Below are 144,179 nucleotides of genomic sequence, written 5' to 3'. Positions count from 1 at the left end.
TGCCTATAGCAACCAATCAGTGTCTAGCTGTCATTTTGTAGAATGCACTAGATAAATGATAACTAGAATCTGATTGGTTGCTACAGGCAACATCTCCACTTTTTAAAACCCGCAGTTTAGTAAATCTAGCTCTAAGGGTTCTATTTCTGTAGTGTCAGTATTATTAAAGATTTTCTATCACAACTTATTGCAATTTATGGTTAATATTTTGCTGATATTTTGACTATATTGACTGGCAGTGACAAGAAGACCCTCACCACTCACCAGGCCACTCTGGGACCAATCTGCATATGCACACTGGAACTGGAAGCCAAGACATGTGCTTCCAGGTACAGATTCAATAATAAAATAATAATTAATTTGTTTTAAAAAAATAAAATACTTTAAACAAAACATGAAAAAATGCTTTACTTTAATTTTTTGGGTTGGAACCCCTGCTATCACCATCCAGAGATGTAATAGTGATAAGGATTAGAGCGGTGGTGCCACCACTGCACACGATAAAAAGGCTTTCCCATGTTTTGTTTCCTTATTTTTTTTAATAAGGTGGAATTATAATATATTTTTCTGTTTTTATGTGTTTTTTAAAGGTGGCTATATTTTTTATGATTAATTTTGGTGATTTTATATTAGAGTAATAATAATAAAAACATATGTTTTTAATTATAAGCTGATTAATTAATAGTCAACAATATAAGATAGAAAAAGTGCCTCTTTTTGTTTTGTCTTGTTTATTTTTTTTGTTTCCCATGTTTTGCATGGGGAAGCCTCGCCAGAGGCCCCCATTGAAAGTTACCGCTGGCAATACCGAGTGATAGCCTTCAGAAGCATGGGGGCTTTAAGAAATAGTCTGAAATCTTCAATCCGGTGAAAACTCATGTTTTTGACAATTTTGGGCTTTTCACTCATTCATAAATAGACCCTTGTTTGAACACTGAATATGTAGTGTCTTCCTTCCCAAAAATTTGACAGCTGCAGCTTTGTGGAGAAATAATCTGACCTTCCAATGTAATACAGCATAAGGAAGAAAGAAAATGCAGTGAGTGCTAGAAGTCATATTCTGTGTAATTTATTGTTCACAAACACTTCTCACTAAGATGTAAATACACTGCCTAGAGCCTGTGTTTCTGGACTCAAGGGCATTTGAGAACTGATAGCTAGTTTAATTTGCTACCAATTAAAATTGTGGTTTTCATGAACGCCCAGTCTGTCCCAGATGCAGCAATCTGCACAGCTGGCCGTGACTGGCGTCACCTTAGTCACTTAGCAATGAATATACCTTTTCTGCCACCACAAAAGATTTATTATGGTGTCCTTACATTCACCAAAACCACTTCTTAATGTTTAACACTTAAATCACATACACAAGTAGCATGAGCCTCCCTGGGCTTTGTAAATTCACAAAGAATCATGGAGAATATACTAGATTACATTTATTTATTCTGAAAAATGTTTCAAATGCTTTATTACAAAAAAATAATAACAAGACATACAATATGTTACACAAATGTGTTTCAGAAAATAAAATAGTAAATAAAATCAGAATTATTACTTACTAGTTAAGACCTGGGGGTAAATCTATCATACTCCGGTTTCTTCAAGTCGCCGGAAATCGGCGAGTTGACAGCTAAAATTTAAAGCTGCGCTGCCTTGTGAAGGGAAACTTGCCTTTACAAGGCAGCGCTGCTTTAAATTTTAGCTGTCAACTCGCCGATTTCCGGCGACTTGAAGAAACCGGAGTATGATACATTTACACCCTGTTGTGTGAGGGAACACACTTGAGAAGGCTGGGACATTTCAGTCTTGATAGACCCCTCATGAAAATGCACACATTATTGTCTAAGTCAGAAGATTTTAAACCTTTTTGCCACATAGCTATCACCCCCCACCTTTGGAGTTTAGCTGTCAATAAGGATAGATTGATCACCCAAATATCACAGGGCTTATCGAAGGGAGCTAGGGATGTCCTGAGAACGGAATGTTCACAGGACCTGATTTTCCACCTTTGCTCATTCTGCTTGGCTATATGGTTTTCAACTCTTGGGCTTCAATCTTCTCCAAGATCTTATCTCTCCCTGGTCTGGCTATTTGAACTGATTAATGACATAAATTCAAACTCATTTCATCTAGCAAAGCACACGTTGAGATTACATTAGAAGATTGCATACAATATACATTGTCATACATGAATTCAACAGAAAATAACAATCAGTCATTAGATATACTACATAATCATTACAGTGGTGTCTTACCAAGGTCTAGTGCACTAGTAATATGAAACAGGTGTCATAGACTAGTGATCACCCTTATCACTAGAGATGCTCAGGCTTGGGTTTTTTGAAAACCGAACCAGCCCAAACAACACCAATCCGAGTACCGAGCAGAGCTGGCTCGGTACTTTCTCGCTTCCTCAGATCTGAATTGAGGCAAAATGTCATTGTTGCGTCGTCTGATCTTGCCGGTTTTGGATTCCATAAGTACCTCCTTCCTCAGCAGATACAGCGCCATTGCTCACATAGAAACAGGGGTAGCAGTGTTCTTGCCATTCTCCATTCTCCAATGACATTGCTCAGTGCCATTGCTCACACACAAACAGGGGTAGTAGTGGTCTTGTCACTCTCCAGTTTCCAGGGCCATTGCTCAGTGCCATTGCTCATACAGAAACAGGAGGGGTAGCAGTGTTCTTGTCACTTGTCAAAAATTGACTGGAAATGACTAGAAATTAATGTTGTTATTGAGGTTAATAATAATGGATGAACAAAAAGAGCCAACTTATGTGATTTTAGCATTTTTTAGCAATTTTAAAAAAATACAGATCCAAAACAAAAACCAGTGAGGGCAGTTTTGTCAAAATGAAAACCAAAACACGAAGTTAATACAGATCCAAACCAAAACCAAAACACGGTGGTCAGTGAACATCCCTACTGTCACACTTAAGAGTGATTTCAAAAAAGATAATGGTATGCATATGCCATACAAATTTAATCAGCACTAGCAGGTTTAATAAGCTAGCACCAGACCTGTACACTGAGTCGTGCCACCCTGTACTACCAATCATCTGGCATCTAAACATAGCGGTATACTTACGTTGAGGCTGTAACATTTGTCACTATTTTAAGAATTAGTTCTTATTTACTGTTCATGTGATCAAAATCACTGGACAACTTTATGGCTACTTCCAGGGTTACTCTTTTCCCAGCATTTTTTAAACAATCTGATGCTTTAGATACATTCCTAATACACATGTAAAAACATCACTCCATTCATTTAAATGGTATTCTAAAAAACAAAATGCATATAAATGTATAAATGCATATGTGAACAAGAAAAATGAAATAAGGAATAACTGCCACACACTGTTCATGTCAAACCAATGTTGTGATTATGACTGAAGTACAGAGTAAGAGTTTCACTCTTTAAAATACAAGTGTTAATCATTTGGACTGACTGCCTAATTGTTTCCACTCCTAGATGCAACATGTTGAAAAATTGCTTATGATCACAAGACAGGGGGTAGGAGGGTTAACAGTCAATAAAAAAAATTCCCAGAAAACCAATTGAAATTCCATTTTATTTGAGAAATTCACACTGCCCCGAGTATTTGCAAAAAAAAGAAATACGTGTCTGTCTGGAGATAACCTAATAGGTTTGACAATTATTTACTGGAAATTTCAGCTATATGTGATTTATATTCTCTGCTGCTTACTCATCTGTAATCAACATCCAGCAAGTGATGAATTAATAGTCAAATACAAGAGCAGGATACATCTGCAATAGATGAGCCCATCCAATCATCCAATCCACATTTCTAGGTCTCATTGTCTGTTTCCTCTACAAAGGCCATGGCCTGCCCTTGCTGTCTTACGTGAAAAATATGTATCATTCAAAAAATTCTAACTCTCTAAAAATCTCTTTTACAATGAGATGGAAATAAACCTCCACCTTATTTGCCCTCTACATTGAATAAATCAATTTCTGTACCTAATAAGATAGGTGAGTAGTCAACAGAATCAAGCGAGAATAACAGATTGTTCCAATGCAGGATGATCTGGAAAACAGCTTATTTTGTTCTCTTCAGTTTAAACTAATACAGGATATGTCATTGACATGTGACAAACAAACAGAGATGCATACAGGACTCATAGAGGTCATCTATATTCTCTAGGCAACATTTCAAAAAACATTTTATTTACATATGGATTTCTGATTACAAAAGAAACATCCCTTTTAAAACAAGTACTTGTCAATGGCTGAACTAACTTATTTACTTGCAACATATTCTACTTCTTATGCTGTGTTTGCTGTGTAATATCAGGATTTGAGGATTATGAGATGAGAAAGGCAGGGACAGAACAGGCAAGAGAGAAAGGCCAGCCTGGAGATTTTATGACAAAAGAAATACACCTTGTGTATTCAAATGATGTAACATTTTAGTTAAGAAAATCACAATATATATTTTATAACATTGTGTGCAAGTATTATATAGGCCAGTTTCAAGACAGGCAGTATTCCCATATACATACAATACCTGTTAACATTACTTCACTTACCTCTAACTTAAGCTAGGTAGACACTACACAGTTTTTGTCCAATAATCGGCTCAATCAGCCGACATACGACCGCTCGTTCAAAAGTCGGGTCAGTGTGTGTAGTGACACGATGGTCGAAAGTCTGCCCAAATGGACGATTGTCCCCTCATTTGGTTGGTCGTACCGTTAAATATATTCGTTCCAATCTCGTTTCCATTGTGTAGTGTGTTTAAACTTCCGTCCGATCCACGACAATCCTCTGATACTTCCTCGACCTGGGGGACGTGTGTATGTAAATTTGTGATGTCTGTACCAGTCCCACGTGGTGCGGTATCCGCACATCACAGGCTTGTGTTTTGTATAGATGTGTATTTATGAAATTTCTTAAAGTCATCTGGGTTGTTGTCCCGTATCTCCTGTAGCAGGGGCATATGAGAGAATGTGTCTCTCCTCTTGAACCAATCATTGCTCCAATAAGATCTACTCTTTCTCCTTCTTTCTCTTTGGTTCCATACTTGCAGTCTTCTTGCCACAGCAAGCAGGAAAAGTGCAGTTGCTTGTTCTTGTACTACTGTAGCCATTGTAGGTTTACAAATAGGAATGAATGAAGAGACAGTGTAGCCTTCTCTTTTTATGCTGTTTTGGGTGTTTTGGTTTAATTATAGCGAAAGCTCTGCCCCTTTATGCTAATGTCTTTGGTATATCGTTACATGCCCGCAAATGTTGCTTCAGTGTGTACGAAATTGCAATCATTGCTCACGACAACATAGCTGTAAAAAATCACTAAAGGGATGTCCGCTCTTCCCTTTATCGTCCTAAACAAGGCTAGTGTGTATGCAGTCCATGGACCGAGCGATCGGACCATCGATCGCATGTAAAATCGATCGGCATAAAAAGTTGGTGGAAAATTCTGCAGTGTGTACCCAGCTTTACACAATATAATATTGTGGCCATGAATCTGATCAATCTAAAGATAATCTATTTGCACCCCATAGCCTAGGTATTTATGAGCTGCCCACATACGCTTGTGGTACGTTTCCTTGCCTTTATGCTTTAGAATGAAATGCGACATAAGAGGACTTTGGAATAGTGATCATTATATAACTGTAAATTCACTTCATTCCCTGCCCCCTTGGAGTTCAAAGTCTACATTCCTTACCTCATAAACACACACACTAGGGTCCATTTGTCATCAGACAAATAACCTACTAGTTAGTTTTTGGACTCTTTGAGGATGACTAAGAGGAAACTCATGCAAACACAGGGAGAACATATAACAACATACAGTACTGACCTCAAGTGCTAAATGGACCACATTCAACTTTCGCAAACACAGCACAAGCCAGCACACCATGAGCAGCTATGCAACCTTTAGAGCAAAATGTGTTCCCATTCATTATAGGTGTCAGGAACAGCACTCACCTAAGCCTGCGTGACATGTATTCGACAAGGGGTCAACACTTGGTCTGTCTATAAATCCTAAAAAAAACATCAAAATTATACTTCACACACACTGTCTTTGTACAAACTTACAAACTGCCACCATCAAGAGTTATTTTCAAATATAGCACTTGGGAGAAGCTCCCTATATATCTCATTTCAATTCATCTTTAAATTAGTCAGAGTTATTGTTAACCAAATAATACCCTGTTTATATGTGACCAAGCTAAATCAGCACATGGATTTGTTAAGAAAACAGAGACAAAACGTTATGCAAAACAGTTTCTTAAAATAGAAAGAAGACAGTAACAGCATCAAAACAATATCTCACTTAATTAAGTGTAAGCGGATAAGGGGCACAACTCCTCCATAGATGATAGAGCTGCCGGAAATTCACACCTGGGTGTACATCACAATCTATTCAGGAATAGCCAGAGATTTTCATACAGACCATACATTTACTGTCAAACAGCATAAAACATGCAATATACTGAGTGTTTACTACATAGAGAAATGAAACATCCCTGTAAAATATTGATTATTTGGGCCCATACTTCTATATATTTGCTAGTAAGCTGATCTTTAAGCTATAAATTGTGAACAATACTATTTTTATTCAGTATTTTAGTAAATCATGAGAACTGGACTTATAATGATCACATCATTGTCACTGTTGAAGCCCCCATTTTGTACCAGCCTATAAGACTAACATGTTATCTTGACTTGTTAATTTGATCTGTGATACTGGGAGACATAATGGGAGTGATTCATTAAGGCATGCAAAATAATCCTATTGTGCGTTTTTTTTAAAAAAAGCACCCATAAATCTGGCAAACACATATCCATATTCAACTAGAAGTGGATCTTAAGAAATGTCTCTTGTTGGAATTAAACCAATGTTACATGTTTTTGGTAACCACATGATTGCCGGCAAATACACTTCATAGAACACACAGTGAAAGTTATGTGACAACTGTCGACATTATAAGTTTTAAATATTGTATATCTTGGCATTGGAGTGGAGTAGATTAGATTGGGGAACGTTTAATCATTGGGTTTAGTTTTAACATTAATGGATATCCAGATGTCACAATGAATGTTGAAGCAGGCAGTGGCCACCAGCATGCCAAATAGTTAGAATAATGTTAATACATATTCTTCTTGCATGAACTACTGTACTGTATTTTGTAGTTTTGCTAAATTGTTAACACAGTTTTGGGTTTTTTTTAAAAAAAAAACACCGCTCATTATACTTGAATTGTAAAGTATTATGAGAAGTTCATGTGCTGCAGCCCGACTAAGATATTCTGCTCGTCAGACCATTTTTCATGAAGAAGCCTGCTCATACCATAAGTTGAAATTTGCAATCAGTTGACCAGCACTTGCTTGCCTGTTATGCCTTGCACTTCGATTTAGTGCATGGGTATTCCTGAAGTATGTTGTTCCACCCACTGTTGCCCTTTACTGATGAAGATTTTTTTCTTCAGATCTTCCTCAGAGTTTCATGCTGACATTACCTTAGACACCATTGCTTGTGAAGCAATAGCTTGTTCAGCTATCTTGGTAACTGCAGTTCTTGTCAAATGATCACCCCTGTCTTCAAGGCACTAAGGTTCTTTCTTCCAGCCATTTTAGCCATAAATATAGGCAGCCAGTGCAGTTCATTTTCTGGAGAGAACCAAGCCAACCATGGAATTAGACTGTAACCTTAAAGCAAAAAACTCCAAGGTAGTACTATCTGTGCAACCTTCTAGACCTGAAATACAGTGGAAGCTTAGAGGGGTTAAAAAGTGGCTAAGAGGTTGGTGTAGGAAGGATGTCTGTGTTGTTTTTTAGAACTGGGATGATATCTTGTTTGGCTACAGTCTCAACAGTAGGAACAGACTGCATCCCAATAGGTAGGGCGTAGATATACTAGGACAGGGGTCAGCAACCCGCGGCTCCAGAGCCGCAGGTGGCTCTTTCAGCCAACTACTGCGGCTCCGGAGTCCGGGTGTTAGTGGCAAAGGGGGTGCTCCCTCCTGGCTGAATTACGCTGACGTGACCCTAAGGTTGCGTCAGCATCATTCAGTTGACAGAGGGCGCGCCGAGGAGGAGCAGAGAAGACCCAGGACCGGGACACCACCTGAGTGAAGGTAAGTAAATAAGTGTTTTGTGGCTTCCAAAGTTTTTTATTCTCAGGAAAAAGAGTCAAGATGGCTACCCCTATACTAGGAAATAAGTTGCTTGGATAGCTGTAAATTTTAAATTAGAAACTAGCAGGAGGATGAAGATAGAAGCCATGTGCAATATAATGTAGAAAGGGAGCAGGGCATAGTCAAGGGAAATGAGGAATGAGTGTGAGAGAGTTAGAGGAAATGAAGAGTGTAAATTTAAAAGTGTCAATAAAAATATAAAATCATATGCTAGCAAATGCTAGGACTCTGCCAAACATAACAGGTGAACAGGGTCGGAATGGGACTAAAAATCAGCCCTGGCATTTAAAGTACACAGGCCCACCTCAGTTCCAGTAGAAAAGAAACTATGTGCCGCCGCGCAGCGGCAGTGCCGAAAAGTGTGTGACCACATTGTGTTGTGGGTGTGGCCAACATGGGGCATTGATAAATACATTATAATAATACATTACATTTATCACGCCCTCCCAGCCACATCACGCCATCCCCCCAGGCACATTATGACACCTCCAGCCCACTGTACTTATCTATATTTCTGGTGCTGCTGACATCCATAAGGGTGGGAACTTCCTGTAAAGTGAGCAGGGAAGCTCTTTGTCTCACGAGATTACCAAATCTTGTGATACTTAAAGCTCCTCGGCTTACACTGCAGTTTGTGTCCTGTCCGGGAACTGGGAGTAGCTATCAGTTCCCTTCCCCTAACCAGAGGTGGATTAAGGCTCAGGGGCCCAGGGTATTTAAGACAGCAGGGCCCCTATTGTGTAACATGGTTATCATTTTAGACAAATACACAGGCACTACTGTTAGAAGCACACAGCTCTACCTTCACAAGCAGTATGTTGTGAAGCAGGACATACCACCCAACTGTCCTTGCAGTCAGACCAATCCTGACTAAGTGAGACACTCACCCAAATTCAGGACTGTCCCACCAGATTCAGGACAGTTGGCAGACTGTCCTGCTCTCTCCTACCTGTCTTGGTCATTTTTACCACTTGTAGCAACTGGTTTCTTTAGCTCAGTTCATTCTTGTCTTAATCCTGGAACATTGGATACCCTATTTTGAAAAAAAAAAATGGGTACATGAGATTTAGAAGACTCCAACCAGCCCCGTTGTTAAAACAATAGCACTAACGTTTTATAATTAGGCATCCCTCCAGTCCCCACAATAATAATATTCACATTAAATAAGTAGACCTATTTCCCTCCAACCAGCCCCAACATTAAATTAACAGTATACCCATTTACTCAAAACATATTTCCCTCCCTCCAGACAGTCCCAGCAATAAATTAAATAGCATTAAAGTTTAATAAATATAGCCATTTTCCACAACCATCCCTGGCAATAATTCATATTCACATTTAATAAATAGCCCTCCTCCCTAAAATCAGTCCTATGGTCAATTGATAGCTCTAAACCACCCCAGCCTTAAATTAAGGGTTCCTTCACCTTACCATAAATAAATATCCCCCACCTACACTCCACCATTAAATAGCCTACCTCCCACACTATATTAAGATCCTCCCTTCCCTCACATATTATATTATAGTACTGCGTGCACACACACACATGCACACTATATGATCATGACCAAACACACACACGCACACTATATGAACATGACCAAACACACACACGCACACTATATGAACATGGCGCCACACATGCACACTATAGCAACATGGCACCACAAAAGTAAACTATAGCAACATGGGGCCACACACACACACTATAGCAACATGGGGCCACACACGCACACAATAGCCACATACACGCACACTATAGCCACACACACACTGTAGCCACACACACACTATAGTCACACACACTATAGCCACACACACACTATAGCCACACACACACACACACACACACACACACACTATAGCCACACACACACTATAGCCACACAAACACACACACACACACTATAGCCACACATACACACACACTATAGCCACACAGAAATACACTATAGACACAGACACTTACGTTGTTACATCCGATCCTGAGCAGCAGCACCTCCTTCCTGCGCGCTGGTGAACGAACGGAGAACAGGATCCTGGATTACACGCTTCTGCCCACTGTTGACCTTTTCTGTTGATGATGATGTTGATGTTTTTCCATTCAAGTTTCCTGCTGACATCATTTAGACACCTCTGCTCATGAGACATTAACAAGTTGAGCTGTCTAGGTCACTGAAGCGCCTTCTAATTGCACACCAACAATCACCCCTCTTTCACACTTACTAAGGTCTCCTCTTGCAGCCAGGGAGATCCAGAATTTTTATACATCATGACTATGTTGGGATGTAATTTGCTCAATTAACACAATTAATTAGCCATATTTGTGTGAAAGCCCTTGATTTCAATAAGTTGCTTTCTATTGTTTGTCCACTAAATTAAGCACTTCCTTGCATGTAAAATAATTCCTATTATTTTTTTTTCACAGTGTGATCATTTGAACAAAATTAGCAAGAAATTGCAAACTTAGTAACCAAAAATGACTTGGTAAAAAAACAGGTACAAATTAAGCTGTGCATACCATGGAGCATGGCACAGTACAGGGAAGAAAAAAGATCATTAGCATATGTAGTACAGGAAAAAGAGTATTCTTATTATGTTGTAGAAAGTAATACTGGGCATGTGAATTCAGACAACAAATTACATATAACAGTGAAAATATATATATACAGTGCGCATCAGACCTATACATATACCATTGCCCACAATATGCAGTTTCTTGATCAATGTAACAGTCCCATGCAATCATACAGCCCTATTATCTCATATTGCAGCCACATGCCCAGGCAGTACTTACCCGGTGCTTCCTCTTCTCAACAGTCTTTGCAAGTAATCACATGGAACGGCACCTGTCACGTGGTGCCGTCCCAAGTGATTACTTAAATAGGCGGCAGTCACTGACTCTCCGTCCGCCGAGCAGCGCACAGGGTGCTGCTGCTCGGTGGGCATGTGGATCGGCCCATCTGACCATCAGCCCTTCTGGCATTTGCCAGAAGAGCCAGATGGCCAGTCCGGCCCTGTAGGTGAATAAAAAGTGAATAAATGATATTGGAAGACAATTGTGATGCAGTGGCTATATCCAAGGCTGGATGAAGGTCTTCACTAGGCAGTTAATTTGGAAGGATATATCATAGTTAGGAAGGATTGGAAAGACGTAAAGATAAGAAAGAAGTGAGTATGTAAAAACATATTTAAGACTTGCCCAGTGGGAGGATACAATTGTGAACATTTTGACAATATAGAGTGCTTATGGATAAATATACAGGTGGTAATCATCATAATGGCACTGATGACACCAACAATGACTGTACCGACAAAAAAAATCTAATTTGAAGAATGCCTATAAAAAATAAAATGCAGAATTACCATAATAATGACAGTGTACATGTCAGGATCTGCCTGCAGCCTTCTTCATTGCATGCTGCTTGCATTGGCAGCTCATGCCTCCTGGACCTTGGACTTGTGCTTTTTTGTATTGTGCCTTTCCTTTCATTAGTAGGGGTTAACTTGTTGCACCAATTATCTCTTGCACCTGGGTGTCTACATATATTTATACTTTTGTTTTTATAGGCATTCTTCAAATCAGATTTTTTTTCGCTGTCTGTGTCATCAGACTCGAAAATTGGTACTCAACCCGAATAAACATGGGAGAAAAAGACATAAAAGTAATGACTGTGTGTTAGGAGCCGCGGCGGCCACGGGCACTGCAGCAACTCAGTTCTGGCCCGCCTGGCGTCCCGGCCGTCTCCTTGACGACCGGGATGTAATTTCCTGCAGCTGGTCCGACCATTGCCAAGGCAACGGCTGGACGCCGTGTATCTCAGGCAGCGCGCCCCGGCAGGTGATGCAGCCGGGCGCACACACTAAAGACTCCCATGTTGCGGGCTGATTAATTAAAGTGGCACTCGTTAGTCTGGCCCTGAGGTTTATTACAGGGAAAAGCACTGATTGGACAGCATTGGTATTTAAGACAGGGAGGGCTTAGCCTCCCTACCGGTTATAGCGCTTCTGACCCAGTTTGCTGACCAGATGTCTGTTATTGGATCCTATCCTGTGGATACTCTGCCTGTCGGATTTTCTGTGTATGACCCCTGCCTGGACTTTGGACTCTGCCTGTTTGCCCGTGACCCTTACCCTTTTGCCTGTACCTTGGACTCCGCTACTTTGCCTGCGACCCTGACCTTTGACGTGTTTACTGACTACTCTGCTTGCCTGTGACCCTTGACCTCAGCTACTTTTTGACGATCTGCTGCCTTCTATTCAGGCTCCTGGCCTACCGCTACGGGCCTGTATTACCAACTCACACTACGCCCGGAGTTAATTCCTGGGGGCATCTGACTACTGGTGAGCATATAAAGCTCTAAGGGAAAGACGGCTGCTAAAGGCGAAGACCTCTGCCATCTTGTTCTGTGAGTTGGGGATCAAACCGTCAGCCTATCACTGTGGTTCGATATAAACTATGTAGCATAAATGATTGTACTAAAGACTGTACTAAAATTCAGTAATTATTATTGAATTGAAAGGGCAGCAAAGAAAATTTAATCATCCTTATTGGACAATAAAACTTGTGGCTCTTGCAAGTTTTAAGAGTATTTTGCAATTTTAAATGATAACTATCCTTTGCAAGTGGTAGAAGTACCATCTAGAGGGGAGCGCTGCAGGACTTGGTATTAACTGGTTGAAGAATACAAGACAAAATGAAACGTGGTCTGACCTTTGTGTCATGCTATTAATGACCAAGCTAGGTAGGATTCTTAACAGAAAGCAAGGAAGTAACTTATATGTACAAGTAGCTACAGGCCCGGCGCTCCCATTAGGCAAGGTTAGGCACTTGCCTAGGGCGCCGGGCTCTGGAGGGCGCCACAGAACTGGAAATTAATTTTAAAACTGTGCGGCGACCGCTGACCATACCTGTCACGGCCGCCGCACAGCATTCAGATGCATGGGGAGGGGGGGAAGAGGCTATTGCTCACCACCGCCGCCTCTCTGCTCCGTCGTCTCCTCCCCTCCACTCACTAGTGTCAGTGAGTGGAGGGGAGGAGACGGAGCAGAGAGGCGGCGGTGGTGAGACAAGGTAAGAAAAGTGAGGGGTGAGGGGGGAGGAGGGAGGAGGGAGGAGGGCGCCGATTTTTGCGGGGGGGGGGGAGAGGCCGCCGATTTTGCCTAGGGCGCCATGGACCCTAGCACCGGCCCTGAGTAGCTAAGTACATATAAACAATATCCAACTAACAGCTTGAGTAGAAATTAAGTGTTTGTGTTACTGATAATAGCCACAATACAACAGTCAAAATCCAGAACCAGAATATGTTATTTATTCTGTGAATCCAAAATTCCAATTTTTGTTTAAATTAGTCAACTTGCAATGTCTACCATGCATGTCTGGCTGTTTGGTTCAAAACCCAAACACATCAGATAGGATGGGTCCCAATTATGGACCTCATCAAAGTGTGAGAGTAAGTGTTGCAAAGGTTGAATATTTAGCTTTTTCTTAGGAATGTTTTTAATATGATATATAAATTCCAGCAGATGTCATTTTAATTTATGATAAATCTTTCCGATATATTGTTTACCACAAAAACATATCAATAAATATATAGAATAGTCAGTTTCACACCTATGTAACTATAAGTGGATTTATTACTTTTAAGCCAAATCGTTGTTTTTACAAATGCCACAAAACAAATATCCATAGTACAGTATGTATTCTGTATAGTCTTATATACATGATACATATGAAGAATTATGTTAAAGACACATACCTCACATTAGACATTATATATAAGAGATAGTCAAGTAAATAGCAGCAATGTCCTTACTGGTTTGCAGATATATCACATCATCCGCACTTAGTGTATTACTGATCACGGATACCACTGTTATCTTATAGAGATTTCCCAGAAAGAGGTCCTTGATGGTAAAATTAGTGTACGTGGTGGTATTAAGTTTTTAGTTTAAGCCCCGGAGAGTGGCCAAGTAACGTGGTGCTTTTCTAAGGAAATTATGAGAACCTCCATTGCAGATAAATAATATTTGATACTGTAATTATGTTCAGAAATTTCTGCTTCTCACAAGGGTTTTTCATCCTGTTATATATATATATATTTATTTATTTTTTTGGAAACCCCCCCTTAAGAATCCTGCGTTTGCCACTGATATGCGTTATAAATTTGCTTTGTTGGGAAGGGTACAAAGCACAGGGTGGTTTCATTGTATATGCCTTAGATCAACCTGGATCTTCTTAGTATCTGATAGGTTAACCTTAATTATCTAAAAATGACATTTAGAAGTCAATTTTTTAAAACGTTTGCATGTTTTACAGCAATTTGGTAACTTAGAAGGAGCCATTGAATAGGGCAGTCTATATTAACAAGTATTGAGGCAATATTTCTATTATTTGAGGATCCTTGAAAAAAATCTTTGTTCTTTGAATAAAGTATTTGTTTTAATGCATTTATGTATAAAAATAGTTTTTTTAAATTTTTCAAATACATTAAGTTTTTTTAAAAAACCTTTTGTAATCTGTATTAGTCTGTTGTACTTAAGTCCAAGGGGTATATTTACTAAACTGCGGGCTTGAAAAAATGGAGATGTTGCCTATAGCAACCAACCAGATACTAGCTGTCATTTATTTAGTACATTCTACAAAATGATAGCAAGCATTGGATTGGTTGCTATAGGCAGCATCTTCACTTTTTCAAACCCGCAGTTTGGTAAATATACCACCAAAACTGGGCCATCAGTTTCACTGCATATGTCAGAGCCAGCAAGTCAGCTCATTCATGCGCACATCTGCATAGACCAGCCTTGTAAATTGCTATGTTAATTCTTGCAGCTCTGAACTCAACTGCCTCAGCAATATTTGTTTAAGAAATGGTGGCAATAAGTGATTTTTGAATTAATATGTTATTAAAAATATTATTTATTGGTGGCATCAGAGCTACTATGGTTAATTTGTAGTAATTGGCAACTATAACACTGGCTCAGTTCAATATGAATATATGAGAATTTGAATTTGATGGACCTGTTTTTTGGCATTACCTTATAGTTATGATCTCTTTGAAAACAATGAGCTATAGTAGAAAGCAATAGGAATCTTTAATTATTACTGTGAGGACAGTCTATGCTAATACATTAATATTAAAACTGTTAAACATTTTCTGCTGTTCTTTGTACAAAAGTTCAGCTTACATAAATTGCACATCTTTGTGATTTTGAAACAGGCAATGATTCGCCAAACCAATGGTGGATGATCGATGAGCAATATAGAATAATTAATTATTGCTGGGATGGAGTTAATTGCAGTAAGCTAGAAAATCTGACAACATTGACAGAATTTGACAAAAGTATAATGAAATTATATCTCCCTTTTGTGCATTAAAGTACATCATAAAGGAGCAGTCACTTCATGGGAGAGAATAGATCAGTGTGGCTGTGCGTGAAAGTGAAATTTAAAGTCAAAGTCTGTTCACTGTCACTTCTGAAATATTTAAGAAAAAAAACAGTAGAGATGTTTCCGTTGTATTTAAAGAAGGGAGATTTAACCCCATTCACATTTTGTCATGTTTTATGGCCAGAGAAAATTTCACATTTCTGTAATGGGTCAGTCTCCCTGGGAATAACTTTTTAAGTTGCAAGTAAATATTTCCTTTCATTTATGTGCATCATTGTAGAAAGAAAATCAGGAACACACACACACACACACACACACACACATTTATATATATATATATATATATATATATATATATATATATATATATATATTGTGGCAAAAAGGCTTATTTGCCACACCTCTCCTGCATAGGGACAGGTGAGGTCCTGGGGAATCTGCAGGGTAAAGCTGCGTACAGGATTAAGCTCTTACAGATCAAAAACCCTAGGTTTAATTCACACATATGGAGAATAGAGTCTAATGGGGTAATTAAACCAAAAGGAGGAGCTTTGTGCATTTAAGCCTGTCTTTCCAGTTGTAAGGTGTGACTGATGCTGAGCAAGATGTCCAGTTGTTAGAGAGCTGAAATGGGATAACTAGCATTAGGTTGACCAGGAGATGTAGGCAACTTAGTGTTGTTTGCTGGTGTCATCCTGACAAGAGTTTGCTGTTTACTGCGATGTGAACAATAGAGCACCTTTTTATTTCAAGCATGAAGCTGTTGGTATCTGATGTCTGCAGGGTGTTAGTGTCACATGTTCTCCAATATATACACCGATCAGCCCCAACATCAACATCAAAACCATTGAGCAGAGAAGTGAATAACCATGATTATCTGGTAACAATGGCACCTGTCAACGGGCTGGATATATTAAGCAGCAAGTTAACAGATAGTTGTTAAAGATGATGTGTTGGAAGCAGGAACAATGGCCGAGGCTCATTGATGTGATTGGGGAGTGAACGCTAGCCCATCTGGTCCAATCCCACAGTAGAGCTACTGTAGCACAAATTACTGAAAACGTTAATGTTGGCTATGGTAGAAAGGTGTTAGAATACACAGTACATCGCAGCTTGCGGTGTTTGAGACTGTGTAGCCGCAAACCTCTCAGAGTGGCCATGCTGACCAGTGTCCACCACCGAAAGCACATACAATGGGCACGTAGACCATGGAGCAATGGAAGAAGGTGGTCTGGTCTGACGAATCACGTTTTCTTTTACATTATGTGGATGGTCGGGTGCATATGAGTTGTTTATCTGGGTAAGAGGTGGCACCAGGATGCACTATGGGAAGAAAGCAAGTTGGCAATATTATTCTGGGAAACCTTGGGTACTGGCATTCATGTAGCTGTTACTTTGACACGTACCACCTACCTAAACTTTGTTGTAGACCAAATTCGTCCCTTCATGGCAACTCTATTTCATGATTGCAGTGGCCTCTTTTAGCAAAACAATTCACCCTGCCAAACTGCAAAAATTGTTTGAGGATCATGACAAAGATTTTTAAGGTGTTGAATTGGCCTCCAAATTTCCCATATCTCAATCCAATCAAACATCTGTGGGATGCGCAGGAAAAACAATTCCGTGCCATGGAGGCCCTACCTCGCAACTTATATGACTTAAAGATTCTGCTGCTGACATCTTGGTGTCATATACCACAGGGCACCTTCAGAGATCTTGTGGAGTCCATTCCTCAACTGGTCAGAGCTGCTATGTCAGCACGAGGGGACATACTCAATATTAGGCAGTTGGTTTTAATGTTGTGGCTGATCGTTGTATATATACACATATATAAATGTATAAATAATATTAATATATTTTAGATATGTTGGTGCAAATTACAGAAAAACTCATTATTGTTGTAAGACAGGTCATTTAAGTTCGTTCCTTGACCACATTAGGTTGTGCTTCTCTCCTGACCTGGTTGGACCTTTGGAGATTAAAACTAGAGATGGGCGGGCTCGGTTCCCTGAGAACCGAGCGTACTCGGCTCGGTACTCTCCCACCCGTATGGAATCCAAATCCAGGCCGAACGTCATTGTGACATCATCGGATCTTGGGGCTCTGTTCTCACGATACTTGAAGATTATAAATACACGCCTCCACAGCAATCCATCGCCATTTGACAGAGGGAGAGAGCAGGGTGTAGTCACAGGCTGATTAGAGCAGGGACAGAGAATACAATATTCTGAATCTAATTGTGCTAACAAAAATCGCTAGAGAAGAGAGGAGGATAGAGGAGTTTTTGTTTTTTTCAATATTTGGCACTCAAAGTGCTTTTGGGGTGTCCCCCATTATTTTGCCTAAATATTTCTGGCTGTCAAAATTACTATCTGTCAGCAGTATCTTACCAAATAATTGTTAGCACTCCAAAGTACTTTTGGGGTGTCCCCCATAATTGTGCATAAATATTTTTGGCTGTCAAAATTACTATCTGTCAGCAGTATCTGCCAAATAATTTTTAGCACTCCCCAGTGCTTTTGGCGTATCCCCTATAATTGTGCATAAATATTTCTGGCTGTCAAAATTACTATCTGTCAGCAGTATCTTACCAAATAATTTTTAGCACTCCACAGTGCTTTTGGGGTGTCCCCCATAATTGTGCATAAATATTTCTGGCTGTCAAAATTACTATCTGTCAGCAGTATCTACCAAATAATTTTTAGCACTCCCCAGTGCTTTTGGGGTGTCCCCCATAATTGTGCATAAATATTTATGGCTGTCAAAATTACTATCTGTCAGCAGTATCTACCAAATAATTTTTAGCACTCCCCAGTGCTTTTGGGGTGTCCCCCATAATTGTGCATAAATATTTCTGGCTGTCAAAATTTCTATCTGTAAGCAGTATCTACCAAATAATTTTTAGCACTACAAGTGCTTTGGGCTGAGAATGGATTCAAAGCAGTCCACATATGAGCATAATGAGCAACCAGGTTCTGTCACCAGTCCTGATGTTAGTGTTCCCAGTACGTCATCTATGCAAGGCGATGTCAAACTACACAGTATTTCGAAATCAGTCCAAAAAACCCCCCAAAATTTTTTTTTTACTGTTTTGAAGCGAAAAAGAAGTGTTACTGAGCAAAAGTTAAGTGCCAATAAAAAAAAATTGCCAACATGCCATTCTACACACGCAGTGGCAAAGAGAGAATGAGGGCTTCACCTTTGGCTATTAGTGGCAGATCCCAAAAAGTTACCGAGCCTACAATTGGTGCACAACTATTGTTACGCGTCAAAGCCGAGCTGCAAGATAACAGTAAGGCATTAGAGGATAATAGAAAACCACAAGAAAAGACTTGGTGTAGTCCCCAGGCGCCTGTAGTATTATGACAAAACAAAGGAATATATGTATAAGGTGTTTATTTGGTCAATAGCCTGACCGCAGGGATGAAGTAAAGATGTGTGTCACATCTTTCAATGCTGCGATGACACTAAAAGTAAAAACAACAGGCACGCAGCAATCATGCTGGCATATAAAGTACTGAATATAAACACAGCCTGTTCGATAAATCTTGTTGGCAGAAATGGTTATAAAGTCCAATCCAGTATTGTAGTCACCATATAAACAAGGCCCCAAATAAATATGGGTGATAGGATCGCATAAACTCCACAAAGTGCCCGTGCTGAATTGCACAATATACAGTCAAAATGGATGAATAAGAGTCAATGAATACTTCTAGAAGGGTAGCAGCTCCGGTACATCAAAGGAGGGGAACAAAGAAGGTAAACTCACCCCACTCCTGGAAGGTCCGTTTCACAGATGTCCATTCGGGGAGGCCGCTGTGTGAGTCCTTGTCCACGCTGCTTGGCATCCAGCTGCCGAGTGAAAGTTCGTAGTTCGCGCATGCGCATGCGGGGGTGTGTATCCGGTCTGTGTAAGCGTGCAGCCGGCTTGACAGTGTAACAGTGCTGATGCTGATGAATGTTGGTAAATCCGTTTGGGATCGATAACGTACGCGTTTCGCCCAGTGATGCCTATCACTGGGCGAAATATTGCTATTGAGATGTTATGCTGCTGTGCAAAGAGAGAGTTTATTCCAGCCAAATATGTTGTATTTAAAGTTACTTGCAAACTTGCGCAGTGTGCAAGGGACATAGAGAGAAATCATTTGTCACAAGAGTTTGTCTATATTGCTTTAGAAGTTTGATTCTATTGTGATACTGCCTAAAATGGTTGCTGATGAGAGCATTGCCAGTTGTTTAACTTTATAGTTGCTGGGAAAGATCGATTACTGATTTAAACTTGTACAAGTAGATAAACTTCATGTGTCCAGTTGAAACTTCGCTTTAACCTATGGATTACAATTTACCCCATTCGTTTCTGTCTATGGTAATGTGACCCTAATCTACAGTCATTTCTGCTAAAGCATCTAACCTGAACAAGCTGGAATAATGCTTGTTGTCTCACTACTGATTGTGTCAGATAAGTGGTGTATAATTGCAGTAAAAGTCTATTTTGATTGATTTGTCTAGATAATCTGCTGCAGCATCATTTAGTGTAATGGTCTAATAAACTCATTAGCAACCGGTTATTTCTCAGAATTATTTATCCAGTGAAACTCATTTCACTAAAGCACCGTGCCCAACTTCAAAGTGAGATATATTTATTCAGTGACCTATGTGTTGTGATGCTCTGTGTTTGCATATTGCTGATATTGTTGAACCAAGATTCCTAAAATGTGATTTATCTTGTGACATGTTGAATAACATTGCACATTGATGGTATCGTAGTATTACTTCCCGACACTACTACTACTTATCTGCTGCTGAGAAAAGAGAACAAACACATACATTTTATTCAGTTCCTTGTGTTCCTTGTTTTTTTCCAACAATACTGGGGGGACCTTTGCCTCTTTACTATAGCACTAAGCCTGTAGAATCCTTCCTTACACTATGTCTGGGGTGACAACCCTCTGCCCCATTACATATGTGTAAACAAAACTCTATTATCTGTGTGACAAACTAGAAAATTCCTGCTGTGAAGGTGTTAACACAGGATCCAAGTTTTGCCTGGGTTTTTACTTTTAAATTCAATAGAAAATTCAGTACCGTTTTTCATTTCACTTGTAGATTTATTAATTGCGTACAATTTGAAAGCAATTGTAAGCTAAACTCTTAAGACACGTGTCACTAAAGAAATGTCTTGGTGACCAAAACTGAACATTCTGCTTCCTTTGTTATTGCATGGAAGGTTTATATTATACAGTCGATAGTTCCCAAACACAAGACAAAAGCCAGTGCAAGCGAGCAGCAGAGACAGAGCAAATAAGTGGGAAGCAGGATTGTCAGTATCATGGCAATGTGAATGTCTATGCTGTATACGCCTCCAGTTAGTCTCAGGGGTCAGCAATGACAATTTCTCTGGCATTTTCAGACAGTCAAGGACTAAAGAAAAAAGAAAATCTATGCGACAATATAACTGTTCCTTTTTGTTACAAAACCTCATCAATACTTTCTTCATCATATATGAGCAATTTACTGTAAAAGTCAAGCTATTCAAAAATTATATCCTTCTAGACAATTCAAAATGCGTCAGTGTGTGACGTGTCTTCATATTTCTAAAGTGGTAAAAAGAAATACTTCTAAATAAGGTATAAAAGATTCCTTGAAAACTTTATCAAATAGGTTTAAGTCGACTTGCTTCTACTAGTAGATTTTATCCACAAAATTGGTGCAGGGCAAGTTCTTAGATTCACAGTAAGGAAAGAAAGAGACATTTCAGTGTTCTCTGCAGCAAACTGTGCTAGCCAGGTGGCATTAAGAAGTAGTTGGGTGGGGGCAGTGTAATACTTCGCAATTATAAAAATAAAAATGATGAAGGTTATTTCCCACACCTGCCTCAACTGACTGCCATGAGAAGTCAGACTGGTGGTAAATGGTCTACAGGCCCGGCGCCCCCATTAGGCAAGGTTAGGCACTTGCCTAGGGCGCCGGGCTCTGGAGGGCGCCTGGAGGGCGCCACAGAATTCTAAAATACTTTAAAACTGTGCGGCGACTGCTGACCATACCTGTCACGGCCGCCGCACAGCTTTCAGATGCACGGCGAGGGGGGGAAGAGGCTATTTTGTCACCACCGCCGCCTCTCTGCTCCGTCTCCTCCCCTCCACTTACTAGTGTCAGTGAGTGGAGGGGAGGAGACGGAGCAGAGAGGCGGCGGTGGTGAGACAAGGTAAGGAAAGGAGGGAGGAGGGCGGCGATTTTTGCGGGGGGGGGCGCCACTTTTTTAAAAATGCCTAGGGCGCCGTGGACCCTAGCACCGGCCCTGATGGTCTAACACACTCTGCTGGCTGCAGTGCTCAAACAGTACCTATTATAATAGGGCAAACAATGGTTTGTCCTATTATAATAGTGACTCCACTGGACACTAAGAGCCGGTGGCAAGTAAAAACAGCTGGACGGAGCACCCGGGAAAAAGGTCCTGGGGAGAACACTGCATTTGGTTGATGGGGCTATTATACAAGTTAAATAGGCTCTCATAATAGGAGTCCAAGTCATCTACTTTCAGTATTGATGTGTCAGGCACATTAAAGGAATTGTGAAGGGCTGCAAAAAAATTATAGGGTCAATATGTGTGGCTGTATTTAGAATTAATGCTGTCTTATGTATTGCTAGTGAATACTGGATACCTTACAGATTGTGAACTCACCATGCTCATGTCCTGCAATGTAGCACCCACTACATTATTTTAACTATATCTATGCTTTCCCCTGAAAGTATTGCCCTAAACATATGCCTGTACCATCGAGGCCACTGAGTATTGCTCATTAATTAATAACTAGGCCTGTAAGTGCACACAGATACATTTATGTGGCCATCCTATTGTCTCTTTCTGTCACAGGCTATTCATTTTATACTATATATATTGGATTGAATGCAATGGGGCCCAGGAACACACAGAATATGCAGCTCCAGTTCCCTTCTAGCAGTGATGACAAAAAAGACGTGTAGAGAATGATTGGTGGGTTCCTTCAACTGTCAGAGATTTGATCCGGGATACACTCCAGAGTTTGATCCATCACTACACTACACTACACTGCTGGGGAGGTCCAAAAGAAGAACTAAGGTCATCCTGGCATGGATTCGCTTTGCACCAATCAGAGGCCACCACAGTCAGTGAATCAATGTTCACCATGATGGACCAATCACTAAACAGCCAAGATGCTGTTCCTGTTTAAGAACGTTGCTCTGATTGCATTTCTGTCCCCGCTGTTTGCCTAACAGCCAGGATGCTGGGGCTGCCTGGTGATCACATGATCATAGATTACCTATAAGAGGCAGTGGGGGGTTGTTTGATTGGTTCTCTATATTTTAAATAGCAGGGAGGGCTTAGTTTTTGTTCCTGCATTTGTGAGCCTGCTGTGTTGCTGTATATTTTCCTGATTACCTGTTGCCTGACGTTATCTTGTCTGGTTATTCTCCGTCTGCTGCCCATCCTGACCCCTTGGCTTTGTTTACGTACCTCTCTTGCTCACTACCCACCCTGCCCTTGGCTTGACTCTGGTTATCTTTGTACGCTGACTGCTATGACCATTGCATCCTTTCTAGCTATCTCTTGTCTACTACTTACTGATCCCCCTCAGTTTGCCAGCTACTGCTAGTCTCTACACATCTTCACTACCTGTCATCCACAATAAATTTTTACTAATCTGAGCTCAAGTCCTGGCATCCAAGTATCTGTGAGAATATTGCTTTCTACGAGAAGGGTGGCTTACTATAGGTAAAGACCTCCCCACTGTCTGGTTCTGAGAATGTTGCCAGTGTCAGCACGTAATCCAAAGACGGAGGCTCCAGGTAGAAGACCTCAGAAACAAAGATTGCGAGAACTGTAGGTGCTACTAAGAAGTAAGAAGTCTGAGAGATCAGCATACAGTGGCAAAAGACAACATGTCTAGCTGTGGACCATGCAGAAAGGATGGATTCAGGACTAGGTAAGGAGCAGAAGGGAGCACTGCACCCATGTGTTGGTTCCTGTCAAATTTACAGATTGAGTAAGTGCTCCATGTTTTTTTGTTTCAGTGCAGCCTTACAGCTAGTCACAGGCCCCAGGTCCTGCTAGCCACATTTCTCTATGCACAAATTCACAGACAATGTAAAAAACTTACTGCGCACGATAGAATGGCAGCCGATACTAATACCTATAAGGAATCCACCAATTATCCTCCTAATTGCATATAAAATAACCAAAGTCTCAGAATGGCGCTAATTTATACTCATAAAGATATACAGAAAAATAAGACAATTTCTTTTTTTTCTGTATATCTTTATGAGCATAGATTAGCACCATTCTGAGATTTCTCTATGCATGTTTAACCACTTATCTTTAGGATCTCAGGCCTGGTATTTAAGCTGCACTGCTTACAATCAAGCCACCATTAAAAATAGGCTGTGTGATTATGGATCTGTGCTTTGTATTTATATTACAGCTCAATTTCTGTTTGCTGTGTTCGCTTGTCTCAGCCATCTAGTTACAATAGTTTGTTGCTCTGTTTGGGCTTGTCTTAGGATATTTGTTAGCAGTAGTGACCATATTCAGCCAGTGTGGGCGGCTTATTCTGTTCTCTCCTATTTCTTTTCAGAGGGAGTCGGCAAATACTTCTGGAAGATTCACCAATCATGCATGGGTAGAAGAGTACTGTCATGATGATTTTCTTTTCATCTTGTTTCTCTTGGAAGAAAGACATTGTGAAAAAAGGAGGGTCCACGTTTCAGCTTCAACTCTTGGTGAATGTAGCCCTGTGCGTGTTCATTTGTGTCATTGTGTGTTAGGGCGTCCACCTCTCTGGCTATTTCAGGTCATCGGTGCACAGAGGTGCCAGGGCTGGGTTTTTCACAGAGCTGGGCTCACTCTTCTTCTTCAGTTAAGAAAAAATTCAGGTCCAGACTCTTGGGGTGAGGATCCCACCCCTCACTTCAACCGGGTGTCTCGGACATTTCCCTAAAGTTGGTATTCAGCAGGTCAACTGGTTAGCACTCCCTTACAAACTGTCCTGACTATGTCTGTGTTATTTAACGGTGCTTGCCCTGTGCATTTATGAGACATGGATCAAAGGGCTATGTTTCTGGGACAGAAAAGATTAAGAAAAATTATATAAAGTTTGCAGCTTTGAAGTCATGTTAAACTTCTGGTCACATCTTTTTCTTGTTTCCTTTTTTATAAGAAGTTTGCAACTGACAAAATGTTCTATTTTTTTGTTTGACTGCATAACCACAATGCCATTTTGTTCTATGTTGACTCCTTATGCTTTAACACTCTATTGTTGTAATCATGCTTTAGAAACCATATGATTCTTTTAATTGATCAGAGGACAGAGGTTCTCTCCTTGTGATCGCTTGGCCTACTAATAACAGTTTAAAAATTTAAGCTTTTATTTTCTAAACTGCAGTAAAAAGTGGTGACTAACATATATCTGCTATAAGTAATACCAAACAATTTAATTTCCTCAAGATTTCATAAATGTCTTCTGTGTTCTATATTCAAATTGAGATGATTACATATATTGCCATAGCTTGTCATTTTGTTCTGCATGATCCATCTTATTTTGATAGTATTATTTTACCTACAGCTATATGATTTTATCTTGTTATCTATAGAAAACAAAAGCATTTCATTTATACATTAGTTTACTCAGTATTCCCTCCTTTCCTCAAGCAATGTTATGTAGCCCCTTTGAAATAGCAAAAGGCTACCTGCACATAATTATTTACTAGGCCTGGATTAACTTGCACAGGATAAATAGAATAATAAGGAAGCAGGTGTAGTCTTGTTTACTCTGGCAAAGTGGTACCGTGCTGTTTATCCAGTCTCTTGTTTATTATAATGCATTGACATTTATCGTCACCTTCCAGACTGAAAAAAAGTGTCTGCACTGTCATTTCAAGCAATGTGCAAGCACTTTCCCTGACTCCTTTTTAGGTTTTGGATAGCAGGACATAGATATGAGTTTTCTATGCATAATGTAGTATTTGTTATAAGTATCTGTATACATAGAATATTAATATTTTAGTGAAAGGCAAACTTGGAACCCCCTCTCAAAAATACTGTGCTTGTCCGTGAGAGGAATCCAAATGAGCAAAGCACATCCATCGATTCAAACTCTGGGCATCTCTCAGGTACATGATTTTCAGTCTTCTCAATTTCACTGGCTACAGGGCAGGTGTAAGTGCCTAGTGATAGTAATGACGGTTATGTATTGCAATCAACTGTAAAAAGGCGTTTTATATACAGTAGGCATTAATAACATCTAGATAAATGTATTCCATGGGGAAAACAAACTTTTCTAAAAAATGTGCAAAATAATAAACTCATTTGCACGCCTTACATTGCAACACGGTTTTGTCCAGAAAACTTAAAACTCAAATTCTCGCCTAGGTTCCTTAATTAATCAGGTCCACAATACCTCCCAACTTCCCCACTGATCAGGACAAAGCTGTCCCGATCGGGATGGTGGGACAGAGATCTCAAATTAGTACTGTCCTGCCTAAATTGGTGGAGGTATGAGCATCCCTCACCTTTGACGCACCACCTGCAGAGGCGGTAGTTCTGCCACTGGATCTAAGTGTTTTTCTTATCTTTAGCTGCCTCATTTTTGAAATAGTAATTATCACAGTGATGACTGTAACATTTGACACTGCCTTCTCTCATATCATTAAATAACAGTTTGCTTATTATATTGACAAAACAGCTGAGCAATAGAAACTTTCTAATTTGACAGGCCAATCTTCCACGTTCTGCACATGCATAAGCTGCTTGTTCATCCTTTCATAATGGAACAGAGTACCCGCATTTTAAACACAAATGGAAAGGCTTGGGAGCATACTCTACCTACTTTCTGGTTGCCAAGCATAGGCATGCATTGTGCGGAAACACATTGTGTGGTCCACAGGAACCAAAGCCCCCTCATCTCTCGTGGTCAAGTGGGACATTGCTATGCCCGGATCCGACGTCCCATCCTATGGAGCCGTTTGCAGCTTGGAGAGCATGTCTACTGGAAGTACTTTGTACAAATGTTGAACATTAAGGGCCTGAGTCATTAAGGATAGTAAAGTAAAAAAAAGGAGTAACTTTGCACCTGGGCAAAACCATGTTGCATTGGAAGGGGAGGTAAATTTAAAATGTGAGGACAGATTTATAGTTGTAGTCCCCCTCACCCAAAAAAAAAAAGAAACCCGAGAGAGTTGCTGCGCTTTAGCAGCACTGTACTATACAGCAGCCACGGTGCTGTCAAAGAAGCGTCCACGGCGGTGCTGTATACACCGCGGACGCTTTTTTGACAGCACCGTGGCTGCTGTATAGTACAGTGACGCTATGTAGGGGCACTTCTTTAGCAGACGGGAGGGGTTTCTGGAGACCCAGAAAACCCCCCTTCATGCGCCCCTGACATGGTCCAGCACAACACTAATCATCTGCTGATTCCTATGACCTACAGAAAAGAGCTAGCACTGTAATCCATTCCCAAACTGCCCTGTGCTGGACCCAAAGTTCTGACTGATACAATACATTCTGATATGTGTTGTATTTGATATCTCTTTGACATTATGATTTTTTATAAATTGCATCATAAAATTTGACGGCAGATAAGAACCACTAAGCACATCTAGTCTGCCTATTTTTTAACCTATGGTAACCTCCAACCCTCTTTGTAAAGATATCCTTATGTCTATCCCAAGCATGTTTAAATTGCTCTACAGTCTCTACCACCTCTGATGGGAAGCTATGCACTTATCCACTACCCTTTCTTTTGCGTAATTTTTCCTCAAATTTTCTCTGAAGCTGGTTCCCTTTAGTTTCAGTGCATTTCCTGTGCATCGGCTATCTGAATTAGCAAACCACAATTTTTGTTATATCCAAGAAATAATAAAACCATTTTATTTATAGGACCTATATGTTTACTGTATCTAACATAACATACACATCCTTGGTATCACTATTATGGAGAGAACTGGTGGATAATGTATTTTTTCTTAGTTGTGGAGGGGGATAACTTTTTAGAGGTTCACTAATTGGGTTAAAGTAACTACGGGAAGACACATGGAAAAGTATTTTTTGTTGCAAAATGTACCTATTTTAACCTGTGTAATGTACTTAAAAGAAAACCGAATTAATTTCACTATGCTATAAAAAGAAAGCCCTGTCTGTCCCAAAAAAAGCTGTTAAGTAATACTCAATTAGACCATCGCATAGTAAACTGTGAAATGCAGTCTGTTCATGAACGCATAAAATATGCTGGGTCGGAAGAGGTTAAAAATCGGCAAAGGTTTGCTATGTAATCTGGCAACTACTGTATCTTAATCAAACAGGTGCCTCTTTGCCCCTCAATAAAGCTCCTTCATGGCCGTCGCCTTCCTGGATAGAAGAACATAAAAAGAATAAACTGTATATCATAAATAAAACACACAGACATAATATCAAGAGACTGTAAGGAGAGTTGGTGGCTGTTTAGGTTCCTTACAATAAAGACAGACTATAGTTACTGTTTAATACTTTTGATTCTGCCACATTTTCACAGCCTATTGTCTGTCCCTTGTTCTTTCATTCTGAGATATTTACCTTCTTAATTTCCTTTTGGTAGGGGAAATGAGAATAATATTGAGAGGACAGCAATTAATGCACATGCAGTGTTTGATTTATGTAGGAAAATGTAATACTGTCTCATTAGGGTCATGTTTAAGAAGTGATGATATGATGTATGTGCAGTGCAAATTATGTTACCATATACAAAGAGAATGTTAAATCCCTGGGTTAGCTCTGCTGAGCCACCAAGCGCCAGGGATCTCCCTGGGTCCCAGTTAAACAAGATCCTTTCCCAGATGACCTAATACATTCCCTAAAATTAAACTGAATAATCATTGCTTAGAAATGTCAGCATTGCCCCTGTTTTGAGATGACAATTAAATATTCCCCACTAATCTAAAGCTACTCATTACTGTTATATTAGCACAGTCTGTATTTTGGAATAGACATCTGCTACGCTATTAGCCAAGCTATGAAGAAAAGATATTTTCATAAATCCCACAAAGAATTCTGACATTTATTTTTTTCATTGTTGTCAATGTATTATCATTACAGAACTATGCAAAGCTGAGTAAACAAAGACATGTGAGATAGATGTAAAATACTCAGCAATTTACAGCACGTTGAGTCAGGTTTAAAGATACAAAGATGTAATCATACATATTTACATATCCTCATGTGACATAATGCTCTACAGTGTACTAAATATTATTCTAAGCCTTTTTATTTACATAATTTTCTTTATTCTCATGTGTAGAAATTTGCATTAAATAGACACAAGTTTTATGTCCTTACAATGGTACTGTTGTCATATCCTGGCAGAATCTTTTGTGCTTACAGTAAATTATAGAACCACTGTGTATCTTAAAGAGAAAATGTACTATACTACCAGCATAGTTTCAGAGTTACCTTCAAGTTATCTGTTATGTTTAATTTTCATGCATCTTGAAAGTGTTTACACAGCAAAAATGAGGCACGTGTAATTTATTGGTGTTGACTTCATGTGAAATTATAATATGAGGAAATGCTATTTACAGGAATAGGCATTTATCATCAGCAGCATTTATAAGCCAGAACCCACCACCCCTACCCCAACAACAGACTTAGTTTTAGGTGGCAAAAACTCAGTAGTACATTCTGCAAAAGTCTAAACATCACATCAAAGTCTACCTTTGTGCCACTTTAGAGTCACCCTATCACCGCATTAATTTTTGTCTTCCAATACATTTTTTAGTCTTATGATGTCTTCAATTAATCTTCAGAGTGAGGGGACAATGATACTGTTGTCTGTTTCAAGCTTTTTTTAAAATGAGGCAATTTGTGGGCAGCACAGTGGCCTAGTGGTTAGCACATCTGCCTCACAGCACTGGGGTCATGAATTCAATTCCCAACCATGGCCTTATCTGTGGGGAGTTTGTATGTTCTCCCCGTGTTTGCATGGGTTTCCTCCAGGTGCTCCGGTTTCCTCCCACACTCCAAAAACATACTAGTAGGTTTAGTGGCTGCTAATAAAATTAACTCTAGTCTCTCCCTGTCTGTCTGTGTGTGAGTGTTTGTCTATATTAGGGAATTTAGACTGTAAGCTCCAGTGGGGCAGGGACTGATGTGAATGAGTTCTCTGCACAGCATTGCGGAATTAGTGGCGTTATATAAATAGATAATGATGATGATGATGTGTAGCTAGAAATGCAAGAAAGGAGCAAGTATAGGAGGAGCAAGTATAGGAGGCATGTCAGAGGTGCTGCAAAATTTAAGTGATAAAGGCTGTGCACCTCTCTGCAATGCAAAAAAAGCCCTAAAAATATCCCCTCACATGTAGGTTATCTCACTCTACAAAATGTGATTTTTACACTGCCTTGCAAAACTAAAAGCACAGGTGTACCTACTCTGTACTAACCCACTCAACCCAACTCCTCCTGTAGGCTTCTGCGACTCTGCAAACGCAACCATTGTGTCCATGTGCTTTTAGCGGTAATCTAGGCATGCCTAAGAAAATCAAGGTGCACAGAACCACCAATGACCACTGAGGTGCCGAAAATCGCATCATTTTGGCCCCACCCCGAGACAAAAAGAAGCAATCACGTCAATTCGTTGCGGCGGTGGTGCAAAAATGACATGATTCGTGGCCCCCCGTCCTGCACGATGCAGAAGTATGGCCTGCTTTCTCAAGAATTCGGGAGACTCACAGACATTCCAGGAGAGTGGGCAAATATGAGGAAGACTTCACAGTGAGAAATAAAAGAGGTTTACTGTGCATTGTTCCCTTTGCCTTGTGATCCAGAAATGAGCAGTTAAAATTACATTTTTAAGTATCAAGCTACAGTCATTTATTCAGTGCATTGCTGAAAATATTGTTAACATTATTTAGTGTATTTGCAGATAAATGCTAATTATTGAACAAAATTCCAAAAACAATGCTGAAAACTACTGTTATTTTGCATTGTTTCTTTTTTCCCTAAAAAAAATACATTCTCATGTTTTGATGTCATTATGAAAGAAACAAACTGCAAAGTGGGAACATAAATGTATAATAGAGATGTAGCTGCGGTTTACAACCTTCACTGTCAACCTCCCACGCTTCATCCTTCATGTACCTGAAAAACAAAGCAAAAGGGAGCTTTGTAGGTTAGACTTTTACACTGAGAATGTAGACAAGAGCAGGGATATTTATATTACTAATTTTGAATCTCCTAAATAGGCATATCGCATAAATTCCCTGAACTCAACTTGGTATTGCAACCAATTAGGAGGCAACTCATCCTGCCAGACTTATATTATGCATTCCCTCTACCACAGACATCCGATGAATGAGAATGGAATGGGTGGCATAGCCTCCCCCCCAACCCTCTTATACTAACATTGGCTTTCAGAGGATCAACGTTATAAACCGAGATCTCTGAAAGAATTTCTTCCTTCTGCAAATGCATTATAGAAAATTCACCACACAGGATTGCTGTCAAGGTGAGCAGCTAAAGCTAAAACTAAAGGTTAAAGATGAACAATACATTGCAATATCAGCATTATTTATAGCAAAGCAAATATCATGTACTAAGGAAATAAACATAGAAAGAATTTGAGAAGCGTTTTGACACTATAAAATAAATTATTAACTTCCAAGAAACAAACAAACACACTTCTTACACAGACTTCTAGGTAATAAATTATGGCAATTCAGAACCTAGCAATCAAAGAATCTATGACCTCAACAGATATGTATGTCCCAGCTTAACATATACTTTATTAAATTCACATAAAGAGCCTTATTAATGCTTGATGTAGAAGGTGCACCTTTTGTGCACACGAAAAATCCCTCTGCACATTTGCGTTTTTACATCTTTATTTTGAATTGCACATATATTAAGATACATTTAATCTATAACCAAGTGCAAAGATAATTATTATAAGCATGTCTGGAGTGTTGATTTATCTGAAGCAAAGATGTGACAGTCATCATCAACTTCCATGAGCCAAGCACAAAGTTATACAGCCTGGGTTAGTCCTCATTAGTAAGTGGTCTCCTGTTCTGTAAACCTGTTCTGTATCTACTTCCTAAGCTATAGTCTTTGTGGGGAGTTAAAAAAAACTGCATGACCACTCCTTTCAAGAGACTATTACTAGCACCTATAGGCTTTGCGTACCAAAGTATCGGTAATAAAAAATTGGGACCCTACATTGGAATCCTAGCGGTTCCAGCATACTAGAATCGGGGTCACTAAGACCCCTCTTTTAAATATAATAAGTAAATTAAACACCGGAAGGGTTAAAATACTTTTTATTTTAAAAAAAGACTCCCCAAAGCTCCTCCTAATAAAAAAAGAAATCTTCTTCCATGAAAGTGTACAATGGAAATCTTCTATGACGTAGTCCAGAAGGAATGAAATAAAAAATCCTAATCTGTGACAAAAACTGCACTGCACTGAAGGACAACAATTGACTGGGAGTATTATTAGCTGCTCAGCTATTCGCAAACGGCTAGTGTGGGAAATTGCTTGTGATTGTGAGCAATTATTGGAAATGACAATACATAGTAAACTTGAATTAGTTTACATCTACATATAATAATTAAACGATTAAAAATCTCCATTTACATAATAGAAAATCCATCTGTAATTTGCTAAAATCGTCTTCGAACGTTATAACATGACAGATAATTATTACGTACAGCAATAATAGTGACATTGGGAATTTTAAAAATGTACAGACAATCTGTGAAATTTCACATGAATTGGGTTTTGCTGAATGAACAACCTTGTCGCAGAGATGTAACGTTCAGACGATACAGTCTTCAAGTACCACTTTTATTTGGTATTCCACAGAATTCCATTCCCCACTGTATTTAGAAATGTGTATTTCATGGAAATTATAGTCTACAAATAAATCTGAGACGATAATGGTCAATTCATTCTAGTGTGTTGTGTGGTTAGGATAGGACTTGGAACACTTATTTCCAAATTATGCAAAGGGACTGAGTCATTAAAGAAAGCAAGAAAAAAAGGAGTAAATTTGATTTTAGACAAACCATATTACAATGCAAGGGGTGCAAATTAGTTTATTATGTTACCCATAAGTTGCCGTAAATACTGGCTGTTTTGTCATGCAGCACACAAATACTTGATAGTTTTATTTACTCTGAAATTTAAAGTTAATCTAGGACCTGCTCTATCCCAACTATAAATCGCCCTTCATATTTTAAATTTAAACCTCTCCCTCCAATGCAACATGGTTTTGCCAAGGTGCAAAGTTATTGCTTTATTTGCATTACTTTCCTTAATGAATCAAGCTGGAAATGCTTTACAGGAAACAGGGTTATGTATTTCACCTTGCATAACCTTTTGGCTGGAAAACACTACACATGACCTGCAGCAGCTGCAATATGAGTAATAGGGGGTGCATACACATAGTTGCCTACTCTCCCGGGATGTCCGGGAGACTCCTGAATTTTTGTGAGTTCTCCCGGACTCCTGAGAGAGCAGGCAAAATCCCGGATCCAGCTGTTGCCGTTGTTGAAGATGATCGGGGCAGGGCTAAACGCGTCATTGTGGCCCTGCCCTCTGCTGCGATTGGCCAAAAATGCCTAAGATTGACAGGGTGGAGCCTAACGGACAGCTCCCGGACAGCTGCCTTCAAAAGTAGGCAAGTATGGCATACACTCACTCAGAATACACCATTTCTTTCAAACTCTTGGCTACAGTACAATTTAATTTGCATTGTCTCTGGGTACTGACCCATCAGCATGTAGGAAGTATAAATGATTAACAATGTCCATACCAAACCGATGTCAGTTACAAAATAAAGCAAATATTTCCTGATGTCATTCCATATGAGATATGACCTTAGAGATAGAATGTTACAAAACGAAATATTTTAATAACTTAATAACTTAAATAAGTTATAAATACGTCATCTTGCATATGTTCATTAGTTATTATCCAGCTATTCCAGATGTCTGGAGAAAAAGTTTATGGTTAACAAAGGTCATGTGCTCAGGAAAGATTAAGAAAATTTAAGAAGGAAAGCAACACAATCGAATTGATTAACCCTACTATTTTGTTTGCTTTATTCACCATTGATATTAATCCAGAATCAGAGGCTAGAGGGTCTATTTAAGACCAATTGCAAATTTTGCCCAATAACTTACATCGCTTTTTTGTAGCTATAAAATATGTAGCAACAGAGCAGTACTAACAATTAGCAGAAGGCGTTACAGCTGCTCCAATAAGCAGCTGTCCCAGCGAATAATAAAAGTATTCTTTAGCCGCTGATCGCAGTGCAAAAGGAGTGTACTTCTGCCCCGGTCTATTCTCTGCAACAGCCTATGCATGCGCACAAATATTAAACTAGGGGGAGGGAGGGGAGGAAGGTCCAGTCTGCCAGTGAGAGAATCAGAAGATCCCTCTCCAGCTAGTATAAAGATGGTGTTAGCAGTCGGGGAACAAGCTCCAAAATGCTAAGCTTTTCTGAGCTTTTTAAATTGAACAAAACTGACATTCCTAGAGAGGACTATGGGGACGATGGTATTGAGCGACACTTTAGTATATGCCAGAGATATCAAACTTACACTGCAATAGCCGTTTACGCAGGATTTGACAAAATAATGCATGATAAATAAGCTCCTATGAAACTCACATTAAGTCACATAAAGACTTCAACAATTAACAGAGCTGCAATTTAATTATATACATTATAAAGGTGGTGTCAGTTGAGCACTCTGAATGTTAGTGCTTTTGTGAGATGGTGCCCACTGGATGAGGAGCCCGTGAAGAGGGCGAAGTGGAGAAGATTGAAGATGGTGGCAGGTGGAAAACTGCCGATCAAGAAATAAGACTGCTGGGAAACGTCCAGAGAAGAAGTAGGGGGGTGGCAATGAACTGTTATGGTGCAGTCCCCTGCTGCCAACGAAAGCCACAAGAGACAAGTAAGGCTCTTGGGTGACAGATAAGAACCGCTTGGCCCATCTAGTCTGCCCATTTTTTAACCTATGGTAACCTCAAACCCTATTTGATCCTTAGTTCTTTGTAATGATATCCTTATGTCTATCCCAAGCATATTTAAATTGCTCTACTGTTTTAGCCTCTACCACCTCTGATGGGAGGCTATTCCACTACCCTTTCTGTGAAGTAATGTTTCCTCAAATTTCCTCTAAACCTACTTCCCACCAGTGTTAGTGCATGTCCTCGTGTTCTAATACTTCTTGTCCTTTGAAGAATGTTTCCCTTCTGTACCTTGTTAAAACCCTTGATATATTTGAACATTTGTATCATGTCCTCCCTTTCCCTTCTTTGCTCCAAACTATACATATTAAGATCTTTTAATTTTTTTGGGGTAAGTTTTGTGCTGTAGGACATGCACCGTTTTAGTTGCCGTTCTTTGTACAGTCTCTAATGTATATATATTGTTTTCGAGATATGGCGTTCAGAACTGAACATTCTAGATGAGGCCGTACCAATGACCTACACAGGGGCATTATTACTTCTTTCTTTCTGTTACTGACTCCTTTGCCTATGCAACCAAGCATTTGACATGCCTTTCTCATTGCTTTGTTACATTGCTTACCTGCCTTTAAGACACCAGAAATAGTGACTCCCAGATCCCTTTCCTCCTCAGTAGTTTCCATTATAGTACCGTTAATACTATATTTAGCCTTTGGGTTTTTGAGACCAAAGTGCATGATTTGTATTTTGTGCAATTAAACTGTAGCTGTCACACTCTTGACCATTCCCCTAGTCTACTTAGATCATCAATCATTTGTTTTACCCCTCATGGGGTGTCTACCCCAATGCATTTCTTTGTGTCATCTGTAAAAAGGCATACTTTCCCTTCAATACAATTTGCAATGTCACCAAATACCATTTGCAATGTCACTTGACTGCATGCAGTCGGTTTTGGCATGCCCTTACTGTACATTGACTACTGCTTATCTGCCCTTCCCCACACTGTTCACTCCCCAAAATCGTAGGCTGTAGTAAGGGTCCTTTTGAAGGTGGAGCGGGCATGACTGCATTTACTGGCATATGTTCCGGTTCTGGCCATGCGCAGAGTGATTTTGCATTCGATATGCTCAAAATTGGCAGATACGTGCCGTGATGAATTAGGTCACACTATAACATTTCACTGTTATAGTGTAGCAAGCCACCTAAAGTGGAGCGTGCAGGTTGAGGTGATAATAATTATTTCATGTTGTGCAAAAAGAATAGAATAGGACTTTCTCCTATACCTTCAACGGGAAAATAACATAGGCACGAAAAGTCATTTTTCCAGCTGTGATAACATGAAAAGGTCAAGAATAGAATGGCATGACAGTAAGAATCTATTGCGTTTTTACCATCAAACATTATCACATTGATTTGAAGTGGCCCCACAGAGTGAACAGAAAAAAGCTGTTAGGAAAGTCAGACACACGGTAGACAAGAAAGGCTGACAGAAAACACACAAATATACATGATGCACCGGCGACCTGAGCGGATCGCATATGCACTTTGGATGCCCCCCTGCAGGCAGAGAACTACGTATCCCAGTTTGCAGTGGGGAGGAGGAGCTTGTGAAGGTGCAGTTACAAATAGCAGATTTTTAGGGGGAATCAGAAGGACAGACATCCTGGGAGAGTAAAGGAGAAGAAAGGAGAGGCAAGCAGGGTACAGAGAGATCCCCTGTATGTCCGGCAGAGTGGAGATCTTACGGAAGTTTGAGAGGTCTCCAGGAGAGCAAAGGACAGCTGAGAAGAGAGAGATAAAGCGCTACTGGACATTTGCGCAGAGAGGAGCCATTTTGGTATCCAGAGGCTGGGAGCAATATTGACACGTTACCCATGTTTATTTCACATTTGGTGTGACTGGACTGAGCCATTCTTTAGTAGTAAGGTAGGGATCAGGTGGGGAGGCCTGAAGAATATTGTGTTCTGCCGTTTTGCTGGACTGAGATATAATACAAGGCAAAGTGCAGGGACAGTCAGTTAGTGGAAAGAGACTTTATATTAGTGAGGAGCTGCATACATTTATTTTCTAATATGTACTACATGTGTAAAGGTCCATGTGTCCGCATGGTGAGGAACCGGTGCTATCAAAGTGACTACATGATCGTATACAGGGAAGAGAGGATGTAACAAAAATGTAATGTAAAGGCTGCCTTTATTGTGGAGTAATGACAGTCTACAGGAAACAAGTGGTGTTTGAGGAGAGCGATATAGCGAGGAGCCTAAGGGGACTGGGACAGTGCTTTGTTCCAACTGGTTGTTAAACACCTGATCAAATTAAGAAAGAGAAGTAGAGAATTGTGGTGACACTACCTCATGGCAAAAATGACATAATTTACTGTATTTACTTGATTTTCCAATGTATTTCCATGCCATGGGCCTGATTCATTAGAGCATGCATTCTGAGTGCAACCCTCTAGAATAAAAGCTAATGTAATCGTGCTTCCAAAAAGCTCAGTTTGGCCATACTCAGCAGTCAAGTGGAGAACAACTGTCAATAAAATAGACCAAGTTTAATCTTACAGGGGGTTATTTAGAGTTGGACTCATTTGCCCCCAAATAGTTAAAGACACACACCTGAAAAAGAGCATTTTGGTGTATATGTTCAGGTGTGCACCGTACGGAGTAACAAGTGTGCAAACTTACGCAGAGAGAAAGATTTGCATAGAAATAGCATAGAAATGTGGCTTGACAGTGTTAGTAGTAAATACTAACTAAAAAATTGCATGACCCTATTTGTTCACAATATAATAACATAATTAACTATTATGCACACAAGATAGAACAGAGTCTGGACAGTTATAAATAAATGTAAAAGACTCATTTGCAATATAAAATATCATTAAATACAAATACAAAATACAAATAAATTAAAATAAATACAAACATCTGTTGTTTTTCCCTTTAAAAAATCAAATTGGAGTTTTCTTTCATACTAAAGTCCAAATAGGAATCTCAATTAAGTAATCCATATAGATGGCAACAAACTTGGTAGTTGAATTAAGTACTATTAGTTAAGGGGTCAGAAGTGGGTAGCTAGTGCTACTGACTTAGTTGTAGTCATCATTATCAGTGCATCTAGATGCACTGGCTCCTGTAAGAGACACACCTCTTAACTGATGTATATATGTATTCGTCCAGGTCTAACTGTAAGAATTATATGAACCCACCCTTGCTGTACTCAGCCTAAGCTTGCCCTTCTCTTCCTTCCCCTGTTCTGACTCTCTAATCATATGTGCAGTACTGAAATGTGTATTTTACACACATAAAATAGACAGACGTACATCCAACTCTACATGAGCCGCATAGTGTTTGAGCCTTCTTAGTTCATTCCATAGGTTGAAAAGATAGTTGATTTACTAATAGTCAATAGAAAATAAAGAGGCTGACAGGTAAGTTCAGAAACTTGATATTATCTAGGTGCAGTATAAACAGATAATCTTATCCTCACTTATCGGCTTGTGCGTTGGGATATTCTTAAATTAAACATAACCTACTCATTTGAATTCCATTATGGCATCTAATGTATTAGCTTTAATAACAGACATTCAGTAATTTAATAATTACATTCTGGTAATTGTGAATTTTTTACTTTTGGCCCTTGAAATTCCACCGAGAATGTCATTAAAACAATATATATGTAAAACACAGAATATTATACTAATTAAACACTAACTTTAATATGTCATGCTTTGCCATTCTCTTTTATCATATTTTGTTATAATTAAACCAAGACCTTCATCATCGTATTTGTAATGCAGATCACGCTGAATCTCCGGTGAGGTGTCTGCCTCTGGAAGTCCTTTATTCCCAAATGGAACTTTTTACGTCATTGGTTGCTTACCAACACAGCTGACCTGCTGTGTTGAACAATGAGAGGGACCAGGAAATCACATCAATATTTGCAAGGAGACTGGTGATTAATTTCACTAAATATTCATGTATATATTTTTATACACTCATGAATGCTATTAGTGCAGTCGTTATGACCTGACTTTTCATTCAGAAATTACTTTTAAATGCTCAGGAGTCACACATTCCCTAATGGGTTTAAAACTTGCAAAGGGAGCGCAAAGTACCATGATGACAGTAGTCAGCGACATCTTTACGGTCCCCTGGCCAGAAAAAAAAGTTGTAAAATTCTTTCTGTGGTTTTTTTCTACCCCTACATCAGGGGTGTCCAACCTTTTAGCTCCCCTGGGCCACATTGGAAGACGACGAGTTGGTTTGGGCCGCACATAAGATACACTAACAATAACGATAGCTGATCATCCAAAAAACCATAGAAAGCATAGTTAACATATATATTTGAGAAAAAAAGTGAGATATATATATATATATATATATATATATATATATATATATATCACTTTTTTTTCAAATCCCCCTATACTTACCTTTCAATCGCCCTGTTCAAAAAATCCTCTCTAGTTATTATACTATAATCACTTTTTGTATTGTTTCGATGCAATATCAATAAAGTGCATTTAAGCCAGGCATTGTATATCAGGGTGCCCTGACCAGGCCTGCGGTACCTGACATATACATCACTGTGACCCCAAATTGTGACCTGTTTTGATAATTACACCACTATGTTAGTTAAGGGATAACAACTTATAATGAGCCAAAGAGAGCAATATATAATGCCCCATTAGTAATACAAGTAGAAGTATGTAGCAGGGAGATAAGGTCCATGATGCTCCAGGACCAGGTGACTTTTATTCACTTGTCAGCGTCCCTTGAAATAATAAAAAAAATCCCCCTTAACTTACCTTTTAATCGGCTTGTTCTCCTGTCCTCTTCTCTTCTTTTCTCCAATTCTGTGCTGCTGATTGTTCTTCTCGCGCGGATGTCTCCTCTGTGCTGCGCTCCGCAATGGATGTTGGGCGTGATGACATGACACCCAACATTCACTGCGAGCGCCGCACGGAGGAGGAGACAAGGGAGGGAGCCGGAGTACCAGCTGACGTGACCGCAAGGTAAGTTGTTTTTTTTTGCAGGATTTTTTTTTTTACATTAACAGCGTTGCCCCCTTGCCACAACCAAAACTCCTTCTGGGCCACATTTACAGACGTGCTGGGCCGCATGCGGGCCGCGGGTTGGACAACCTTGCCCTACATGCTCTGCAGTTATGCAACCGTGAGCCAGATCTAGCAACGCACTTCTATGTCATTAAGGAACTATCAACCATTCCAAAATATCATCACCTTTTTGTACATTTGATACAACAACCCTTGACTTATGCCATGTAAGGGTACGATAACCTATTACCAGGTTTTACCGTGTTTCCATCAGCCACTTTTACAATTTCTCTAGCCTTTAATAGAGTATGGTCTTTTAATTGTTCTAAGGCCTTGTACCTTACTGCAAGATCGGTCATACAGTCAGCAGGTTCAACAACATTTCCTATTTCAATAGGAGGTACAGTATCCTGCACTTCACTGCTGCCCTCGTCATTCACTGATTCCCTAATCGTGTTGGAGATAGGGAATATTTTAGACTTGGGGAACACTGCCACTGCATCAGCAACATTGTTAAACTGGTATGAGATACTCACTTTTGCAAATGACTAGGTTTCCAACAGCTTCCAGAAGTGGGAAAAAAAATCTCTGTTTACCTCCTACCACAAGTACACACATTTGCTTGTCTGGCTCAACCTACTGGTCTGCAGTGCAGGTTAGCTGTGCAAAGAAAGATACTCTGCAATGTCTATAAGCAGTATAAGCCTAAGTCATTATATCTAAAACATCTGATCACATTTTTATCACATTTCATACGAGGCGGGGACCTTGGCATAACTGGCCAATTGCTAAATTCCGAGCCTACAGTTTCTGGATGTTTCAGTTCATTCCACCGCCCAGTATCCTTTTCCCCTGGAACAGTCATATCAGAAGTCTTGTGAAACTAGGGTCCGGTGGGGTGCACTCAACAGCTCCTTGGCAGCCACATTCCTCTCCACCATTTCCACAAGCAGTTCAGGGTTTTTAGGGTTCCCATGGCTTACCCACTTGTGCAGAACAGCAGACAAGGACCAGAGATATCGATCCATCACAACCCTTTCCACAATCTGTGGCCCTGTGAAAGTCTCAGGTTGTAGCCCCTTCTTGGTGAGATGGATGAGGTCATGCATCTGAGAGCGGGGAGGCTTATTCACCTGGTCTTTCCAGCGATGTATTTGATGTGCTCGGACAAATATTGTGACACCTAAACGAGTCAGAACATCAGTGTGAAGAACTTACCTGCTCCACGCTCCTGATCACTCTCTTGCTTACTTCCTACTTGGATCTTATATAGTGCAGGAAACTCCCTGCACTATATAAGATCCACTTTGACACAATTTCTGTGTCTGAGCAACAGGTTGTTAACCTCTGCTTCTGGCTCCCACTGTGCTTTCTTGTTCTCGACTCATAGTGAATTTTTCCTGGCTTGTCTGGCTACGTTTACTGGATTAACCCTTGTGCTGCTTTCTTCAGTGTGTATCCGACCCGGCTTGTTTATTGACCTTGCTTTCTGGACTGTCATTGACATCACGTACTGCAGTGTGTATGCGGACCCTGCTTGTTAACTGACATCACTTTCTGGATTGTACTCGGTTCCGTGTACCTCAGACTATATCCGACCCAGCTTGGTATATTGACCTTGATCTCTGTACCTACCTGTGCTTATCCAGCTGCATTCATCTATCTACCCTCTATCACATCAGGGGGCTTTCCTGAAGGCCACGACCTGCGAACTTATGGCAGCAAAATCCATCCTGCCTTGTGGCGGTTCTTGGTGAAGACTGGGGGGTCCGTTAGACTTCACGCCTCAGGAAGGCCTGTGTCAATCCTGACTGATAGTTGCCTTCAGTGACCCTAACATTCAACTTTTAATATATCATAGTCCTTGGCATCAGCAAGGCTTAATTCAAAATATGCCTTTTGCGAATCTCCAGACAGTAAGGGAGCCAATAGGCCTGCCCACTGACATTTAGGTCATCTTTTTCTCTCTGCACTTCTTTCAAATGTCTTTAGGCAGGCTTCCACATCATCATCCATGGTCAACTTTTGGAGAAAATGAATAGCTCGTATAGAGCTGGAGCTGGATATGATCTCCGGGAGAGCATATCCCAACATGGCGGTGAGAGACTGCACCACCACTTTTAGAGTTTTTCATTCCTGGTGCTATTGCCTCCAGGCCTCCTCAATGGTCAATTGCTTTTGCCTCCAGAGCTCCTTGGTAGTTTCCTGCTGAGCCATGGTAGCCTGTAGCAATGCCTTGTTTATATTCTCCATGTTATCTCCTGGTGCAGGGGAAGGGCAGAATGTAGTCTCTTTAATCAGCAAATGTTTTCCTGTATTAGGGTTCATAAGATTTGCAAAATACAGTCTTTTCCCAAAATTGGCGACCTGTAGAAATTAATTTTATGTACAGTAGACATTCACTGTTAAATACATGTATTTTATAGGGAAAAAAAAGGTGACAATTATTGAATAGTTTTTTTTTCCTGTGCGTTCTTTTGGGACGCTATATTACACATATGTATTGGACATAAACTACAATGTATTGTCTATTAGAGCAGAGCAGACCTAGACCCGTATTTATCAACAGATGTACCTTCAGATCCACTCCTTGTTAAATGCGGAAGTACGTATGCACATAACATTCATTTTGCTTTCCTTGATGAATGAGGCCCTTAATGTTTTGGCCACAGTTATTTCATAAGTTACCAAGGCATCATAGAGACAGCAGGGAAAAAGTCAAATGTTCTCCAGGTAAGGATTTCTGTACAGGTGGAACCGGATTAGATTGGCACAGTAGCAGTCCAATCAGTTACCGTTTGCCCTGAAACCACTATACTAACAACAATTGAATTTCTGCCCTCTCTTAGATGCACCTGTGCTCAAGCAGCAGGAGGGATCAGCCACGGAGTACAACATAGTTATTCACAAACATAGCAGCGTTACAACAGATTTCACAAGATTAAAAATTTTAATTTGTTTCCTAATTTTCTCCTTGTTTACAGCCTTATGAATCTATTTAGAGATGGGCATCTTGGCAATATTTTTATCTAATTGATATAGACATTTATATGTAAATATGTGCAAAATGGTAATATGCCAGCATAACTCAATTATTCATTGCTTCCAATTTTCTAACATAAATTGTAAAATGAGACATTTTGAATGCAGAAAGAGTATTTTGTGGCCATAAATAAACATTACCAAGAGCAAAAAATACAGAAGGAAAACATTGCAGCCAAATATATTAACTCAATCTTGCTTATGAACTATATTTTCTTCTGTGTTTTACTGTGTCTAACAAATATAAATGTGGGAATAAATTATGTTTCTTACAGCTGTTATATGAAGTACATCTCTCATATAATTCAATGCATGACAGCTTTGTAATATTCAGTACTAAAATTTGAAATAACCTTATTCAAGTGCAATTAAAAGAGAAAAAAAGCATAAAGTATATGCATGGAGATAATAGGCTAAATTAGCCTGCCAAGTTAGTGCAGCAGACTTTGCAAGGGCATACTCGAGAGTTTTTCCAGCAATATATATATATATATATATATATATATATATATATGTGATGTCATCACGCCCGACATTCAGTGACAAGCGGCAGGAGAGAGGATGCTGGGTCCCGGGCGCTGCCGGATTGGTAGTTTTTTTTGTTTGTTTGTTTCTCTCTCTTCCTGGCCATGGCGGGTTGCAGAGGGGGCAGAACGAAGATGCAGAGGGGGCAGAGCATGGATGCAGAGGGGGCAGAGACGGTAGAGCGAGTATGCAGAGGGGGCACAGCAAGGATGAAGGGGGCACAGAGTGTGTGAATGCAGGGGGCACAGAGAGTGTGTATGCAGAGGGGGGGCACAGAGTGTGTGGATGCAGAAGGGGGGCATAGAGTGTGTGGACGCAGAGGGGGCACAGAGTGGGGAGATGATGCAGGGGGGCACAAAGTGTGGAGATGATGCAGGGGCACAGTGTGTGTGGAGATGATGCAGGGCAACAGAGTGAGTTAGCTGTAAATTATTCTTTGACAGAAATATAATTGAAAAAAATATATAAAAATATTATTTTCCCATGGATTTATGTGTATTTTTGCATACAAATAAATAAGTATTTCTGTCCTGACCTAAATACTTATTACGTTTTTTGACCCAGCTACTTATAAAATGGGACTGGTCAGTAATTATTTTGGAGGGGTGCCTTGAAAAAATTATGGAGACAATTAGGGTGCCGCGAACTGCAAATGTTTGGGAACCACTGGGCTAGATGCTCTTTGAAAACCCATCTCTTTTTTTTGGAGGTGACCTTATCCTCGATAACACTATTCACACTAATGCACCCTCACAACTATCCCAATCTCCACTCTGAGCCACACTTGCTCCTCTTGTTTCAGCTGTGCCTTCTTCCCTTTAGAATGTAAGCTCTCCATACCCTTTGTTTTCATTTCTATTCATTTTGTCTGCCTTGTCTGTGCTTGTTTTACGCATGTCTTGTTTTATGTATGTCCTTGTCTTCCCTACTGTACGGCGCTGTGGAGCACTGTGGTGCCTTACAAATCTACGATAATAATATTATTAATAATAATAATAATAATAATAATATGCAGATGATACACAGAGCAGCCTGCCTCAGAAAAATACAACATTCTTGGGTACATGCTGCTGCTGTCCCTGCTGGTGAAGGCGAATCACCAACCCAGTGGGCTGTCACAGTCATATAATCTTTAGTTTGCCCAGTTCCTCTTGTCCACATATCTGTGGTTAAATGTACAGTGGGTAGAATGGCATTTTTTAGCCCAATAATTAAATTTTTACGAACCTTCTGGTAGAGGCGAGGAATAGCTTTTTTAGTAAAATGGTGTTGTGATGGAATTTAGTAACGGGGGCAGAAGACCTCATGTAACTGTCTCAAACCAGCTGCATTAATAGTGGATATTGGACGCAGACCTAATACTAGCATAGTCGCTATGGCGTCTGATCCGCTTTGCGACTGGGTGAGAGCTTTCATACTTGCTCCCTTTTGCAAAGGATTGTTTAACAGTCAATTGTTGTAAACTACAAGTAGTCTTCGTCTACTTCTGGGTTGAAGATCCACCCCCAGCAGCAGGAGCAGCAGCAGTGGGCCTAATGCTCAAGGATTCTTGATAGGGGAGAGTCAGTTTCGCCTTATAAAACTGGGATGCCGGACTAACTCCGATCACTTGTGGATATTTAGAAGGGAGGTAGCTGATGCTGGACTGTTGTTGTTATTTTTTAGCATAAGTTTCTGATTTTCACAAAAGATTTCCATGACCTCGCTTCAAATGGTGTAACATGGATGAGGATCCTAAATGGTTAAGGTCCCTACCTCTACTGACTGTGGCTTTATAATGCTACAAATGGCTAGACAACTGTTGCGAAGATTTGTGTAAAAATAATTCCACACATAAGAGGTGGATTTTTTGGTCTTATGCCCAGGCATGACAATGGCCTTCTTCTTATCACTGGCAAGAACTGCTGCAGTCTTTGTTTGAAAGTGTATGAAAATAATACTGTGATCTGTGAGGTGGTCAAAATTGACTGCAAATGACTTGAAATTAGTGTTATTGAGGTTAATAATAATGTAGGGGGGGCAACACGCAAGGGCATTTTTGCCAATACCAAACCACAAGTTAATCCAGATCCAAAACCAAAACCAGAACACGGGAGTCAGTGAACATCTCTAATTAAAGTCATACTTGACAACTCTCCCGGAATGTCCGGGAGACTCCCGCATTTCGCGTGAGTCTCCCGGACTCCCGGGAGAGTGTGGCAATCTCCCTGATCTGCCCACTTCACTAGGAAGTGGGCAGAATTCGGTTCAAATGCCGCGATTCATTAAGAATCGCGGCATTTGGCTCCGCCCCTGATGTAAAATGACGAGATTTGCGTCATTATGTCACAGGGCGGTGCCAAAATGCCCCCTACACGCCCACCTTCCCCTGGCAGCTCCTGGAAGAACAATATTAAATGTTGGCAAGTATGATTAAAGTTGCTGACTTCTAGAATAAAAATGAGATTCTTAGTAGAGATATGCACAATCCCCCCCCAACCCCCCTCTCCCACACACACACACCCCTCCTGCTTTGTTTTTGTTCTAAAACCAATTCTCATGTGCTTTGGTTTTGGATCTAGATTTCATTACAACTTGTAAAAAACAGGTAAAAATCATGTAATTGTTATCCGTTTTTGTTCCTACATTAGTATTTATATCGTTAACATTCACTCACAGTCATTTACAATCTATTTTGTAATGACCCCTTCACAACATTCAAAATTTTCACTAATATTGGCCAAAGGCTGCAGTGAGCTGCATGGCTAAAATTAGTGACCGAGCAGTGGCACAAATACATGGCAATTTAATAGAAGACACAATCCCTATGAAACACAGTGGCACAGCAGTGTGCCTAAAGTGTGGCATTCCACCTCGTTACTGCCTGTTGCTGCTTCAGTTGGTGGTATGGAAGGTCATTTTGTAAGATGCTGCACTGATCTAAACGCGGCCACTGAATGCCAAAAATGCCTAGAGATTTTTAGGGTCACAGACAGCGTTCCCTGCACTGGCTCATTTTTTAAGACATTCTGCACAACCAAGTTTTCTGCACAAAACATGGTACATGTTAAAATTCACTCAGCCGTAATGCACACGTAATGCACACATCTAGATGAGACGCGAGGGGATAATAAGCGGAGATTTTAGTAAAAACACTGATGCAATGTGTCTCCGCAGAATGTTCCGGAGATGCAATGCGTCACCATGCACCGAATTTCATCTGCCCCGTAGAGGCGACGTTTCATTTGCTTCCATTACATCCTTCTTGTTTTCATTTGATTTGTTATAAGTTTTAATGGCACTACTTTGTGGATATATACCTTCCCATGGGTTGCACTATATCCTGTAAGCTATTTAAAGTGTTCAGTTCATTCTTAGAATAGGTCATTAAGTCTGAGTCAGGCAATAAAGCCATGTGCCACTACTTGGAGGAATTTCTGTCTGCAGGGTCCTCAATTGTGGTTATAAGGTGGCACATTTTCAAAATATTGCTAAGGATTTCTGGGTGCCACAAACACTGGATAACTGGTAGGCCCAACGACAGTGCTGACACTCTTGGGCATAGAGATTGACACAGTGCAACTGCTGGTTCGCTTACCAGACCAGAAACTGCATTGCTTGAAGTAGCTCATCTGTTCGTTGCGCGCCGTTAAAAAAAAAAAAGAAACACTAAGCTTAGGCAAATGCAGCCGCTATTGGACTATCTATCTTTTGCAGGGGCAAGTATTTTGCAGCAATAAACCTGGCACTTAGGCCTCACCACTTTGCAAGACTTACAAAGGAAGTTAAAGAGGGCATGAAGATGTGGTTCTGTTTCCTAGAAGAGTAAACTGAATACCAGGGATTAATTAAGGACCTCACCTGCGCACTCTGAGGACACTTGCAGCGTTCCTTCACAAACTTGTCCTTAATTTTAAATCCTTCTTCACTCCCCTCACCATTGTTTTATGTTCCTGTATTTTGGAAACTCAGCTCCACTTGGCAGAATAGAGGCATGAACGAGCATGACTAAGGGTGAAGACGTGGAGTGGGCTCTCATGCCTGCGCCAATCGCCATCCTTGTCTCTCGTTTATCCTCAGGCGCCAACCCTAGGGCGACTTATTGTCTTCGGCTTTTACCATGGGAATACATCAAGATTTAAACCTTAGTACATTTTTCTTTTGTTTTTTTTTACTTTGAAGAACAACTATTCTCTTATATTTTAAAAAGAATTTCAGTTTATACCTCTTCTTGGCACAATTTTGTACTGCCCCAACATTTTGCATCCACATAAAGCCTTGAACCCTAGGCTGCAGCCTAGTCAGCCTATTGGATAATCAGGCCCTGCGAATACATTATGTGGAGCAGGGGCAGATTGGGCATAAGGTTTACCGGGACTTTTCCCGGTAGGTCGTTGGACTCAAGAGGCTGCCCGTAGGCCATCTATATAATAATGTCCACATCTCCCCCACCGTGGCTTCAATAAACTCAGGTACTCTTATTTGATGCATTAAGTTGTCTAGTTTTAAAATGGTATGTCTGTTGGGTTACCAATATTGTTCCTACACATTTTATGCATTTCATTCAAAAAATATATACATTATATTTTTTAAGTTCAGAATTTATTATGAAAATATATTTGTAGAATCTTGCCTTTTGCTTTTCTGGAAAGGTGATTTGATGTAAAAGTAAGAGCTAACTGCAAGGTATTCCTTGGTGGTGTTTAGAAGATAGTGAAGGGGATGGGGAGGAGGTGAGTAGTGCCTTCCCTGCAGGGGCGCGTTTACAAACAGAAGCAGAGCACGCTCACCTCCCTCTCTTTCCAGAAGAACGCAAGGTAGAACATCTACCTAGCCCACCCAAATCAGCTCACAACGGGTAGAGGTAGGATGTTGTTCCTTCGCTGTATGCAAAATGTAAATTACTGTGTAATGATTTAGAATTTTTTTTGCTTTGTTTTGCTTTTTAAAACAGTAAAATAAATATGTTTAGACCTGTTTATAAAAAAAGAAAATATATAGAATGAGAATTTAAAAGACAATAAAGAAAAGAAAAATAAGATCATATTCTAATGAAAAGTGACAAAAAGGGGAGAAAATGAGAAAGATAAAATACATGACAATGTATAAGATGGAGATATTGTTATGCTTGATCTTTTGTTACAATGTGGCCAGTTTAAAATATGTGCAAGCGTCAAAGAATGGGAGGAGTCAATTCACCAAGAAACCATGAAATGTAACTTGTGTTCAATTGTTAATTAGCAAAGTATGGACATCACAGTTTGGAAGGAGTCAATGTGTTAAGTGACCAAGGAACATAAGTTATATTCCTTGGTTACTTGGTGCATACTAGTGTTTGTTACATTATATGGATGCAAAATTGACATGAGATATATAGTTGTTAAATTAGTAATTTATTGACACTCCATTCTTATTTTAGTAAAATCATACATTTATGCACCCAGGTTATTGACTAGTCAGACCATAGCTTTGTCTGGCACTGTCGCCATTTTCAAATCGTAGGTACCAATGAATATGAAAGCAAATAGAATAACATAGTAAATATATCAAAACAATACATCATAAATGAGATTGCCATTCAGTGTTATGAGCCGCTATGACGACTGGGACGTCACTTCCGGGTCTCGTCCCGGCCGTTGACTAGGCAACGGTCGGGATGCTGTAAATGATAGCGCCACGTCCCGGCAACGGAGGGCAGCAGGGCGCATGCACAAACGTATCCACGAGCCTGTGGACTGATTAACTAACCAATTTATTAGGCATAGGCTGAGGGTAATTTTTTAGAGCTAGGCTCTGATTGGTCACTTTCAGTATTTAAGGCAGGGAGGGCTTAGCCTCCCTGCCGATAATAGCTTCCAGTTTACTGTCTGCTACCTGCTCCTGTGCTGTTGGTGTATATCTTCTGGATTGTTTTGCTGTGTATGACCCCTGCCTGTACCTTGGATTTTGCCAGTTTGCCTGTGACCCTGATTCATTTTGCCTGTGCCTTGAACCCCGCTATATTGCTTGTGACCCTGACCTTTGGCGTGTTTCCTGATTATCCCGCTTGCTAGTGACCCCTGACCTCAGCTTTCGTCTGACCATTCGCTGCCTTCTACGCTGCCTCCTAGCCTGCCGCTACGGTTTTGTATCACAAACTCACACTACATCTGGAGATAAGTCCTGGGGGCATCTGAGTACCTGTGAGCGTATAAAGCTCTATAGGAAAGGCAGCTGCTAATGGTGAAGACCTCCGCCAACTAGTTCTGTGAGTTTGTGTACTGACTGTCAGCGTAACATTCAGTACTGTATATGGAATGTCATTTCTCCGAGTTACTCTTACTAAATAGTCTACTATAGTGTGTTTTGTTGTTAGTTTTTTTTCTAAAAAGCAGGAGGATTTTCATCGGCATATTGTTGGTAAAACAGCACCTCGTTTTTAAATAAAACAGCTGTGTGCCACCGGGCTGAGCTCTAATCATCCAGCTCACTGTCATATACGGTGAAAATGTAAGAACAGTATCTTCCATTTATGATTATTGCTTTTATGCTATTTTGCCCCTATCTTTTGACCTCAGGAAGATTCAGAATATAGATTAAATTATTTGTAAAATGTACCAGCTATTCGTGGCTGGTATAAATCTCCTGTGGCTGAGTCTTATTTGGCTAATACTGATGCCCATACAGGGGAAAAAATAGATAGGCTTTGGCTGCACAGTGATTCTGTTAAATGCTCCCTAATATGTTATCTTGTTTTTGCTGACACTGGAGCAGAGTGTTCTCGGCTATCAATTGTTTGGAAGTCGCTGCAGACAGTGCAGTTATCTGTAGACATAGTGGATTGCTCTATTCAATCACAAGAGACACTGGACCTGTTGTTCATGTTCTGTTCATGTTCATGTTCATGTGCCCCAATGAATTTCAGGTCAAGACAAAGTGTGTGAACATTTATTATAAATAAATAATTAATGATTGTAAAGTAGCTCTATGAGACATATCTATAATTGGCAATCTCTATGCGGCGAAAAGAATGTTTTTTTTATTTACATGATAATATCACTCGCCCCAGTTTATCAAAAATGTATCGCTGAGGCAGCTGCATGGCAAAAAAAAGTTTTACTACTCAGTAGTTTAATAATCTGTTGACCCTGTGCTCCCAGATGAGTTGAAGATAAGCATTATTACAGCAGTAAATCCAGCAGTATAAAGACTATATAGATATATAATTGAATGAAATAAGCTCTAGGACATCATGCTACTAATTGTTGTTGCTTTTTTCTTATTTGATTTATGGCTTTGATTGACTCCCACAACAGACAGCAGTAGTTAAATTAAAAGAAGGGAGTGTATAATTCACTTATGTCATGTGTGACATAATTCATAACAAAACTCCAGACTTTCAGCAGTTGCATATTTTAGATTATGGAATGATATCAATGTGTTATGTACAGATGTAGCTTTGTTCAGTGAGGGCAACAGGAAAGAGATATAATGTACTTTGTGGATAATGTATTGTCTTCAAAATATGCACTGTATGTGTACTATATGTTATAGAAAGCGAGTTGGAATTGACGGCCATAACCGTAACTGCCAATTCTTAGTACAGGAAAAGGGTGAGGAGATGATTAGATACTTCTTTAGAAGTCCGAAACATTTTTCATAACGCATTTTACATATGTGTCTTGTTGGGAGTGAAGGAGTCTAGGGCTGCTTTTGGTCTTAGACTATTTTATTAGAGTTTTGCTCCCCTCTCGTGGACTGCCTGTTGTGTATGTTATACAATGTATAATTCTCTACTTGAGCTTGTCTCCTAATTAGCTATAATCCCAATGTAATAATCTATATAACAAAAATTATTTCTTGTGAGTGGCTGAGAGGTTAGCATTGCTGCCTCAGATTGCTTGGGCCGTGGATTCCATTCCGATCAGGGCATCTGTGTGGAATTTGTATGTTCTCCCCATGTTTCCTTGAGTTTCCTCTGGGTGCTCCAGTATCCTCACAGTCCAAAAACGTGTGTGTGTGTCAATGCTGAGGTAAAGGTAGCAGTAAGGGGCAGGGCCAGGTTGTCCTCCTGCTGTGAGAGTACAAAGTAAAATGTCTCTGCAACCTGGTGCAGAACTGGAAATTAGATTCACAGAATCATATGGAATATTTAAGCAGTCAAATATGATTAAGTAAAATCATATGGAGCAGTTTTCAACACTGAAATATTATATTTAATGAATGGAATGGTTCTAAAGTGGTAGGAGTTTGGACTTTGATCTAATTTGTATACCTTTTCACAATTCGCCTGTCCCCTTCTAGTTTGCAGACGTGTCTCCAGAGAATGGAGAGTATGTACCTTGATGTGTACTGGGTAGCTTATTTAGGCCCCTTGTGCAAAACCAAGGCCTGTAGTTATTAGTGCACATAAAGGTCATGCCAAATCCGTGGACATCAAAGTCCAAATGAGATCCAATGGCTTGAGGAAGTATGTATTGCTTCGCTTATTATTATTAAAATAAAGCATATTTTCCTTTTTATTTAAATAAAGTTATCTTTTTTTTCTACTTTTTACAACTTTTTTATTAGGGTGCTTCTAGACCTTTTTAAAGCAACTTAACTGATCCCAAATTAAATAAGGCCATGGTCGGGAATTAAACTGATGACCCCAGTGCTGTGAGGCAGAAGTGCTAACCACTAAGCCACTGTGCTGCCCATCTATAAACTATTTTTGTGGTGAATACTATATGAAAATGATTACTGTCAGGGGTTGTTATATTATTTACTGATTTTATATATTTTTTAAATAGATATGCATGAATTCCACTAATTTTAACTTTCAATAAATTAACTGACATTTTGCAACCTAGGTTGATCATTATCATAAATCTATAGCTATTTTCATAAATTCCAGTTTCCCAAGGTTCTGGGAATCTAGCCTGTATATGATAAACATATTCATATTCATCTGAATATATTCAATTAGGGTCGGAACACCACATCACTGGACTCCATAGCATTTGAGGGGGAGGGCGGAGAAGGGATAATCCTCCCATGGTCCCTACTGTCTCTGAACATACAAAAGGGGCAGATGCATGCTCTGTGCCGGAAAGCAGATGATAGTGTGTTACGAGCTGCAGCGCTGCTCACAACAACTTGCTCTGTTCTTCCCTCCCGGCTGGTTGCTAAGCAGCCAGGATGCTATTTTATGCTTGCAAGCGCTGCCCGCCTGCTTCTCTGCCTAGCAACCACTCAGGACGCTGGTGTTTTTAATTAGATGATCACATGATCGCTATTGTCCTACTAGTCTGTGGGGGGATCACTTCTAAGGAGCGTTGTGATTGGGTTTCATAACATTAAATAGCCGGGAGGGCTTAGCCTCCCTGCTGATGATAGTGTTTATACTCATTTTTTGTTGTCTGACCTTTGTCTGTCCCTGATAGTCCGCTGCCCATTCTTGACCTGTGCCTTTGTTTCTGGACCTCCTCACTTGATGTTCACCCTGATCTTTTGTCTTGTCTCCAGTTATCCCTGCTCGTCGCCTGCTTTGACCATTTGCATTTTCTCTGGGGGGGCTTTATATGCCGCCAGTTGCTTTCAGTCTCCATACCCTTTCACTACCTGGCACATAAGATAAAGTCTCACTACTCTGAGCTCAAGTCCTGGGGGCATAGGAGTACTGTGAGAATATCTCTCACCGGGAAAGACAGCTTGCTATAGGTGAAGACCTATAACATAGAAGATATACCTTGCTCTAAGAATTTATTGGGAGCTCAGTGGGATCATTAGATAGTGGGTGCAGGCAGTGGCAGTGTGAGGGGCCCACTGTGGGAAGGGGTGGGGATCTCCGAGCGCCCGAAACGCCGCAGGGGAGAATGGCCCCTGTTATGTTTTCTATAGCCTTATCAGGACTTTCCTAGTCTTGTGGTATTATCTTGTTGAAAATGTAATGTACACATGTGTACCCTGCTATCATGGAGGGATGCACCTGATCTGCAATGAACCCCAGATATCCGGTGACATTTAAATGTTATTCTGTTTGCATTAAGGAACCCAGTGTCTGATATGACACACCTCATATCATTTCATCACCACAAACCTTCATTGTTCACACCCATTAGAATGGATTCATGGGCTTTTAGAGTTTTCACCATGTCATGGTCCTTGCATATTCATTACATGAGGCAAAGTTATCCCAATCCTTCAATGTCCAATGTTTTTCTTATTTCTCTGCAAACACAATTTTTTGTTTTTCTCTGACAACACTGGTGCTTGGTTGAGTTGTTAGTTGCTATCCTGATAAGATACAAAAAGTTGTATGTTTGAACTCTTTTGGCATCACTTTTTAACTAAGCTGTTGGTTGACTAACTCATCATTTACTCTAATCATGTCTGCACTTTCAAATAAGGTCTGCTTCTGACCATAGAGTGCTGCGGGATGAATTATTTTATGGTGGAGAAGCTCAGACTTTAGCACCTCAACTTTGCACCTGGTAGCTTAAACCACTCCTAACTCTAAATCAGCCCCATCATTTATTGGTATCTATGTATTTTAAATAACATTATCCATGCATCTGTACGGAATAAAGTATGAGAGAGGCCATTAAGCCGAAGGAGTTTAAAATCATGTGTTGTGAGCTGATATGTGACTTACCACTGTGGGTTAAGTTTGAGAAGGAATCAGCCAATGGTGAGGATGTGGTAGTGTCGTGAAAAATATATATCAAGGAGGTGAAGAAGGAGAGAGCTTCCTGTTTCCTGGATACCCACCCGCCCACCCTGTTGTTAAGTATATTTATCGTTGCAATGTTCCTTGTCAGGAGAACAAGGTATTTACTGGTAGGAGAGCATGGCAGTCAGCCGGTTGGTAAACATGAGGTACTTAAGTGTTGGCTATGAGCTTTGGTTCCCTCGACATCATCAGACTCGTTGATGCTCTAGTAAGGAGTATCAGGTTTTGCCTAGAAAGGGCATAACTAGTTGAGTCCAGAGGGTATTGAGTTAATTTATGGTGTTTAGTACCGGCCAATAGATAAGGTCTTAACCTGGGTCGGTGGAAATGAGACGATCTTCCACCTTATTGGTTTATGTTGGTTTAGCTGGCTGCCCTGCTCTTCGCCACCTACTAAAAGGTCCAAGTTTTGATAGAAATAGAAATAAAAATAAAGTAAATAAAATAAATTAAAAAATAATAATAAAAATAAAAGGTGACCTTTTTCTTCCAAACTTAAGTCGGTGTCTGTGTCTTTATTTATGGTTTGTAGGTGTGGGAATTTTAACCAAAAGGGGGGGTTGCATAGGGGGAGTAATCAACACTATGCATTTTACTGGCTATTCAGACTATATAAACAAACATTATTTGAGATTCAGTTTGGATAGGCCAATACGGGGTCAAATTTCAGTTATGTATCTGATCATTTTAATTCAGGAGAACTCCAGATGACATTAAATATCTAGTAAGTAACTTTAGCAAATGTTGTGCTGTGAATTTATTGTTTTTTTTCTGTAGCCGTCATGTCGTTTTGGAGCATTGTAGGCTTAGTAGTAAAGACATGATGACTGAACTAAAAGTACACATTAGTGCTAGCCTGGGAAAGCTGCTGTAAATATCACTCTTATCCTTTATTGGTACCAGCTTCCAGGACAGAGTAGGTATATTTAGTAATTTCACAAATGAAGCATGATGTAAAATGCAGTCTAACCCTGGCTTCCAACTACAGATTTATAAAGTGTAATTGTGTACTCATTCTCAGGATGATCCTGCTGTGACAGGCCCTCCATAAAGACCCTATTACACATGCACCGATCGGTGAGACATCATCATATCTGGCTGATACAGTGTGTCCACATGTGCGTGATCATGTCACATAATCTTAAATGAAGTTATACATCTGCATGTAATCTTTCTGGAAATAAGTATCATTGTCTCAGTGACGCGTTGTGTGTATCTAAGTGTATATACAAGGCCCTCGCCAACTCCACTGCTCCCTACATCTCCAACCTCATCTATATTCACGCTCCATCCCGCCCTCTGTGATCTGCCAACGATCGTCGCCTCTCTTCCTGGGCACTACTAATGATTTGGGGGCACTACTATGGCATAATGGTATTTGGACACACTATTATGGCATAATGTGACCTTGGGGCACTATGATGTGGCATAATATGAACTGGGCGCACTACGGTGTGACATAATATGAACTTCTGCCAAAGGCAAGTATTTCATTGTTGAATTTGATGGGAGCACAAAGAAGTTGCTGTATTGTGGCCCAAAATTCCTCTTGTCGGCCCTGCCTGTGATTCAAGGGGGTAGACGTCTCCAGGTAAATAATCTAAATGTTTCCTATCTGTTTTTCCTCAAATTGATGGATCACAACCATTTATTTCTCACCCACCTCCAATATCCCCCTTAATTAATATACTGTGTTACTTGTAACATAGTAACATAGTTGATGAGGTTGAAAAAAGACACCAGTCCATCAAGTTCAACCTATTTTGGATCTCCTGCGATCCTGCACTTATATTTGAAATTAATCCAGAGTAAGCAACCGACAATCTGTTTCAATTGTGAAAATCCCCCCAGACTCAATATTGCAGTCCTATTTTTACCCTATATCCACTACTATCCTTCATTTTAAATTAACGGTCGTATCCCAGGATACACCTTTCCGCTAAAAATTTGTCTAACCCTTTCTTAAACATATCTATTGAATCTGCCATCACAACCTTCCCTGGCAATAAATTCCATATCTTGACTGCCCTTACTGTAAAGAACCCCTTCCTTTGCTGGTTGTGAAATTTCCTCTCCTCTAACCTTAGGGGATGACCACGTGTCCTGTGTATGGTAAAAAGTTCACATGAAAGCTCTCTGTATTGACCCCTAATGTATTTGTACATAGTAATCATATCTCCCCTTAGACGCCTCTTTTCTAAAGTAAACATGCCTAAACTGGCTAACCTTTCCTCATAACTTAATGACTCCATACCCTTTATCAATTTTGTCGCCCTTCTCTGAACCCTTTCTAGTTCCAAATTATCTTTTTTATGGAGTGGTGCCCAGAACTGTACTGTATATTCAAGATGAGGTCTTATCAACGATTTATACAGTGGCAAAATTACACTGTCTTCCCTTGCATCTATGCCCCTTTTTATGCATGCCAATACTTTGTTTGCCCTTGCAGCTGCTGCTTGACATTGAGCACTATTGCTAAGTCTACTGTCTACGAGCAATCCCAAATCCTTTTCCATTCTCCTAAATTAATTCCCTTTAATTTATAGATTGTGTTCTTGTTTTTGATCCCTGAATGCATAACCTCACATTTATCTGTGTTAAACCTCATATTCCATTTGGCCGCCCAATCCTCAAGTTTATTTAAGTCCCTCTGTAGAGAAGCTACATCTTGCTCTGATTTTATTACCTTACAGAGTTTAGTGTCATCTGCAAAAATAGAAACTTTACTCTCTAAACCATCACCAAGGTCATTAATAAATATATTAAAAAGGAGTGGTCCCAGCACGGAACCTTGAGGCACTCCACTTAAGACTTTTGACCAATTAGAAAATGTTCCATTTATCACAACTCTCTGTTCCCTATTCTCTAACCAGTTTTCGATCCAAGTACAAATTTTGATTCCTAGACCCAGTTCCCTTATTTTGTAAACCAACCTCTTGTGTGGCACTATATCAAAGGCCTTTGCAAAATCTAAGTAGACCACATCTACTGTCCTGCCCTGGTCTAAGTTCCCACTAACTTCCTCGTAGAAACTAATTAGATTAGTTTGACATGACCTATCACCCACAAATCCATGTTGATTCCCATTAATAATTTTATTGCGTACCAAGTAATCCTGAATACTGTCCCTTAAAATACCTTCCAGTAGTTTCCCCACTATTGATGTCAGGCTTACAGGTCTATAATTCTCTGGTTGTGATCTCGTCCCCTTTTTAAACAACGGCACCACATCTGCTATTCGCCAATCCCTTGGTACTGAGCCTGATGAGATTGAATCTCTGAAAATTAAGAATAGCGGTCTAGCTATTTCCGAGTTACTAAAGTTACAGTTACTAAAGAAAAGTTAGTAAAATAAATATTTTTCTCTGACATTTTGCTGTTGATGGAAATACTTTTAATGCGGCCGTGTGGCTTCAAATGATCATGTTTTTCATGATATGTTTTTTTTGGATATATGTTAGAGTTTTATTTCATGTGGAATGATTCATGAAAATTCTGCCATTACTATTTAATTAAGGGAAAAGGGCTAACTATATGTGTGTAAGTACTCTGGTGTTGCTATTTTGTGGGAGATTTGAAAAAAGCAAAACATTGGTTTCCTACAGTGGTGCCTGTATAATTGGTGGTATTGCTGTAGTATAGGGTGGCGTGGTGGTGGCAATGTTGTAGTGTGTTTAGGGCTTAGTATTGTTAATAAGTAGGAGAGGGTATTGCTGTAATGTGGGGGGTGATGCTGGTTGCTGTAATGTGGGGAGTGATGCTGGTTGCTGGAATGTGGGGGTGATGCTGGTTGCTGTAATGTGGGGGTGATTGATGTAGTATGAGTGTGTGTGGGGGGTTATTTATTGCTGTAATTTGGGTACTAATAATGTATTGTCATGGTATTTATTGATGTAATTGGGGTGCTAACAATGTAATGTTGAGGGTCATTAGGAGAAATAATTCTCCCCCCCACACACACACACACTCCTACTTCATCATATTGTACAGCACCAGTGATGTGCACTGCGCCAGCATCAGTGTGCAACAATATAGTGCATGGAGCCCGCAGCAGGTGGGCCTGTGTGCTTTAAATGCCAGGGCTGATTTTTAGTCCCAGTCCGGCCCTACTGTGCAGTTTCAAACGGGCTTTAAAAACCCACCTTTTTCTAAAAGGCTACTACCTTCCCACTTAACTACCTACCTGATCTTCTGCCTCTCCCCCTTCTTCCCCCTTCCCTGATTCTGCCTCCGTTCCCCCCTTCTCTCCCTCTCACCTGTCTCTCTGTCTGTCTACCCCTCCCCTTAGATTGTATGCTGCTTTGAGCAGGGCCATCTCTCCTCCTGTTTCCACCTCTTCTAACTCTGCTCTCCAGCTACGTAGCCCTCCTCCTTGAGGATATTCTGCCCTCCGACCCCTCTCGCTTCTTTCAACACCCCTCTGTGGCTCTTCCTGTCACCCACGCCATCCCTCTTGGGCTCAGGCGTATGCGGATCTTCCCTCTCCCCCCCTGCCCCTCTCTCTAGCTGTGCTTTGAGCTTCCTGAGTTACTGTGCTTATTGTTAATTGTACCGTGCTGTCTCACCTTGTACTGTGATATTGTTTGTCCCGGTACGACGCTACGGACATCTTGTGGCGCTCTATAAATAAATATTAATAATAATAGTATATGATTATCTATTTGTACTATATAAATGTATAGCATAATCTGTGTGTAAGTGGCTGGAAGGAAACTGTACTTATTGGGCCTGATTCATTAAGAAAAGTAAAATAATGAGTAAGTTTTCTCCTGGGCAAAACCATGTTACAAAGCAAGGGGTACAAATAATTTTTTTTTATTTTGCACATAAGTTAAATATTGTCTGTTTTTTCATGTGGCACACAAATTCTTAATAGCTTTATTGTTACACTAAAATTTAAAGTTGTTCTAGGACATTTCCTACCCCAAATATAAATCTGCCATCACATTTTATATTTACATCCCCCTCCAATGCAACATGGTTTTGTCTTACTTACTTACTTTTGCTTTACTTTCCTTAATGAATCAGGCCCATTGTATACATAATTGCAAGTCCCATGTCTAGGGTATCTGCTGCGCTATATGTCTGAATAATATATAGTCATACATAAGTCTAACACAGAATTCTTTTTGAGCAAAAAGTAATTTTTGGGGTGTAAACTGCTTTTATGAGTAGCTAATTAATGAAGTATTTGCTATGCTATTAGACCCCTTGGGCCCAGTAGCATGTCCTTTTACACTGACCTTTCAGTGGAACACAGTCTATCTCTAATCAAGGTAACATATATGAGTGGAGCAGGTGTTATTTGCAGCCTTCCCCATTCAAATATTTGCGCCCAAATCTTACAACCTATATTGCCACCAGGGCCGCCAAGAGAAATTTTGGGCCCCAGTACAGTAACTTCATGGGGCTCCTCTATAGTCGACTAGAAGGGAAAACCATCTGCCGCCAAAGGGGTGTGGCTATACCATTGGAGATGTGGCTGTGTCATTGGGTGCGTGCCTAGGAGGTGAAAAGCGCAAGGCAAGGAATAATTTAATATATCATCATTAGAGGATACAATCCTTTGGTTCTTCAGGGCTTTCATAGTCTAGGGACGGAGCCCTGTAGCACTGTCATTACTGAAATGCCCAGCAGCTTTACTCACATATGCCCCCTGTGCCCAGCAGCTTTACTCACCCATGTACCTCCCCTCTACCCAGCAACATTACACACACATGCCCCCTCTGTTCAAATGCCAAGCAGCTTTATGCACACATGCCCCCTATGCCAAGCAGCTTTACACACACACATACCCCATCTGCCAAACAGCTTTACTCACACATACCCAATCTGCCCACATGTTTTACTCACACATGCCCCCCTCTGCCTAGCAGCTTTACTCACACATGCCCCCTCTCTCTGCCCAGCCACTATAGTCACACATGTCCCCTCTGCCCAGCAGCTTTAATAACACATGTCCCCCTCTGCCCAGCAGCTTTAATAACACATTCCCCCTCCCAATCACATCATACCTTCTTATTACATTTTTGTCCACTGCACAGGAACATGAAGATATCCAGTAGCCTGCCTGCACTATGTGTCATGTGACTGCAGCAGTCACATGACCTGCTGATATCACAGTGACCGGGATCTAGCCACAACCTAATGAAGATGGATGCAGCCTGTGCGGTCTCTGCGTAGACTGTCACAGTGCATAGTATGCGACTTGACAGCCTATGCAGGGACCGCATAGACTACATGCCCGACACCCCCATTTCCATAACACACAAAAAAAAACCAGCAGAGAACAAATAAAATTAGTCAAAGAAAAAAAAAAACTTGGTTGTCTGCTGTGCGGGCCCAGGCCCCCTGGCATATCCTGGGCCCGGTAATCAGTACCCCCTTCCTCTATGCACCCCTTATCACCACACAACTGAATAATAGAATGTGAAAGCTAAACAGCAGGTATAGTTGAGGATTAGGCTAGGGAATTTTCATTAAAACACTAATAAAATGGCAAGTGAAAATGCATATTAAATTCATTTAACGTTTTCATGGAGCACTGAACACTCTAGAAAATGATATGGCGGAAGCCTTAAATTAAGGCGATAAAAGCTGTCAGCGTGTAAGAGAGTGTTGGGGTCAGCATTTTTATTAAAAAAGACGAGGCACTAAAGATATGCCATCTTGTCCCATGGTTTTGTAAATGGTAGGTCCCAGAGGTGTAATATGGTGATCCACTTACAGTTGGAATCTTCTGTGCCCTTTTCCTAAACAAGAAACAGATGTGATCTTCACCTGGGAACCCTTGCTGCACACAACTATCTCACCCATAACGCTAATTAACAACACATGTTAAAAGGGAGAAAATCCAAAACAAAAATTTTATTGAGTGTAACAGGACAAAAAGGTTGGATTTTGGTTGGATGATTGGCAACATCAGCATTAAGATGAGATAATGAGGTTAAAACAAAACAACAGCAGCATGCAACTCATTTTCTACTAGGGATGCACTCCGGCCACTTTTGGTGTCTTGTGTTTTATGTTTTGGATTCGGATTTGCTTGAGGTTTTGGGTTCGGATTTGTTTTGCAAAACACTTGACCAAAGGATTTGGTTCGGATTTAAGGTTTTGGATTCGGATTTATTTTGAAAAAACATAAAAAGTGTTAAAAACAAGTTTTTTTGTTTATTTTCACTCCTACGCTATTATTAACCTCAATAACATTCAATAACAATCATTTCCACTAATTCCCAGTCTATTCTGAACACCTCACACCTCACAATATTGTTTTTAGTCCAAAACGTTTCACCGAGGTAGCTTTCTGGACTGCATAGTGCAGTGGTCCCGGTACACAATTTGGTACCGGGGCCACAATACCTCCGCCTTCAAATGGTCTGAATTTCACTGCACAGCTGCCTGCTCCTACATCCTCTGCAGGATATACAGAGTGTAGTTCGAGCGTGTCAATACCTCTTGTTTTTGACGATGACAGGTCATTTTCATTAATTTATGATTTGGCAGCAACAGTCAACGTTGTTTAATATCTGATACGCCTCTATCTGGACTGCATAGTGGAGTAGCCCCGGTACCCAATTTGGTACCGGGGCCACAATACCTCCTCCAACTTTCAAGTGTAGTGTTTATAATTTATAAAAACTACAGTAGTTATAGCACGTCAATAACTCTTGTTTTAGATGACCATGGTACAGAGCATTCATTATTGAGATCCCATCAAGTATGTGAAAGACAGACAGGGTCTAAGTGTTATTTGTTGACTTTGTTTACCCAAAAATTGTCGCTGTTGCAAATATTCGTGCAATGAAGAGTGACTTTTTCATTTAAAGGCTCAAGCTTTCAAGTGTAGTGTTTCTAACTTATAAACACTACAGTAGTTCAAGCACGTCAAAATTGTTTTTGATTATGACAGGGCATTTTACTTTTGGTTTAATTTGTTGAATTTGTTTTAATTTTGTTTTACTTTGTGCTCATGGCAAACGACTGTTGAATGGTCACATAATGGCAATAAAAGAGTTGCAAGATGGAATTGTCCTTGGGCCCTCCCACCCACCCTTATGTTGTTGAAATAGGACATGCACACTTTAACAAACCAATCATTTCAGCGACAGGGCCTACCAAACTGTGCCTGAAATGATTGGTTTGTTTGGACCCCCACAAAAAGAGCTGGCAAAGAAAATGAAGAGTTGCAAGATGGAATTGTCCTTGGGCCCTCCCACCCACCCTTTTGTTGTTGAAATAGGACATGCACACTTTAACAAACCAATCATTTCAGCGACAGGGCCTACCAAACAACTGTGGCTGAAATGATTGGTTTGTTTGGGCCCCCACACCAAAAAAGCTATTCATCTCCCCCTGTACAAAATAAACAGGCTCTACTGAGGCAAGATGTCGTTCTCATCCTAAACCTCTGATTCCTCTCCCCCTACAGTGTGTACTTTCTCCTCCTCACACATTATCAAATCGTCCCCGCTGGACTCCACAACCACAGGTCCCTCTGTACTATCTGGAGGGCAGTGCTGTACTTGATTGAGGAATTGATAATTCATTTTTATGAACATCATTTTTTCAACGTTCTGAGGAAGCAACCTCCTTCGCCGCTCACTGACCAGGTTCCCCGCTGCACTAAAAACTCTTTCCGAGTACACACTGGAGGGGGGACAACTCAGGTAAAATAGAGCCAGTTTGTACAGGGGCTTCCAAACTGCCTTTTTTTCCTGCCAGTAACAATATGGACTGTCTGACATGTCTATTTGGATGGTGTCAGCAAAATAATCCTCCATCATTTTTTCTATTGTGACAGCATCCAATGCAGCAACAGTAGCCATGTCTGCAATGGTTGGCAGGTCCTTCAGTCCGTCCCAGATGTTATCAGCATCCCTGCCAGCGGCTCTTTTAGGAAAACTGAGCTTTTTCCTCGCAGCCACAGATGTGGAAGAAAATGAGGGTGGAGCTGTTGGCATGTCACGGTCCTCTTCAGAGGACAATCTCCTGACCAGAAGGTCTTTGCACCGCTGCAGACTTGTGTCCGCCGGAAACAGAGACAAAACATACGCTTTAAACCGAGGATCGAGAACGGTGGCCAGAATGTATTCCTCGGCCTTTAAAATAGTGACCACCCGCGGATCCTGGCAAAGCGTACGAAGGGCTTCATCCACAAGAGCTACATGCTTGGTGGAATCGCAATGGTTTACCAGCTCCTCCCTCACTTTCTCCAGCTGCTTCCGCAACAGCCTGATCAGGGAAATCACCTGACTCAAGCTGGCAGTGTCGGAACTAACTTCTCGTGTGGCAAGTTCAAACGGCTGGAGAACCTTGCAGAACACGGAAATCAGTCTCCACTGCGCTTGACTCAGGCGCATCCCCACTCCTTTGCCTATGCCGTAGGTGGCGGTGTAGGCCTGAATGGCTTTTTGCTGCTCCTCCATCCTCTGCAGCATATAGAGGGTGGAGTTCCAGCGCGTCACAACCTCTTGTTTGAGGTGATGGCAGGGCAGGTTAATGCTTTTTTGATGTGCCTCGAGCCTGCAGTAGGCACTGGCAGAATGCCGAAAGTGTCCAGCAATTTTGCGGGCCACCGCAAGCATCTCCTGCACACCCCTGTCACTCTTGAGGTAATGCTGCACCACCAAATTAACGGTGTGGGCAAAACATGGGACATGCTGGAAATTGCCCATATGCAATGCCCGCACAATGTTACTGGCGTTGTCCGACACCACAAATCCCCAGGACAGTCTAAGTGGGGTAAGCCATTGCGAAATAATTTCCCTCATTTTCTCTAATAGGTTGTCAGCGTTGTGCCTCTTATTAAAGCCTGTAATACACAATGTTGCCTGCCTTGGCACGAGCAGACTTTGTGTAGATGCTGCTACTGATGCAGCTGCTGCTGTTGCTGCGGAAGGGGATGTATCTACCCAGTGGGCTGTCACAGTCATATAGTCCTTCATTTGCCCAGGACCACTTGTCCACATGTCCGTGGTTAAGTGGACAGTGGGTACAACCGCATTTTTAAGAGCACTGAGGACACTTGCTCGTACTTCTCTGTACATCTTTGGTATTGCCTGCCTAGTGAAGTGGAATCTCAACGGGATTTGGTACCGGGGACACAATACCTCCATCAACCCTCTAAATCCCACTCCACTGATGACGGAAACCGGGCGCACGTCTAACACCAACATAGCAGTTCCGGCCCAAATATACGCTTTACAATAGGGTGACTACTATCGTATTTTGTGGTCATGGCAAATGACTGTTTGACGGTCAATTGTTTTTTGAAAGACGTAACGGTCTTACGACTTCCCCTCTGGAAGGATGACCGACTAACAGCAGCAACAGCAGCAGTGGCAGTAGTAGGCGTACCGATGCAGGATTCCTCGGATGAATACCGTATAGAAGAGGACTCAGTCTGGCTGGTGACATGGCCTGCAGTTCTAAATCTGATGGAGATCGTGGAGGAAGTTGATGAAGAGGGTGTTGGTGGTGTGTATCCAACAGGACCAAGGGATTTAGGTGTCCCTGTACTGATGACCGTCCTAGGCCCAGTTCCTGAACTAACCACTGAACTATTAAGGTTATTCAGGTGATGTATAAGGGAGGATGTCCCTAGGTGGGCAAGATCCTTACCCCTGCTTATTTGAGCTTTACATAAGCTACATATGGCCATACATTGGTTGTCCGGATTTGGATAAAAATAACTCCAGACCGAAGAGGTGCATTTTTTGGTCTTCTGACCAGGCATGATGATGGGCTTTCTCATCCCATGGACATCAGCTGTTTCCCCCCCTGGTGCCTCATTTACAATAACCACATCACCATCCTCATCATCAAGTTCCTCCACAGCGCCAGGTACCTCAATAGCCTCCTCCCGGTGTACAACATTGACACCTTGATTATCCAAATCTGGATCTACACTGTGGGTGATCCTTCCAACATATGCAGAGGGTGTGCTGCAAATGCTGGATGGAGTCACCTCTTCCCGTACAGTGATGGGAAGGTCAGGCTTCACAACCACCAACACCCTTGGACTCGCCTTGGGGATTTGTGATGTCATCTGTTTAGAAGGCAGAGTTCTTTGCTGTTTTGTTGTTGTTGCTGACAGCATAACTCTCTTAAATTTTTTGTAGGGGGGGGGAGGAGGAGGAGGGCTTAGATCCTTGGGTGAAGCTGGACCACTAGTCATGAACACGGGCCAGGGCCTAAGCCGTTCCTTGCCACTACGTGTCGTAAATGGCATATTGCCAACTTTACGTTTCTCCTCAGATGATTTTAAGTTTCGCTTTTTGCTACTTTTTGAGAACTTGGGCTTTTTGGATTTTACATGCCCTGTACTAGGAGATTGGGCATCGGGCTTGCCAGACGACGTTGATGGCATTTCATCGTCTATGTCATGACTAGTGGCAGCAGCTTCAGCATTAGGAGGAAGTGGGTCTTGATCTTTCCCTACTTTATCCTCCAAATTTTTGTTTTCCATTATATGTAGCACAAGAGAGCGTACCCCTAAGCCACACACAATCGGCAAAGCCTTTAAAAATTATATGCGGCACAGGAGAGTACCACTGGACTTATACTGCTGAATCAGTGAACTTTGTAATATAGCAGTACCACTGGACTTATACTGCTGAATCAGTGAACTTTGTAATATTGCAGTACCACTGGACTAATACTGCTGAATCAGTGAACTTTGTAATATAGCAGTACCACTGGACTTATACTGCTGAATCAGTGAACTTTGTAATATAGCAGTACCACTGGACTTATACTGCAGAATCTGTGAACTTTGTAATATAGCAGTACCACTGGACTAATACTGCTGAATCAGTGAACTTTGTAATATAGCAGTACCACTGGACTTATACTGCTGAATCAGTGAACTTTGTAATATATCAGTACCACTGGAATTATACTGCTGAATCAGTGAACTTTGTAATATAGCAGTACCACTGGACTTATACTGCTGAATAAGTGAACTTTGTAATATTGCAGTACCACTGGACTTATACTGCTGAATCAGTGAACTTTGTAATATTGCAGTACCACTGGACTTATACTGCTGAATCAGTGAACTTTGTAATATAGCAGTACCACTGGACTTATACTGCTGAATCTGTGAACTTTGTAATATAGCAGTACCACTGGAATTATACTGCAGGATCAGTGAACTTTGTAATATTGCAGTACCAATGGACTTATACTGCAGGATTGTTTTTGGATATTTTTTTTTAATTTAGTTTTTTTATAATTACTTTTTTTTTTATAACTTTTTTTAAAAAACTTGGGAATAATGGGGAAATAACAATGCCCTTAGAAGGACAGAGCACAGGACACAGCACCACTGGACTGAACAGGACACAGCACAGGACACAGCAGCACCACTGAACTCAGAAGGACAGAGCACAGGACACAGCACCACTGGACTGAGCAGAACACAGCACAGCACAGAACTGAACAGCACAGCACAGCACGAGATATAGCAGGACAGAGGCCCACCTAACACAACCTCCCTCTACCCTGATCAATGCCCGAATTTATAGGATCCGAGTATTGCAAGATCCGACAGCGGGATTATGACTCAGAGCCTCGGTTTCAGTTTTGCAATTGGCGGAAATACCCGGATCTGTCTCGGATCCGGCTCGGATCGGCAACGTTCTGGTGGGCTCGGATTTCAGATATCCGAGCCCGCTCATCTCTACTTTCTACATGTGTTCAGACTGAAAATGTGTTTAAGCCATTCCTACAGTGTAATTCAGTAGTGAACAAGCACAAACTATTCCAAGTACCAGCAGTATTGTTGAACCGAACCCAGATTAGTTATATGCCAGACAAAATGATAAAAACAATAAATACTGTCACTTACACTCTTTTGGTTGTCTATAACTTCAAGGTAATCACAAAGCATAAGATGGACCCTTCTCCAACTATTTCATGTCCTTTAAGGCATGAATAAGTGCTTCATACATAAACACAAGTTTCCCAGTTCTCATGTTTTACCTGATAAGTGCAGAGTTTAATCCTAACACTTGTAACATGTTCCCCTGGTGTACTGTAACACTTGACAATTTGAGTTGCTAAAGAGGTTAGTATTTACTCACAGATGCTCTTCTGTAGTGATGCTGTACTGGAGTCTTTCATTCTCTGTCTTCTTCAAGAGACTCAGGCTGTTGTCACTCTGGGGGTCCTGGATCACATGGACTCCCAATTGCAGCTGCTCCTTTATATTGACAGATGCAGCTTTGCCTTATGCACTTGTTCCCTTGCCTTCCATCTCTGTCTCTGGCACCGGCTAGAGAGAGCAAGACGTCTGCTCTGCATGGTTTTTATCTGTATCATCCCATTAGTTTTAGTGACTGGGGCTGATGCAACATGTAGTTTCCCCGCACTCAATTGCTGGGAGGTTTTCAGGCTCCATGGGACTGCCCAGCCATATGCCTGCCCAATAACTCACAGAGCCAGAGGTACAGAGTGTACAGCAGGGCTTACATTCCATTTTATAAAGTTATCTCAGAGAAAGAGTTTATAAGTGGCCAAGACTAAGGTTATCTGCATGGAGTTCATCATTATTGCCAAAACACAATAGTAAAATGTAATTTATGTAGTGTTTATAATAAAACATTGTACATAGAATCTCATGTTCATATTGTTTTGTGTACAAGTTAGCAAAAGTCACCACATTGTAACCAAGAGCTGAACTGGACTTTTTAAGAGATAAAAATCTTTAACCAATGCCCCAGATGAGTTTTGCATTGAACTCCTGAAGTTTGGTGAGTGGACAATAAGTCTGATTTATAGCAGTCTAATCATTATCAGTCAATTTAATCAAAAAGGTGCAATGATTACTTCACAGAGAAGGATATCATAGTTGGGTTGCATGGTCTAAACATCATCACACCTGGCAAATCATGTCTGAGTTTTGGGGTGCAAAAAGCACAGGTAATGGCTACAGAATAGTGGAAGATGATATGATCAGATGAATCCTCTTTCCCTATGTTCTGGACAAGCAGAGGAGTGCGCATGTGGCATTAACCTAAAGAACTCCAAAACCCTGAGTCATTGTTTCCAATAGTGAATGGTTCTAGTAGTTCCGTAATGCCGTTGGGCGCATTTTACTGGCATGATTTAGGTTCTAACCTCTCCTCAATGGTAATAAGTGATCTCTTGTTGCAGGATCTCTTTCTTGACAGGAGAATATGCCCCTATCCAAAGAGCATGTGTGGTTGACCAATAGTTTGTTGAGCTTTACGCTGATGTTTTCCATATATCAAGGCCTTCTTAGTAATCAGATATGAACCCAATCAAGCATCTATGGAATACTCTGGAATGATGCCTTAGACAGCGTTTTCCCACCACCATCACTAAGTTTTATTTCAGTGACTTTCTTGTGGAAGAATGGTACTGCAATCAACCTGCACCTTTTCAGACACTGGTAAACATTTTATGTCTTGTTTCGTACAGGCTGCATCTGGTGGCCCAACACACTATTAAATAACTTTACATTAGTATATTTATTCATTTGTCCACTACCTGCATAAGTTGACCAAAAAAAAAGGACAAAAAAATAAAACGTGCTCATCTCTTTGTTGCCCTTAGTCAATTCATGAATCGGAATGGGAATTTTGTGCAACAATTCCACCATGGTTGTTGTAGAGTTAATGATTGTGCGATCATTTTAATAACTAACAATTTTGGCAGCCTTACATGACCCGGCTTAGATGGAAGTACATGTAGAGAAAGTCAGGAAGATTTTGGCAGAGATTCAATTATACATGAATACAGTCATTGACATAACTTAATAGTATAATTGTAAAAATTGTAAAGACAAAGAGAACATACTGTATGTCCATCTAAGAGTAGAAAGTACTTTGCACAGCTCTGAAAAATATTTGGCATTACAAAATGCTGAGATTACTGCATTTAGGAGCTACATCACTACTTACTCAATCCAAATTGATTTGTTTTGTTTCCTGTGGGTTTTTCATTATGCAATTATTTAAAGACCTTTTAAGCTAGGACATTAAGCTTATACCCAATTCCTTTCAACAATTTCCAGTATTCATTGTGATAAGCTTCCCTTCCTGTGACTAGTCCCCTCCCTCATCTCACACTCATCCTCCTCACAAGCAAAACACCTTTGTACCCCCTTCCCCCTGACAAAATGTTGCTATCGTAGCAGGGGCGGGACCAAAATGACACAATTTGCCATAACCCGCCCCCTCCCAACACGCCCCCCTCCTGGAGGACAAAATTCAATGTTGGCAGGTATGTTGTACCATGCACAGCAGGGCGAAAGGGGTATAAATCTCATCAGGGCCACCATCCCATCCACTTCACTAGGAAATGGGCGAGATCTGGGAGAAAGGTCAAAATGTTTCCTGGACATTCTGGGAAAGTAAGTATGCAATAGGCTTCTTTTCAGTTTTACAGTGTTATTTTAACAAGCGGCTGTACTGAAAAAGAAGGAGATGGGAGGACGCATGTACCCTGAGTATCGGAACTATGAGTGTCCCCGGGCTGTGGAGATGAAGCTGTATCACCACACAAAAAGTTAGTTATAGTACACAGGAATTTCTCATTTACTATCCAGTTCAAAACACAATTGAAGATAAAAAGAAAATTAAGGATACGTTTCTGTGTAGATTATGTTATGTTGAAGATATTTCTAATATAAATAACTAACAACCTAAGGGTCAAGGACATGTAATATTTTTAATAAATCAAAACTTTACAAACTCTGAAAATATACATTTGGTTTATTTACAGAGAACCATCATAGCAATTACATAAACACAATCAGTATTTTTATACATGCTATTTAAAAATATTCTTATACTGTGAAACTTAATATACAGTATTGTTAAACATAAGAAGGAATCCTCTCCAGTCACTTTTCATCCAATATTGTTGAGTCTTGAAGTTTCCTATACTTTAAAGGTAAGCGACCTGTGGCTCTACAGCTGTTGTGGAACTACAAGTCCCAGCATATAGCTGCAGGCTAACTGCAAACCCATACATGGTTAAAAGACTAATTCCACCATACCATTCTTTTTTAACAACTGCCCCTACTACTAGCTAGCAGAGCTGGTGGGCACGTGCCAGGCAGAACTGCTGTTCCCTGCTAACAAGTCAGAGGGGATGGTATTAGCATTTGCAGTTTATTAGTTTATGCAGTCCAAACAAATCCCATCTTAGAAGCCAATAGAAGTGCTGTTTGTATTTACATTGTTCCTGGACACACAGCGCTGTAGCCCCGGCAGGGGTGAGTTCTCAATGATCCACAGGCGTCATGGACATAGACTACCACAGTTCTGTAGTCAGCCATATGGTTGTTTAAAAACTAATGTTATGGCGGAATTACTCTTTAAGCCCATTTAATAGGTTTATTGTATCCTTTTGGTGTAGTAAAATTGTATACAGAATACAAACAGCACCAGAATGACAGTCAGTCAATCAATACATGCAATAAATGTATCAATAATGAAAACTGCATGGGTGAATCACAGCTTACTGGCAACAAAACCATTGGGGGGAAAAAAATATACATCTCCATTTTCAGCCAATTGCATATTCTATACACATATAAACATGCAGTATAAGCAACAGTTAATCACACCAAACACAAATAATGGCAGCCGAACCAGTCAACTATTACTGGAAACAAAATGATCAATAGTTATTCATTGGATGGACAGATAACTTCACCTCTCTATACATACTTCCTGCTATATACTACCAGTATATACTCTATTGAAACGGATTGCAAATGGGAACTTTCAACAATTATTTTCTCTGTTTCTCACTTCTTTCTTTCTCTTTCGCTCAGGAATCACGTGAAAGACAACTACTTAAATAGAAATTAGTCTCAAACATCTTTGCCTATCTCTGCTTAGTATATGTATAGGACAGGAGAGCTTTAGGAGGAGATAAGGAAAAAATATAAGGGGGAGGATGAAGCATGAGTTCTTCACCAGACACATTAATATTTTAATATTTACATTAGACAAATATTTAAATAACGTCATCTAATATAATCTCTCTGTTCTGCTTGTAGTTTGGAATAAAACAAAACAAAAATGCACCTAATCACTATTAGAAAATTTACATCGAAAAACAATGTTATATTTTTACTGCTCAAGAATTCATTCAGTTCAAATATAATATTCATGAAACAGAAAATACGTAACGTTTTTTAAAGAATTTAGTTGATTTTTTTTCAAAATGTATGTTAGAGAAAAGGCACCTATGTTGCCAGAAGTGATGTCTGCCATCAGAAGACTTAATTGAAAGAAAATTAATAAAGCTATTTACATGTGCGTAGTTAGGTACAAACTAGACTGAAATGTAAATTGAGCATAGCAGCATGGTGCCCCTTTCCTCTAAGCACCCTTAGGCACAAGCCTAGTCTATACTTGGTTATAGACCAAGTCTAGCTTATTTCTGAACCCTTTCCCTGATCATTCCATACAATAATGCATAGGTTATCACTGGTAAAATGTCCCCCGATACCAGACTGTAATCTACATGTTATATATGTGTACAATTTTACATGCTTTGTCATTTCTGTATATTTCAAATTTCCTGGCACTGTAGGTGTGCATCATATGTGGGGCCTGATTGGATTGGCCATAGCTGTGGCCAAATCAGGAGTCACATTTAATGTACTCCCCTGTGCATTTAACAGGGACATTTGTTGGAGTGATTGGTTGATATTAATGAACAACAAAACTCATCTATTAATGTCTATAGATTACATATATATTGTGACAAATTCAATTTAGATCTACAAGGTCTTATTATTATTAATATCTCAGAGAAGCTAAACAAACTGTTTTTTTATTCATTCCATTCACAGATGATAATTATTCGTTCTGTCAACGAAAATTGTTTAGTTCAATTTAAAATACACTGTTGAAAATCATTGTGATTTAAAGTAAACATAGTTATTTATCATTATATTGATAGATTTGTAATATGGTAATATTATCCGAGCACACAAAAATGAATAATGTGTATGTGTATTTTCTTTCCATGTCAAGTTATACAGTATATCATAGTAAATGTCTTCTAATTATACAGTGTATATCGTACAAAGTGCATTTTGATGAAATCCCGTATTTTAACTACTGTTAATGCTTCATCATTAGACAATTTATATTGGAAAGGTCATGAGTAGACCAGTCTGTTACATGTACTCCTCCAATACAACCACTGAAGGAATGACCCAGGCCAGTGCCGGGAAAAGTGCTTTGCTGTGCCCCATAGCAACATTTGGATAGGGGCCCGCCGTTATCGCCCTAGCCTCAAAAGAGCAGAGCGGGGTCCTCTTCTGAGCATGCTCAGAACAGACTTCTGCTCTGCTCTGCTCTGTTAAATGCAGAGTAGGTTCTTATTGGGGAGTTGAGGGCCTCGGAGGAAGGCACCCCCTGCGCACCCTGTAGTTTAGCCAGTGACACAGAAATATTTAACAAAAAAGGCCACCTGTCACAGCTTTATCTGCCTGAATCTTGGTCTACTACCTATACTGCAAAATTCTAGCCAGCTCCTATCTACAATAAAAATAGTGCATATTCTGCTTTTACATCAATTTCTATAGGGCACCACATATGCCTTATTGTAGAGAAGAATGAAGTTATCAGTCAATGAGTAAGTTTTATGATAATGTGGGAAAAGTATGTATTAATTTAAAGATTTAAAATACTCTAGCACATTATTAACCATTAAATAACCAACTAACCAAAAATATCATCATCTTTAGTATGTCCTGATATCAATATTGTTTTGATTTTAGTTTAGCAAATTACATTACATATGATATTTTACATATTATATGTATTTTAGTTGATGATTATGATTTAAGTGCATCAGTGCAAATATGACAATTTGTAGCTGTCAATGCTGGTGATACTTTACACACATCACTGCTCTTTATTTAAATAATACATGGTGTTACCATGTGCATTATGTTAGTGCATTCAGATTAGTTCAATAATCATACAATATCTTAAGAGATTCAATGCTCTTCTATGTCAACATTGCCCTTCTGGCAAATATAAGATCTGATGATTCATATATAAGATCTGAGAGTTCCAAGCTGAAAAAACAAACACTGCCTGTAGAATGCTTAGTAAATCTCTCTTGTACTGTGTGGGATAATACCATTATCCTCTTTATACCTGAGATGCTATCAGTGCGTAAGAGCTCTGTGCAATGACTCAAAGTCCTTACTAGCTCATACTGATAAATAGGTGCTACTTTTTAGATAACCTTAACTTTATTTGTTAGTAAATATTTTTACACTTTTACAGGTTTCCATGAGTCATGTGACATGGAGGGATTTGAGCTTCTCACTTTTTGTCCTTTACCAGGGTGTGTACTGCAGAGTTTCACGTACATGCTTGGTTATTGCCAAGTTGTATAATTTGTTTAACGAACAGGTCTGCTTGCTCTTCATCACAAAGGAACTTTCCATACACATCTGAGAGTTTCCCCATGAGCAACAGCTGAAACGCTTGATCCCCAACTTCAATAGCAGCTGCAAGGGCCAAGCAGAGGTATGTGGCTGCATCCTCAGCATCCTGTAAAATAAAAAGTAATTACATCAGGAACGATGTGCTAGGTGCTCTAGGAAGAAATGTCATTCGTTTTGTATTATTACGTTTCAAACAAAAAATCACTGGGGTATGATAATTTAACACAAAGCACAACCAATCAATATCATGTTCTAACTGTTATGTATTCAGATGTGTTTTCATTTTAATGCTTGCTTTGTTATTCCTTTTCTTTTTAACTTCTATTCTTCCAGCTTTTATGTATATTAAATATAACTGATGCCGCATAATTATATCGTTCCCACATATATTTTTAGACATATCCCCCAATATTTAGATTTTCATATTTAAACCATGAAGGCAAAATACAATGTTTATTGTTAAGTAAATATACCACTGCAGCACTGTTCAAAGTAGATTATTACCTACACACTGCAATACAAAACAAATAGCTAAAGCTACTCCCATACCGTTAGTGTCCTTATGGGATCTAATACAGACAAAAGAAGCCAAGAATGCTGTAATTTTAGTTACTGGAACATAACTGTATTTCTACAAAGCAAGTCTACCGAGGTGTCAGTCACTCTGTATTTGCTGTCGCAGAAAGGCACCTCTACCGTAACACGGCAACCAGCTGCAAAGTAGTGAAAGTGATCATGGTGGACGTAGTTAAGTATAAAACTTACAGGCATGTCAGGTGTATTATTGAGCTCAGTAATACACAGCCTTTGATACATATTAAAGTTAAACAGTGGCTTTACTTCACTCTTTATATAGTCTGAATTCATAATCTTTATAGCTCACCCCAGGATCAGATTTCTCAGACTCTAGGCACCTCTTAATTTGTACCACACAGAGTAAAAATCGTTATTAATATTGTTTGACAAATACTTCACCCCACAGATCATATTGATGAATTATCAAACAATTGACTTTCTTATAAAATTAAATAAAGTTGTCAACTCTAGGACAAACCCTAATTTTTAGTAGGTTCCCAAACATGGGTAGGGATTTGGTCTGGGCTCCTTCGCTTTTGCAAAATCTTGTATTCATAATTGATTTCCAATGCCAGTGAAGAAATTCCAACACAGAGTTCATCATCCTACCTCCTCACAGTGTCAGTTACCCACCCTCTAGCCTTCCTCATGATATCATGCTCTCCCCACTGACATAAAGGTGCAGATGACACCAAGGCAAAAATCCAGTTTCTCTGCCCTGTAATGTTGCCTCCGCCTTCAAAAAATTGCCCTCTTTATGTCAAAACACTTATCCATTCTTTCATTACCTCTCACCTTGACTACTGCTACCTCCTGTTATCTGGCCTTCACCTCATCTGTCTTTCTTCTCTACTATCCATTCTAAATGCTACGGTGAGACAGATCTTCCTTTCTCACTGTTCTGCAATCGCAACACCACTCTGCAGATGCCTACAGTGGTTCCCCATTACCTCTGGAATCAAACACGAGCTATTCACCCTCACCTTCAAAGCCCTCACGAACACCTCCCCTTCATACATATCTGACTTTGTCACAATAAATCCTCTCTGACCTGAGCATCACCTCCTCTTTCATAACCACATCTCACTTACACTTCTTCCATGTCGGTCCACACTTTACTTCACTACTCCACCTAACCAGACTCTTGCGTATCTTCAATCTGTCAAACATTTTCTCAAAACCCATCTTTTAACTGTACCTCATCCTACACCCACATGATAGTACTTCCTCTGGATATTCTACCAGCTAGAGTCCCATTTCCACTCGGAGTCCCACTAGCGTCTATGGTTTCATAATTGCCATATCCCTCTAGATTATAAGAAGATTGTGAGCAGGGGCTTTCTCCTCCCTTGGTTTTCCTCCTTCATCAATCTCATAAGTGTTCCTTCTGGATTTAAGTATATTTGTATTTGGTTTGATCGGTTAGTCTAACTGTCTGTGGCTGCAGAATTTTGTGGAGACTTGCAAAGGACTAAATGTGGAAGTTAATGTGCAGAGGCAGGGGGTTTGTAATCAATATTATACCTAATTGGGTAGATGGATTGAATAGATGCTCCAATACATTCAACCAAGTGCCATATTAACAGACCTCTCCCATCCATAGAGCGGTGAATGCCATGAATATCAGTCCTCCAGCGCTGGAAGTTTCTTTAATGACAGAAGGAATTGATACTCAATACAATATAATGTAAGGGCACCTATGACGTTGGGTAGAGCTGTTGAGGGGGCTTATCTCAAAGTGGACAAAACCTATAAGCACATATGGCTGTTATATAGTACACCTCCTGGTTTAACATATACTGAGATATTGTTGAGCATTGAATACACATCTCTCTTTCAAAAGACACTTCATGCCCCTCTAATATATTTGAATACTAATAAAGAGACCTTTATCAATTTGTAAAGGGACTCATTTTCCATATTGTGAATAAAATATATTTAGAATTAAAATTGGTGTTGGATTATTTTTTATTCTTGGAATAAATGCGCCAATATGGTAATGCTGTAGCTAATTGTAGCTTTCATTACTCTCTTTTCTCCCCACTTTTCTTTTTAAATTCATACCTCAAATTTATAATATGAAGATTTACAATTTGATATACATTGTACAGTCATTTTATGGTTGAAATCAGGCATTTGAAATAATTTTCCTGTCTGCTGCACTACAAGATTGCTTTCCCAACACAATTTCGACAAGGTAAAAACTAAGAACAAAGTTGATTCCACTTGGCAACTTATATGGAGGTGAACAGAGGGGTGATGGTAAAGGCCAGACTGGGATTTATGTAACTGTATTACCTTTCTTCTATGCAGTGCAATATCTCCCAGGCGCCAGTACACCTTTACGTAGTAGCCAGCCTCCACTGTATGTTGTATTGGTGAAGAACATGTAGACAGCGCCTTAAGGTAACAGTACTCAGCAACCTCATAAATCTTCAAGGAGTAGTAAACTCCCGCCAGTCGATGGAATGCAACCAACTCCTGTAGCGGATCGTCTAAATGGAGACATAAATTCAATTAAACATCTGGGAGGGAGGACTTCCCTCACTTTGTTCAGTTGTAAGATGAAGAGCAATGCTTTAAAGAGCAGTTACATTAAGTTCAAACAAAGATTCCCAACATTCCATTTCTAAGAACTGTACGCACATGTCATCACTAATATATGATTACTGACGGCTTATGCTGTATCATGTTTATATTTCATTCATTAAATATCTGTACAGTGGGAAATATGACCATTACCGTAATAAATTTATTATCTATTATATTTCGTAAGATTACTTTAAATCAGGCAGAAATGTCAAGAGATTGGTAGTGTATTTCATTACTTTGCAAGTCTTCTGCTTGGGAATGCGATAGGACTGGAGTCTATTACTGAATAATTACTATAAACAAACCATATCTATAGACTCTTGGGTCTAAAATGTTTATGTGAACCTACCATACTATAAATAAACTATTTTTATGGAAACCAATTTATAAATATCTTAACCTCCACATTTTATTATCCAATAGCAGTTATCTCACTGCTATTGGATAATAAAATATGGAGGTTAAGATGCCCACCTTAATAGAAAATCATGTGTGATCACCAAACAATACTCCCTACACTACAGAAATGAATAAGAAGTGCAGGGATGTGGAGGAGGGCACAGATTTTGTCTTCAAAAATAATCAGGGGTACCTCATATGAAAGAGGGGCACCACTCTTGAAAGATTGAGATATATATATATATATATATATATATATATATATATATATATATATATACACACATACATACACACACACACACACACACACATGGAGAGGGAGAGAGAGAGGTTTTATTATGAAAAAATATGGGTAGAATCCTGCCTCTAAGAAGAGTATATACACAATTACTTTGAAGAAAAACACTTTTTTGGCCATTTTGGGTATATTATTTTTGCTGTGACAGGAGGTATAAGCAAACCAATGGCATTTTTTGTGTGGGTACTGCACAAACTAATTACCAATATTGATCTTGGAATGTGATCAGACCAAAAAGTGGCAAAATAGGCTCAGCCGCAAAGGGGCTATAGGACATCTGCAGCCAAAAACTGACTGGGTGGCATGGCACTCCATCAATACATTTGCATTGAGTGCTGGGCTTATTCAAAGTTCACCAGGCTGTTGAGCATGACAGAAATGACCTTTACACAGGGAGTTGCAGGAACCGTGGGGCTCAGCTCTTTCCTTCCAACTATCAGAACTGCAAAGTTCCCATGACTGAGCTCTAAAAACAAATAATACTTTGTCCGGAGTTGTTCTTATTTGGTATGCTTGTTTCACCATGAACTCAGACACCTAATACACCTACAATAGAGGCATCAAATAGCCTGACAAACCTATACATACATATTTATATGGCTAAATGGTGGGCATAACTGTTGCCTCAGCATTTGCAGTGTTGCAACTCCTTATTGTAAAGTCATGATCTAAGGCCTGATGTATTATGTCTATGTATATATGTATAACATTCACATTACCTACCCACAAGTGTGCTGAGCCGGACGGCCATTGTAGCAAATTCAAGTGAAGATTTATAGTCTCCCTGACTTACTAGCAGATGAGTGAGTTTGTGGAAAATTCGGAGCTGTGATTGAGTGTCTTGAAGCTTCTTTGCTAGTGGAAGAGCACCTTCCTGAAAACAGAGTACAATAGAGGTAATTTTATTTCCAGTTAGTGTATTCAACCCTTTATTTTGCAATGTCCTCAAGCAACATGAATTTCACATAACTTATGCAATAACATTTACATTTATCGTTTCCTTGGCAGAGATGCTCTCAAGAAACATCTAAATGTGTGTTTACAAGTAGCCAGTTGTTTCAGAAGTTCCGATATTGATCACTTTACGGTCAATGAATACAGTGCTGCAAAAATGTTTTCTTTGAAAGTTTTAATGCTTGCAAAATAAATAGTTAAGCATAAAGTGCCATACTATAAACAGAGAAAAGTCAAAACAGGAGTCTTTATGGCTGCAAAATACAAATCCAACTTAATTGTATGAAGTCGGGGTGTGTGCAGTACAGACCAGGGACACACACAATGTCCACTACATGTTGTGGTGCAATTAAGTACATTTCACAATTCAACCACTAATATATTTACAGTTAGAGTGTATTTTCCTTGAGTATCAACACTGATGAAAGGCTTATTGAACAATAGCAATGCTCATATTTAGAAGTACTCTACTTATCACTCTGTTATATTGCACTGTGTGTCAGGTTCCAGGTATCATTTGTAAGTATTGATTACCTTGTAAAAAGGAAGAGCCCTCTCCTTCTTCTCAAGCCCATGGAAAAATATATCTCCAGCCGCTTCATACAGGTGCAGTGTAGCAGTAAAGTGCTCTGACTTCAAAGAAGTCTGGATGCCAGCCTGTAATGAGATCACAGAATAATTCATAATCACTCAGTCATTTATTTTGGGATGTCTGGCCTTCGCGTTATTAGCCTAGTAAATGAATGGTGTAGTATAAAATTAGCCCACACACTCTCCATGATCAAAGCTCTATGGACAACAAAACAAGCTGCATATTGCATGTCCGCAGTAAATCACTTGCTATTGACTATCTCCCACCCTAATCACAACCATTACTAAAATGATCTGAAGAAACTGAACTGGATGATGTGTGTTTCTGTTCACATAGTGTATTAGATTATTATCCAATGAAGTGACACTATTGGTGGTGCACAAATGTGTAATTATTGTGTCATAATGTGCTTCTCTGTGGTGATGAGCTGTAGTATCACTAACATGCAAGTAAATCTCCACCAGTTCGTGCTCTTGTAGTAGATAATACAGTTTTCCAGCTTGAATCCACCTCTCAGCCGCTTTCTCCTGTTGTCCAAGATCAATGGAAATCCTCAGACTCTGCTTGGTGTAATCAAGTGCTTTCCGTAGGGACCTGCAATTAATGCAAGCCTTTAGAAATAATGTCCGTATGCTTAATGAAATATACAGTAGCTTCCAAAAGACTACGTCATAGCGTTCATATGTAGCACAGTATTCTGGTTGAGAAACCGTACCATAAAGCATACATTAAACAAAGCTTCCTGCATAAGCCACGCCATAGACAAGAAAGGAAACATAACAATGCTTTTGTGCTGGGAACTTTTGTGCTATTAAAATAACCATATATATTCTCTCAGCTAGGAACTAACATTTATTTGAAAATGCAACCATTGTTATCAGAAAATCCAGCTGCAATATAAAAAGATCTTATGACTTAAAAGAATGTATTCATCTCAACAGCAAGGGTGAGTTATAGTATCCAAACTGTCTCTCTTCAAACTGCAAAAAAAATAAAAGCACCAGAGTTTTATAGAATCTATGTGACACTCAATTACTGTATGCCTCAGACTTTAAAAGATTGTAACAAAGGTTACCTATGATGACCTTGGAACTTATTTATTAGGAGAGAGGGGGAGAGGGGGAGAGGGGGAGAGAGATCTTTAATTTTGAGATAGTCAAGTACCGGATAAATGCTCTAAAAATCTGGTTAATAATGGGTTTAGAATTTGTAGAAAACAGCATTTGGACAACAAAATTCACTCACTGTAATGTGGAGTTGGAACCACATAATTTTAATTCATATCATCAATTTATGTACCATGACACAGGTTACATTTTACAATAATTGTTATTCCAACCTAGCATGTAGACTACATAGGATTAGAACAACAAATTAGTGCTGTGAACCAGTGAAATTTTGTTTTCTTACTTTTTTGGGCACACTTCTATGATCTAATTCAGCACTGGTGGTAATCAATAATCATGCTTCTTATAGGATAAGTTGTAGCTGAAATTGTGGAAATATCGCCAGTTTGTAACCAAAATTACACTTTTTTGCATCAAGTGATTCCCATTTTGTATAAGGTTCTATCCGTCTATAGGTAACTACACTACTTTTATTCCAAAGTCATCTCCTCTTTAAAATATACAATATTCTTTGCACAGTTTTAAAACTGTTAATAGTGTTTCTCGAGTAAACATGTTATTGCATGAGAGGACTCCTGCAACATTATTATTATTATTATCATTTATTTGTTAGGCGCCACAAGGTATCCGCAGCGCCGCACACAGTACTAACAGTAGACTATACAGGGTGAAATCATACAGAACAATGAACAAAAAGTACCAATACTTCAGAAACTCCAGCCAGTCATATGCAGTAAAGACAGAGCGGAAGAACAGGTATGGAGACAGGAGGGGAGGGGGCCCTGCTCATACGAGCTTACATCCTAAGGGAGGGTAAACAGACCAGGCACAAGAGGAGCCAGTTGAGGCAAGAGGAGAGAAGGGAGGACGAGCTAAAGGGAGGAGATGGGGGTTAAGTAGATGGTTGGTAGGCTTTGAGGAAGAGGTGAGTTTTGAGTGCACGTTTGAAGGAGCACAGAGTAGGAGAGAGACGGATATGTCTCACCTCCCCCTTTGGTCTATACACTGAAAGAAGAGGGGGGAATTAAATAGTTTAAAGCACGGTTACCAGTTGCCCAAACAGAATCTCAATGACCTACTCCTGCCCTTCCTCCCTTTAGTGGCGCTCCAAGAACTGCACTCAAACTGTTTTTCCCAGGTCTTCTCCATTTCTGTAATATAGCATGGACAGCCCCCTAGGGTCTGTCGAGTACAGTCATTTTTTTAGTACTCCGGAATGCAGTTTTAAATTGAGCAATTGTAACATAGTTCATGAGGTTGAAAAAAAACCCCCAGCTCATCAAGTTCAACCTATTTTGGATCTCCTGCGATCCCTCTCTTATATTAGAAATTGATCCACTTTCCACCTTACCCAATAGTGCAGTCCTATTGCTCCCTGGATCCACTACTATCCTTCATCTTAATTAACGGTCTTAACCCTGGATACGCTTTTCTGCTAAAAATTTGTCTAACCCTTTCTTAAACATCAATGTTCAATGATCACAAGGTTTTTTGATAACAGTGACCACTAGGGGGTGCTTTGATTTAAGACTTCAAGGGCTAGATTTACTAAGCTGCGGGTTTGAAAAAGTGGGGATGTTGCCTATAGCAACCAATCAGATTCTAGCTGTCATTTTGTAGAAGGTGCTAAATAAATGAAAGCTAGAATCTGATTGGTTGCTATAGGCAACATCTCCACTTTTTCAAACCCGCAGCTTAGTAAATATAGCCCCAAGACTTACAGCTTAAAAATGCACATGTAAAAATAGTGCATTTCGGCCCATATGTGGAGTTGGACATATCTCAAAATGTATCCAGCTCTGCATCTGTAGCATATGTGCCAGATTTAGAGCAGGCGAACTTACACAGAACCATCTCGAAAGCACAATAAAACTTTGTATAAATTTGTTTTTATACGAAAACAAACAATTGCTATAAAGCTTCATATAATAAACCAAATATAACCTTACTTCTCATGTACGTATCATGAAAGTAAGAAATCATTTTTGGCAAGAATTTTTTCTCTCTTGTAGTATATGCACGAGCTGGTGCAAATAATACGCTTGTAAGAGGCATATCTGCATTTGTGTTCAGGTCTACATTAGCTCACAATTCCATGAACATGCATTTACTGTACTCGGGCCTACATTGGAACGTCCCTTTCCGCCCAGTAACAACTCTTCAGGTAAAGTCAGGCAAAAATGTATGCATAGGTGTAGGTCATACTTGCCAACCTTTTTAGAACTTCTTTCCGGGAGATCCCAGGCAGGAGGGCGTGGTAGGAGGGTGGGAGGGGCGGGGCGAGGAGAATCACGTCATTTTGACCCTGCCCCCAGCGACAAAATGCCGTTTTTGTCGCGAGGGGCGCGGACAAAATGCAGCAATTCACAGCGAATCGCGGCATTTTGACACCAAGATGCCGTTTGCGGGATATTTGCCTGCTCTCCCGGGAGTCCGGAAGACCTACCCGAGTTTCGGGAGTCTCCCGGACATTCCGGGAGAGTTGGCAAGTATGGTGTAGGTACTTGTGAGGATTTTTTGTGAGCATGTGCAGCGTGAAAGAACGACACATAGTAACCACACTAAAATAAAAGGGCTATTGAAATTAATGAAATGGCTACTGAAAAGCTCAATCTTCTAGAGAGTTTTCCATTACTATCTAAATAGAATAGAATAGTGTGACATTTGGACACACTTCAAAAGTTGTTGGGTGTATTCAAAATGATCCTACATTTTTGTGTGTGTTACCCATCGTTAATTGGCTTTTTAATTAAGATTCTGAAGTTTTAAACTGGAAAAAGTTAATTAATTGGATAACACTGTGTCATTATGTTGAATATTGAAAGTTCCCACTACAATTACTTATCAAAATAATAGTTTTCAACAAAGAACATAGATCAAAAAGTGATAACCAATGAATTAACCACTTAAAGACTTCCAAATCTCTATTGATGTGAGGGAAAGAAACAACAGCTAGGAGAGCTCCATGGAAATACACACAATGAAAGACCGTTTGGAATACACCAACATGGTGCATGGTGACTATATGTCAGCGTTTTCCTTCACTAACCTGTTTAGCTTGTAGCTAAAAACTGAATAGGTTGAGGTTTTCACATTCATTGCAAATATACTGCTTAAACAGGCAATCATCATTAAGGAATAATTCAATCCAAAACTAACAGTTCAATTTATACCCCAAAGTTTACTTTACTGAAGTTCAGAGTTTATGATATCCCGCAGGACACAAACGCTTTCCACACACCAGCTCCCGCTCATTTTACTGGTAAAATCTCCCCCTGAAAACAGACCGGGTCGGCAGGAGTGTGAAGAATCCAGAGGTGTCTGCCTTGCTCCTCCCTATCCAGTCTTTAAGATGTGCAGCGCACCAAGAAGACATTGCCTACTGGAAAATGCAGGAACCATGAGAGCTGTGGCAGATATGAGCAGGATGTCAGGAGACCTGCTGAACTTCATGAACAAATAGTCCTAAGAAACTTTTCATGGAACACAAGTCTTCTAAAGGTTGGTAGTCATCATTTCTAAACTTGACATTAAACATATTGAGCACTATGTTTCTTGTAGGCAATTCTCTGCTTAAGGGTATTCCCCATTTTTTCCTCAATGTTTGAGTTTATTTTGGCAGTCCTGTTAAATTATGTCACTGTGTTGTTTGCTATCGTTATATGTAGAACCCAGCTGGTTTCCATCTCCAGGCTCTATCTCTGAAAATAATTTAACACATTTGTGTTGCAATGTCAGATTACATAGAGAGAGAGCATATATAATTTTCATTTATGACTGTAGCCCACCCAGGGCAGTCTCGCATATGTATATATATTTTCTTTGTTTGTCCTTCATGAACTTTCCTGATGTGATTTAGCAGCCGTTCTGTAAAAACTAGGTGTGAACAGAAGAAGACTTTTTCTTTTCAGCCCAGAAGTGGACATTGTACTGATAAAGAGGGATTCACTTAATAAGAGACTGTAAAGGTAATTTAGAACATACAAAAATTATGAGCTGCAATAGTGCCTATTTATCTGCCTCACACATACATAGTTGCATGCTTCCCCCCATAAATAAGTTTGTGCCTACTTTTGCTGGATGACTGTTCTATTTAATAAATGAAACATTTTTCTCCTAAAATACTACTCGCCCCAGCCTCATTTAAGTCTTAAATTAATCAGGAGAGTAAGGGTCGGATTAAGGGAATGGAGGCCCCTGGGCTAAGGGCGCCTCCATTCCCCCGTGAGGCCCCCAATGTGAGCCACCCGCCGCCCCCCCATACCCCGTAAGGGCCCCCCCAGCGCTTACCTGTCAATGTAGTCCTCCGTCCCCGGCGCGCTGTAAGCTCCTTACTGAGGAGCTCCTTACTGAGGAGATCTCGCGAGAGTTCACTCGCGAGATCTCCTCAGTAAGCAGATTACTGAGCGCCGGGGACGGAGGACTACAGTGACAGTGCTCAGCAGCATTGATCGGGCTGGGGGCGCCCCCGCCCCCAGACCGATCAATAATGCTGCTGAGGACTTTGAAGGGCCCCCTGGATGCCCGAGGCCCCTGGGCCAGTTAGACCTCGGGTTAATCCGGCCCTGCCTAGGGACGGTCTTTATTACGTTTGTTTGCCTCAATATTATTACTAAATGGGTATTTGTGTGCATATAAATTTGATTACCCAAAGGAAATGCATCTGGACTGTACAAAAAGTCATATCACTGAAAGTACAGGATTACCATAACCTAATTAGCACATGCTCCTCATTTAATCCATAAATCAAGATAATCTGAATAGCATTTTACAAAAATAATCTGAACAGTTTTATTTAATATAGGGGATGGCTAAAGTGGTTGGAGGTTGGATTTCGATGTGACATTTACAGAGTGTGCGTCTTCAGATTTTTCTGCATCCCGCAATCCTAAGCAAATTTCTAGTTTGATGACACATCTCTCACTAGAAGAGCAGAGAGCAGAGATGTACCATGAAGCTCAGTGGATGAACGCTCTTTTATTACATAACTCGTGACAGTAAATATAGATGAAGGTTATCTTCACTTTAAAAGTGTCACCATTTTAGTTTTTTTTTAAGTCATTTTGTTTATCTGTGAGTATAAATTCACTTTCTCCATTAAAATGCACCTAGACTGTGCAAAAGACAGTCCATTAAAAAGGTTGTAAAGTATAAATTAATGAGATCTCTGAGGATGTGTAAAAATGTGTCCATTTAGTGTGCCTACAGTTGCTCTGCGGATTACAGCCGAACCAGAAACGTCTTGTTATATGTACAACCTACACTTCTTGCATCTTGTAATAACCTGTTTCACACTGGAACACCACAAACTGCTCATCATACTGTGCAACAATTTGCACCTCCCACAGTCTAATCCATACAGCTATATTAATTCCTGTGATCTGCATAACCACAAAATCAGCAATGGAAAAGACACATGGAAAACCCCACATTTTTGTTGTTGCTGTGATTTCCCCCTAGACTGAATCAGTGTGGGGAGCAGTGCTGACGAGTTGGTATCAGTGGTAGGTGGACAATTCGTGAAGGAGATAGGACATACGTGTGCATCTGTCATTCCCCGCAGGGGTTACACCACACTAACGATCCATAAATGTGTATGACCATCTTATGCAAAGAACATTTTTTAAGGTTAGAGTACCTTTAATGTCCTTTATATTGAAAGAGCTCTACTTTCAATATTGCCTTTTGTTTTCAGTGAAGGAGTTCTGGCTCAGGGCCATAACCATAAATTACTAAGCTCCATAGCAATATTACAATGGGGCCTCCAACTCGACAAACCAGATCCTCACCTAATTAAAAAAATCCTCCTACTCATACTTTTTGGGCTAGCACATACTTGCCAACTCTCCCGGAAAGTCTGGGGGACTCCCGAAATTCGGGTCAGTCTCCCGGGCTCCTGGGCAAGCTGGCATTTCTCCCGCATCCCAGGTTTGACGCGATTCTCGGTGATTCACGCCATTTTGGAGGGCGGGAGGGGGCGGTGCAAGGCCAATCGCGTCATTTTGGCCCCGCCGCGTCACGCCCCCTCTCCTGGAAACTTGTTTCCGGGAGTTGGCAAGTATGGGCTAGCATTTGCCACTTATTCCAGAGAGGCTAATACATGTTGAACAAAGTTAGACCCTGGTTAATATAGGCTGCTATTAATCAGGGCCAGTATAGTGTCAGTAGAATACCACTGGCCCTATAGGAGCTGTACATGGTGCTGTGTTCATATTTAAACCACGGCTCTGGCTGGTAAAATGGAGAAGTGAGGGACCATTACATTGGAAATGCTATGTGCTTTAAATAAAATAACTACTATCACTTTTAACAAAACATGATATAACATTTTTGGAGCTTCATATAGTTAACGATACTAGAGGAGATAATGCATTTTTCCTGTGCATATCAGATTTACTGTAAGATAGCCTACTGGCCTTTTGATAAATAAAGGACAACATCTTGCGGTGAGGCAGATAACATGTTACAGAAATGTTTCCTGTTACCCCAGCACACTGCTATTCTACTTGCATTAATCTCAGTTACACACATTTGCAAATATATGATAAGCCACCCGCCTTGTCAAGGCGCTTCTGCTAATTGGGTAGTCCTAACTCTAAACAATGAGAGTCTCTGGGTCATATATTCATAGGTTTTTAAATTGAGAGCTATCGTACCAAGAAATAACCCTGGAATTTACAAATGGCAATAGAAGACCAGCCCTATCCATCAGCTGCTGATACCAGAACATGCCTCTCAAACAACAATATAGAAATGGAAATCTCACAGTGCATACATAACTTTTTCAATGCCCAAATTGGGACAGTGTGTGGGCGCATGTTGTCCATAGAGGGGTGTGGTGATGCTAAATGGCTCTTCTGAAGCCCTTCAAGGCCCACCTCAACTGGTCCCCCCTAGAAAAAAACCTTGTATTACCATGGGCAGTTGCCCACAACAGACATACCTCCCAACAGTTCTGGCAGATGGGATAGTTGGGAGGTATGTACTAAGCATGATCTGAATATACATATAAGTTGTCATATAACAGTAATGTCAAAAAGGAGACTCAAAATGGTAAATATTACACACTGGATAACTAGACCTAATTTTCATAAACAGATCCAGATTTTAAAATATTGTCCATGGAAATGGCCTAATTTTTCAATGTTGGCAAATTGAACAATGCAATTCCCCTTTTTCTGCATGTTAGATGCAATATTTATCATCTATTCTTACTCTCGGGGCTTTGTACATCAATATTTGTTGAAAATGATTACTTCAAATGTAAAAAATAACAAATGAAGTATGCTTCAAAGTCTTCTGACATAACATTGTAGGTAACTTTGTGAATGTCCCTGGAGCATTCTTTGGCAACTATGCTATCCATAAACACAAATATTGTCATGATATGTAAATTTAGCTAAGTTACAGAATTTTGGTGACTATCAAACTTTAAAATAAACTACTTGACGTTTGTAGCTATGGATCTGGAATGTACCAAGAAAATGGAGTCTAAACAATAGACCACTATAGATGAGCACTACCTGAAGGTTCCGGAGGAATTGCACTGTGGTTACCAGAACTTCCGCAAACAAACAGTCTAAAGATCACCCCTACTCTTGCCTGCTGGAGGAGCCACAGAGTACTGAGACACATATCCTTTCTTGCTTCTTAGATCCATTGTAGCAAATTCCCACTTCCCACCTGGTCTGCATCTGCAGGACTTTGAATGCTGGATGCAGGCGAGAGTCTTACAGATCGATACGATTGTGTTCTTATCCTGGGTGGACAAGTCCTGCAGCTCCCCTAACTCGACCCTCTATACACTCCATGACCTGGACCCCTACCCTCTTAACTTACCCTGGAAGTGTCCTTTGTTTTTTCTGTTGCACGACCCTCAGTATATTCCAGTTTTTGTTGAGATAGCCAGGATAGTGCTTAGGTGAATCAATATATGCAATAACCTTCTGAAACAATTCCCATCAATTTGACACATATCTTGGGACTTAATTGCAGGGTTATATTTTTGAGCTACAATTATGCCATCTTCACATATATGTTATGGAATGGGGATTTTGCATTGTAACAATATTCACTGATGCACCGTTTATGTAATAATTTGCTCAATTGAATGAATAAAAAATAAAAAATAAAAGATTTGAAGTGTTGTCTCTTTGCTCATACTAGATTTATTTGCTATGTTAAAGTGTCCTCTAAAATCTTCCTAAAGCTAAATGACTGCAACATAAACAGTTTTTCATAGTCTGTGTAGTGTAAACACTTACTTGTGGGTGGCATAGCAGCACAGTGGTCAGCATTGCTGCCTCACAACGCTGGGGCCATGGGCCTTTTTTGGATCAGGGCACTATCTATATAGAGATTGTATGTTCTCCACACTCCAAAAACAGACTGGTAGGTTAATTAGCTTCTGGTTAAATGAACCCTAGTGCATGCGTATGTGTGTATAGTAGGAAATATAGATTGTAAGCTCCACTCTGGCAGGGACAGATGTGAATGATTAAATATGTCCTGTAAAGTTCTGCTAAATATTTAGGCTGTTTATAATTAACAGTTAATAAAAATAAACAATAAATAACTCAAAAGCAAAAATAACCTTTACACTAGAAGTGGATTAATATCGATTTACAGATTTGCTACATAAATATTAGAGACATTCGCTTTAGTCAGCTAATTAGAGATGAGCACAATTTTCTAAACCGTTTAGCATATTAATCCCCTCAATACGCATTTGGACGTAACATTTTATATGTGTCGCAGGAGGAATTTGGCCTTAAGTGTTAGTGTTAAGGGTTAATCCAGTCTTATTCCAACCACACGGCAGCATTAGTTAACAGTATGAGCTAACATTCCTTTCATGTAGCTCCTCTTCTGCCTTCCCTCTCTGCCTTGCCTTACACTGGCTCCCATTCCCCTGCAAAATCCTTTTCAAAATCCTCACGTTTACCTACAAGGCCGACTCCCACTCCACTGCCCCATACATCTCCAACCTCCTCTCTATTCCCACTCCCTCCTGCACCCTGAACTCGGCCAATGACTGTCGCCTCTTCTCCACCCTGATCACCTCATCCCACTCCAGAATCCAAGATTTCTCCCGTGCTGCCCTCCTTCACTGGAACGACCTCCCTTGTTCTATCTGTCTGTCCTCTAACTTGTGCTCCTTCAAACGGGCACTGGAAACATAACTGTTGCTTAAAGCCTACCAGCCATCCACCTAACCCTTTGTCGTTCTCCCTAGTTCGCTGTCATCTCCTCTCTCCTCCTGGTCCTTTTTTTCCACGCTATTTCCCCTAAACTGACGGCCCTCTGTGCCTGATGTCTGTTTACTCTCCCTTAGGATGTAAGCTCTTATGAGCAGGGCCCTCTTCCCTCTTGTCTCTATACCTCTTCTTCTGCTTCAACTTCACAACAATAGCCTTGCCTGGAGTTTCTGAAGTCTTGGTATTTTTCGTTTATTGTTCTGTACTGTTTGTATTGTGTACAATGCTGAAGAAATCTAGTGGCACCTAATAAAGGCTAATAATAATAATAATAATAATAATAATAATATAATTTCTCCCAGTTCTATTTATAAACTGCAAGATGCAAATTTACAAATAGGAAAAAGAAAGCAAAAGGGAAATTCAAAGGTTTGTATCTCTGGAACCTTGCACTTCTGCAAACCCCCTGTTCCATCACAAAACTCCATTCATGGAAAATTCTGTCAAAATTTTGCAGATCTCTACAGCTAATAAATAATCTTAACAAGCATATAATATGTAGTAGTGTATGCTTTTGCTTACTTGGCAGTGTTTAGAGTCTGATACAGCTGACTCAGAGTACTCAGGACATCTCCTTCCATTTGTCTGTCCCTCAGCAGTTGCGCCAAGTGAACCCAGTGCTCACAGTAGGTTATTTGGACTCCAGTGGCGGGACACACTTCACTGTAGAAATGGAACAGTTCTTCAATGATACTGAGTTGACCTGCATAATGGATGCATAGTACAATCACTGGTCTAATAATCTCAATTGACATTAAAGAGTGTTGAAGAGTACAGAGTATATAACATAAGTAAGGGAATATTTTGTTAATTGTTTGTTTTATCAATTGTTTTTTTAACAATTTATAAATAAAAGTTTTCAGGGGCAGCTGGGTGATGCGCAGCATTCCAGTCCAGGGTCAATCAGCTCATGTCCGTTGGAGCTGGAAGTATGGACTTGGGGGTAAATGTATCAAGCTGAGAGTTTTCCGGCGGGTTTGAAAACCAATCAGATTCATTTATCTAGTACATTCTGAAAATGATAGCTAGAATCTGATTGGTTACTTTAGACAACATCTCCACTTTTCAAGCCCGCCGGAAAAATCTCAGCTTGATACATTTACCCCTTGGTCTCCCATCCTAAGATGGAGATAGCAATAAGGAGTGCAAGTATAACCGTTACCCATGTTTTGTAAGGGGAAGCTTTGCTGGAGACCCCTGTCAACGGCTCCTGACAGCGATAGTCTACACAGGCCTGGGGGTTTGCATAAATAGGAAAATGCCCTAAACCCAGTGAAAAATCCAATTTTCAAAGGATCTAGAGTTTTTCATTGATAAATAGACACCTTGCTTTTTAGTCATGGAAAACATTGAGGATCATAGCAAATTCCAAAATGTCCAATGTATTCTATGAATCTATTTGTAATTGGCAAGTCACCTATATTATTGTAGTGCAGATCCGATTGACATCTCCTCTGCTTTTCACTAGTCTGTCGCCATGGGAATGTTCTAGTGATGCCAACTGCCCTTAATTTACAGGGGCAGTCCCAGGTTTCGAAGACCTGTCCCTGAAAATGTCCCTGTTTTTCAGTATTGACCAACTGCATAATAAAATTTCTCTTTTTTATTTAAGTTAGATGCATTTCTTTCATCTATTCTCATTTGTTGCACTTTTATTGTAATATTTATTGAGTAGAAGTATTTAAACCGCCAAGAAGCATGGGGACACTAAATCTCGGGAGTATCATACTTTGGTGCACCCGCTGAGCAGATAAGTGTCCCTGGAAACTATTTTAAAACATGATTTTCTTTTTAATAATGTCAACAAGGTGAAGAATAGAGTGGCATGAAGATGAAAAGCCTCATCATGCAAGAAAAAGGGGAACAGAATTGCTCCATACAGCACACTAGTTGCTGAACAAAGTATATTAATAAGCATTATTATAACAACTACACTATTATTGTTGTTATTAGACAGCATTGGTAATTCAGCTAACTTTTAATTAATCTCAGAAACTCCAGTCATAATGTAGTACTTAGTGTTGAATGAACACACTCCTAGAGGCAATAGCCACAATGAAACATGTATCCATATTAGGCCAGTTAGAGCAGTTGAATGTAGATTACATAATCAGCATAGTATCTATTTCTCATAGGAAAAAAATGTATGGTTTCACTGAAGCATTTTAAACATTGTAAATTATCTCTATTATTACTACTATATTATGTGTAAAAAAAAAAAAAAATTCTACATGTCATATATACATCAACATTGATGTTCCTGTATCATGTGAGCCGCTCTGTGACCAGTTTTTCCAAGAGAACAGTATATTACAGGTTGCATCTCCGCTTATTCCAGTGTACCTTTCTACATTTATGCATTACCTGAGATAATATTCTGCCCTAGATTAAACAATGTCTGTAGCCTTTTGCTTATGTATGGTAATGGAACACCTCAGCGACCGCCAATAACCAGGGCCACCGAGAGGGGGGGGGAGCGGGTACTAATTACCCGGGCATGCCAGGGGGCCCAGCCCGGGCCCTCACTTTCAAATGGTCGGGGGTTTCCGACGCTGCGATCATGCGAGTATACAAATACTCACATGATCGCGGCGCTGGCGTTCCTCTTCCCTCTTCCGTTTGCACTGAATGTCGGACATGACGTCATAACGTCACGCCCAACATTCAGTGAGGAGCGGCGCACGGAAGACAGAAGACAGAAGAGAGAAAAGAGAAGAAAAGAAAATAAAGATGAAAAAAAGGCAATACAGAGGTAAGTAAAAGAGTGGAGGAACGCAGAGAGGCACAGGGTGATGAAGAAGTGTGTGTGTGGGGGGGGGGGGATAAAAGACCCAGGGGGATGAAGAAAGGGGGGGGGAAGATAAAAAGCACAGGGGAGTAAAGAAAGGAGTGGCGAGCAGCATGGCACAGGGTGATGAAGGGGGGAAAGCAGCATAGAGGGCGCAGTGCGATCATAAGGGGGCATAGCATGGTTGTGATGAAGTGGCATAGTGTGATCATGTGGAGGCACAGCGTGGTGATGATGAAGGGGCACAGTAATGTTTGTGTGATGGCACAGGGAGCTTTTGGCAATGAAGTGTGTGTGAGATAGATGGTCCCTAATTAATGGTTGCTATTTTGTTTGCGGGGTGATGGTGGGGCAATGTAATAGTGGGGTCTATTAATTTAAGATGGGGTCGTTTGGGGGCTATTGAATGTGGGGGTGAGTTTGGGGAGAATGAGGTCTCTTTATTAAATGTGACTATAAATTATTTAATGACAGTGATGGTTGCAGGAAATAGGTATATTTCTGAAATGTAAATACTATTAATTTATTGCTGGGGGTGCTTGGACGGAGGGAAATAGGTTTATTTATTAAATGGGAATACTATTATTTTACTGTTGGCGCTGGAGGAAGTACCTAATTATTAATCGCGAGTGCTATTGATTTAACGCCAGGGCTGGTTGTAATTTTCTAAATGTACCAATTTTTTACCAAACCGGGCCCCCCAACATTCCAGGACTCAAACAATCAGCAACTTGAGAAATCTGCAGCCACATGTGGTGAAAGTGAGAAGAACAGGTAGGAGAGAGCAGGAGAATCTGTGAAATGTTGTGATTCTAGTGGGACAATGCCAATTTTTGGTGAGTGTTCTGCCCAATGTATGGTGCAGGCCAAAAACGCTTTCTGTACACACTGCACTCTTTCTATACTACGCTGTGGTACTAGATGTCCTGAAGATCAGGAGTTCTTGGATATATGTCACGTTACGGCGAATTCAGGGCCTAGCGCTTTTCCCTGCCAACCACGCCCCAATGATGCATAACCATGCTCCCAATTGTATGACCACAGCAACTCCTAATTACGCGGTGGCGCAACATTTTTTCACATGCTCTCCTATAAGGGGGGTAAGGGGGCCCCCATGAAGTAGTTGTACCGGGGCCCTGAATTCCTCTTTGCAGCCCTGCTAATAACCATATGATTTCCAGTGTGTGTTTGTAAATATATATATATATATATATATATATATATATATATATATACATACATACATACATACATACATACATACATACATAAGGACAGGTGTGGGCATGTATTACTGGCATGTGTTAAAAACCCCAGGGAGGTTCTTTTAGGATGCTCCTTCCCAAACAAAACAGTTTGTTAAGGTTTAGGAAACGCTGGTAAGGGTTACTAGGGTGTAAATGGAGAGAGAAGGCTGGGCTCCATTTACAACGCCCAGTCCAGGTTTTCTGTTCTGCCAGTCTGAAAGCAGACTGATTAAGGGTTGCACCTGTAAGGTGTGTTTTAAAAGTATAAGTTGGTTAGTCTGAGTCTCTGTTCTGCCTGGGGAAAGGGACTGCAGGGTCTCTATAGGAGATATCCTGATCACTACTGTGAGTAATCCTTATGTGCTGGAACTCTTTACGCTTTCGTTTAGTTTGATAATCAGGAACGACATGTCTTTAGTTTTGCCAGGCAGGCAAGTTGTTTTTTTTGAAGTTTTCTTTATTTTTTTCTGCTTAATAAAACTGGTTGAGGCCAGTTGTAGCAAAATATATATATATATATATATATACGGTATATATATATATATATATATATATATATGCCTAGTGGCGTGTGTTAGTCTGTCTGTCTGTGTGTGTGTGTGTGTGTGTGTGTGTGTGTGTGTGTGTGTGTGTGTAAAAAATAAAACCAAGCTACAGCGCCACCTGCTGGGCGGAGTTATACACTGACCTACTAAATTCTTAGTGTGTGTGGAAAAAAAAATTCAGAAAGGGCTGAAATTTGGTATACTAAGATGTTTTTAATTTGTTAATTTATTTTGTTAATTGTTAAAAGTGTTTATAAAGATTTAAAAAAAATATATATATATTTCTTGAAGGAGAAGTGACAGTTGGGAGTGGTTGGTGGTTGCTGGGGGTGACAGTGGGGAGTGATTGGTGGTTGCCGGGGGTGACAGAGCGAGAGGAGTGTGATAGATGTGGCGATAAAGATGAAGGATGAGGTGATGGAGAAAAATGATGAGGTGGTGACATGTGGACAAAACCACGTTAAAAAAGGGCGCTTACGTCGGGAAGTAACGCTCTTCCCCTTCCCCTGAGGAGGCCTGGGCTTTGGCCCAAATGCATGACAAGAACATTTTTAACACCTTAAGTAGCTTGATTTGACTAGAATGCATGAGTATTATGCACTGGTTAACTTGTGTGTGTATATATATATATATATATATATATATATATAAAAGCAGTCCACAAAAAAAAAATCAATTAATCACTTAGATATACTCAATAGTTCAGAGAACTGAGTCAGCTCCTATTTTTAAAGTAGTTTCCTAGCAATCAGGGACGCACGCAGGATTGTCAAGGGGGGATATTCCCCCCATGACCCAAAAAAAACAAAAAAAAAAAAACATGCAAGAGAGCTGCTGCGCATGCGCGGGCTCCGTTTCGGCAGCACTGTCCTATACAGCAGCCGCGGCGCTGTCAAAGAAGCGTCCGCTTCTTTGACAGCGCCGCGGCTGCTGTATAGGACAGTGCCACTATGGTGGGCACTTAATTAGCGGAGGGGGGGGGGGTTCTGGAGACCCAGAAACCCCCCCCTGCGTGCGCCACTGGCAATGATATCCAGAAAGCATTCTTGCACCAAGATTCTCCTTTAGTCTGCTTGCACCCTTTTATATATGATTTCCCTGAAGGCTTTAAAAATATTTTGTAAAAGGTGTATATATTCATTTATTTAAAATATTCTTACAATGCATATATTTAATACATTTAGTATATTCTGTTCTTGGCCAGAGGTGTTACTGAGAATTTTTTTATATTAAGTCTTTCTTGGCCTTTGAGATGATTACTGACCTGCAGTCACCACATTTTTACGCAAAAACTTGCAGCCTACTTTACTATATTCCACAACTATTTAGCATGTTCCATCTGTTAAGGGGAAATACCAATTAAATATTACACTGGAGGTAAATTTCATGTGGTTAAATGCAGTATTATTAGATTGTTGCATGCATTCCAAACCAATTCATTGAAACATTATTATGAAAACAATTGGTACAGTACCACAGAAACAAGAAAAGTATAATTGGCTTACTCACTTTTCAAGTTACTGGACTTTATAGCAAACAGTAAGGCCAGCTCATAACAAATTCTGCCATCTTCAAGCTTCTGTTTTTCAATCTGAATTTTTCCCAACCAATAGAGTACTTGGGCCAGTTCTCTCTCTGCCTCCCCACTGCTCTGCACATCCATGAAAAGCTGGACAGACTTGAGGAAATATCTCTCTGCCATAATAAAGGCTTGGCAGAACACAGCCAATCTACCAAAGTTTGCAAGGGCTATGGCTTGGTTCCTTCTGTTACCAGTTTCAGTGGCCATTTTAAGGGCATGGGAATATCCTCTTGAGGATTCAAGTACCTTTCTGTCCATCATCTTGGCATTTGCAAGGAGATTATGTACAACACCGCACTGTGTGGTGCTGTCAGTTTCCTGCATGGAGTCTAGCAGAGGCATGAGCATATGACAAGCTTGGTCAAAGTGACCATCCAAAATATACAACCAACCCAAAAACAGGGAAGCTTCGAATGCTTCTTCTTCACTTGCCCAACGACCCAATTCAACAGCCCTTTTAGTGTAACCAATGGCACCCGACAGCAGATTATGTTGGAGATATAGCTTGGCTAAAATAAGACATAATGTTCTCTGAGCTTTAACATCTCCACTCTCATACGAGGAGGACAGTGTTTGTTTAAGGTAAGGCGTAGCTTGAGCAGGAATATTATTACCTTTCAATGGACATCCCATGATTTTGGATATATTCTGCATAACTACAACAACTCTCCATAAAGGAGATGGCATCATTTTCATGCCAACTGATGTGCACAGTCTGGCTGATGCCAAAGCAACATGAGGCAGATATTTCTTGTCATACAAGTGACACAAAATGGGCATCACACTTGTATTGGAATTTAAAGTCTGAGAACACGATGTGATTAGAAGAAACTGCAATCGCTCCAAAAAGGGTAAAGCTTCATCACTTCTCCCGAGCTGGTGGAGTAGCCGAAATATGAGGAAACAAACGCGGGATTCTAAGGAGGCATTGTTAACAATTACAGCTTTCCTGAAAACATATTTTAGCACCTCAAGCTCATTCTCTGAGCTAAAAGTATGCTGAGGTAAGCAGGTTAGAAGACTGGCAGCCTTTTCCAGCAACAGCTCTTGCTTAGATTTCAAATTTTGCTTCAAGTAAATAGCTGATAAATTCCCATACAAGGCAGCCAAGAGGTGCAAATCAAGAAATCCATGGTTAATGGCACTTAAGGCTTCTTCAAGATAAACCCTGGCCTGGGACAGTTTCATCCGTTTGGCACAAATCCGTCCCAGAAGGAAACAACAACGAATGTGAGCCCAAGACATGTTATTCCTCTTCGCCCAGTTTCGAGATGTTTCCAGGTACATTACCAAGTGTTCCTCTTCAGTAAACCCATAAAACGTGGAGTGGAGAAAAGACATAGATAGATCATATAGAGGCTGGAAATGAGAATCATACCCCTCTTTATTTAGAAATGTCAAGACAGGATCAAAGACTTCGGCGTCTTCTATGTCGCTGGCATTTAAGTCAACAAAGAACTTTGGGTCATCGATATCTTCCTGTCCATGCACATGGAAGCCCGCCACTCCATATCTCCACTCTGAATCCGGGCTTGACTTCTCAGAGACACTGCATTTTGAGGAGTCACTGACAGCTTCAATTTCCTCCCAGCTGTCAGATATCTGCATGTCACCATACTCTTCCCTTGTACCTGGAGGATAAATACAATGTCAATTTAAGATGGGTTAAAACAGTAACAACAGATTTTGTCTTAGACCTTTTCTAATGTGTGTGTATATATAACTGTGAATTGCAATAGTTGAAAGATCACTATAAACATTACAAACTAACTTTTTAAAGTTGTGCTGCTCTGAAAGCATCTAAGCTATCTAGTGATCACATAACACTTCAGTGTTATGTCACTTTCTCAGGTAAGACTGACAAAATAAACAATACTTTTTAAAACCTTTGTACAAATCCTTATTTACAAGCATCATGGTAATAACACAGCATATCAATAAGAGAGAGAAGTAGGTGGGTGGGATGGGAGCGGATCATGTGATGTATTCTCCAGCTCCAATCCATCATGTGACATTCTGCTTGATCCATAACATTGCTGCTTTCAATCTTTGCATTGGGTCACAACTGATCACTTTCAACAGAGCACTTTTAGGATGAATTTTCACCTAGGGGCATATTTACGATAGGGAGAAAAGCCCTTTATCTGGTGAAAGCGGCAGTTTTTGCCAGAGATAGGGCTCCTATTTATCAAATCCCTCGGGCCAGTGTTAACTATCACTGGGCAACAGCTATCATTAGGGCTCTCTGGTTAAGGCTTTGCAAAGCATGGGGAAGCCTATTTAACAAGGACAGCAATGGTACAAGTATCTCTGCTATCCTCCTGTCATTATCTGAGGATGGTGGTTGCATGTTTTCTATTTTCTATTGTTTATCTTGAAAAGACAAGTCCAGTCTTTCAGTTCCACCACACTGGCCTGGGGAAGCAGTAAGCTCAGCCTGACCACTGCCAGCCAGTATTGGCCAGGGAGCTGATTATCACTCAGTTACCCTGACGAAATTGTAATAAATAGCGGCAAGAGATGATTTTTTATCTCTGCGATTAGCAGAGATAGAAAATCTGTGATATCGCCAAGCAAAATAGAGACCCAGGAATCTCTATATGCCCAGGTAACCCTGGGTCATGATGGTTTAGACAGGACACTGTGAAGTAATCTTAAAGAGGTGTCTCTGTGAGAAAGCATTCAGGTGTCCATAAGGACCCCCAGATACTATGTCTATGACAGCGATAGGGAAATGTGTTTCTGGCTGTTGACAGATTATCTCAAAATCAATTTTTCCAAAATGTAATGAATTTTTTGAGTTGCAAGTAACAATTTCCATATAAAATGTAACTAAATACAAAAACCTTCACATCTGTTGTTTACCCATTTAAAAATGACATGGAAATCTTCTTTTCCGCAGTAGTCAGAATGGAAATTACAAATACAGAATGCAAATAGACAGCCGCAACTTGACATAATATAGCAGTTGGAGAGGTAAATATGCAATGCACCATCAGAAGCGGCTAGATAGTGCTGCTGATAGGTATCATTACACAGCTTTCCACCAGTCCTACAGTATCTGCAAGAGAACCACCACCTAAAAGGCTTATCTGGGGATGCATCCACATCTAATTAAGTCACGCTTAGGTGAAAACGCCGTTACTGTAACAGCTTACACTTGTTCAGACCTCTTCTCCAGGAGTAGGAGGATGCAGTTCAGATATGAATGTATACATATGCATCTTTAGTGCACATGAACAGTATGGAAATAGGTATCCTATGCATAATTGGGGGTTTAAACAAATGTTTGCTGAATTTGACGAAAATCTGTAGTAAAACTTTGGTTATATACTAAAGAAGAAAAAAAAAATCAACTTTATTTTGTTAACTATTTGACAAATGTATGCAGAAAATAATATGGAATTATATGTATTAGTTCACAGTTTAACTTACCCAGTGAGGATTTGAGATATATTTCAACAGGATCCAGGCCATCTGCCAATTGTGGAAGAAAGAAACCATTACTGCACTGCAAAACGGTTCAACATTTCAAGCAAATATAACCATTTAGGTTTTCTCTTTCATATTACTGTGTATGTTGTTTGTACATGATGTAGGATACTGTACTGTCCTATACACTACTGCACTAATTGTCTGCTGTCAGTTGGTATATCACACACTATGTACTTTATATTGGTCTGCTATTAGGAGTGTATAATAAGTGCAGTTCACATTCCCCAGGAATCTGGTAGTAGTTTGATATGTGTAATAGCCAGGGAGACGTTAGTGAGGCTATTTTTTTATTGTTTTTTACCAGAACTAGTAGCCGCGAAGCTCGTTACAGAGACCAGGAAATTAATCATTAATGTAGGCTTTTCATATACAGTCTGTTGCTCTGCCCATCTGTCAGTTTTATTTTCTTGAGCTACTCACACATGCTTAAGATAACCGAATCCTCCCTGACATGGCAGGTGGGTGGAGTCAAGTGGTCTGCGTATAATACAAACAGCTGAATAACACACATTCCAATCTTGCCTTTTTCAGAATGTCTAAATTATCTGATTCATATATATTCTATCTCCTACAAATTAGTTTTTCGAGACCGTTTCCTGTAGGTTGTGGTCTAACAAATTGGCGTATAGACTTGGCAAATTGTGGGCACAATGAGGTGTCTGGCCACTGAATATGTTCCATGGAATAGCACAGGAACATGACTGCTCCATCTTGCAGGAAAGTAAAAGCAATATGAAATGAACAGACTTGATTAACAGAGTTGCTCTATGACTTGATCTTCAGACCTCAGAGTGTTTTGACTGAAAGATACCCATGTGACTTGATGACTGCACTGGACATAAAATCCAATTCATACTTCTTTTGGTATGATAAAAAAAAGTTATAGCTATTCTTATTATTCTGATAAATGAATGAATTATCGGAAAAATAAAAGTGCAAGTAAAGCTTTTCTAGTAAGAAAAAAGTGGGATATCCTGGACAAACCAAGACACCTGTGAGCTCTAGCCGTACGGCACAATTAGAAAGTCTTTTTTTTTTTTTTTTACTTTACTTTTTATTAACTTTGGTTGTTCGACCCTAAAAATCATTTAATCTAATTGAAGACCAAGTTAAATTTGGCTGCAAAGGAAAAACCTTCAGAATTCTGGTGTACGCTGGTAGACCTGAACAGCGCGCAACAAGCCTCTTAATCCTATTAACATTACCAGGACTCAAAGTCCCAGTGAGAACATTATCAGGGCAAACTATAATAACATGGTCAAAAGCCATTTGATAGACCTAGGGGAGCCTGCATGTCATCTGCTCTGAACTTTTGAAGGCTGAAGGACCGCACATGCAAAGCTTGTACATCACTGGTTTAGTGTGTATGGATTTTGACTACCTAAAGATAGATATTTAAAAGTGGACCAACTTTTTGAGAAAAACCTTAATTCAATCATATATTCTGCAGAAAATTTGCAAGAAAACTTCCTTCCTCTCTGGTGTCTGCAGCCATTTTTCCAGTCATAGTGTAAATGAGGTGCTGGTGAGCCATCCTGTAGCCTGAAGAACCTATGACATTTGCTCATTCAGCTGCAGAGATAAAATTAAGAGACAAAAGGGTGGATATCTCTTGTACCTACCCCACAACTAAAAACTGATATTGCTGTTACTGGAAGTGCTTGGCGTCCTTAGGGGTTCTTAAAAACAAGTAAGCTGTGTACTCTGACACGTATAACACATAAAACCGCTAGGATACACAATAATAGTCAGTGTGGGAGAGAAAACTGCATCTGCCCATGACAGGTACCGCTTCAGTGTAAATTGACGGAATCAGGTGAATGCAGCATGTGTTGATTGAGTTGGGTAAAACACACCATAATGGAATAATTATGGGCCTATAGATGCAGCACATGACAACACTTAACTGAACCACATAAATTGACAATTATTGGAAAAGCTAGGAGCTTTTCATTAGAATCAGATTGTTTCCACAGATTAACACTTGTGAAGAGAGTGAGCCAGTGTTTACAAGACAGTACATATTGATTTAATATCATTTGAACTGAAGAAAAAAATCTATTCAAGTGCAATCAGCTATCAGCCACTCTTCAATTAAGGTTATCCCAGGGCAAGCTTGTGGCTCTCCCGCTGTTTAGGTCTGTTTCTTTTATATATATATATATATATATATATATATATATATATATATATATATATATATATATATATATTATATATATATATATAGGCTACAGAACGCTTCCTATTGTAAGCAACCCTCTTGATTCCTCTCTTCTACTCTCCTATCCTCACTGTATCATACAATTGAGCCACAAGCTACATTTTTTGCATATACACAATTGTGCAAATGTTATGTGAGAACAGGGCAAAAAGTAGAACAGAATCAGCTCAGTATTTTTAGATGGATTATTTAAAGTCATGGTTGACCAGAGAGCACCTTTCAGGAAATGAGTATCATGATCTTGTGCAAGGTTGAGTTAGATAATGAAACTCGTAGGGATACATGACAGTAGAACAGCGAAGGCAGGAAGATTAAGGTGTTCAATGCACTTCTACATGAAACATACTTTATGCATGTAATTAGTTCACTGTGAACATGCTGCTACTCTGGTAGAAATATGTTGATGCTCCCTGGACTCACCCAGCCTGTACACTGAAGTGATGTCTGTCTGTGCCAGGCCTCTCAGAAGTTCCACCGATCCCCTCTGTACATCTTCATCAAGGGAGCTGAGGGAGATCTTCTCATCCTCACTTAGATATAGTAAATCTTTACACCTACAGGGAAAACATCAAAATGTGCTGATAGTGTATTTTAAACATGACAACATTTGCAGAAGAATTTGTTACCAGGGGTCTAACTAGACATTTCTAGGCCCCATAGCAAGATTTTGTCAATGCCCCATGTACCGCCGAGGGTAAAAAAACATATATACACATGGAGCATTTGACAGGGGGTGGTCTCCCCCAGCTGCAAGACATATAGCAGCTGCTCCCCATGCTACTATGGTAGTTATGCCTTTGACTCTTACAGTTACACTATGCTATATTAAGAGAGTATCACACTCTTCCTAGGAGATATGTATAAACACGATACAAACACCCCAGTGCATTCACATTCCTTTGATCAGCAGATAGCTTGTGAGAGTTTTTGACCCCCATTCCTTAATCTCGTGCATATATAAAGCTATCCAGATATTCTATATTACTACAGAAATGCTGGAGCTCACAAGCAGTCATTTGCTATACATTCCATATGAACGAAAATTAGGTTTTTATGGTAAATAAATCAGTCTTTGTAGATCTTTATATCGTCTGCTGTCTATTGAAGGTCTTTTCTTTCTCAAAGACCAGAGTTGGAAGCAAGAAACAGGAAAAAAGGCCCTCCAGTCCACTAATCCCTGTCAAATATGGTCAAAACTTCACATTTATTTAATCATTGCTTAATAAATACATCTATACCAGATATTTTTTTGGTGACATAATTATAAGAAAGAGAAATTGTACTTAATATTCCAGCTCCTGTGGATGGGTTTATTTGTTTAAAAATAAGCCCAACATATGTATTTTCTATTTACCTTTTCACCGTTTAACTTTTGTACTTGTAATTTGAAATATTTTGCCCAAAAAAAATCTGGAATAGATGTATTTATTAAACAATGCTGAAATAAATTTATATATATATATATATATATATATATATATATATATATATATATATATATATACAAAAAAGATAGATGGCGCTAGTAACAGCAACGATATATAAATATGAATGTTCAGCAAGTATATATGCACGTGGATCATCAATATACACTTGTCTCGTTTACAAGCGGCAGCTGATTTGCAAGATACCTGGGGGTAAATGTATTATGGTCCGGTTTTTTTCAACTCTACGGAAATTGGCGACTTTGCAGCTAATATTTAAAGCGGCAATGCCTTGTAAAGGCAAGTTTGCCTTTACAAGCCAGCGCCGCTTTGAATTTTAGTTGCAAAGTCGACGATTTCCGGCGAGTTGAAAAAAATCGGACCATAATACATCTACCCCCAGATAGTCAATCCAGAAAAGATTTTCTACAACAAAACAAAAGCAGGGCGCCTCATAGTGTAACAATATAGGTAATATGGAACCTAAAGTAGGGTAATATGCGTACCATATGTAGACTTGTCAATAGCCTTGTTTAGTACTGAGTCCTTGCATCTGTCAGGATATCACTCTGGATCCAACCAAACATAGAAATAATGCAGAAAAAATAGTAATAGTGTAGTATTACGATACCTCCCCTAATACACCTTGTGGAGATAGATATCAAACAAATGGCAAAAAATAGAACAATCAAATGAAGATGTATATACTTAGGAGGCTAATATCAAACCCATCTAAGGATATAAATCTTCACCCAGAGGACGGTATTCAGGATTTATCACAGATAAGCTTATTATTATCCTGAATCTGGTACGCATAATTTCATTTAGGTGCTCTGGAGATTTGGAAATTTGTCTCTCTCTCCTTCTTTATAACCCTGCCTTTTGGTGTCATTTCACCTATCTTCCCACTGATGGAGGATTCATTGTGGAAGGATCTATTTGATTGTTCTATTTTTTGCCATTTGTTTGATATCTATCTCCACGAGGTGTTTTAGGGGAGGTATCGAAATACTGCACTATTACTGTTTTTTCTGCATTATTTCTATATGTTTGGTGAGATCATACGTATACCATTACACTATGAGGCGCCCTGCTTTTGTTTTGTTGTAGATATGTATGTATATATATATATATATATATATATATATATATATATATATATATATATATATATATATTTAGACACACAAATATATATTAAAATAGAAGCAATTTAATAGATCTTGTTCATTCCTGTTCTCTACACTGTGTCAAGCACGAACAGGCAAACTGATGCTGTTTGGCTCACACTGATGTATTTAATGGCTGCTCCTCTACACTTCTCTGTTTTTTTATAAATGCTCCTAATGTACTGTGCGAGTAGTAAAAGTGTCATAGAATGTTTCATATGTCATCATTTAGACCACTAGATAATGAAATTAACTTAATACTTTAAAGGGATAATTCAATTCTGCATCTAGATATGTATTCCACCGTCAGCCAGGCAAATAATTTGTTTGAGTCCTTTAACGATGTCAGTTACATTTAATAGCTTTGGCTATTTAGGCAGAATGTCTGGATGAAAAGAAAGGCATTTTACTAGAAAATGTCTGATTGCGGTCAGTGAAGCCCATTTGTCTCCAGAAGAGTAATAATGGCAAAAATCTGTAAGTCTAACCAAGTCATGTTACATGGCAGATTGAGAGAATTCTATGTTCAGTGATTCAATTTAGACCAAATATTAACTGTATCAGTAATCAATTAATCTAAAAAAAAATATGAAAACTTGCCAGTTGTGACACATGCATATAAAAGCTTTGACAGGTATATTTGTCCCCTAAATCAATAAACATTATGTGCATAACTTGTGTGCATCTAAAACATAAACCAATGTCAATCACCAGAGTTTCACATAAAGTATAAAAATGAAGAGCAGGGGCATAGAGTGTACTTGGCGCAAGAGTACCACCATGTGGCCACTTTCAAAATTACAGAAAAGTATGAAGCAATTATTATGACGTTTTTCTAAAGGACCAACATTCTGCAACATTGTACAGTTTCTAGGACTGTAATGCAAATAATAAACATTCAATATAAAGGCAAAAATGCTCCTGCAGATATGAGCTTACAAAATATAGTGAACACATGAGACATAGGTTGTGAGGGGGAATTCACAGGTGGGAGTTGTTAGGAAATGTAAATCCAATCTTTTCCCCGGATTAAAGGGAAATATCCCACAGCCAGAGACAATAGGAAACAGATTGGGGAGAGCAGGTGCTATAACATCGAGGGGCAAAGTGAGAAGGTGTGGATATGGCAAATTCTGGGCAAACTATCACCAGAAATCATTAGGAAAAGCTAAATCGTAAAGGAAAGAAATTAAGGATGAGTTCTTAAAGCCCAAATGAGGTTGTAGACATGATTATGAGCCTCTTCAGTTGAAACTCACTGTTGGTTCTGGATATGTGTTGCTGGTCTGTTGTGTCCTAATCGTTAAACCATAAGGGTGTCCTAATCCCTATGGTTGGAGATGGCATACTCAACAACTACTACCAATATTGTGTGCACATGCTTGCCGGGTGGTCTGGGTCACAGGGCAATCAATGAATTAAGCTTCGCTGCAGACAAAAATGTAACAAACTTGTACCTTATCGGATTGTTTTAAACAGAAGCAATAGCTATAATAACCATCACAGAATATATATATATATATATATATTAGTAACTGTTTGACAGGTTTCATTCCACAAAAGGTCACAACAAGGAACCTAGGTGCTATTATTGACTTTGCAGTGGATTTCGGGTATGTAAAGCTTGATTGACTGAGGACACAGGAGCCATTCCAGGCAACAGTGCGCAGAATGAGCGGATACCAATGTGTATATGCAGGTGTTTATTGTGTAACCGTAACAATGACATTCATGCAGGAATACTTACAAAGCTTTTAAGCAGTTTGGGTCAACGTGTTTAGTCTGGACAAAACCAGTGACTCCAGTAGAAGAACATTTTCCGACAAACCACTTGAGTCCGGGTACAAAGAAACCAACAACCTCAATGGCATCACCCCTACAGTAGCTGAGCTCATCCCATTCTGTAGCTGTGTGGTTTTCTCTGGCTGTGCACTGGCCTGATCCTGGGACATGAGAAGATGATATAGTTAATAACAGAAGGCACATAATGATTACACATTAGGAGCCATGCTGGACTGGGCACATATGTATTTTACACCCATATGCTGAGTTGGAGGCATTTCCAGCTGCTTCCAGCTCTGCACTAGCCGCATATGTGCGCCAGGCTTACTTACGTATACACCCAACCTGGTCGTAAGCACAAAAAAAGCTTTTTAAACATTTCTTTTCACATGAAAAAATATATTCACTTTTTGGTTTGGTTTAAATACAGAACGTCCTCGGTAGGTATAATCTCTCTTTTTCAAGTATGAATGAAAGTTTCAAAAAATCCATTCTAAAATATACCCACAAATCATATAATTTAGGCTCGAACCTTGAAGAACCTTCCTATCAGTGTAAGAGGTGATTCTGCAATCAACCAATCAGAATCAGCTAGTTAGTTTTGCTTGCACTTGCTCTTAGGCACCCGCTAGTGATAAAGCTAGCAGCAGGCATATATGCGTCTCTACGCAGGTCTGCCTCAGGTCACAACTACGTGAACAGGTAGTTGTGTACGTCTGCACGGCCCCCTCTATCCACAGTCCCACCTATCCTAGCATAAAGTGGTGCAGGTACCAAATCTGCATAAGGGCATACGTGTTCGCCTTTTTTGTGGGTGATTGATAACCCAACAAAATTAGTTTTTACCTTTAAATCATTTCATTCTTTGTGTCCTCTGTTTAATTAACTGACCAAAAAAAATCTATTCATAGAGGACTCACAAATGGATGATATATTTGTAGCATGAAAAGATTTTATAGTTTTTATTAGATTTTAAGCATCATTAATTTAAACAGAATATAAAAAATATATTTCATAGAATTTCATAGTACACATTATATTCTTTTTCTTTATCTTTACTTTAGTTATCAGAGTTTGCATAAATTAATCCATATACGCTTTTATGCCTCATATAACGTGCAGTGAGTTGTTAAGTGAGGGTTGAGTGGTGCATAAAACAGAGATCCCAGAGCATTTTATGTTACACGTAGGCATATAAAACAGAACATAAACCTTGTAAAACTGTCTTCCCTCCAAGTAGAAAAATATAGCGTTTCCATTGATGTAAATTAAGAGTTACCATATGCAGAAGCCCTTATTATACTGCTAGTTAGGGTAGGAGCCAAAGTGCATATAAACATATATTCCCTTTTTTTCCCCTCTTTAACAGTTTTTATACAGTATCTTTACATAACAGCTCAGTACAATAAAAAAATGCTTTATTATTTAAAATATTTATATATATATATATTTTTTTTTTTTAAATATGACCCTATTTTTGTTTTTTATGGAAAGTGTAACTGGAAGCCCAAGGGGTATAGATGTTGCCTATAGCAACCAATCAGATTCTAGCTGTCATTTATATATACTATCATTTATATATCATTTAGCTATCATTTATTCTACAAAATGACAGCTAGAATGTGATTGGTTGCTATAGACAACATCTCCACTTTTTCAAACCCACAATTTAGTAAATCTACCCCCCAGTCCCACAGTGGCCTTACCACTGTCAGCCAGTATTACAGGGCAGCTGATTGATACCCAGACCCCCAGCAATACTGGTTGCCAGAAGTTTAATAAATTGCAGCAAGTGGAGATTTTCTAACTCATTAAAAAAAGGAGATGGAGTTCTATAATCTCAGCTAATATCTCCTAAAATGAATGTAAGAGTGCAGCAATGTATTTTTATCATTTATAATACAAAAACACTCTTCATACACTGAACTCCTATGAAATCCTGCTGTACAAAGGGAAATTGTGCTGCCGGTAATCGATATACACGGGTGTAACAATAGCAGGTCTGTGTGACGTACAGAAAGGAACTTTACCTATGGGCTGAGATGTAATGTTCCGGCAGTTCTGTTCCATCACGTTACAGGGTATTGGATAAGTTTTCAGAAACCATCTTAAGTAAACACACAAGATGTAGTCAGCTCTCTCTTTGTCAAGAAATAAATACATTCTACTAGCATCTACTTAATAATGGGCAAATCGGGATATAGAAACAAAGAAAATGGCATTAAGTCTACAGAGTCCATGGACTAATTAGTAACAAATATTGAAGTGCTCATCCAATGCACAAAGTATGGCTAACTGAGTATAATATCTAGTAGTGTTATGTGCATATTACATCTGGAAAGTGATTATATCCTTAAAATTGCACAAATCTGAAAATGTTTCTGTGTTGTGTGCAGGAAAGTAAATGTGAAAATACTGTCTACTATGTCTTTGGGTAAATACATTTATGTGGAGAAACAGTTCGCTTTTGCTCCCTTTCTCACAATAAACCACTTCTATCTGCAGTACGGAATGGGAGTGGTGCAGATGAAGGTGGGGGATGCACACATACAGGAGCAGACCTTGTATGGAAAGACATCCAGAACAATGGTGGTGCTTCAAATGGGCTGTTTGCTGCATGTAGCAGATACTGTCACAGGATAAACTGAAAGGCTTTTAAAAATGGGGTTAGTATGCCTTTAATAAAAATGGGTCGCATTATTAATGATTGAAGTAATCAGCTATATAGAAGGCATATGTATAGGATATTCTGGAAACAATTGCAATGCAAATAATAATTTGTAAAAATCATCATCATCATTTATTTATATAGCACCACTAATTCTGCAGTGCTGTACAGAGAACTCACGTCAGTCCCTGCCTCAAAGTTTTGCCTTCCACATAAAATAATATTCTTCCTTTCATATCTAAAAATGTGTGGCAATAATATAGTCTATTTTTCTGTGCACTTTAAAACTTGCACCTCTATGAAGTGTATTCACGAAGTCCTGGCAAATCACTTACTGGTAGAAGGGATGAGGCAGTGGCTCCACTGCTATAATGGACAATAAGCCACGTTCTCCGGTAGTCAATGACTGGCCTTCCCATGAAGATTCATCACCAATATCTTTCACATATACCACATCATTGACAGACACTGCTAGGAATTCTGGTTTCCCATCATCCACCTGTGCACCAGCATCATGAACCACAGCTCTTGCATAGAAGCACCCTACAGTCCGACAAATTAGAAAAGAAATTAGTTCTGCTGTTACTACAAATTGACACATGGAGGCGATCACAAAGCAGCAACCTAAGGAAAGGCTTCCTTGTTACAAAATGTCAGTCTTGAATGAAAAATATACACCTGATTAAAAAAAAAATATAAAAAAAAAATTATTACACTTGTCGAAGTCATATAATTGGATGAACAAAAGTATATTGGTTAATATTGTTTTATCGTGCGATTGCACTCAGTATGCCACGCTACACAGGGCATGGCGCTATCACGCGGTAAAATACGCACGCACACACTCGCACTATGACATTTAGTTATTTATATAAATTTCATATCTATATATTGATTCCATTCCACAGTGATTTATGAGCACATTGCATACTGTAGTTAGTGATGTTAAGGAATAAATACATAAACGGGATACTGACTGTAATGTATAAATAGACTAGATTAAACTGGTTTCTGGGAGGGAGAATCGTCTGGAATGTTGACCCTCAGCCTTGGAGGGGGTTGTTTGAACTAGCCTATGGCCTGTTTACACTGGACCCACCTGAAGTCTGGACCTATAGAAGCAAGCCACATCATCTGCATTGTTCTCACTGTAACACTGAGTGTATATAATAACAGCTCTCACTGGCACTGGCCTCATTCTACTCTGACCACAGTATTCTGGAGTGAAATACTGTCCGTAGGTACCAGTGGGAGCGTGGTATGTATTTATCTTTTGGTATTGGCTGTACTGTATTATAATCATGTATTGAATTGTTTAATTTTTTTGCATCTGCTAAAATAAATTACTTTGTGCCTTGGAAACACAACACAATCGCTTGGGCAATGCTTGTTTGAAAACGATAGAATTACTTTAATACACTCAATTTGGCCAACTCATCTATGCGCCAGCAGGGAGATCAAACCATATACTAGATTTCATTATTGCAATGTCACCTGTTCCTATTACCCATTAAAGATACACCTTTTTTTTTTTAAACATGTACTTATGGGGGAATACAAACTACTACTATGAAAGACCTAATTGTAGAGAAACAACAATCAGTCTGTGTAGCTTTGCCCCAATCCTGTTACTTACCTTCTTGTAGTAGCAAACCAAGATATAATGTTGCCAGCTCATCTTGATTTACAGATACTTCGATTTCAGTGTCTTCCACCAAGGCAGAGTTCAGCCAGTATCTCTCATCAAAAAGCAGGTGTTCCAGAGTGCAAGCCACAAAGCCTAGAGGTGCCACACAAACACACAACATTACCATATCTCACAGCAGAATTATGTAACAGGAGACCACAAGGGAAGTCCTCTTCTAGAACTATGCAGTTCTATTACTGAAGAGAAACCAAAATTAAAGTGATATCATCAATAATATATAGATAGATACACACAGACATAAATAATTTGGTATGGGACGTTGTAATGGAAGACATAGCAAGGAAATTAATTATATAAGAAAGTGTTTATAGCTAGGTTAATGGATTAAATATGTCCTGATTTAGTTTACAACATGAGCAGGACTCAAAAATATTTTATGTCCATGCGAAGGAACATGTTAATTGCAGCATCTAGTGTCACAACAGAAAGCTACGGTCCCAGGACAACTAGACATTTAGGGGGTGATTCAAATTTGCGTGATGTGCCTCTGGTACAATCACACCATAGAGATACACATCTTCCGCGAATCAGTACAAGGTAATACTTACAAGGCACTTTAACAATTGCATTATTTCATATTTACCAACTTTTCACACTTCATCTCTGGGAGATGAAGAGCACGGATGTAAGGGGTCAGGGCATGGAGAATCGCATCATTTTGGCCCTGCCCAAGCAACAAAATGATGCAAAAGCATAATTTTTCCGCAAGGGGTCGGGACAAAATGATTGAGTCACTCGCGTCATGGAGGTTTCCATCCTGTCCAATTCACTATGACTTGGGCAGGATGCGGGAGAATGGCCTGCTCTCCCGGGAGACCTACCTGGAATTCAGGAGTAGGCAAGTATGCATTATATTAATGCTAACACAAACAAAGCCAATGGGAATGAGCTACTTGCTCAAAGAGCCTATAAACTATTACATGTCTTTAAGATTACATACTACTGGAAAGTAAAATGAGTACATGTTAAAAGGAAGGTTGTCCTCCATGTATGTTTCCTCATACCAGCGTTATCACTGTGCATTCTTAGCAATATGATGACAGTAAAAATAGATTAGCATGCTTTTAAGTGGAAAATATTGCATATAAAGACACAGGCAATTAGTACCAGTAATTGTGTCAGGTGACCCCATCAATACATAAATTGGTAATATAACCATGTCCCTGCAATAGGAGGAAACAAATCCATCACCTAATAAAACAAGTTTCACAATCACCAATCATTTGCAAAAATGCACGTACTAAGGGTTATTTATTACTGTTGCTCAAAGATACAAATTGCACTAAAACCATAGCAAAAAGACATTAATTTTATCGGTCTATTTCAATGACAGTCAATATCCGATTGGTTGCTTATGATTTTAGTGCAGATTTGTGCCGTTGAGCAATGTTAGATAATCCTACTTGCTGAATTCACTAGAGAACTAATAAGATTAATCTGTATGCTTATACAAGGGCTACAAAATTGATTTTTGGATAGAAGACTAAAACTGCATACAACTAGACAGACCGAAGAACATACTATGATACTGAGATCATTATTTGTGATTAATTGGATGTGGTATCCATACTTCCCAACGGTCCAGATTAAAGGGCCGTAAAAGAGACGTGCTTACAAAACTGGGCGGCGTTTTCCTAAAAATGAGCAATTCTGGGTGGGAAGTGGATTGGAAGAAAGTGGGCATTTCTGGGCAAGGCTTACTTTTTCCCAATCCCGTGTATGTATATTATGTCTTAAAAAATGTTTTGGTTGTGTGACATGCAATTAATATTATGGATGCAATTAACTCTATACGTGTCATATGATCAGGATAAATTGCAGCACACTGTGAGCCTCCTAAACAATGAAGCAACAACAACAAAAAGCTTGTGCTCACCCAAACTGCTGTTCTATTTAAGAACGGCAGTTTTCCCCATTAAATGGCCAGTGCATTCAGTTACACAATTAGGTATGGGTTAACACAGGAGAAACCAGAGAGTTCATATAAAGACATACTACATATCGGGATGGCATTACCTTTCCTGTAACTATGGGGACCAGTAAAGCCGGAAAAGCTTCACTTGATCCTGGACCATGTCATGCCCCTATGTGCAAACTTTAACTGTGCATGTGCATTTCACTTGTAGCATTTGGCAACAGCGTTAGGCTGCAGGTGAAGAGTGAGAATATTTTGTAGAATAGGGAGGTCTTTGCCGTGGTTTCCAGAGCAACCTCAGCATATTAAATACCTGCGATACAACATTATATACTGTAACGTTATCCTGCGATACATACTGTTAACTATTGCAGTGTACAGAGCCCAAATAATAAGTAGACCCCTTAGTCTTATGTACAAGACTGTGTGCAATTAAACACTTCATATAGACAATGGATTTGTAACCATTTGTTTTCAATGAGGCGTGCTATATGTGCAAATTTTATAGGAAGTAAAATGTTATCATCTGATAGACAAATTATGTTGCAGTTTAAATTTATTTAACTAGATAAATGAATTCATACAAATCGCATGCGTCATGCAACTACTGCATTACATAATGATAATTTAAGACAAAAGACCAAAAAAAGAAATGCATTTGACTGGTTGGAATTACTTTATAAATCAATTGCGTGTGTAGTCCTAGCCTAACATTGCTCATATAGGCAAACCATTCCTGTGCATACAGGCTAGTAGCCATGGTTCTAATTCCTTGTCAACCTGTCAAACATCCAGTCACTAAATAATAACATAACAGATTTTCTCAATGCTCCATTTATAATTGCCTAACAAGATCGATCTCAGCATCCCCATTACCGAGTGAGAGATAAGTTGTAAACTTCCAGATTTCCTCTATAGTCTTGAAGGTGATAATGAAAACATCATTCTGTGCCTGGATGGAGACTAACCGGGCGGACAGCTCCTGTAATACAGTAGAGTGTAGAAAGCAAGTGGATATTTCCAGGAAAACCACACCGAAAAGCCATAACTTTCATATAGTATAATAGTGATATAGAATTGTATTAGACTTATGTTGGTCTTTACTGAACTACAATCAAGTTACCTTGTCATCTGTGTTTGTTTATTTCTGAATGTGATGTTCCTGGATTTTGTATTTGAATGATGAGAGAATTGTTACATTAAAAACATAACAGTGCATAAATATTTAGTGAGTTTATAAAAACAAAAATTCATGAATTTGAAGCTTTTATAAATCCTCATTGTGTTTCAACAAAAAGCGGTAAAACAAATACCCAGGAGGAAAGCAGCCAATTTAATGTCACAGGGAAAAAAGTTACCTCCTGAGTCTATTAATAGTAACTGAACAATTTCCCTGAATCGGACACACCAATGACGCAATCTACCAAATAAAGCTTCAGGTACCATATCTTGTAAGAAAGCATCTAATACAATCCAATTATTGGAAGATTATATCTACTGTGTTCTAGTTCAGTCTCTCGAGAATGATTGGGCAACACTGATGCAGAGACGGTAGAGTTGAAGTTGAATTGTACATGGGAGCAGCAATGTGTATCTTGGTTACTACATAATACACTTCAGTGAGCTTCTGAATATGAAACCTGCTTGGCAGTTGTGCCGTGGACTCTGGCCAATGTTTGTGGAATGTGTCCCACACTTGTTGACCTTTGTATTATACAATATATTACAGATTGATGCCTCTGCTGTAGACATTACTCTAATATTAATGCACAAAGAATGTTGGGGGTAAGGAGGACATTCCTAAGTAGTTTAGGATGTTTCATCATTGCCATTTAAAGAGACAACTTATAGTTAGGATTTAAATGTTCTGATGCAATCCACAAACACCCAATGTTTTCTCTCTAGTACATATCTTCCTTCCACAACCACTATCTGTTGGGGTCCCACAAGGATCTGTTCTCTGTCCTCTGCTTCCCAAGTCAATTTTCTCACCCTTAACTTAGCCCTCTGCTTTACCCTTTACATCCAGACTGTTGGCACAATGCACTATATGTTTACCTCCTTCCACCCCTTTCTCTAGATCACACCATCTATTTAGCCACAGTCTAAGAATGGTCATTGCCCAGCAACAGGTGTCAGGGTTGGATAACACATTCTTACAGGTAATTACGTGATGCAACTCAATACATGTGCACTTCCAACAATCACATGCAGTGTGACAATGAGTGTTTGATTCTGGGATTGCTTTTCCCAACAACTAGTACCCTCCTGAGACCCTTTACTACAATCATCCCCACTGTTCTGTACTGAACCCCACTCCCCTTTATCCTTTCACACCTAACCCACAACCTTCTCACCTTCTCCCACTCATCCCAACACTCAGTGCACCATAAGTATTAGAATGGTGTACTAGCAGATCATGCGATTCTAGCAATACAGGGGTTTCAGGGCAACATACTGGAAGGTTAATTAGCTGCTGACAAAATTATTGTTATGTGTGTGTTAGAGAATTTAGACTGTAAGCTCCAATTTTGCAGGGACTGATGTGAGTTACAAAAATTCTCTGTACAGCGCTGCAAAATTGGTGGTGCTATATAAATTGTGATGATGATAATGAAATGACTAATCTTAATTTTTTAACCTGTACCAATTCCCAATCGGAAATGGCCCTAAAGATATAGGAAGGGCTAAACCGGTCAGCAATGAAGTGTAAATCAAATACTTTACTTTTTAACCGATCTGCATGTGAACCCTGAACAATATACAGATGAAGCACAGTTTAGCATGACAAATAACAAGAAATCACGTTGTTCGAATACAGAAGGCAGAATTACTGCAATCTAGAATATGTGCAGTTTTGAGGGGCTGCCATATTCCACCAATGATCTCAGAAAAATGTGCTGCATTTGTAGAAAAACTATTAAGGGTAACATTTATGCTTATTTATGCTCTTTAGGTAAATATGTATTTATATTGAGGTCTTCGTGTGACTCAGATTGTAATATGATCCTATGTGCATCCTAAATGGATGATTCCCACAGTGGAAATAGCACCTGTTTTATTGCATTTACCATAATTGCTCTATTAAGTGGTTGATTTGAATTCCTCACTTAGAGAATTTTATGATAATTTATAACACATTTTACTTTTAATACTCTAGATTCAAATCAATTAGCAACTCTGAGTAACATTTTCATTTAACCTTTCTCTATAAACCAATGGCTCTCATTGATCCCTTTAGCCACTTTAACGTTATTTATAATATCACTTGAACATTACTGAATAAGTCATACAGCGGTACCCTTTTGCGCTACATAAATGGCTGCAATTTCTGTGCTTCCTTCCTCAATGTATTTATTACTTTCAAGCTTTATTACTAATACCCGTTTCACACAGTGGCATAGACCCAGGAATAACCCAGGTAGTGTGAATGGGATGACCCGAGTCATGTGACCCAGGTCCACAACCCTGGTCGTGACCAGGGTTATTCCCGGGTTGGAGCCAGATATGCTTCTGTGTGAAAGCTGTTCCCGGGTTATTGGACCCTGGTTCAGTTAAAAGAGGCTGATTTGGATGGGCTCAACTTGGTAATGCAGGGTAGACATGGTTACAGTGAGAAAGGCAGCGACCTGGGTTATTCCCGGCTCCATGCATCTGTGTGAAAGGGGTATTAAGGGTTGCAACATGGGTTGAATCCATGTTCATTATGCCGTGTCTGACCTGGGATGTTGGTGTGAAAGGGGTATTACTGTTTTTTTTACTCTGTAAAATTAGCAGTGATAAAAGAAGTGGACGTGATACCATGATCGCTTTGACATCACTTCTATACAGGGCCGTCTTTCCCATTGGGCACAATGGGCAGGTGCCCGGGGGCCCTGCAGCCCAGGGGGGCCCGTCGGAGGAAGCACAAAAAAACAACCTGAAAAAAAAGAAGAAAATACTTACCTTGCGGTCAGCTGGCGATCCGGCTCCCTCCATGGTCTCCTCCTCCGTGCGGCGCTCGCAGTGCATGTTGGGCGTAACGTCATCACGCTCGCCCGACATCCATTGCGGAGCGCGACAGAGGAGGAGACCATGGAGGGAGCCGGATCGCCAGCTGACCGCAAGGTAAGTATTTTCTTCTTTTTTTTCAGGTTGTTTTTTTTTGCTGCCTCCGACGGGCCCCCCTGGGCTGCAGGGCCCATGTATATAATCATTTTATTTTATTTTGTATATATAGGGGCCCCGGTGCACTGCTGTGCCCGGGGGCCCAAGATGTTCTTAAGAGGGCCCTGCTTCTATATTCCCATCCTTCCTGCATTGCCAGGCCAACAGACGTGTCAGTTAGAATCATGCTACTGGCTGTTACTGGGGGAAGGAAAGGGGCAGGCTTGGATTCAGTTTGGTTTTGAAAAAGGAAGTGTCTGAATCTGATCACACTGAAAAATGGCTGGATTAGAGCCAAAGCACAAACCGAAACCACAATTTGCTAGGTACATCCCTACTTTTAATTGCCTATCACTAATTAACTAAAACTGAAATGCAGATGCTTGCAATCTGTTTGCAAAATAAAGTGCCAGGAAATGTATAATCTTCACACTGCAATCAAAGCAAGAGAAGTGGTAATGTGCAGTAATCCATATATTTAAGTGAAACATTCTTACTGATGTGAATCTCAGATAGTCTTATCTTACATATGAAAGCCCTTGCTTACCATTTAATGGGCTGTGAAGTAGAAGAGGGACAGATGAGATGCATTAACCAGTGGAAGCACAAGAATTGGGGATGGTCTGTGAAGAAGTGGAGGCATCTTATGTAAATGTAATGGGAGTGTTACCAGCTGCAAGAAGCATACTGTATGGTCAGTGGAAGGCAATGACTGCCCGTGTCATTGTGCCATTTAAGGTTCAGCTACAGGATAATGGGCATATTTCATTGATTAATTATTTGAAGATTAGGTAATACAAGAGAGTACAATCAGTGCTCGAAGTGAGGCAGTATATGCTGATATGACATACCGGCACTTCTCTGCCCCACTTCTTCACAGCCAGAACTGGTGGTAAGCGGGGAAGACAAGGTGGTGGCGCACCATCCCTGAGAGGCGTTCCTCCTTCTTCCCCTCTTGTCCACGCATCCGACGGCAGCGACTCCTTGGTTCTCTCTGCTCCATTCTAACTGACTGTAGGGACGTGATGACGTCACACCCGATGGTCACCAAGAATAGAGCAGGGAGCAGAGAGGAGCCAGAACACAGAAGAGAAGAAGAAAAAGAGGAAGAGATGAAGACAGAAGAAAGAAGATCATAGAAAGGTAAGTAGAGAACGGAGGGGGGCAGAGTGATGAATGAGAGCACAGGTTGATGATGGAGGGGGGTAGAGTGTCATTATGAAGGTGGGGGAACAGTGTCATGATGGCGGTGAGGCACAGTGTGATGATGGAGGGGTAAAAGTGTGAGTTAACCAATAAAAGGGAATAATAGGAGCAGGAACAGGGATAGAGAGGATTAAAGAGAAAGGGAGAAATGAGAGAAGCAGGATGTGAGGCACAGAAGAAAGTAGGTAGGGAGGGAGAGAGGGGGATACCTGCAATGAAGATAGGGGCACATAGCAACAGAGAAAGGAAACAGATAAGGAAAAGATAAAGGGTAACATCGAAGATATTATACCTCTCAACTTTGGCTTTCTATGGCATTGGAAAAAGGGGGCATGACCAAACTGCTTTGGCGTGTGGCCATTCCTGTAGAGGGGTGGACACGTCAAGTGCTGGCATGTCACATCCTCTGTGGGTGTGACTTGTGGTTCAGAAGCACTAGGCTGCTCCCAACCTCTCTTCTCTTCCTAAAGACACCCTTGAATTGCTGCACACACCATAGGCAGGTGTGTGCAGCAACTATTCATCACAGTAATGTCTGGTGTCATACCTCCCAGCTTCTCGGGAGATGTCAGGACAGTTGGGAGGTATGACATTTAGCCAGGACCTCTGTCACTCCTCTTTGGCACTCTCAATTCTCCCCATAGCAGGCGAGATTAGACAAAGCGGGCATGACTCATTAAGGAAAGTAAAGCAAAACAAATGGGTAACTGTTCACCTGGGCAAAACCATGTTGCATTGGAGGGGGAGGTAAATTTAAATTTGGAGATAGATTTATTGTTGGGGTAGGGCATGTCCTAGATTAACTTTAAATTTCAGTGTACAAATAAAGATTTTTAACTATTTGTGTGCTACGAGAAAAAGCAGCCAGTATTTTCCTGCAAAATAATAAACTCATTTCTACCCCTTACATGGTTTTGTCGTAGAGAAAACGTACTCCATTTTTTACCTTTCTTCCCTTAATGAATCAGGCCCAGAAACTTTATGGTTTTCAATTAGGGACAAAGACAGATTTCTCCTTAGAGACCAGGCAACGCATTATCTTGCATTACTCCGGGGCGAAAAAACAGACTGCTTAAAGCTGACATCTGAGGGTTACAGATTTGCACCATTTTATTTAATATACCTCATACAATAAGCCTCCTCCCCTCCCCCCCAAAAATAAAATAAAAAAATCACATCATTCATATCAAACAAACTAATGCATGTGAATTGTAGATATTGGTATCATAAGCATTCACCAATATAAATGATTTTGAACTTTAAGAAGTACATTTGTACAGTATAGGACCTATATATATATATATACCTATATAGTATATACCTTAAAGAGCAACAGAGTTTCTTTATTATCATTTTCAAGCGCCCACAGAGTCTTCCTAGCCACCTCCTGCAGAGAGACATTAGGGCCCAGGGTGGAGCGTTTCAGGATGGAAAAGGACAGGGAGATTTCTGTAGAAAACAGGAAGGGCAGAAACAGGAGGGGAAACAAGCAGTGTTTACTTGGTACTTGGTAACTGTGCTGTGACAGACAAAATACCTGGAGCGAATAATAACACAGTAATATCAATACTGTACAAGATCTTACCAGAGGTCTATAATAAATTCATTAGCCTGTGGAGCTTGCAATCTGTTTTACAGATGTACTTCCATATCCCTGTGTCTTGTACATAATGTAGTTTATTACTATGCTATGAGCCTATACATTTGCAGCTCTTGTATGATGATTACGTTAGCTGCATCCTGTCATTGTTGCTAAAGTAATTGATAATCCACATAAATGTTGCAGGAAGTGCTTCTTTTGGGTCCCCTTTTACTGTAAGTGATGTAGCCTGAGATGATTTAAAGGTTAATTTGCATACACTTATCTACATACATTTTATGTATTTGGGTTTTTTTACGCTTCTATGCATATTTCACTTACCAACTATGTATGGGAACTTTCTCTGCTTAAATAAAATCTACATATACAGTGATACTCAGTGGTAAAATCTTCATTAAAAAATGCGATAAATGTTGGCTGTATCTAAATTTATTTGCTTATATCCTTTTATTACATAGTTGCTATAGGAAATATTTTAAATCCTATTAAGGTTTACACAGTTATTATTGAATTGCGGGTATTGCATTGATTTGCAATGTAAAGCCTGGAGTCAAGATAAATCGTGCCAGACATTTTGCCACCATTAATGTGTCCTTGCAACAAAAATCAAGTAAAAAACAAACATTTTTTAGGAAATAAACACTGCAAAACCATAGTTGTATAAGTGTTCACATCCCATACAATAATGCTCTTAATTATTATAGCAGTGAGTCTATTTGAATAAGTCTCTCTAAACTACACACACTTGGGCCTTGAAATTCTATATCACACACTTCCCTGCAGAAAAGTTCAAGGTGCATCAAATTGTGAGGGGATCTTCTGTGCACAGCCCTCTTAAGGAAATTCACAGGTTTTCAATGAGATTGAGATCTGAGCTGTGATTTGGCCATTCCAAGACAGTGATCTTCCTTTACTGAAGCCATTCCTTGTTTGACTTGGATGTGTGCTTTGGATCGTTATCATGTTGAAATGTGAAATTCTTCTACATTTCCAGTTTTCTGACAAAAGTCAAGTTTTGTGTCAAAATGGCTTGATATTTGGAGCTACTGGTTATACCCTCTATCCTGACTAGAGCCCCTGTCCCAGCTGAAGATAAGCATCCCCAAAGCATGATACTGCCACCACCATCAGTAGGTATGGTGATACTTGGGTTATGAGCTATGTTGTCATCGCACCTAACAAATCTTGTGGAATTAAGGCCACAAAGTTCATCCTTGGTCTCTTCAGACCAGATAACATTTTCCCATATGGTTTGGCATGATTCAATGTATTTTGTACAAAATTTAGACAGTCTTGGATGTTCTTTTTTGGGAGAAATGTCTTCTGTCTTGCCATCCTACCCCATAGCCAAAACATATGCAGAACACGGGAGATGTCATTACATGCAGGGAGTGACCATTCCTGTCAGAAATTCCTGCAGCTTCTTCAATGTTGCCATAGGCCTCTTGGTAAATTCTAGAGATGGGCGGGTCCGGTTCTCCGAGAACCGAACCCACCCGAACTTTGGGTATCCGAGTACCGAGCTGAGCAGCTCGGTACTCTCCCGCCCATTCCGAATCCAAATCGAGGCCGAACGTCATTGTGACGTCGTCGGATCTCGGGACTCGGTTCTCGCGATACTTCAACTTTATAAATACACGCCTCCACAGCAATCCATCGCCATTTGACAGAGGGAGAGAGCAGGGTGTAGTCATAGGCTAATTAGAGCAGGGACAGAGAATACCATATTGTTCTTGCAATTGCTCTAACCAAAATCGCTAGTGCAGAGAGGAGGATAGAGGTTTATTATTTTTTCTTCATATTTGGCACTCCCCAGCGCTTTTGGGGTGTCCCCCATAATTGTGCATTAATATTTCTGGCTGTCAAAAGTCATATCTGTCAGCAGTATCTACTAAATAATTTGTAGCACACCTCAGTATTTTTGGGGTGTCCTCCCTAATTGTGCATTAATATTTCTGCCTGTCAAAAGTCATATCTGTCAGCAGTATCTACTCAATAATTTTTAGCACTCCTCAGTGTTTTTGAGGTGTCCTCCCTAATTGTGCATTAATATTTCTGGCTGTCAAAAGTCATATCTGTCAGCAGTATCTACTCAATAATTTTTAGCACTCCTCAGTGTTTTTGGGGTGTCCTCCCTAATTGTGCATTAATATTTCTGGCTGTCAAAAGTCATATCTGTCAGCAGTATCTACTCAATAATTTTTAGCACTCCTCAGTGTTTTTGGGGTGTCCTCCCTAATTGTGCATTAATATTTCTGGCTGTCAAAAGTCATATCTGTCAGCAGTATCTACTCAATAATTTTTAGCACTCCTCAGTGTTTTTGGGGTGTCCTCCCTAATTGTGCATTAATATTTCTGGCTGTCAAAAGTCATATCTGTCAGCAGTATCTACTCAATAATTTTTAGCACTCCTCAGTGTTTTTGGGGTGTCCTCCCTAATTGTGCATTAATATTTCTGGCTGTCAAAAGTCATATCTGTCAGCAGTATCTACTCAATAATTTTTAGCACTCCTCAGTGTTTTTGGGGTGTCCTCCCTAATTGTGCATTAATATTTCTGGCTGTCAAAAGTCATATCTGTCAGCAGTATCTACTAAATAATTTTTAGCACTCCTCAGTGTTTTTTGGGTGTCCTCCCTAATTGTGCATTAATATTTCTGGCTGTCAAAAGTCATATCTGTCAGCAGTATCTACTCAATAATTTTTAGCACTCCTCAGTGGTTTGCGCTCAGAATGGATTCAAAGCAGTCCACATATGATCTAAATGAGCAACCAGGTTCTGTCACCAGTCCTGATGTTAGTGTTCCCAGTACGTCATCTGGCCAAGGCGATGTCAAACAACAGAGTGTTTTCAAATTAGTGCAAAAAACAAAAACCAAAAAAAAATTTACTGTATTGAAGCGAAAAAGAAGTGTAACTGAGCAAAAGTTAAGTGACGATAAAAAAAAAATTGCAAGCATGCCATTCTACACACGCAGTGGCAAAGAGAGAATGAGGCCTTCACCTTTGGCTATTAGTGGCAGATCCCAAAAAGTTACCCAGGCTACAATTGGTGCACAACTACTGTTACGCGTCAAAGCTGAGCTGCAAGATACCAGTGAGGCATTACAGGAGAATATTTGCTCTGATTCACAAATGACAACAATCCCTGTGGAGAGTCCATCCAACAGTGGGATGTCTAATCGTGAGCATTCTGCTGATGTGTGCCTTAATAGCCCGAGTGTAGCCGGTGATACCCAAATTGAGGATGCCACTTTGGAATTAGAAGAGGATGAGGGGGAGATTTGTGTAGGCGACGAGGGCGCTAATGAGGATGTTGATGAGGATGAGGTTGTTTGTGTAAGTCCTGCACCAGTGGCAGCAGTTCTGGCACGTGACAAGAAAAAGGCCATTGTCATGCCTGGGCATAAAACAAAAAAATCCACTTCTTATGTGTGGAATTATTTCTACCCAAATCCAGACAACAATTGTATAGCCATTTGTAGTGTATGTGAAGCCACAGTCAGTCGAGGGAGGGACCTTAACCATCTTGGAACCTCGTCTATGTTACGCCATTTAACGAGAGTTCATGGCAAAGTGTTGGGAAAAGCTGAAAGTTCTTCCCAAAAGAATACAAGCACTCCCTCATCAGCTAAGACCCTCCGCTCACCGACATACCGACGGCTACAAAATACACCCACCACACCATCCTCATCAATATCCTCAGTAGCGCTCGGAGTTAGCCCGGCATCCCACTTAAGGCTGGATGACTCCGGCACTATTATTGATTCCTCTGAAGAAAGCGTTAGTCCTGCTGCTGCTGTTGCTGCTGCTGGGGGTGAATCGTCATCCCAGAGGCAGGTGAATAAAATGAGCAGTCCTACATTTCAGCAATTAACTGTGAAACAATCATTTGCGAGGGGAAGCAAATATGACAGCAGTCACCCAGTCGCCAAGCGAATCACAGACGCCATGGCTGCAATGTTAGTGTTAGATCTGCGTCCAATCTCCACAATAAACGCAGCTGGTTTTTCACAGTTAATTGAGGTTTTGTGTCCGCGTTACAGAATTCCATCGCGACACCATTTCTCCCGTAAAGCTATTCCACAACTATACCAAAAAGTGTGTAAAAATGTAGAGATTGCGCTGAAAAATGCCATTCTGCCCACTGTTCACTTAACCACAGATATGTGGACAAGTGGAAGTGGCCAAACCAAAGACTATATGACTGTGACAGCCCACTGGGTTGGTCATTCACCTTCACCAGCAGGAACAGCAGCAGCATGTACACCACTACGTAACATTTGTCACAGGCAGGCCACTCTTTGTATCACCGGCTTCACTAACAGGCATACGGCTGACAATTTGTTACGCAAACTGAGAGATGTGATTGATGCATGGCTTATACCACTCGGACTCTCCCCAGGGTATGTCATTTCAGATAACGCCAACAATATAGTGCGAGCATTACAGCTGGGTGATTTCCAACATATTCCCTGTTTTGCTCACACCATCAACTTGGTGGTGCAGAGCTTCCTACGAAATAACCGTGAGGTGCAGGAGATGCTTTCGGTGGCCCGTAAAATTTCAGGCCATTTCAGGCATTCAGCCACAGCATGTAGGAGATTACAGCAGCTCCAAGAGCAGTTTAACTTGCCCTGCCACCAACTTAAGCAAGAGGTGGTAACTCGGTGGAATTCCACCCTGTACATGCTTCAGAGGATGGAGGAACAGCGCAAAGCCATCCAAGCATATTGCACAAGTCATGACATTGGGAAAGGAGGGGGGATGTATTTCACTCTTGCACAGTGGGGAATCCTTTCAGTGCTGTGCAAGGTGCTGAAACCATTTGAAGTTGTGACATGTGAGGTCAGTGCAGACTCTGCTAGTTTGAGCCAAGTCATTCCTTTAATTAGACTATTGGAAAAGCAGCTTGAGAAAATGAAGGAGGAGCTGAAAGCAAGCAATTCAGCAAAGTATGTTGGCCTTGTCGATCAAGTACTTAATTCGCTTCACAATGATCCTCGAGTTATTAAGATCTTGAACTCGGATCAGTACGTTTTGGCCACTGTGCTTGATCCAAGGTTTAAAACCTACATTGAGTCTTTACTTGTAAATGAGCGAGATGTGAACTTTTGCAAGGAGCTATTGCTCAGCAAATTGGCCGCTGAACTGGGCCTCGGCTTGACGACGTGTCCTCCTTCACTTTCTCAAGCTGTTGCTCGTAAAAAATTAAATTTCCAAAAAAGAAGCAGGGAAGACACAGGGGGCAGACGAGAACAATTTAACATCTGGGCTGGTTTGAAGGATTTTTCAAAAAAATGTGTCACTTTGCCCATAAGTCCATCCAATATGAGTATAAACATGCAAAGGATGGTGGAGGATTACTTTCAAGAGGTAGTTGATATGGAAATGTCAGACAGTCCCTTTCCTTACTGGGAAGAAAAGCAGGCCATTTGGAAACCCATGTACAAACTTGCTTTGCAATACCTAAGCTGCCCACCCTCCAGTGTGTACTCTGAACGAGTGTTCAGCACAGCAGGGAACTTAGTCAGTGATCGCCGTAGAAGGTTACTTCCCAAAAATGTGGAGAAAATGATGTTTATAAAAATGAACTACATCTTCCACGAGGAAGGCCTTCACCATCCAAGACATCCAAGCACTGACTGTTCTCTAATGGCGGATTCAAGCGGCGATGAATTGATAGTCTGTGATGATGACGTACACACTGATGAGGGTGAGGATGAAGCTGAAGATGATGCCGATAACATCTTTTTAAAACTTTCTATGTAAGTGTAGGGTGCAATCTACCCCCAAAGAGGAAAGGGACTTGTGGCATTTCCATATCACATACCATCTTGAAAGGCTGCTGTTAGGGCAATTTATCCTTAAGGGTAGGGTGTCATAGACAGAGTGACCCTAAACTGGCTTTGTCCATTTTTCATAATATTGTACAGTCTATAATGGCTGAATTTTTTAGTATTTTATACAAGTGGAGGGGGGCCTAGAGAGACAGAAACCAAACTGGCTTTCTCCATGTCAATTAATATTGTACAGTCTATAATGGCTGAATTTTTTGGTATTTTATACAAGTGGAGGGGGGCCTAGAGAGACAGAGTGACCCCAAACTGTCTTTCTCCATGTCAATTAATATTGTACAGTCTATAATGGCTGAATTTTTTAGTATTTTATACAAGTGGAGGGGGGCCTAGAGAGACAGAAACCAAACTGGCTTTCTCCATGTCAATTAATATTGTACAGTCTATAATGGCTGAATTTTTTGCTATTTTATACAAGTGGAGGGGGGCCTTGAGAGACAGAAACCAAACTGGCTTTTTCCATTTCTTTACATATTTAACTATAAGTGTAGGGTGTAATATACATTCAAAGACGATGGCTGCATTGCCAATATGCATAGATGGAGAGGAAGACAATCTGTTTTGTGTGTAGAATAGGCCTACCAACGAAGAATTAAACTGTTTTTTTGGATGATTTATTACCTCAACAATTAGATTACTTGTCTCTAAAACAGTTGGAGCACTAAATTGGGTTAATTTAGGCCCAAAAACATGGATTTTCCCAAAAAATAGCAAAACAAAACCAAACAAAACCAAAACCAAAACCAAAACACGCAATGGCGGTTTTGCAAAACCAAAACCAAAACCAAAACACGACGGTAATCCAGATCCAAAACCGAATCCAAAACCAAAACACGGGGGTCAGTGACCATCTCTAGTAAATTCACCGATACATGTCATTCCTTTCAAATTCTTTTATACCCCTGCCCTGATTCGTACCTTTCAACAATAAGATCATGTAGCTGTTTTGAAAGCTTCTTGCAGACCATGGCTATTTCAGTAGGATGCCAAAAATCTGCAAAGAATTCCGACAGGAACCACTGATCTTTATATGAGGTTACTCACAATCGCTTTCATTGCTGGCAGGTGTATGCTAATTTCCTTTGAATGTGATTGGTTAACTCTGAACACACCTACAGCCCAGTTATGGAAGACTGTGAACACTGTGAAAATACCCTGTATTTTTTTGTTCACTTCTTTATCCTAAAAATTGTCTATTTGTTGTTCACTTGAATTTTTCTTGTTGCCAGGCACCATTAAAGGTTGAAATGATTTATCTTGATTTCAGGTTTTACATCACACACTGAAATTTTTCATAAGGATGTGTAGACATTTTATATCCACTGTAAATCTGATTTAAAGTATGAACAATTTGAGTTATAATTATTTGGTGTCTTGATAGTAAGTTGTGTTCAAGACAACAACAAACTCTGCAACCTTGAAAATGGCCTACCCGATTTTCGGGAGTCTCCCGGACATTCTGGGAGAGTTGACAAGTATGGTTTTAGAAAACTGTACAGTAGCAAACTATTATGTATTTAGTGCAAAAATTAGAAGTGTCAGTAATACGTAAGATATGGTTAGTGTAAAGAAGCTTTCAGAGTTATATTAACATGGATTTGTACATATACAGTATCTGTCTATATAATTTGACAATTGTTGTTCACTTACCTGCAGTCCATGTACAGAAGAGTTGTAACTGTGTAACACGATAAAGCTTAAGGCTTTTATTCCTGATATCTATACAAGTTCAATTTTCATACATGAAAACATTTTTAAATAATTTTCTAACTTCAGGGAATACCATGACGATCTTCCATCCACCTTAAATTTCCAGGTATACAACATTGCTGCTTATGTCTGCTAAAGCAACATAGAGCCTTTAAAGACAAAGCTCTGTTTCAATAATATTGTCTGCTTCTACACCAGCTATTACCAGTGATATATCCTTCTCCCACTCCAAGGGAGACAGAGTCCTTCCCCAGTGGGGTCTCGTCGGCCACAGAGACAAGCTCTGAATCCTCTGGGTCATCTACGGAGACAGAAAGCATGGAGAATCCTCATGCAAACGGAAATAAACATGGTAGAACCATCTATGTGAAAACTATACAAAGTTAATAATTATATTTGGAGATATGTCTCTGAAGATGAGCATAACCAGATGCACTAACTATACATTATGCTGTTTTTATACATTATTATCTTTTTCTTCTCCTTTGCTACTGTTCCTCATCAGTGTCTGTATTTACAAAGGACTGGGAAGAGACAGATTGAGCATTAAATTTAATAGTATAAAAAGGCAGTATTTGATTATTTAAAAAGACATCCCACTTTGGCAGTATATGGAGATGACAGTTCCACTATAAGACATCATACCAACTGAGGCCAATTCCTAGTACAATGTGTGAAAACAGGTCTGAAACATACTCTCCGATCCGAGAGACTTCCTGATCCTGCCTGTCCTTCATCTAAAGGGGGTGGGGCAGGAACTCGCTAACGTATTTCCTGTTATCATTGCCATGTCCACTACTACATGTTGATGCAATCAAATGATTGTGCAACAGAGGTGGGGCTACGCTGATGCACAAATCGCTTCATCTCGCCCTCCACACTTGCCCTTTGGTCCTCCCCTCTGGGATCTCACAGAGGAGAGGGCTCAAAAGTTGGCAAGTATGGTTTGAAAATGAAAGCTATTGTTCCAATCACCCCATAACCACATGCAATGATAATCATTTTCAGGAGCATTGTCTCTTCTGAACGAAACCTGCTCCATTAAATGCATTTACGCAAGTTAACTGCAGTAAGGTCAATGAAGTAACCTCCAATGGTCTCCTGAATGCAAGTAAAAACTGAATGTTAAACATGTTTTTCAGCACAAATCAAACACCACTTTGTCCCCGGGCTAAAATATAAGTTGTTCCTGCTAACATTGAGAAATACATAATGATGTATCTTAAATAGATACTATTTCATGCATAAACAATTTGTATTTGAGCTCTAGTTTTTTTCCATTATGTGACATAAATATACAGAAACATTAGAATCCTGGAAAATAACCTGTTCTGTTCCTTTTTACACGGTGCAGATCTTCCCTGCCTGTCTGTCATGTCCACAGAAACAAACTATTTTAAAGCTGTGTCACTGCTTTTGCATAGCCTGCTGGGCTTAAATATAACAAACAAAAAAAGGTCCTAATAAGACCTATCTAGATATGAAACATTATAATAACCTGCGTTTATTCAGTACTACTTAAATATAGAGGCTGGTATGTAATTTCCAAATTTCTCCACCTGAAATAACATTTTTTATCTAACATCACAAAATAGATGAAGGATCCCCACAAAATTGCAGGTGTCTCAGATATGAAACCCAAGAGTGGCCGCCGCACCTTCCCCTGTACATTTGGCCTCCTCATTTCTGCATTAGCCAGTAGGGCCACCCTCAAGAGGATATGTCCGTTACAGCTGTGAAAGCCCCGGACAGACCAGGGGGCTTGGACAGACCCCTTCGTCTGTCTAGGCCCCATGCTCTGTCCGTGCCCCCTAGTCTGACCCCTATCCCTGGGAGTCACCACATTGCGTCAACAACAATGTAAGTGATTTGGGGGCATATATGCTGATATGGGAGGGGAGGAGATTATGCATTGTGATGAGGGGTGGCATAACATTTACTGTGATGAGGGAGGGGGTGAGTACAGCAATGAGGGAGGGGACATTTATGACAAAGAGGAAGGGAGGGGGAAGGCTGCCAGGTTAATTAGCACAGGACCCCACAGTTTCTGTGGCAGCCCTTGTTACAAGTCCCCTTCCCCTACCCTCAGAAGTAATATTTTCCCCTCTCCTCTAAAGTAACACATTTCCCTCGGTCACCCCTGTAATAACACATACACATTACATCCTCACCTCTAACATCCCCTTCATCCTATAGTAACACATTTCTCCCCTCTCCTCCATCCATCTCTGTAGTAACACATCACAGCTGGCATCACCTCTGTAGCAGCACATCTTCCTCTCTCCCCCCTTGTAGCAGCACATCCTCCTCTCTCCCACCCTGTAGCAGCACATCCTCTCTCCTCCCTTGTAGCAGCACATCCTCTTCTCTCCCCCCTTGTAGCAGCACATCCTCCTCTCTCCTCCCTTGTAGCAGCACATCCTCTTATCTCCCCCCTTGTAGCTGCACATCTTCCTCTCTCCCCCCCCCCCTGTAGCAGTACATCCTCCTCTCTTCCTCCCTTGTAGCAGCACATCCTCCTCTCTCCCCCTTGTAGCAGCACATCCTCCTCTCTCCCACCTTGTAGCAGCACATCCTCCTCTCTCCCCCCTTGTAGCAGCACATCCTCCTCTCTCCCCCCTTGTAGCAGCACATCCTCCTCTCTCCCCCCTTGGAGCAGCACATCCTCCTCTCTCCCCCCTTGGAGCAGCACATCCTCCTCTCTCCCCCCTTGGAACAGCACTTCCTCCTCTCCCCCCCTTGTAGCAGCACATCCTCCTCTCTCCCACCTTGTAGCAGCACATCCTCCTCCCTCCCCCCTTGTAGCAGTACATCCTCCTCTCTTCCTCCCTTGTAGCAGCACATCCTCCTCTCTCCCACCTTGTAGCAGCACATCCTCCTCTCTCCCCCCTTGTAGCAGCACATCCTCCTCTCTCCCCCCTTGTAGCAGCACATCCTCCTCTCACCCCCCTTGTAGCAGCACATCCTCCTCTCTCCCCCCTTGTAGCAGCACATCCTCCTTTCTCCCCCCTTGTAGCAGCACATCCTCCTTTCTCCCCCCTTGTAGCAGCACATTCTTCCTTCTCCTTTCCTGTAACAACACATTACACATCCCCCTAGCCTGTAGCAACACATTCCTTACTTACCTGTACCCCCCCCCCCCCCCCCCTCCAGGCGGTGTAACAATAATGTCTGGTTGCGCTCGATTCTGAACAACAATTCAAACATCACAGATTTGCCTGCAAACCTCTATGGGGGTGCAAGGAAAATTCTGTGATGTTACATTAGCACAAAGTACGTTCCATGGAGTGCATTCTGAAGGCACTACACAGCACATAGCTGGGAACTGAATTACCACTTCAGTCTCTCTTGCCAGACTAAGCTCTGCAGTACAGGGACATTCGGGCAGCAAATCAGAAAAAAGCGCATGCAATCCGATTCGCTGTCAGTTTAACCTCACTGACGAATGAAAGGTCTCACTGTGGCAGTGGGGGTGAGGACAAGGAGAGTCACAGTGAAACGATACAATGCAGGACAGATATAGGATGACCCAAAACTACTAATACTATTGTACTAATTCTTTCCTGGTGTCCTGGGAAAGATAGGTATGTTGAGCTATAAATATAAATTGCAGCCAGACTTATTCCAATCTGTGAGGCTTGAAAATACATTTACAGTAAGGTCCCATAAAATATATAATGCACAACAGATTTTTCTCTATATGTGGTATGTATACAGGAACTTGCTTGTACTCAGTGCAAATTGTGGCTCTACAGTTATTGAGCGCTCACCCACAGCCCACTAGAAACAGACCAATTTATGGTAGACATGGTCATAGATGGACTTCAGTCCTTATGTTGGCCATTATACAAGATTTACTACAACGGTCTATGACTAAGCAGTATTTTAAAAGTATTGGATATGCTTACCTGGTAACTACATGATTTCAAAGGCATGCTTGAAAGAAGAATAAAGCACTGCATATTAATAAATGTTCATTTAATAAATTTTAACCAATCAGGGCTAACAAAAACAAATGTCTAAATGTATATTATGTTTGTAACCCCACTTTCTTTTTATTAAGGGGCATAGAATCCTCTATAAGTTGGTAGTTAATGCATTTCTTAGGCATTTGTTAGGTGGTGTTAAAAGCAAATAGTTTATAGTTCAATTTTGTTGGTTACACTTGCATTTTGCTTTAGGACAATTTAAATATTTTTGAAACTTTCTGATTTATCTTTGGGCTCCCTGGGTATAACATATCTAATTCCAGGTTAATCTACCCCACACAATGCAAATTAGCCCTCCCACAGCCTAACCTATCTAGTTGGACCTGTATGAGAGAGCACAGAAGGGAACGGGGAAGATAGTTTGGGAGTATGGAGGTGAGATGGTTGAAGGAAGAGATCAGTGATCAATTTCCCTGCTGCTTAGCGCATTCAATCTGCATCTGTATGGTTGACCTATGAAAGCTGTTAGGTGCTAAGAGTGGCAAATCATTCTGAGCTGTAATGATATCCAATGCTGGCTATTCATGTTGCCATGGTTTATGCAGGTGAATGACCTAATTGGGAGTTAATAATGGGCAGGGTATTCATACTGTGAAGGACAACTACAGTATCATAACGACTGGCATTAATTACATAACAGTAAAAACAAGTAAAAATGCATATTAAACAATTGTTATTAATGTCACTATACCCACTAGCATTTTAATTAACATTTCGATCTGCTTTTTCAGAACACATTGTATTCTGCCCACTTCTATTTACTACGGATAAATGCATTGCAAAAGCTTACAGTGAGCGCCAAATAGTAGAAAAACCTCTAGCAAAATATACATGACAAACGTGTTTACGTCTGACATGCATTGTCACTCTCATGTTAAAATGACGTAATGCAAAAAGGTACATGGCCTTACTGTTCATCCCCTTCCAGCGTCTTGCATTAATTGCTTAATTTCTGCTCTTTGGGAGCATTTATTAAAAGAGAATGGAGAAAGTGTTGCAGAAGAGGGTGGTACATGACTGGAAGGAAGCTCACTTGAAATCACATTGAATAGTGACAACATCAAAAATGGCAGTCATACATGCAGTGCTATAGAGAAAACAGGCATTTTAGTTCTTTTGGATGCCAGAAGCAATGATTATCATTCTAGAATACCAGTCATAGTTATGTTCTATCTAAGGGGTCTATTTTTGAAGTTGCCATGAGCCAATAATCGGGAGAAACCAACTGATTTCTTGGAGAGTGGCCATGGCAGCTTTTCTCTCAATTCATTAAGGGGTTACATCAGGACAAATCAGAGATTTCTCCTGATGTTAACTGCAGTCCCTGTAGACCTCTATGGGGACTGCAATGAGACCCAGGCCACAGACTTGAAAAGCTAACACCATCTGAGGATGGCATTAGCTTACTTTTTAATGGGGTCCAACAACGCCAGTGAGACTACTCTGTATACGTTGCTGGGTCCCATCACTGTGCGCATGTGCAGCCTTAGCCGCTTATATGCAACAGCTACAGAAGGTCACTTCCTCCTTTCACCGGAAACGTTAAGGATGCCGGTGAGAGGTTTTTTCCCTCGTTTAGAAGGGGGATTTCACGAGGGCTCACCAATGAGCCCTGGAATGGTGAGCAGTGGTGGTGGTGCTAACACAATTTTTTTCTACAAAATGATAGTTACTGCTGCCCATTAGCCACCATTGGTGAACAGACCCTTCAGTATCTTTACTGTCTGCTCTAATAGTGTATTTTACATCCACTGACTGATTTCCCTCATGATGTGCTATCACATTGAGTCATGTGACCCCCAAGTTGGAGGGGTCTATTGTTTAAGTATAAATGGACAAAATCGATTAAAGTTAAAAAACACTTCTTTTAGATTGGAAAACATGACTAAAGACACAGTAAGGTTTAAATGTTGCTAAAAATCCACACTTGGGGCTCAGGAAGCCTAATTAAAAAGGATTGCAGCGGAACTATGGCATCCCCTCTTCTGCTATCTCCATTTCAGGATGGCAATAGCTCGAAATATTCCATGTAAAAAAGCTTTAATATTCAGTGACAGACATTAAAATAATTTTTAAAATGATTATATATATATATATATATATATATATATATATATATATATATATATATATATACATATATATAATTATTTTTTTATATCGTGCAACTGAAAGTCCTGCTAGCTGGGTCACTGATTTGGTGGAGCAGTGAATCTATTACCGCTAACAGTCTGTATCGGTATTCATCTGCCATGGCGATATTCTCTTGGTAAATCATGGTGATAGAAGGTTTTTTATCACTGCAATAAGCGGCGATACAAAATCAGCTTTTTGCTGCATTATAATAGACAGGACAGTTAATGCAGCAATACAAATATTGCATAGCTGCCTACACAGGAATGTCCAGGAAACTCACAAATTTTTGGGAGCTCTCCAGAATCCTGCCTGCTTCTTCGGTGAATCGGGTGGTGGGCGGGGCTAATAGTGTGATCCTAGCTCTGCCCCCTGCTAGAATAGGCCACAATGTGTGTTGTATAGCAGAGTGTGGGCCCTAATGACACAATTTGCATGGCCATGCCTCCAATACACGGCCAACTTTGGAGATTTCCCAGAGGGTGATCTCCAAAGTTGGCCAGTATGAAATACTGCAGAGAGAGTTGTACTTTGCCATTTAACTGATCATGAGATACTTTTCTGCTAAATGGAATAAACCTTTTTCTATATAGAAGTATTCCTAAAATTACTTTCAATTTAGTGCTGCTGGCTGAAATGTTTAGATATGAAATAAGACAGCAGATATGCACATCTCATCTAAGCAGATACTATACCAAACTAAATTAATGCTTCTTTATACAATATTCTTTATGCACAAAAAACAACCCATGTGCTATGGTTAAGACGTTAGGGGTGTGTTAATCTGTATTAAGCAATGAAGGATATAAGAATTGCAGGGCATTATTACAGCTATTCACATTATCATTTATACTGATTTTTATTGACAGATACAGTCTACATAAAGCTGTCCTTTTTTATTTACACATCTAGTCTAACGATATAGATGGGCTAGTCTTTAATGTGTACATTGCAAGTGATTGCTGTACAGAAAAGGTAGTGGTGTATACAATCAGTGTGCCAGGGTAACCATGGGCCTGAGAGCAAAATAGCATACAGCATGTCATTAGTCATAAGCAGAACAGCAGATGCTACTCTGTGGTGCTCTTGCGATTTCATTTTTTTTGTATAGGGCATTAACATATAATCAAGCCATGTATATTTGTCAGTATATGGGCCAAGTATATCCACAAGTGTACTGTACTGTGATGTAATTTGACATAGACAACATGCATAAACTTATGTTAAACTCTGCAGTAGGCTTTGTTACTAAACATAAGCTGAAACATAGAATATACACACACATCCTAAATAGACATACGTTTAAGCATTGCATTACTCTATATGAAAGTAACGACATGTAATGTTACTATGGAGACATAAGAAAAATTCCTTGAATGATTGTCTGTAAAACATTACTGCACCAGCAAGAACAATCCAACCACTCGTTATATTGTGTACAGAATCTAGTGTATCTTATGTCAAGTAGAAACGTGTTCTGGTTGTCTAGAATGACACTATTCACAAACAATTACCAACATTAATTAAAAAAAAGATCTTAAAGTGCATATATATGCCAGATATTTACTTGCCTGATGCCATGGTTTCCACATCGGGACATCGTTCTTGTCGGTGTGGACTGCAGCTTTGCCAATGTGACCAGCCGGCCAGGAATCCGGAGTCTGTGCTGTCCACAGAGCCTCTACCTGCAGAGGACACTGAAGATTGTAGCATAAATTATATGGAATCCTTGGAATGAGTCGATAGATGGTAACATTGATGCAACATGCCAAAGTCAATTTAAATATAAATACTATATATACACAGTATTTATACTCTCAAACAGATCAATAACATTAGCAATATTGATCTGAGCCTGCAAAAGGGTTAAGCTTTGCTGCAGAAACTGTATTCGCAAGCATTATTGGCATTTTTCTTTCACTTCTATATCTGTCCCAATTTTCATCTATTTAAGGCTGGTATTTCAAGTAGATGGAGTGGGGGGGGGGCAATGTCAGTATCCATGGAGATATCGGTGTTGAGAAAAGGTGAGCCTTGTTTACTGTACAAACACGTCAGTGGGAAAGAAGAGAGAGAAAAAAAAGAGTTGTGGCTGAAAGAAAATAGAATTACACAAGAGATAAAAAAAAACAATCAGATAGCTCAGTGAGATTCTTGAGAATAAGGAAGAAGGGCAGAAAAATTCCAGAACATGCCACAGGAACTATACATGGAATCAGCGCAGTTCAAAATCTTAGCAGCTTCTTCTGTTGCTAAACAGATTGTGGGAGGAAAATTATCATGCAGGGGAACAATTGTACAGGAAACTGCCATCTATGAAGAAAACACTCTTGAGATTTGTGTGTTTATTTTAGGATTGTCTGTGAGGTTCCTGTTCCTGGGGTATATGAAAGTCAGGATGGAATCACATATTGTTTTCTAAATATACAATACACATGTTCTCTCAAAGCAAGGCTAGGCTGAGAGACCAAGATCCAGACAGAGCTGGTTACCTTGTTTTTTTTAGGTTGGACAAAAACTGGTGTACACACAGCAATAAACAGCAAGGCTGTGACGATTACTCTTATAGTTTAGTTATATAATGTTCTGTAGAGCAGAGGAGTGAGCTTTTGCTTTTAGTGATCAACTAAACTGATTCATGGACATGAATAGCAACAGTGAATCCTTTATGCTGTCATAAGGAATTAAAAGGGAACTCCTGACAATTTGTTTTAGAATCCAAAAGATAATAATAAAATGGTTTGCAAATTACTGCTAATAAACAACACCTATCACCTGCACGCAGTGGAGGCAGCAATTTTGGGGGATGAGCCAATGTTCATAAGATGTAATATATCAATTCAGGAGCCAGTGCTTCGTGAATAGTTGCCATGGTACCTCAGCAATGTCAGTGGTTCCTGAATGTTTGCAGATGATTGGAACCCTTTTAACTTTTCCAGCGCATTTTGGTGGAAGAATTAGCACATATTTGTAACCCATCTACTTGTACCGGCCAATATGTATGCAGTGAGTTTCAAAATATAGCAGTCAGAGCTGCAACATTCTCTCACCTGTTTATTATAGAATAGATCTTGTCTTATTTGTTATTTTCTTCTGCATTTTTTTTTTACATTATTGAAATAAATGTTGCTACATTCCGTTAAACAGTTATCACTTAGTCCCACAGGCAAGTTAATAAATGTAAATATTAATCTCTTTTTAACACTAAGGGGCATATTCAATTGTGCGTGGTTTCCACCGCGGAAAAACGATTACCGGTATTACAGTAATAGTAAGCCGGATTTCAGCTCGCAGCAGCGAGCTGAAATCCAGCTATAAAAGAGTACCGTAATACCGGTATTTACGCGCACTATTACCGTAATGACGGTAATAGTGCACGGGGCGCTTTACTTTTGGCTGTAACGCCAACAATTTAATATGCCCCTAAGAGCCATTTCACAAATGTATTTTGAAAATTCACCTTGTAAACGATACATATTAGTTACAATGGGTAAATATTTAAACGTTATGACTAATGTGCACATAACAATGCAATGCACATAATTATTATCCTCCTTTATTTACATAGCGTCAATCATATTACACAGCTTTGTACACTGAATATGTAATCATTCACATCAGCCCTGTCCCATTACTTGCAACCTAAATTCCCTAACACACACACACATGGTAGGGTCCATCTATTCAGAAGCCAATTAACCTACCAGTATATTTTAAGCTGTGGGAGGAAACCCCCACAAAAAGGGAGAAAATGCAAGCTGTACCCAGATAAGGTCCTGGTAGGAATTGAACTCATGACCTCAGAGCTGTGAGACAGCAATTTTAACGATTGTGCCACCTTGCTGCCCATATCTATGTGAATAAGATTTCTGTACTTGTCATTGTGGAATAAAATATGTATAGAATTGGGGTTAAAACTGAGTGAATGATGAGCATATGAAAGGAATCTAAAATACCATATAAACAAGTGAAAATTGTTTTGTACTACCTTATAATGAATTGTAGCATATAAACACAAAACATCCATAGATATCTATTTTGAAAATAAAGCAATAATTAATTTTTTATATTAAATAGCTTGAAAAGTTCAATGATATTTTAACGAGTAAGATTAAAATCACATTTTGAAAAAATTACCATTACTGAGCACCTGATTAGGCATGTAGACATGACCAATAATAAATAATCATATATCACAGCAAGGACCATAGCATAGTTGCCATAGTACATCTGGGAGATCATTATTGAGGTCTTATATTTTATTTAAAGTAGAACTCCGCTCCGAAAGAACTCTTCCCTGATGCTGCAGTTGTGTAAGTAACAATTGGAATTCAGGGTGTGGGGACCTTCATCTTTATACAATCCAGATGTAGAGCATCCTATGTGGAGTTCTCCTTTAATAGACTGGTTCCACTGTTGCCTTGTATGGCTAGTGTTAATGGGGATACATAATTCTGAAAAGATTTTGATTTTATATAGTATGGTCATATTATTGAAATAATGTGTTTCTTTCAACAGAATACATTCAATGCTTTGAGCTCTTTCCTGCAAGAAAGCCGCTCAGGACAGGTTGAATGTGCTTCTGAGTCCATTATAATAAGGAGGCATACTAATATAGCAATATTAACAGTTAAAAGGTTTCTCAGATTAAGTTACAAATGCATCATTTACCTACACAGGACACCTCACAAAAAGCACTTTCAGAATTCAATTTCATTAAAAAAAACTAATTAGGATAATAAATGTTTGTAGTACTTGTACATGTAATGCAGTAGCATTTTAGCTTTGTCTGAGTGTCCAGATGTCCAATATCCGGTCCTTCTAATGCTAAAGGGGAAAATACAGTGAGGTCAGCAGATTACAAGACTCCAGCTCTCTCCAATTAAACAGCACTTAACAATCACTTAAAAACTCAAAAGCAAAACTGCTCAAAAGCAAAACTGTAAGACTTTCAACTAACTGATTAACTCTTTTAGAGCTAAATATTAACATAGAAGCCTTATAATCAGCAAAGTGATGAAACATTTATTAATTACAAATAAAGAACACAAAATAATATGAATGGTATGCAAGTTTATTTGACACTATCCATTCTGTTTTCATTATTCTTACTGGACTGACCTGGGCACCTGAAGCATTTCCTCAACCAGGGGATCCCCAAACAGCAGCCCATTGGTATGAGGGTCTGTTACAACAGAGCAAGCACAATACCCTGCGTACAGAGCAGTGTCATGCCAAAGATGTGACAAGGTCCCAGCCCTTTGCACAATGCATCTTTTGACAGGACTGCACATCTGTGGGCTGGGGGAGGGGCTAGAATGGCAGAGGGCTTGAGATAGGAGAGTAAATGACTTTCTTCTGTACAGTACGAGTTCCTTGGCAACATGGCACACTTTACTTTTTGCTCCCACTGCCTACTACTTGCCATTCCTGGCATTCCCTCATTACTGCTGGCCTATTCATTTTGCACCCACCATACAAGTTTAGGGACTTAAATGTATCATTGCCTCACTTCAGCAGAAATAAATATTACTGTACTTATGTAAATGGAATTCACTGCACATACAGGTAGCTATTTGGCCATAATGTAAACGATATATATGTTACCTAGATAACATATATCACCTAAATAATGCATCAATACACATTTTTGCTACAAATATTGTTATAGTTGGGGTAGGGTATGTCCTATATCAACTTTACATTTCTGTGTAAAAATAAAGCTTTCAAGTATTTGTGTGCTAATTGAGAAAAAAGGCCAGTATTTTCCTTATGTACAAAATAATATACTAATTTACACCCCTTGTATTGCAACATGGTTTGTCCAGGATCAAATTTACTCCTTTTTTTGCCTTGCTCTTCTTAATGACTCAAGCCCTAAGTACCTAACTTTTTGGAAGACTTAATAGGCCTAAATCATAAAGAAGCATAAATAGCTTCTTTTTTTTTCATATTGTCCGCAAAATCAGTCTGCACATGCTCAGAACTGGATGATCTAGGAGCGCAAACAGCACTCACTACAGCCTATGATTTAGGAGATTCTACGGGGTGGGTGGATTCACATAGGGCATTCCTGTTTAGTCACGTCAAAGTCAACCTTCGATTTCAGCCGTGTGTCCAGCTCCAGCTAGGGGTTTAGTTGTAGTGCACAACACAGTGTAAAAATGAATAAATAATAATAAAAATAATAATAAAAAAAAACAGTGTTCCCCTCCTCCCCAACACAGATTAACTCTAGTGCTGCCAGCCTAGGCTGCTAGTACCATCAGGGGGGGACGGGGACACACCCCCTCCCCACCTCCCACCACCCCAGAGGGGAATCCACAGCATGTAGGGCACCAACAAAAAATGTAAATAAATCACACACCTTGTAAAAAAAAATATTTATCAAAAATAAATAAAACACGCCCACGTCGGTAATATTTACATACAAGTTCTTTATCTGTAAGGCATCCAAGCTTTAACCCAAATCCCTCCAAAAATAAGGGTCCGCAGCTATCCAAGTAAAAAAATTCAAATTCGAAGTTCAAATTATTAAACCATGTTAAAAAAAAAAAATCTTCTTTTCTTGCAGCTTGTAAAACCTAAATAATCCTCCAGAACATGCTTGGCAAAAAAAAACCTTCTCAGGCGAGGCATACGAGCTCCTACAGTCAAGAGCTGCCACCACATGATAGCCACTAGGGCCATTTTTCATCCTCATCATCATTTATTTATATAGCGCCACTAATTCCGCAGCGCTGTACAGAGAACTCACTCACATCAGTCCCTGCCCCATTGGAGCTTACAGTGTAAATTCCCTAACATACACACACACAGACACTGGGGTCAATTTGACAGCAGCCAATTAACCTACTAGTGTATTTTTGGATTGTGGGAGGAAACCGAAGCACCGAGAGAAAACCCATGCAAACACGAGGAGAACATACAAACTCCACACAGATAAGGCCATGGTCAGGAATCAAACTCATGACCTCAGTGCTGTGAGGCAGAGGTGCTAACCTCTAAGCCCCATTATTTATAACATGGGACCTTGTCTCTGACAGTGTGGGAAAACCCCAAGTTATAATCATACTTGCCAACGCTCCCAGAAAGTCCGGGAGACTCCCGAAATTCGGGTCAGTCTCCTGGGCTCCCGCGAGAGCTGGCATTTCTCCTGCATCCCGGGACTCCCTTGTCAAAATGACGCGATTCACAGAGAATCGCGTCATTTTGGGACCGCGCTCGTGACGAAACATCATTTTATTCGTGGGGGCGGGGCCAAAATGACGCGATTTGTGGTGCCCCGCCCCCTCCTGCCCATTAGTCACGCCCCTCTCCCGTACGTCGCCTACTGAAAGTAGGTAAGTATGGTTATGAATAGACCTAGCGGCTGTTATTCTTGCATTATGCGACGGCAGCTCCTGACTGTAGGAGTATGGGGAGACTCTGTGGGGGAACACATTTTTTTTACCTAGCTCCCTAGGTAATCTAGCCCCGTGCTGACCAGCCTGAGACTGGTTTGACAGTATATCAGGGGACCCCACACTGCAGGTTCCCTTTCTATAGTGCCACCAGCCCTGACTGTGAAAGTCACTCTTTCTGTCTCCCTGATTTTGCTACTCCCAGCCTAGAATGGCAACACTAGAATTAATCTGTTGGGGGGTGGGGGACACTTTTAAATGAATATTTTTTTTTTTCACTGTATTGTGCTGCCAGGTCCGCTGGCTGACGCTGGCAGGGAATTGTACGTATCCTGCAGTGTCCGTTATTGCTAAGTAAATTACACCCGTAGCAAGCAACTCACGTATCAGAAGATCGGCTCCTTGTAGACTATAGTATGCAGATGCTGATTAACAGGGGGATGTTAAACGAAGGCATGATGCGTGCTTTAATGATTCAGGCCAAATGTATGTATGTAAATCTTATGTAGCAGAGGCTTAAATGAGAACATTTTATCTCTTATTGTAGCTCCTGAAGTTATTATCTCCAGCTCCCTCAAATCCAAAATTTTTTAAAAAAATGTACTTAGACGGCTGAATCCTTAGGATTTTTCCAAACTAAAGAGCAGCACCCAGGACTCCAACTAGGGCAGGGAGCAGGCTGTTCAGTATGTCATGTCAAATATAACATGTCGGTGGTAGCGCAACTTTAATTATTCTACCACACATACACTCTGGGAGCAAGTAGAGAAAATCCAAACAAACATGGGGACAACATTCAAACTCCACTGGTCGGAATAAAACCCATGACCACAGCGCTGTGATAACCACTGTGCTAATGTGCTTCACAACTTTAAGTGTTGGCTACTGATTTTTTATTTGCACAAGTGCGACTATCCACTAATTGCATTTCAAAGTGCACACCCATTTTCCGAGCATTGAAACCACGATCAAGAAATCAGTTTGTCCCCAGTTTTATAGATCCACCCGAAAATGCAGATGATAAAACATGACTTCAATATTCAAACTTCTAGCACAGTACAATTGCTTCTTTCATCAATTTCACCTTTTTCATGTTTTAGGGGGCATTCCTTGCTTCGCGGGCAAGCATCTTTTTCTCCCTGCAAATGGACTTCACTTTTTCACCACCTTTTAGGAAATGAAAATCAAGCCTTGTTCTCTACTTTCAAGGGCAAGCATTTTCCACCTATCATACTTAACATTATTAGGCGCACTTCAATTAATGTAATATCATTCACACACACAAAAGAAATAAAGTCCCAATGTCCCCTTAATTAGCTCTCACAGTTAATTTGGTTAATTCAAGGTATAAATGAGGTTTAAACGAAGAGGGTGATCAGTGATGTTTTTACCATTTACACGATGTGCAATTTCCACAGCATGTGCAAATCCACAAATGTAGGCTCATCTACCTATTAGGGGGCGTTTTTAGAAATCCAGAAGTGGGCGTGCACCTGGAAATGACAAAGGCACATTTGCATAAACATTAAAGCAGTGCTTGCCTGCATTATTTATGGTTCATCATTGACCCTAACAGAGCAAGAGGCTTTGATAGGAGATAACCTGAGCATTTTTCTACTCTCAGGCCATGAGATATAGCTGGAAATATTCGAGGTCTTGTCCAAGGACTTAACTACATAAACAATTTTCAGTCACTTGATCATTTAACAGCAATCACCAATTTTTAAGCAGCTTATTTCCTAGAGCTCAGACAAAGCAAATATTCTTTGCAGGAGGTTTTATGATAGAGAAGTAGCCATTGTGCAACCAAATCCTAGCTCTCTGCATTCAGCTGCATCACCCAGTGCACAATGTTTTGTAGTCTGTTAACACAAAAAGTTATGTGTTGATTACTTTACCTCCATCAACATTGTTGTTGTTTACATACTTCAGAATTATTTGTGCTGACACGTGGAAGTTGACTTTGGTATCTACAAAACAGATTAGTGCAAAGCAGGTTAAACAGTACTGAGAAAAAAGAAAAAAAAGGGAACTAGTGAGCTATGGGCCCTGGTGCAGGGAAGTAGGGAGGCGTGAACTGGGGCCCACAGCTCACTAGTTCCCTGTGCAGTGGGCCCCATTATCTCCATGGGCCTCGGTGCACCGCACCTTCTGCACCAATAGTAGTTCCGCCACTGCATGTTATGTATGGGCTGCAGGGGCGGACTGGCCATCTGGCACTTCTGGCAAATGCTAGAAGGGCCGATGGGTAGATGGGCCGCTGCAGACTGGCTATTAGAATCTGAAAGTTAATGGGGTCGGCCTTAGTCTATTAGAGGCCTGCCCCGACACTGATGGCTTCCTGGTGGCTGGCTCCTCCCCAGGAACCAGCCACCTTACTACCGTGTGGGTCAGAGCTGTTCCATCCTCCTCTCCCCCTCTGCCCATGACTACCTTCACAAGGAAATACAGAAAGTCACAGACAGCGCGTGTGTTCCACTGTGGACTTCCTGTTTTACCTTGTGAAATAGTGCGTTCCACTGTGACTTCCTGTGAGGCCTCTCTGCCTCCTCCAACACACTGACAGCCTGGTCATTTATCCTAAAGATGCTGGGTATCCAGTTGATGGATCGAAACAGCAAGTATTAAGTGTATTATCCTGAAGCAATATGATTTCAATGCGATTCTGTGGACCTTTAGCTCAATATCACATTCTCTTTTGGGCACTCATAGAACTAAATTAATGTACTTTGTAACACCAGTTCATTTGTGTGATTAGGATCTTTTGCTGCTGGACTCTGTTCCAAAAAATTCCTTAGGTCCATAAGTTCTTTTCTCATAATAAGGACAGTTTTTACTGGTATCAAGCAATTTGTACCCTAATATGTTTGTAAAGGGTATACTTATCTTTGCTGACATTTTTTAACATTGGTAAATGTAAGACATTTAGAGGATTTTTATTCAAATAATACCCTCTATCTATTCAACAAGCATTGCTTATATACAATGTATAGTGAAGTGTATCCAAGAATGTCTGAGCAGAGTAAAGATGTGTTTTTGGGTGCTTCAGGGTTGGTGCTGTATGGCAGTAATTGGCAACCCAATATACTCAAAAGGTCTGCACATTAACCTTAATTTCATGGATGAAAGCCCCCAAACAAACTAGCCAAAATGCCCCAACATGTCTGTCATTTGCTGTAAAATAGACCCACATGCAGTCAGACCTCCACTTCCCAGTATTATGCAGTGAATCAGGGCCGGTCTGGTCATCTGGCACTTCTGGCAAATTTGGTAATCTCGTGAGACAAAGAGCTTCCCTGCTCACTATACAAAAAGTTCCCACCCTTATGGATGTCAGCAGCACCAGAAGCATAGATAAGTACAGTGTGCCGGGGGCGTCATAATGTGCCTGAGGGGATGGTGTGATGTGGCTGGGAGGGCGTGATAAATGTAATGTTTTATTATAATGTATGTATCAATAAGCCATGTTGGCCACACCCACAACATATTATGGCCACGCCCTTTTCGGCACGCCGCTACGCGGCGGCACACAGTATCTTTCCTGCTGGAACTGAGGTGGGCCTGTGTATTTTAAATGCCAGGGCTGAATTTTTGTCCCAGTCTGGCCCTCATTGGCTGTACATATCTTGCCTGTAGCTCACTACTGTGAGGCAGGCAGTGGATGCTACCCACACTATAAGCACTACAGACACAGCCAGGAAGCATCTGCTCTATATTCCTTGGCTGCCAGCTGTCACTAAGTAGTATGAGGCTACACAGCTACACGCAGGGCGGTAGAACATTGTAAGCCCGATAAGCACAGTAGAAGGGCACCACATTACCGACTGTCCCGTAAAAATATTTTTTAAGGAGAGAGTGGGGGTCTAAGGGAGTGGTGCATGCACAGTAACGCCTCTTCTGTACATGTGCAGTGGCGGCACTTCCGTTAATTCGCAGTGAAGTCCCCTGTGAGGACCGCAGGCAGATTGTTGTAAGCAAAAAGCATTTTATTTTGTAGTTGGCAATACAGTCAGGTGGATATGCAGTCACCAGAAAGATGTGACTCCTTACAAGCACAGAGTACACGTGACGGAAGCACAGTTCCTAGTCACTCATCCACGAACACCCACATATAGTCAAAAGGCACAGGTTATAGACCCTACATTATTCCCACGGTATTGGAGTTAATGGGGGGGGATTAGGGCAGTAGCCAACTTGTAGTAGGTGGGCAGTTGATAATGCTTACCCCTGACTGTCCTCCTCCATGGTCATTGGTGACTTTTGGTTCTCTGTGAAGAAGTATTTTTCGGTCTATGCATTAAAGTGTGATGAGCCATTAAAATGGAGAAAACTGCTGTTTTAAATGGTTATCGCAGAATGCATGAAGGGCTTATTGCACAGCACTTCCTCCTTTCACCGGCAGGAAAAAGACTTCACTGAAGAGGGTTCACTTCGCCAGGGCTCCGATCGTAGCTCCGGCATAATGCATTCCTGTGGTGCTAAAATATGCATTGCTGTGATTT

At 40.1% G+C, this 144,179-nt stretch overlaps 1 protein-coding gene across 1 annotated transcript; it reads right to left on the bottom strand.

Annotated features, from left to right (window-relative positions):
* Positions 1–69,555: 69,555 nt before the first annotated feature.
* Positions 69,556–134,002, bottom strand: SH3TC2 (SH3 domain and tetratricopeptide repeats 2). The gene is made up of 17 exons (XM_075209622.1): positions 133,846–134,002; positions 126,358–126,453; positions 118,308–118,435; positions 112,511–112,616; positions 109,648–109,791; positions 108,347–108,554; positions 107,374–107,450; positions 105,309–105,504; positions 101,389–101,522; positions 98,685–98,726; positions 95,177–96,880; positions 89,610–89,790; positions 79,147–79,297; positions 78,646–78,768; positions 77,881–78,031; positions 76,164–76,360; positions 69,556–73,395 (listed from the first exon to the last, which is right to left on the bottom strand). Exons 1-17 carry the CDS (start codon positions 133,985–133,987, stop codon positions 73,204–73,206), a joined length of 3,972 nt encoding a protein of 1,323 aa, XP_075065723.1. The 5' UTR covers positions 133,988–134,002; the 3' UTR covers positions 69,556–73,203.
* Positions 134,003–144,179: the final 10,177 nt, after the last annotated feature.

Source organism: Mixophyes fleayi, chromosome 4, assembly GCF_038048845.1.
Source record: "Mixophyes fleayi isolate aMixFle1 chromosome 4, aMixFle1.hap1, whole genome shotgun sequence".
Lineage (NCBI taxonomy): Eukaryota > Metazoa > Chordata > Amphibia > Anura > Limnodynastidae > Mixophyes > Mixophyes fleayi.
The sequence above is the reverse complement of the archived record's forward strand: the minus strand, read 5'-3'. Positions and strand labels throughout refer to the sequence as shown.

Excerpts from the sequence above, each read along its gene's own strand:
- SH3TC2 (XM_075209622.1), bottom strand. The coding sequence starts at position 133,987 with ATGCTACAATCTTCAGTGTCCTCTGCAGGTAGAGGCTCTGTGGACAGC. Across the intron at positions 105,505-107,373 it reads CATTACATCTCAGCCCATAG|GATCAGGCCAGTGCACAGCC; the intron begins GTAAAGTTCCTT and ends CTCATGTCCCAG. Across the intron at positions 79,298-89,609 it reads CAGACTCTAAACACTGCCAA|GTCCCTACGGAAAGCACTTG; the intron begins GTAAGCAAAAGC and ends CATTAATTGCAG.